This window comes from Pecten maximus, chromosome 12, assembly GCF_902652985.1.
Source record: "Pecten maximus chromosome 12, xPecMax1.1, whole genome shotgun sequence".
Classification (NCBI taxonomy): domain Eukaryota; kingdom Metazoa; phylum Mollusca; class Bivalvia; order Pectinida; family Pectinidae; genus Pecten; species Pecten maximus.
The window spans coordinates 30,108,819-30,250,643 of NC_047026.1; the positions used below are offsets into that span (position 1 = coordinate 30,108,819).

The 141,825-nt window shown below is 35.7% G+C and overlaps 1 protein-coding gene and 2 long non-coding RNA genes across 3 annotated transcripts; 1 reads left to right on the plus strand and 2 right to left on the minus strand.

Annotated features, from left to right (window-relative positions):
* Positions 1-24,610: 24,610 nt before the first annotated feature.
* Positions 24,611-113,989, plus strand: LOC117339890 (alpha-1A adrenergic receptor-like). The gene is made up of 2 exons (XM_033901602.1): positions 24,611-25,620; positions 113,342-113,989. The coding sequence occupies exons 1-2, from the start codon at positions 24,687-24,689 to the stop codon at positions 113,848-113,850; spliced, it is 1,443 nt and encodes a 480-aa protein (XP_033757493.1). The 5' UTR covers positions 24,611-24,686; the 3' UTR covers positions 113,851-113,989.
* A 10,335-nt stretch (positions 113,990-124,324) lies between these two features.
* LOC117339603 lies at positions 124,325-127,712 on the minus strand. The gene is made up of 2 exons (XR_004535272.1): positions 127,627-127,712; positions 124,325-124,756 (listed from the first exon to the last, which is right to left on the minus strand). It is a non-coding gene; the product is annotated as an uncharacterized LOC117339603 (long non-coding RNA).
* A 1,927-nt stretch (positions 127,713-129,639) lies between these two features.
* LOC117339604 lies at positions 129,640-131,262 on the minus strand. The gene is made up of 4 exons (XR_004535273.1): positions 131,213-131,262; positions 130,854-130,940; positions 130,337-130,514; positions 129,640-129,796 (listed from the first exon to the last, which is right to left on the minus strand). It is a non-coding gene; the product is annotated as an uncharacterized LOC117339604 (long non-coding RNA).
* Positions 131,263-141,825: the final 10,563 nt, after the last annotated feature.

Sequence of the window (141,825 nt, forward strand, 5' to 3'; positions counted from 1 at the left end):
AATATAACCTTTTCATTTATTGACTGTATTTGTTATCTCTACAGAGACAATTGATTGCGTGACGTCATTTATTCACTGCTGTGACACAATTACATGATCATGACCTTACCATGGTGTTATCACACACGTATCTGGCGATGATATAACAGAGGTTAAGATAAGATGATATATCAGATGTTGTGGAAACACGGATGTTTATCGGATATTATTATTGGGTTTCAATGAAGCATCCTCTGCATGACCGACATTTGTGGCAACGTGACTAGAGATGATCAAAAGTGACCGTTCTAAAAATACCTCAGTTGTTCCTGTTTTCGTTCAACATTATTTCCTATACCTGTAAATAAACATGTGTAGTCCTTAACAGGAAATTAAAGGAAGGGAGCTCTTGCGATATGACATTACAGTTTTATTGACAATAGGCAGGCTACTTAAGATGTCGATCGATAGGGACACCCGGGAATTCATTGTATTGTAACGAGCTCATACCATAGGAAATTAAGGAAACTGTCACCAGTATAGTAAAACGAGCAAATATTTTAAACACCATTACCAAGAACCATTAGCTCCATATATAGGAATGATCTCGTTATTCAAAAGAGACTATACAGTTTTATTAAATCGCATCATCACAATATCCTTCGCAGTGCTGAAGTTTTATACTCGTAATCAACAAATAATGCTGCGATGTTGATATGAGTCAATGATTTCGCGGGATACTTGATTTGACCTGTTTACATTTTTGTTTGAATATAGATATGTTTCAACTATTTTTAATGCAAATTATGCACTGATCGCCGATTTTTTTAAGAATTGCTTTGCTTTCCTTTGATCAATTTTGTTTTTGATACACGATTTCTACCCTTCATTGTTACCGAATACTTCTCGCTTTTGTGTACACAATACTTTCCTTTTTAAGTTGACAATAACTAACATATCAACCTGTGAATACCAACACTTCAACGACAGCTTCGTCGACAACACCTACCTTGCACATCTAGGTCAAATTCAGTTACATCCTGAAAATAATAACAGTTACAACAGTTATACTATTTCTCTCAATAGCTTACTCTAATCCTCTGTACATATGAGATTAGGACGAGCTGTATATTGTATCTGCAGCTCCCTCCATTTAGGTAAAACCCAGGTAATGTCGTGTTCCTAAAATGAGAACAAAAGCAGTGACAACAAAACAATAAGTGATTATTACGAGTGTATGTGACAGTGATATAAAGCATCAAATATCCCTCTTGTGAGGGAAATAAAACTTCAAATATCACTAGGGCGCGTGTCTCCATGGTGCTATATCATGATTTTATTTTTGAGTATCATTGAACAATTTATGGGCCTGTGTGCAGGGTAATATGAACATTTATTTACCCGAAGGAATCATATTTCCCAATGGTTTAATACATAATCTAATGGAAATCATACTTGTAATTTCCTCTCCTGTACGATTGTAGAGGAGCGTAAACTACGAGTATTATCAATTAAACGTGATTGATTGAAATACAAATCACACTATATACGTAAGATATGAATTATTTTTTAATGGAATTATCAAACTTGTTCATTTTGGTTAGAATAAAATTTTCATTACGCTGACGGAGCCATCTACCATCTAATGAAAAATGACAGTGGATGAAGTAACATCAGCTACATACAATGTACTGTGGGTTTTAATTTAGTCAACATCGTATCATTTCTGTATGTAAACATCCAATGGCTCCATTAATGGAAGTTCTGGATAAAACACTGGAAAATCAACCGTACCGCTCTTTATATCTTAATTGGTAAAATAGTATGGACAATTAGCAGGGAACATTCCTGGTGTATTGTTTGTTACGTTGTCATATAAACACATGTTAAAATGTATTTCGGGCAGAAGGTGAAGGTGTAATGACACGATATATCACTATTTCTATCTAACATCAACATGGAATACTACCAACAAGTTTTCAAAGCGTAAAATGTGACGGGGAATGAAGGTAGAAGCATTGATATGAAACCATTTACATTTATTTGGACGAATAACACTGACAAGCTGGTAATGTTATATAGCGAACGTTAATGCATGAGTCACAATGACTCGATTAAACACTGTTAGATCCACTGATGTAGCGACATAAGTCTGAACATCGCTAGGGGAACTTCATCTTCCATCAATTGAGAAGATATTATCTGTGAAATTAGACATGACGTTGCGCCATGGTCAGACATCAGTTAGCATGTTTCTGTACCATGTGTGTATCAGCCGGAGTCATTGTGACAGATGCTATCTATATGTATATGTTTTGATTATATTTATCAAGGACAAATTGTAATGACAAGTGTATATGTTGTTACCAGTGAACGTTCTATGTCGTAGATGTCATTCAATTGGTCGTAACTTCTATAGAATTGAATAATTTCAACTCAATTATCATGAATGAACTTTTTGATAGTAACGCTTTCGTTCGACATTTATCTCAATCCGTCAATTTAATTATGACTTTTAAATTGAAGAATCTCAATTTGCTACGTAATTCTGGAATGTGAACAAAAAATGTTAAATGTAACAAGTTTGCTACGCCGTGGAAAACTTTTGGAGAACGGAGCACCAAACCCTTGTAGACTAAGGCTATGTTTAATATTATTAGTTATGATGTACATCTATTTACAAACGTTTAAACTTTCATTTTTCTTGTAGGACTAGAGTGTTTTCTAATATCCTTGCATCAGAGGGTTGGCACATATTTGGCTTACACATCACTGACGAGTCTCAAATAAAGCTCTGAGCACATTTTATTGATTTATATGTTGTTTGTAAACCTTAGAAATAAGGATTTTCCCCCGTGTATACAGTGTGCATGGCTGTGAAATGCCAATATTTGACTAATATCTTAAATTATTGAATCATAAAAAACAAAATTACGGTACTTTCTGAAACAATACACTTTCATAAGTAAAGTAAATGATGACAGCATCAGTGTATCCTAGCCTAATGTAGTTCAGTTTGAAAGGTTAATTTAATTGGAGAACCAAGGAAATATCAAGGATGCATGCTAAATATTTATTACGAAAAAGGAAATATATCATTTTATGTTCACAATGACAGTCATAAAATTTCTTCAGTGTCATCATCAATTACACTCTTTCTTAAAACCATATACTGTATACCAGTAGCCGATATCTATCATGTAAGTTGTGCTACCGAATACAATGGGGCCGCGGTGGCCGAGTGGTTAATGTGTCCCGACACTTTAACACTAGCCATCCACCTGTTGCGAGTTCGAAACCTACGTGGGGCAGTTGCCAGGTACTGACCGTAGGCCGGTGGTTTTTCTCCGGGTACTCCGGCTTTCCTCCACCTCCAAAACCTGGTGCGTCCTTAAATGACCCTGGCTGTTAATAGGACGTTAAACAAAAACAAACAATACCGAATGCAAGTCTTTAACTATGGGTTAACTACGTCATGGAAGCAGCTCAGATTGAAGAAGCAGTTATGCTATCTTTGTGAAGGAAATGGAAAATAAATTCCCGATATAGGATAACGCTTATCATGTAGCTTCGTGACAAGCTGTCCTTTAAGGTTACGTTGTATGTACGGTTGATGCGGGGGAGTTGGTGCCATTCCTGTCTTCCTTTATTCCGTGATATTCAGTAAGATTTATACAAAACGATCGACAATCAATAAATGAAAATGTAAAATAAAGCATGCACTGTTGATCCAGTTGTAACAGATGTAGCATCAGCTACCATTGTACACTGTTATTCCACTCTCGGACTATTTGTAAATGTCGGACTGTTGGATAAACATATTGATATACCGCTCGTAAAAAATGAACGTCCGGTCATTTGGCTGGTGGAGATTTTAACTTTGACCCAAACAACTGTTTTTTTTCGCGTGCTTTGTGTCACGGGATATTTTGTTTACTTCGTCAGGAATCACTCGGACGTCAAAGCAGTCTTGTCCTGCTCGTGACTTACACATACCTGTACAGATAACTACTTGCCCAACAAACATTTTCTCGATGATTTTGATATTGATGACGTTATGGCCATCAAAGTTAACAAAAACTGTCCGTGAAGTGAGAAAGTGCAAGGTTTCTTTCAAAACGGACTCGCAGACAAGCGACTGATTGAAACAATATCTGGCTCACAGAATGCATTTCCGCCACTATTTAGAGTTCCTTTTTATTCACATTTACCTTAAAGCATAATGACACTTTTGACTCACAGAACTCAAACAGTGACTAGTTGGCTTTTTTGGCACACACGTGCTTACGCGCAACTAGTTCGCGACTATTTAGCTGATTGGTTACTTGGTAAAATCACTGTCACACCAGAGCAGCGTTCTTACGGCGATTCCACGGCGTCCAATAAAATGCAGAACGCCGAGGTGTGCGCAGTACGATCGCAAGAATCGCCGCAGCAACGCAGTGGAATCGCCAGTAGACGCTGTGGGATCGCCAATAGACGCTGTGGGATCGCATAGAACGCCGAGCGACGACGCGCGCTTTGAACACGCTCAAAACAAACGCCGTCGCTCAGCGTTCTACATGTAATAAGAGCGCAGTGGGGTCTCCGTAAGGTCACCATAGCCGCACAGTAAGATATCCTACAACGCAATAGGAGCTCCAAGGGCACGTCGTTATACAAATGTGTGTGGTCGTGGCGAGATTGTACGGCGTTCTAATAAGAGCTTTCTTTTGTTGTTGGGAAGGACTATGGGACGCAGAATTTGAAAGAATTGAAAAATATCAAGGTTTTCTTGCGATCTCACGGCGCTCAGAAAAATTAAACAACTCCGTGCCAACGCAGTAGAAACACGGCTTATGTTGACAGGGGCTTTAAAAGAACAGAAAAAAAGAGTCTAACAACCATGGGTTTGTAATAAAAGTCTTTCTGATTAAATATATTTTGAAAATAGCATATCCATAGAAATATAACGGTTGAATATTAATTAGTGGCTTTGTATTTACATATCTTACTATTATTTTGCCTAATTTAGATATGTCAAGAAAAGGCTGGGATCAATGCAGATCATATACATTCTTTCTTTTTGAATTCATAGTAATTCTGTTGAAACAAGTTATATCACTCGTTTTGTTGGTATTTATTTACTCTCGTTAGTTAATTTATAAACGTTTCTTGGGTTAACTCGAGTGAAATAAATAACGGCATGAAGTATACGGGTCACGTGAAAATGAATGACTGTCATTTTTCATTTTTATGCTCCATTTTGACCTGCTATATGTCCCTAGATTTGACATCTTCACTATCGGGTTCGTCTAATTGAATATTACAATGTATATCGATATACATGTACATTATGTATATTCAGAAACTGGCTGTTTAACAGTCATACATAGTGTATAATTATTCGATTTGTATTACTTTAAATGGCACTATTCATTCCCTTCGAAAATAAGTTCAAAGCAGCTATATGTTGAACAATATTTGCATCTCAAGACATAATTTGGCAACCAAGCAAAATAATCCATTATATTCATTCATGTTTTACAACAAAGGATATGCTGTGCTGCAGTACCTATGTGGTGATTGTGAAAAATGAAAACAGGCCGAGAAAATAGATTGGGAAATGAAATAGCCCCATATTCCAGTAAATGTCACTTAATTTTAAATATCTACATGTAATTAAAATAGAAATTGTGTATATTTTTAACCATATCACTATCAGATTGAACTAAAACGTAGTATACAGGCTACGGTAACATCTATTACCGGTAATGTGTACCACCTGTAATATCAGCGGATTGTACAACACAAACCTCTGTTACCGGTAATGTCTACCACCTGTAATATCAGCGGATTGTACAACACAAACCTCTGTTACCGGTAATGTCTACCACCTGTAATATCAGTAGATTGTACAACCCAAACCTCTGTTACCGGTAATGTCTACCACCTGTAATATCAGCAGATTGTACAACCCAAACCTCTGTTACCGGTAATGTGTACCACCTGTAATATCAGTAGATTGTACAACCCAAACCTCTGTTACCGGTAATGTGTACCACCTGTAATATCAGCAGATTGTACAATACTAACCTCTGTTACCGATAATGTGTACCACCTGTAATATCAGTAGATTGTACAACCCAAACCTCTGTTACCGGTAATGTGTACCACCTGTAATATCAGTAGATTGTACAACCCAAACCTCTGTTACCGGTAATGTGTACCACCTGTAATATCAGTAGATTGTACAACACAAACCTCTGTTACCGGTAATGTGTACCACCTATAATATCAGTAGATTGTACAACACAAACCTCTGTTACCGGTAATGTATACCACCTGTAATATCAGTAGATTGTACAACCCAAACCTCTGTTACCGGTAATGTGTACCACCTGTAATATCAGTAGATTGTACAACACAAACCTCTGTTACCGGTAATGTGTACCACCTATAATATCAGTAGATTGTACAACACAAACCTCTGTTACCGGTAATGTGTACCACCTGTAATATCAGTAGATTGTACAACCCAAACCTCTGTTACCGGTAATGTGTACCACCTGTAATATCAGTAGATTGTACAACCCAAACCTCTGTTACCGGTAATGTCTACCACCTGTAATATCAGTAGATTGTACAACACAAACCTCTGTTACCGGTAATGTGTACCACCTATAGTATCAGCGGATTGTACAACACAAACCTCTGTTACCGGTAATGTGTACCACCTGTAATATCAGTAGATTGTACAACCCAAACCTCTGTTACCGGTAATGTGTACCACCTGTAATATCAGTAGATTGTACAACCCAAACCTCTGTTACCGGTAATGTGTACCACCTGTAATATCAGTAGATTGTACAACCCAAACCTCTGTTACCGGTAATGTGTACCACCTGTAATATCAGTAGATTGTACAACCCAAACCTCTGTTACCGGTAATGTCTACCACCTATAATATCAGTAGATTGTACGACACAAACCTCTGTTACCGGTAATGTGTACCACCTGTAATATCAGTAGATTGTACAACACAAACCTCTGTTACCGGTAATGTGTACCACCTGTAATATCAGTAGATTGTACAACATAAACCTCTGATACCGGTAATGTGTACCACCTATAATATCAGTAGATTGTACAACACAAACCTCTGTTACCGGTAATGTGTACCACCTGTAATATCAGTAGATTGTACAACACAAACCTCTGTTACCAGTAATGTCTACCACCTGTAATATCAGTAGATTGTACAACCCAAACCTCTGTTACCAGTAATGTGTACCACCTGTAATATCAGTAGATTGTACAACACAAACCTCTGTTACCAGTAATGTCTACCACCTGTAATATCAGTAGATTGTACAACCCAAACCTCTGTTACCAGTAATGTGTACCACCTGTAATATCAGCGGATTGTACAACACACAGAAGATGTATGCATCTTAAATTTTACTAGATCGTCCTTCTATTTAAGATTTTTATTCTTATTCATTTTATAAATCATGTCTATCTTAAAAAATGTTTGTCGTCGAATATATTAACGAAACCTGAGAGTTAAACAGCTGGGTCTAGTGCGGCATATTTGACTGGTTTTGAGGTTTCCATTCCTTTTAAGGAAGTATTAAACTAAGTAGATCATCAACGACCTTGCCTTAAATGTGTACGATGTATAAAGTGTATTCGTTATATATAGAAAACTTAAAAGTATTAAGGAAATCACATTTAATACGTCAGAACGATACGGAAGTCGGTTTCTGTTTGATGGAGTAGAGAAGTTCACGTCGCAACTACTTGATAACCGATTCGAAAATTACGAGATAACCCAGTCGTAATTACAAGATAACCGAGTCGTAATTACAAGATAACCGATTCGTAATTACAAGATAACCGAGTCGTAATTACAAGATAACCGAGTCGTAATTACAAGATAACCAAGTCGTAATTACATGATTACCGAGTCGTAATTACAAGATAACCGAGTCGTAATTACAAGATAACCGAGTCGTAATTACAAGATAACCGATTCGTAATTACAAGATAACCGAGTCGTAATTACAAGATAACATGTTTAAATGATATTTCTTTTTATTGAAATTTTGACATTTGGATTCAAATAGCGAATCCGCTGCAGCAGTCGATTGGGGATTCAGTTACATATTAGTTATTTTTCTTATAAAATATGACTGGGGATTCGAATAACGTTCGGATCTGCTGCTCGCTGCTGGCAGCGGATTGGGGATTCAGTTTTTTATGTTTAAATTATATTTCTTTTTATTGACACTTTGGCATTTGGATTCAAATAGCGAATCCGCTGCAGCAGTGGATTGAGGATTCAGTTACATACATGTTCAATTGATATTTTCCCTTTTAATATATGATTGGAGATTCGAATAACAGCAGATTAGTATAACAATATTATTCAATTGGTAGCATAAATATAATAACCAAGAGTATTTGACTGATAGAATTTTAAATTCCTTATACATGTTTGCATTCAAATCAAACCTTGAGCTACTCGATCTCGTTAGAGGTTACAACGGTAGGGACCCTTCTGGTCTTTATATTTGTACCAAAGAATGCTGGCGAAGAAACAAAGAACTTCGTCTACTTGTAAAGAGACGATCAACCTTCCACACGAAAGAAACTCTTGGCAGCAGATTCGAACTAGAATCCCATTATTGTTGATTGAAGTATTAAGTAATTATATCAATGAAATACTTGCAAATTACCATTTTTGTAATTTGTGATAAAATACGTCAATTAAACATCAAGAACTGAAACCACAATACGCTATTGGCAGCAAATTCGTTATTCGAATCACGAAATTAAAATGTAAAATCGAATTTCCAATCATACGTTATCAGAAAAATACCAATGAAACATAAGTAATTGAATCCCCAATCCGTCCCTGGAAGTTATCCGAATCCCAAAATCAAAATTTCAATAAAAAAAAAAGAAAAAAGAAAATCCATTAAACATATGTAACTGAATCCCCAATCCGCGGCTGGGGCGGATTCGTTATTTGAATACAAATGTCAAAATGTCAATAAAATAAATATCATTTAAACATCAAGACAATTGAATCCCCAATCCGCTGCTGGCGAGCGGATGGGTTATTCGAATCCCAAATCTGCTGCTTGCAGGACTGTGGATTCGTTATTCGAATCCCTAATCATATATTATAAGAAAAATTACTTATATGTAACTGAATCCCCAATCCACTGCTGCAGCGGATTCGTTATTAGAATCCAAACTTCAAAATGTCATTAAATAGAAATATCATTTAAACTGGCAGCATTCGAATCCCCAATAACGAATAAGGAATCCGCTGCAAACTTCAGCCCGCTGGAATTTACGTAGAATTAATTTAAGGTCGAACAACAAACGATAAATGATTCTAACAAAACATCGCTCGAAAAGTTAACAAAAATTTCGATGTTACACCCATCACGTATTAAGGTTTACTGTTACTCGCTACTCTCCAGACAACGAAAAGCTAAAAAAAATAGATGGTTCTTCTTGACCGAGAACCACTTCAAGGGATTTGGACCATCACGAGTATCGTTTTAAGAAAAAAACATTTTACCTATTTCACTCTAAACTATCAATGGATCTCTACGCGAATACCTCTGTCAATTATATGATTCCCATCAAATTTCAGAAAACAACATGATCACTGTGCAAACGATTAAAGACAGGTTATATTTTCGTTTTTTTAAGAGATCCGTCCTATAAATGTAGGTACAAGATCAATACAGGTAATACTATCTATGTAAGTGATAGTCGGAGTAGCGGCAAAACAACCAAAATGCATACTAACGTGCAATGAACGTATGGAACTTTATATCATGCAAGAAATTAAAAAAAAATCCCAAGAAGATTCTGACGGTGACGTAGAAAGCCCATCGTGTCGGTGTCAATCTGCACCTTTGAGAAGCTCTGTGTTTTCCCTTTAGCAGTGTTACACATAAAATTCACAATACTGCCCTTGAACATCAAATCAAATATAACGTTTCAATACCATATGATGTAGTACTTGCTGCATAAAACAATATACAGAGACAGCAAAAACGCAATCATGATTTAGCGCGAAAACGGATATAATAAGATTTCTGCTAAAATACGTACGTTAGCAGTAACTGACAGATCATGTTCGCTCTTTGTGATAGTACGGTTCGCGTTATACATGACATGGCGGCTGGCTCTCCTCAGCGACCTAACGATTACTGTATGTAATGACTTTGTGTCTCTGAAGTGGTCAATACTGTAAGGTAAGGCAGACAATCAACCCTTCAGTCAGACTTCAAACCCATAAACTATCTATAACGAATACGTTTGTATCTGAAATAGTGCCAAGTTTCCTTTAATCTACTTTAAAGTTCACAATATTTAGCTTGTCATTTATGACTTTTCTTAACGCCTGTTGCATGTCAATTTCTGCATGCATTGCACGAGATTTTAATCGGAAATATGCCAAACTGGCATATTATTCAGTTTTAAGAGTGACATATTGAAGGAATTCCCTATATACGTTTTGCATTTAAAGATATTTTTTTATCTATCCATACATGACACGCTGAAGCCTTTTGACGCCGTGTAATATTGGTGTGTACATATGTTTTCTGCTTGTCTGTTTAAAGTGCAGATACCTGTACCAACACAAAGCTGCCATACAATTAAATGATTATACCCATAGGAGTTTGATTGATGGATACACTACAGACACGCTATGGAATCAATCATTTTATCACTGTCTGTTTGTCTTTTCAGGACACACCAGTGAGTTTCGCGGTCAAAATAATTTAATAACACTGGTTTTAATACTACATTAAAAAAAACATTGGCTTTGATGTCCTTTTATGCTACCTTGTCAGTATTGTTAAATATCTAAATGATATCGGTAGCATACATTGTACTTACATGTTTAATTAACACAGCATAGCCAACAGGAACAACCTACAAGCAAGCTTTATACTGCATGAGTTGAAAGTCTCAATTGTTAATTTTCCCACTTCTAGAACATCCATGCTTCCCCTGTCTTTGATGTCTCCATATCCCTGTTGGTTATGTATTCAATGAACTGTTCCCCATGATTACAATTTTCGCAACAGGTATCGACTGCTGAAGGAAAGATTAACAACGTAGGGTTTCAGGAAATGTTCATTGGTGAGCAAGACGGAAGGTTCAGTTGTCACCACCTCAATTATCATTTTGAGAATGTGCCCTACTCCTGATTTGACCTAGAGGTTCATTTCTCACCATCAAAATTATTATTAATAAAATGTGCCCTATCCGTTAATGTACCTAGATTTGTATAGTGTCGTCGACGAAACAGGAGGCGGTTACACATCCAGACACCTGGTCCTATTTTCCATTTATCTTTTCCTTTTTTGTTGTTGTTATTCGTTTTCCATGAAAATCAGTATTTTCGTTCAAAGTTCAAACCTAGTTTTATCGATTTTGAGTTAAAATTATTCATGCATTGTTAATTAAGTATTCGCTGTTTTAATTTTTTTACACTTACAAAGAGACACTGACAACTTCCTTCAAGAGTCCATTGGGTGCCATTATCTGGATTTCCACTTGATTTTCGTGTCATGTTTTGACGAATACAGATTTCATATTTTTCAGATTTTTATTGATCGCTCATAAAAATGGCGCGACACAACTTATCTCATACACTCTTTAGCATTTGTTCAAGTCTTTCAACAAAACTTACATTTGCGAGCACACAAATATTACATAGAGAAACAAAACCTTTCATTTTTGTCAGATTAGGTTATGTACAATGATAATTTGAAATATATCAATTTCTAATAATAATAATTATTACAAACAAATAAATGGCTATACTTATGTTCCAACACCGTTGGAACATAAACGACAAATTCGATCATTACAAGGTATACCAATCAATCGTCACGTTTCTATGGGCAAATTCAAATTTTATGTACGGATTTTTACAATATTGTTTTGTCTCTTACATTCACTTTAATGAAATAATCTTAAATTTGGAATTTAGACATGAATTACATATGCCCTCCAGATGACACGTCCACATCATTAAACCATTTCTAGATAAATTGATCCGGAAGTCTCTGCTTTAGAATAAACTTTAGAATATCTTTAGTTAATATACAAGTTTCCGGTAAATTCCATACAAAGCTCAAACTAGTATCAAATAATTTAGTTTTCACATAGCTTGTCCATTAAAAACTCATGTTTCCATTTTCATGTAAGTGGTACACCAATCTATAAATATTGCTAGACAACTTATTAGAAGAAATTAAATTATACCAGACTATAGTAATTCTACATTTAATTGCAATACTTAAAGGATATCTACCTAGTTCACCATAGACAATAACATTTGGGGTACTACATCTATAATTTAGAATTTAGAATACGTTTACAAAATTGCAAATTAATTTTCTCAATAACAGTTTTATTTTTTAAATCCCATATTTAAGATAAATATAGAGGTATAGGTTGTACAAGATAATAAAAAGTCTTTAATTGTAAACCAACTGGTAATGTAATGTTCCTGATCGTTTTATAAACAGCAAACATAGCTCTTCTATTGACAAAAGTGCCATTATTGTAAAATACAACACCAAGATATGTAAAAGATTCCAATATTTCCAGCTCCTCATTACAAAGTGAAAACACATCTGGAATATTTTTCGCTTTAAAATATAACAATTTTAATTGTTTGAGTGGTAACTGTGACTTTTCAGTCATTACAATATATTTAATTTTTTATGAAGATTGCAGTCCCTCAGCTGATTCGGACATGATAACCGTATAATAGGCAAATAAACTTATAAATAACTTTATGTAAATCCCAATTTCATCATTCAATCGTTGACTCGTTTGAAAACATTTTGAACCATTCTCTTGACGAAAATCCTCCAAATCATTAACATGGAATGCATATTAAAATTGGCATACATTTCTGGCCTGTTTAACCCCGACATTTCAATTTAACAGACCTGATAATTCGTTACCCTCCTTAACACAGGCTTTAGTATCCGCATATAAATCTATTATTACTTTCAAAATTTCCCCGCTCATGTTACTTTATTGAAAGTTTCCCCCATAGTCCTTTTCGTCATACGAAGTCGAACGCTTTTTAAAAATCTTTCTTATTCTTTTATTAATTACTTATTGTTTGAACACACATTCTGATTCCTTAATCAATTTCTTCCTGTTCGAACACATGTTCTTTTTATTGTATTTATTACTTATTATGGGAACATATGTTCTTATTCTTTCATTAATTACTTATTGTAGGGACACATGCTCTATTCTATTACCAATTTACTAATAAAAGGAAGAATATCAATATTAATCGATCTAGCTATTGTTCATTGTTCGTCCTTGCTCTGTCGATTATGCATCAGGATCATGGCTACGTTCAGCCAAATGTACATTTTGTTGTTTTCCTACATAATATGTTTTATTTCTCTTCACGATCAAAGGTGCAATGCACCCTACGGAACCTACTTCTCGTTCAGTGTTAGTTTTACAAATGTTCTTGGTGACTTGAGTGTCTAACGGAAGATTAGCATCTTTGTTTCAATCCTTTACCTACGACGCCACAAATGTTGCGCAATTCTGATAAGCATTCCCAACTGTTGTTTGTGTATATTCGGTTAAGGACATGTTCCAGATTAAGCGGCCAGTTACATCTCTCTGTCTTACTAACCCTCGGAGATCAGAGCAATTAGATCAACGGTAGTAGTGATCTAATTAGATTTCACTGCTGACGCAAAGATCACCAAGATAACTCAGCTAGATTCTAAAAGAAACAGGAAAGTCCGTCTAAAGGTGTACTTGTTTTCGTGCATTAACGAATCAATGACACATGGTATAAAGTTGCATTTCCTTTCAATTAATCTAATTTCTCCTGGAACATACGTAAATTGTACAAAAATTACCTTTAGGTTTTTCATTGATTATTTGCAACTATTTTGATATCTATAGTGAACATTGATTACCAACCGAATGATTGATGCAGATCAATAATATGACATAAGACATATTTAGATATAACGTAATATGCTGAATGCATATAATTAAATGAAAACATACAATACATGATAAGATAAGTCAAATGATATAAAGGCAGTAGTACCACAGTAAAAAAAGCAGTGTCTTGGTACGTTTCAGAGTAAAACGTACACTAATTGTTTTATTGGCGGAAATCATAGAATTTACATTATACAACGATTTGAAAAGCGATGATATGTAGTTGAATAAAGATCTTACAATATTATAAAACTGTATTTTATCTAGCCGCTTTTTTTTTTACATTTGGGCATCACTGAAGCATTTATGTAATACACGATACATTTGTAACTACAACTGATTTATGGTGTGGATGTCTTGATCTTCGTATACTGGTGTAAACATTGTAGTGGGACAGATACTCATTTATCGCTACATGTACCTGAGTGACAGCTGTATAAAACTGATTTGGAATTGATGTGAAAGTCAAGTACAATGTGAACACGTGGTCATGTGGTAGTCAATAGTTTAGATATTTATATGATGTTTCTATTTTTAGAAACACATAGTCCTGGTTGTGTCTATGACATAATACTAAGATAAACATAATGCAATCACACCCTATTTAGAGATTCGTTTTATATCTGATAGTAAATTTTAGGACCTTTGATTCGGTAAATATGGTGATATACCAACCTGTTAGAATCTATAATATTTACCGAGGGCGACATCTACCTGGTCGGTATAACACTAAATTGACCACACCGAAGATTCTTAATTAATTACTAGACCATTTATGTATATACACACACACATATATATATATATATATAATTATATAAATGGTTATGCAGTAATACCACAACTGACAGTAAATTATTGAATTTTCGAGGCAATATGCCCCTTTATCTAGACACAAGTAAACTACAAACGATCATCGTTATGCCTGTATCAATGATCCCCTCGGTAGATAATACGTTCGCTCGGGGCATATTGTTACTAATTGGAAAACATCCTAGGTAACTACACATTAGATATTTATTTATAGGAATTCCAACTGTCTGGAGACTCGGTAGAAATGTTATATATACCCTGACTGATACACTATTTAAAGTAATGAGACGCATAGTATGCTCATAATCTCAATAATGAAGGCAATCATGCATCATTGTCCTTAATTTTTCGTTACATCAGAAGTCGGAGCCTGTCCGTAGGACTTCCTATCCGCTGATAATGTAACCGATATACCTTTAAACCGATGCGACATCCGCATAGAACCCAATCCGGTATATAAAGATCAACTGGAAGTAATCAAAACCTGTTTACATGTTTACATGGGGAAAATTCTAAATAGGCTAATCTTGCAGAGATTGGTCTGAGTCAAAAATAACATACATGTGAGGTTATCAACACTTCGCAGGAAGTAAATAGGATTGTTCTGTTAGATCTTCATAATAGGCCTTATATAGATTTTTTATTTAGATTTTGAGAATTTAAATGAAATTTTCAGCAAAACCACGTGTAAAAAGTTCTTAATTCCCGTCCAAAAGTGAAGCCTGATTTTGCATGTATTCAAGGTTATCTCATAATCTTTAAATATGCCCAATTTACAATTAAAATGAATACATAATAATCACTTAAACGGTCCGATTCTATTCTGATCCTGTAGGCCTGAATCGTCCGTGTGGACAGTAAACTGGGAATCAAGCATTCGTGTCAGGTCCCTGTGTGTCAGGCGTTGGAAATAACGCGTCCATTGGAATCAATGTAGACAGGGAAATTCAATCGAGCTATCAGTAAACAAATCAGCTGTAAAGCTCGTATCAAGGTCATATTTCATAGCATATTTCATAAAGATGAGAACGCAGTCCGGTCATTATTCTTTCGCGCCGTTGCTTGAGCGTTGTTATGATATATTTTAGATTCAGCGACGAAATTAATATTCAATAAATTATGTTCTAGTAACTGAAGACTTGTTCATGTTGAATTTGATTTAAGAGCAACTCAATCCATCATTCACATGGAATCGACCTAAGCAACATTCAATCCTTAAATAAAGGTTCCCTTATATATCATCTATGTGATACTTGTACGCATACAAAAGGTCAAGGTTAATAACACCAGCACTGTTCTTCCGCTCCATGAATTGCCATAAACGTATACAAGTTGAAAACATAATGCATTCCTTTCGTATCCAGGGTATTTGAGAAGATTGTGTCGCGGCGTCTCAAGGCTCATCTACATGCAAACAATTTCCATGACAACCTACAATCAGCCTATCGCATGGAGATCCCGTCTTAGACGACTCTCCTATGTGAACACGGTGAGTGTTGAATGGTACTGGTCATGCTTGGTCTGTCTGCTGCATTCCACTTCATTGACCATGGAATACTTTCTAAACGTCAGAAGTATTCTTATTGGGCATCTGGAGATGCACTACCCTGGAAGCGATCCTCCTATTGAAAACAACGACAACCGTGTGTTGCCAAAGGATATGTTTATATAGACCAAAAGATTTTTGCATTCCGCATTTTTAGTTCACACGGACTTCTGTCTTCATACTAATCAAAGCAGTGAATCTAGTATTCGTAAGAAAGGGGCCGCGGTGGCCGAGTGGTTAAGGTGTACCGACAATTTATCACTAGCCCTCCGCCTCTGGGTTACGAGTTCGTAACCTCCATGTACCTTGGGGCAGTTGTAACCCATGTGGGGCAGTTGCCTAGCTGGTACTGACCGTAGGTCGGTAGTTTTTTCTCCGGATACTCCGGCTTTCCTCCATCTCCAAAACCAGGCACGTCCTTAAATGACCCTGGCTGTTAACAGGACGTTAAACAAAATAAACCAATAAACCAAGTATTCGTGAGAGCCGACAGTACCATAGTTACGCCGATGACATAAATCTAGATACATGTAGTTATCAGACCATCTAGAAGCGTGTCTAAGATGTGTTTCAGCACAATAAGGCTTTTCAGCTAGAGATTGGTGATACAGAGGCACAGTTCAAACGGTTTAAAAACTTACGTGAACAATTTGATACCTCACTGTGTATGGCGAGATATGTTAACACTATAGCAGGTTATGTTATCACCAACTCAGTTTATTATTATAAATACATTTAGTAAATTTGTGCATACTTCTATATGTAGTGTCATGGCGTATTTCTTTAATACGCCATGACACTACTTAGCAGTCGGCAGATGGACAAGAATACCACAACATGCCTATTTACCCTTACTCGAAAAAGAGATCACACCAAAAAGTGATTAATTCTTTACATTGGTTACCTGTACGATTGAGGTCACTATAAAACAGTTTGATGTACAAATATAGGACACACACAACTTGTCAACCTGTACCAGCCGCCATGATCACTGCGATCGGAGACAGTCTTCATGTCATGTGTTCCAAGCCCTCTTACTGTGACTTATGATACATGCTTCACATATACTTCACATGGTGATCCGGTCGTTGCTAGGAATGGGATAGATCGATCTCGCATGGTGTAGGGAAAGAGAGCTAACACGCGCTATGACGCCACTCACAATAACGTTACGTCATAATTTTATGTAGTGTAACCTCGTTGCAAATTTATAACGCCATTGATTTAAACACATTCATGGACATTTGTGATGTTGCGATTAAGAAAAGGCTTTAAACACTTTACAATATTTGGTACTTTTTAAGTATACGGGGAAAACAATCAAACATCTCCCGGTATAAGAGTTTGGTAAGCCAGCACTCGGCAAGCCTAAGATTATATTAATCTTGTGTGGACTGAAACATAAAGCTCCTTCAAATCTAAATCCAATGAACACTGGGAAGGTTTCATCATTAACTTCTGCCCAATTGCTTCTCATCTGTTTATGTGGAAGATTAGATTTAAAAATGTCTCGGAGAGGCTCCAACGCCTTACTGAGTACTCGATGACAAGTAAAAGTAGCAAAGTAAGTAAGATAACCGTTATTTCGGAAACGAAGCAGCAACACTTTGTGGCGATTGCTTACCACATGCTACCAGGAAGTCGAAGGCTCTTGTCAAATTCAAGAAGGAGATTAAAATTAATTCGTTTACGTCTGTATTTTAAACTATCAAGCAGATATTATGTGTACACCGTCACGTATGAACATTCGTAGATCAACGACTTGCTAAGTTCGAAATGTAGATTTATATGTATATTGTATTAATATATTGTTATATGTGTTTCTGCAAATTGTTTACACTACACAGATTAATGCTTAATGAATGTATATGCTATTGAGAGGAATCATAATCATGATCGTGTACATTGAATTAGAAAAGTTCGTGTGCTTGTGCTTTCCCTGAATATTTATTCGCCTCCTTGTAACGGCTAAGGCCATATGTGGACGGTTTGTAGACGATTTTTGAATGACGGTATGTTGATAATATGTGGATGGTATGTGGGTGGTATGTAGATGGTTTGTGGATGGTATGTGGGCGGTTTGTGGATGGTATGTGGACGGTGTGTGGACTGTTTGGGGGATGGTTTGTGAATGGTTTGTGGATGATATGTGGACGGTAAATAACGATTTGGTAATGGTATGTGGGCGGTGTGTGGACGATGTGAAATGGTCCAATTTGTGTTCTGTATGTCGACGGTTTGTGGATTGTGAGTGTGGCAGTGTGTGGACGGTATTTTAAAAGTTTTGTGGACAGTGTTTTGACGATTTTCATTTATGAAGGGTCACTGACCGAGTCCTTATAGTGCGATTTGATTTATAATAATAACTTAAATTAAGCTGTTATATAAGGAAAGCAAATCAAATCAAAATTTTACGCACAAAATATTTCAATAAGGCAAGTACTTGACAAGTTTAATTATTTGAGTTAACTGATGATTAGCTGATATGTACATTTTGTATTAGACTGTAGAATCCTTATCTCATGACCAACCAAAACAGACCGTGTGGTTATCTATAAATATCACATTTTAGCTATATGAGGACTTCGTAAGTCACACTTAAGGAGGATATATGAAATGGTAGAAATACACACAAAGATGGTCAGAGACAGCTGTGGAATATCATTATCAAGAAGCCATAAACGGTGTCATAATAGTGGTTTCTGAGGCGTCTAAATGTCAGATTTGTTTTGTAGGAAGCCTGAAGTTGGTTCCGAGTTCCGAGTTTCGTTTAAGATAAACGGAACTCGGAACCGAGTTCTGTTTAAGAAAAACGGAACTAGGAACCAGTTCCGAGTTCCGTTTAAGGACTGCAATGTATTAGCTTTACGAGTTTTGGTCCCAGTTCTGAGTTCCGTTTAAGAAAAACTGAAATATTAAGTATTAGCTTTATTGGTTTTGGTCCCAGTTCCGAGTTCCGTTTAAGAAAAACTGAAATACTATGTTTTAGCTTTATTGGTTTTGGTCCCAGTTCCGAGTTCCGTTTAAGAAAAGCGGAACTAGGAACCAGTTCCGAGTTCCATTTAAGAAAATGGAACTTCAATGTAATAGCTTTACGGGTTTTGGTGTCAGTTCCCAGTTCCGTTTAAGAAAAACATGAATACTATGTATTAGCTTGATTGGTTTTGGTCCCAGTTCCGAGTTCCATTTTAGATAAACGGAACTAGGAACCAGTTCCGAGTTCCGTTTAAGAAAAATGGAACTTGAATGTAATAGCTTTACGGGTTTTGGTGCCAGATCCCAGTTCCGTTTAAGAAAAACAATATTAATAAATGTCATTGATGGGCTGTATTTATAGTAATGTAATACAGAAGCTAAAATAGGATTATTGTGTAATAGAAAAAATAATTATTGATTGATGATATATTCTATGTATTTTGTTAAATTATTTATGTACAAAATGATAGGGACATTGTGTTCTATTCGTTTTAGAATCTAATCAAAAGTACAAATCACAAAAATGCCCATGGAGTGTAAAATCATATGTTCGAATACACACTGCAATTTTAACGTCACCCATTCATACCAGTTTGAATCGTCGCTATTATTTTAAGCTTACATATAGAATAATTGCCAAAATAATATAAGACTCATTCATATGTGTATATCTACATGTAGGATAGGGATATTCCACCCGAGGGGTCACAAAATGTGGTGAAACCCGATGCTTGCCGAGGGTTTTACCACATTTTGTGATCCCGAGGGTGGAATATCCCTATCCTACATGTACATAAACACATATGAAAGAGTCTTTTTCTCTCATACCATTACCGGATTTCTGGCGAAAGTGTCCCTCAGCCATCCATTTTCTTCATTTTTTAAATTTCTTTATTTGACGTTTTTACTAAAAATACTTGTAATATTCTAAAAGATCATACTCTATTTTGGCAAACTATGTTTGCACACAAATTTCATTCATTTTGTGGTTAAGTGATGAACGAATGAACAATTCGCCGATAAAAATTACCGTAACTTGACCGACTTTTACGTGGCCGTGGTCAAATTGTCAACATCCGAGAAAAAGAAGTTCTATCAACAATACTGAAAGCCAACGCTGAAATGAGTTTTCCAACGTTACATATAATTTGATTTGCACCTCGACATATTTAATCATTTCACAGAACACACTGTACTTTTAAATGTCAAGTCAAGTTTTTTTTTATAAAATACTTCGTCACTGCATGACGTCACGAGTGTCATTGGAATTCCATTCATAGTTCAAGGATATTGAGAGTGATGTCGATCTCGATTGCCATGACGCGGCGATGTTTCGTGGCTGGTAATTTTGAATTCACTGTGATTTTGGCAACTTCGCGTGTGAACCAGCGAACAGTGACTCTATAGAGTATTCGATCTTTTCTGTGACATAGGATTATATGTGTTTAACCGGTTGTCTTGATGGAATGACGAAGGTAGGTCAGTCGATAACGATGATCATATTGAAAGGCTAGGATGACAGTTAGTTTTCCTGGTTACTCTGCACAAATATACTTAGACTCTGAGTTACAATTAAAATAAATATTTTTATATGAACATCGAGGGGTGTCATTTTTACCGAATATTCGTTAATTTAAGAGGCAATTCCCAACTTCCAAATACACAGGTTACTGAGTAGGCCTAACAGTTACTGACAGTACAGTAGAGTAAACAAATTCCAGGCCCCCCTGCTGACGCAAACGGAACCATTTCATAGGTTGTGATGTTTGACATTTTCTTTTTTATATTTTTTTATGTATGGCTTTTATTTTACTTCCTGTCATTGCCAGGTGATTGTGTGTACATGTTTTTAATGACAAATGACAAATCTGTCGGGTTGGCAAGTCTGTACTTAGTCCTAATTTTCTGACGATGTTACTACGTAGATACAGGGCAGCTTGAAAGGCGATATTAACATCAGAGCCCTTCGGATTAGTCTGTACTGTACTGTAACTGTTACAACAGGCCTGTAAGCCTAGTCTACAGTAACGGAGTTATATGTTCGCTCAGATGAAATGTCTAATCGTTTAACCGTGTAGCCCTATTGCTTGACTGCTGATATGATATATATTTATCTAAGAATGTATGTATCTTTATAGTAAAGTCCAACGTTTCAAAACCAACACCGGCGATATTGTCGGATGTAAACACAAGCAGACGACGTTGTGACAGTTGTCCCCCTTGAACACAGATTACATGGGCAAACTCTATCCCACATGGCGAGATATGAGAGAAAATGATTTTGACTGAACCATAGCACATTTGTTTCTTCACTTCACATGAATCTCAACTGAAGCCGGAGCCAAGTATGGTGTACCCAAAAGCAGATTGAACAATCAGTTACTTAGTTATAAAATTAGGCAAAACACGAAACGACATCAAACACGCGAAACATGTAAATATTATAAGACTCTTTCATATGTGTATATGTAGGATAGGGATATTCCACCCGAGGGGTCACAAAATGTGGTGAAACCCGAGGCTTGCCGAGGGTTTTACCACATTTTGTGATCCCGAGGGTGGAATATCCCTATCCTACATACACACATAATGATAGAGTCTTTTTCTCTCATATCTCGCCATGTTGAATAGAGTTTGCCCATGTAAGATAGCTATGTAAGATAAATCTATCTTACATAGCATTTCACGCGCGCGGAGTAATCTGCGTTCAAGGGGGACAACTCTTACAACGTCGTGTGCTTGTGTTTACATCTGACAGTCCTTAGATTTATTATATCGTCGGTGTCGGTTTTGAAACGTTGGAATTAACTAAAAAGAATTAAAAATACACACATTCTGAGATAAATATATATCATATCAGCAATAAACCAATAGGGCTACACGGTCAAACGATTAGACAATTCATCTGAGCGAAAATATAACTCCGTTACTGTAGACTAGGCCTACAGGCCTGTTGTAACCGGCCTACCCTACAGGTTTGTCATTTGCCATTAAAAGCATGCAAACACACACAATCACCTTGTAATGATAGGAAGTTGAATATAAGCCACAAATAAAAAAAAAAGCTCATAAAAAAGAAAATGTCAATAATCACAACCGAAGAAATGGTTCCGTTTGCGTCAGCACAGGGGCCTGGAATTTCTTCACTCTAGGCGTACTCAGTAAGCTGTGTATTTAGAAATTGGGAATTTACTTTAAATGAACGAACATTCGGTAAAAATGACACCCCTCGATGTTCATATCAAGAAATATTTATTTTAATTGTAACACAGAGTCTATATTTGTGTAGAGTAACCAGGAAAACTAACTGTCATCCTAGCCTTTCAATATGATCATCGTTATCGACGGACCTACCTTCGTCATTCTATCAAGGAATCCGGTTAAACACATATAATCATATGTCACAGAAAAGATCGAATACTCGTATCGAGTCACTGTTCGCTGGTTCACACATGAAGTTGCCAAATTCACCGTGAATTTAAAATTACCACCCACGAAACATCGCCGTGTCATGGCGATCGAGATCGACATCACTCTCAAAAGCCTTGAACTATGAATGGAATTCCAATGACACTCGTGACGTCATGCAGTGACGTAGTATTTTATAAAAAAAATGTAACTTGGCAATAAAAAGTACAGTTTATTCCGTGAAACGATCAAATATGTCGAGGTGCAAATCAAATCATATGTAAAACTGGATAACTCATTTCAGCGTTGGCTTCTTCAAAGTATCGTTGATAGAACTTCTTTTTCTCGGATGTTGACAATTTGATCACGGCCACGTCAAAAGTCGGTCAAGTTACGGCAATTTTTATCGGCGAATTGTTCATTCGTTCATCACTTAACCACAAAAGGAATGAAATTTGTGTGCAAACTAGTTTGCCAAAATTGTGTATGATCTTTCAGGATATCATAAGCATTTTTAGTATAAACGTCAAATTAAAATTTTTTAAAAAATTGAAGAAAATGGATGGCTGAGGGACACTTTCGCCAGAAATTCGGTAATGGTATGAGAGAAATATATATATTGGTACACTCGCGTTTAGTTTAAAAAAGGGTCTGTGTTTATTCAAATCTTATGGTAAAGAGATCTTTAAACCGGTTCCAATAAATCTTTCTGGTTTTAATTCTGAATATTTAAGGGCAAACGATTCCACTTCAAATTGAAATCAGTTTTATATTTTCCGAACTAGTGATTCAAGATAACATCTTGAAATAAGCGGCATATTCCGAGCTAGTGGTTCCAATTAAGATCTGGAAATAAGATTTGTATTCCGAACTTGTGATTCTAAAAATGTAAGCGTTTATATAGTCCGAATTAATGATTCTGATTCGAATCCTGAAATAAGCGGTATTTTCCGAACTAGTGATTCTAATCAGGCCTGGATATAAGCGGTATTTTCCGAATTAGTGAATCTAATTCATATCTTGGATTAAGCGTTCATATTCCGAGCTATTGATTCTAATTAAGATCTGGAAATAAACGCAATATTTCGAACTTGTGGTTCTGATTCAGATCTAGAAATAAGCGTATATATAGTCCGAATTAATGATTTTAATTCAAACCCTGAAATAAGCATTCATAATCCGAAATAGTGATTCCATTTCAAATCTTAACATCAGCGTTTATATTTTCAAGCTTGTGATTCAAATCATAATCTTGAAATAAGCGGCATATTCAAAGCTAGTGATTCCAATTCAAATCTTGACATAAACGTTTATATTTTCAAGCTTGTGATTCAAATAAAGATTTGAAAAAAAAAAACATATTCCGAACTAGTGACTCGAGTTCAGATCTGGAAGGCAGTGTTACGGCGAACTTCGAGGACAACATGTCTATAAACAAAGCGTGTTGCTTGTACTTACAAACATCAACAACCAAAATGAATAAAACTTTATACAGAAAAACAAATGACATTTCAAAGTGATTAAATTGTAATTATAATTGAGGGGTGGGACCTTTTTTTCTCTGGGAGGTAATTTCCTGTACGAAATCTGACACCTGTTATAATGTTTTACACAAAATACCAAAGTCCGGTAATAAAAACAACCCGATGTCGTTTGAAGCTGGGTACGTATACGTATATGTAGCTAATTCATTTAATTAGCGTCAAAGTAAAAACGAGTGAAAGGTATCAATGATCAGGTGTGGCGGGCACGCGGAAACGAGGTGTGGAAAGTAGGCGTATCACAGCGTTATATTGACCAAGCCACTACTGCCTAGGTGGATCGATTTGATCGAGTATCAGAGCAACGCTGTGGCTAGTCGGGAGCTGTCTCCGCTGTATCACTCTAGCCCAGAGGTACCACACTGGCGAGAGATGTTCAACTATACAAAAGTTTCATAAACATGGTAAATTTTCTTAATGATTCCCTCGTCAATTTAACAGATATTGGAAATAAGACTTATCAAGTGGATATCACAAAAGCTGTTGTTGTGGGCGCCATTTTAAGCTTTGTTATCTGTGTTATTATCGGGGGCAATGTATTAGTCCTCATAGCGGTTTACGCTAATTCTCACTTACGGAGTACAACAAATTACTTTATTGTAAACCTAGCCTGTGCAGATTTATTGCTGGGTATTACAGTTTTGCCATTTTCAGCCACTCATGAAATAATTGGTTATTGGCCATTCGGCCACGTTTTCTGTGAAATATGGGCAGCCATCGATGTGCTTTGGTGTACCGGCTCTATAATTACATTGACTGCTATAAGTGTTGACAGGTATATTGGAGTGACTAGACCTTTGCAACATTCGACAATAATGTCAGAGAAAAAGGCATGTTACGTCATCATTTTTGCATGGATAGTTTCTGCCGCCATTTCTGTGGTACCATTTATCGGCTGGAAGGAACCACAATCCCCAGACCCCACACAGTGTACTGTGAATTCGGAATTGGGTTATGTTCTTGTATCAGTGTCGATTTCATTTTACATCCCCATGTCTGTTATTATATTTGTCTACATTAGAATTTACAAGGAAGCGGTCAAACATTCGGCCTGTTTACAAACAGGAATTAAGCTCTCTAAACTGGAATCAGAGGGAGTGACTCTACGTGTACATACGGGGAGAGCTAACAGCCAAAATGGTATCCCATGTACGTACCAGAGTAGCAGCTCCTCGGAACATTCGGACACCTCTTCGCGTAGAGTGGTTGCGAAATTTACCATTGCTGGAAAACTTGCTAAGTTCAAAAGAGAGAAAAAGGCAGCACAGACGCTTGGCATAGTGGTTGGCGTCTTTCTACTGTGCTGGTTTCCGTTCTTCTTCTGTTTACCCCTCAGTAAGTATAACAATATGCTACATCTAATTATAAAATCATTAATGCTGTACCCGAATATTCGGTCAGTCATAGCCTATATTATCTTATATTTCCCCTTGAATATTGCTGTGTCTATATTTTGAATTCACATGACTATCATCCTTGATATATTTTATTTTCTATTTACAAGGAAGTATTACATTATTTATTATTTAGACTATTTGCATTGTATGTTACTGGTGTTTGCTTGTAACCAAACCGCCCGATGATGACGATAAGTATAAACGTGCATACTTTCGCTCATACGGACGCAATCATGTAAAATTCAAAAGCGTAAATCATTGCCATCAAGCATATATAAATACCAAAACGTAGTCAAATATATAATAATGATCTGATGTGTCACATTATCAGATAACGTATATGTAGTAGCTTCATTATTACACCAATCACAGTATAAATTGTCACGTGGAATAACATCTGGCACTGTCCTGTATAACAATAGCCATTCACTACGGTAACTTGTTTGTGTATACATATTCATCATACCGTCACGCTAGATGAGCCCGTCAAATGATGATTCTGGTTATCGCTTTCTATGGTTCTGTACGTGCACCATTCATTTGAAGTTGATTGATTTAAATTCGGTTTTATGCCTGAATTTGCATTTGCAACAACACAACCGCTTACGGTACTCATCCTCTCTATATTCCTTTTTACGAAACAAAACGTGAATATTACGGGCACGCTTAAATTATGGTTTTATACAAATATTGCTCTTACGCGAAAATAGTGATCCATTGAAACTGAAGGATAGTACATTTGTTTGGATATGGGATTTTTTTACCTAAATCTATGGCGATGGACAAGTCTCCAATGCGCATGTTAACGTCTTCTGATAACGCGACGTCATTTACTACGTTCTTACCAATATAACAGCAAAGCAATTACAATGAAATCATGACGCAGAATCTTCCCGCGAACAAATATCCAAACAAGCACACAAATCTACATGTAAGTATGACACATATTGATTTAAATGTACCGCAAGAGCCTAACGTGTTAATGACTAAAGGAATAGTAAAATGACTAATCACATATCACATCATGATTTCGTAATGTATAACTAAATATGAGTTAATCGGCTAGGCTTATATTAATACATTAGCCCAACATAATCTAATAATACTCAAACAACATTCTGTTAATCAATTAAACAAGACTGATTAATCCCAGATAAGAGATGTAAGCTCTAAAGTTCCTGTTCTTCGGATTACGTTTTGAATCGCTATAATCAATTTTGCCGAAGTGCCCTTCTTTAGATGAAAACATCCGTAATAGTTTTCATCGTGGAACGATATCGACGTGAACGCACTGGAGAGAGCGGTTCTCTATGGAGCCAACAATCCGATTACAATATGCCATTAAAGTAATGTAATTAAATTTCGGCAAAAAATAGCGATAAGGAAATTAGAGTGTTATCAAAGGCTTGAATTAAAATTGTTTAAGTAAGAGTTTCGGCATGAAAGTGAAAAGCAGCCTTACTGTAATAATAAAATGCATGCACAGATTCCAGGATAGTCAGTTATGATATTACTCCGCAAACTTTACGCTTTATGCAAATGCAACATTGAGTTTCATTGTAGTTCCATTGACAATGGTTTTAAAATGCCGTTTCCTAATAAATTTCCTAAATATGGTATAAGATAACTATGGTGTTGATATCCGCCGCCATTGTGTCACTGAAACGTTCCGTGCTAATTGGGTATACATTAACTAATGTGTATAATATTGCATTATTTCTTATATATCGAAAAGTGATCAGGATATGAAATTAGCAAAACTCTTCGATGATGATTGATATCCAAAACAACAAGCAAATTAATGAAAAGTTGTCAGTTTTCCTGTGAATTTTAAAGCCACCATTATCATAAATCACCATTAGCGACATTTTCGTTAATAGAGAACCAATGTTTCCAATCGGGTATAGAGTGGCACCCGACACGGTTCTCGTTTTAGCTGTAATCTTGCTGCACTGTTTATATCCAAGCTACATATGTATGTTGGTATGATCTTTTCAGGAAAATGCTTTATTTGATATCAGCAATTGCACTGGATAAAAACAAATCAGCGTCTTTTGAATCTTTTAAATTAATCTACTCAGGTACATTTCAAATTGGCAACATATGGTTGTCATATAGGAGTTAAATCAACCCCAGGTACACTTTTACCTGGTAATCTCTGACTGGCATATGGAAGTTAAACCAACCCAAGGTACAGTTTTACCTGGCAACCGCTGACTGTCATAATGGAGTTAAACCAACCCCAGGTACACTTCCACTCTGGTTGTCATATGAAAGTTTAAACCAAGTCCAGATACATTCCACCTGTCAACCTCTAGTTGTCATATAGAAGTTAAACGAACCCCAGGTACATTTCCACTTGTCAACCTCTAGTTGTCATATAGAAGTTATGGAGTTAGAGGCCCAAGTTCTATAATGTACTTGGTTTGAACTATTGGCCGGGGTAGTGAACCAGCTTGTTAAAAATGCGAATTATTGGCTATATCTATAGGTACTGATGCAATGCAAATGAAGTTATTGTGATTCATAGCTAATATTGTGGAATCTTGACGCACAGACCCTTGTGGTCCTCATACTGATTACGTTAAAAGCAAGAATCCTAGGTTTCTATTTTCCACACAGGTTCAGTACATTCTTGTTACACCGCCATCCCTCTTTTCCGCACTACTGTAACACTGTCATTGAGAGTCACAATCCGATGACCTTCCACTCAAAACAAATTATGACGCCTTGGAAATGCTCTGTCATTGGAAACACTTTTCTGATTCAGGGCATTGAGTGAAGGGTTACGAGAGTACGAATCCTTGCAGTGTTTCCTAGAGAAAAGTCATAATTTAAGAACGGTGTATCAATTAATTTATAAGTATTATGTTACTTCGGTTGCAACTTAGCAATGTATTATGGCATTTGTATTTCGTATTAGTGACCGTTTTTATCACATACATGTATGGATATCGCGGTATGCTTCTCTCGTTAACTGTCTTTGAAAGCGTAGCCACCTCTCCAGGAAGGTATTTTTGTAATAAAATACAAAAAATACAAAAAATACTTGACATGATATATCTTCTACAAGCGATTTTCTTTCTTGCAGTTCGTAGGTTTTAACACCATAATGGCCAGTGAAAACATTTTTATAGTGTTGTAATTTTATTTTATTTGTCCTTAAAATCGAATAATATCATTTTATCCAATAAAAGAAGTAAATGAGTTCCGTCTAGTCATCAGTTTGCTGTTAATGGCTCGAAGAAGGATGTTCTCAATATCAACTTATACCGCTATTTAAACATTTCAATAAATATAGCTGCTACGCATTAAATTCTACTGAGGTGCCGGCATCATTGTGACGGGAGGTCAAATTCTGCTGTAAACTTGTTTTTTCATGGGTACCGTCATTACAATTTATAACATATATCGAGACTGTTATGTATTTTTTTGTTATTGTGGCCACGGCTTAAACATAATATAATGATGTTAAAGATATAGCATGATAGTTTTGATAAAATGGCATATTTACCAGTTTGTTTGAACTACCTGGCATTTTTAAACGTTTTACGTACACGTGTTGTTTGTGTGAGATCTATAAATATATATTCTTATATTATGTAGATACAATATATCAGGGACGTATAATAAGATATTTCCCTGCATATATTGACAGTTAGGGAAATTACACAGACATATATCGTCAAACTGTTTGCGGTTTCTTTATTTTGTCTACATGTCCAGACGAGTTTTGAATGTTGGGAGGGGGGGGGGGGGGGGGGGGGGGGGGGTGGGGTGGGGGGGTGTACATTAACGGAGAGATCCTATTCAGGTCTACAACGAAATAGGACAAGTAGGGAGCGTCGCGTCACGGAACAGTGTATATAAAGAGCTTCCGTTGTCATCGTTTGATTTGGTGGGATTCTCGTGATATATCGAGGGATGATAACGGTTACAGACCGTGTATTAATGCGTGATCTAAATGTTAATATGTATTGTGCTGTTTTATTTAGTAACCGACTTGTTAGGTTTCAATGTATTACACATTATAGTTTTCTGACAAAAGAATTCTGACTCAATCACTAATGTTAATGCGACCCGTAACCATGCTTTCTCTTGTGGGTAAACAACAAGCCGACTCATTTCTGGCGGTCGTCGGGTAAGCAATGGTTTCAGTTTACCACTGACTGTTTTCGTATTTCGTTCATTTTATCATATTGTTTTTCTTCAACAACATTCACAGAACAATGGTCTCCGAAACCACATACGATCTAGTGATATGCCATTTTCCATCCATCATCTCCCCTCTTCAGTGCGGTCAGAACAGAGAGACAACTCACGTGCTACCAGATGGATTGGATGATATTACTTGTTATGTAAATAACAGAAATAAATGAGTACTTTTAGTATTTGCAGTGTTTTCCTTCATCCTCTCTGAAATCTCATCTTGTTGTTTCCAGATTTTCTGGTCGTGTCTTTAATGATACTGGCGCCAAAGATGTTATGAAGTGTTTCTTCTTCTTGCAACTGATGTTATTTGTCTCTGCCGCGTGTTACAACTGGTGTTATTTGTCTCTGCCACCTGTTACAACTGATATTATTTGTCTCTGCCACCTATTACAACTGATGTTATTTGTCTCTGCCACCTATTACAACTGATGTTATTTGTCTCTGCCACCTATTACAACTGATGTTATTTGTCTCTGCCACCTGTCACAACTGATGTCATTTGTCTCCGCCACCTATTACAACTGATGTTATTTGTCTCTACCACCTGTTACAACTGATGTTATTTGTCTCTGCCACCTATTACAACTGATGTTATTTGTCTCTGCCACCTATTACTACTGATGTTATTTGTCTCTGCCACCTATTACAACTGATGTTATTTGTCTCTGTCACCTATTACAACTGATGTTATTTGTCTCTGCCACCTATTACAACTGATATTTGGTAGTTAATACTAGGATATCAAATAGAATATTAAGGTGATAAAGGAAAATGCAATTCTAAAAATAATACTAACTGAACTTTCGCTATGAGTTTAGGGACGATAATAAGGTGGAGTGGTGTATCCATCGACACTCATATCAACGAATCATTTGTTATATATACAAATTAATCGAATGCAAAACTGTAAAGTGTCATTAACGTTAGGGCTAATGACTGATTTTAGAATAAAGTATCAGACACGAAAGAAATGGGTTGACCTGCCTGTGCTCTTCCACCAAGGCTAAGAATAGTAATAAGTATAAGCTGAAATATTTTTGTTTGTTATTGATTTAAAATACACTAAGTTTATTGTTTATTGAGCTAGTCATTGTTTTCATCAACAACAGGAATATTTGTCACGCTATGTAAACATTGAGTGTGTTTTATTCTAAAAGCAGATTCCGTTTTCATAATGATTTATTTTTACAATTCAACATATATATACAAGAAACAATGAGATTATGACTGAATATATATCATTGTCTAAATGGTATAAAACGATAGTCTTCTGTCACAAATGCGTATGTGTAAAACAGAAATTTAAAATTATTTAATTTCATCAGCGTTTTATGAAATGCAGCAACATAATTTTCATGATCCCATTCTTAGGTTATTTTGTATCAAGCAGAAATATTATTGATCTTCTCTATACTGGTCTCCTCTATCATCTTCATTGTTCCTAACCCCTCACCAGTCTGTACATTTACTGTCTCCCCGCGGCAAGTCGCCTGACCTGTTTACGTCTTCGAACTCAGACATGAACTTGTATCTAGTCAGCCAATTGACATAAAAACGTCATTCAATAGATAAACTGAATCATTTGAATCTGTATAAGCTTTCCCGTGATTCTTTACAAATTTTGTAACCGGAAAATGCAATCCGTGAATCGAGTGCTATTGCGGAGAATGGGCTACAATGACTACTGGCGGATTTCCATTCAATCGTAAACATGTCTGTGTATATTGTAAGACTTTACATAATGGGGGCTGTTTTGATATGCATTCACTACATGTAATAGATAGAGTTTATGCTGAAGAATGAATAAACCAATACTATATCGCTTCTTCTTATTTAGGGCTATTCAGCAACCATAAATACAATGTACCAAAGTGACATTCTGGAAGAGATATATGTCAAATGTCAAATTCAAACATATGTTAGAACTTTGATTATATCTTATGCGTGTCTTTATACAGAACGGTGTCACCTTTGTCCGGATATCAGTATTTCCTCTCGATTTCCTTCATAAGCTAGATATTTTCATCCTCTAGGTATCAATCATGATTTCGTTGAGTGTTAAGATAAATGGTTTCGAGGTACATTGATATGCGTGGTAAGTCCGTTTGTCCTGTTGTTAGTTTTGATGCCGTAATTTACCTTGGTTGTATATAAATTTGAATGGCGGTCGAATTATTCAGAAGACGCTTAACCTTCCGTAACAGCTGTTTGGTATCCTCTTCGCACTTTGTCAATGACTACGTCACAGTTTATATTTAATGCATATTTTCGTTTCGAAGATGGTCATGTATACTTCCACATCCGTTTACACATGTACATTGTTTCTTTTAGCGCAATGCGGTGCATATGCAGGGAATATATATGAAATATGTAGATAAAGGAAGAAAATCAGATTATTTTCTTGTTTGATTTCTATTTGACTTTAGAATCAACACAATCAATTTTGATAAATCGATGAATAAGCAAACTATGAAAAGGAAATAATATGCAAAGCAAATAAATGAGATTTTACAAAAGAGCTAAATACAATGATTATATCTTATCGCACCTTTTAAGTAAACCTTAAATAGTTATCTTATCCCTTTACAACTTAAATCAGACGTTGTGATGATATAAATATAATTACAGTACCTTAAAACAGACAAAATATTCCAAAAGCTTTATTTTTTTCTGAGACGACCTTCCATTCTTTTATTTGCAACAAAAAAATGCCACTGTGGTAATATTATCTATTAAATATATATTATCCTTTAGGTATGCCATGACATATTGGTCTCACTTCAGGCGTCCGATAAGATTTTACTATCTGTTTACACATGCGTTCTGGTACTAAATCTTAGAATATCGATAATAGTAGCAAAGTTAACGTAAAAGTCGTTCTCGCAGCAACTTATCGCGTTAGCTAATGGACTTTGATGTCGGATTTTGCTCTTTAGTAATCTTCAAAGCACAGGTATATCTACCTGTCCGTGTATCGGTTTTTTTATCACGAATTCTTTTATATGTAGAAGCAATCAAACTTCTATCGGAGAAAAAAATATTAGGAATCTATACTTGAAAGACGTATTAGATTTAACGTTAATCGTTCCTGATGAATAAACTCTTCTCATCAAAATGTTGACGCGGGTTGTGTACATGTAGGCGTAAAATAAATAATAATCAATAACCTATGTTTCGTCCTTCGAGCGAACATTTTATTCGAAGGTTTCTATATACACAGTTGTCTAATTACACTCACACTTTGTTATCCTGACCTCTGCTAGCTTAACGATACTGCCTAACTCGAAGTAATTATTCAATATAAAATATACTAAGTTATATAAGTGAGGTGTTTTAAGTACTCAAATTCGAGATAACAAGGTACGACGGAACATCAATGTCTACCCACCCTTTAATTCATTGAACGAATTTCTTGAACGTCATTTATGAATTACGTCACCAACGTGATATCATGACGTACTCAATATTAAAGACACGGACGTAATACGGGGTAGAATTGGACAGTTATGTAGCATAAATAGATAATTAGCAGCATTTTTCAAGCGACTCTTCATTCCTCCAAGATATCCGTCTATGAGTTGTGAATACAGACGAATGTGATAATTGAGGATAAAGTAAATGTGTCATGATAACAACAATGACGACCTGATGGGTTTTCGAAGGTGAATATTGGGGTTAATTGCGAGAAACTGATTTTGAAATTAATTATCATTACTACTTACTCAAAATTTGAATGATATAGGATAACGACGTATGGTCGGTTACATTTCCATAACGACTTCAAAGAAGTATGTACATAGCTGTAACTAAAGCAAACGTACCTGTCATATAAATAAATACTTTTGAAATTGTATCATTTGTAACTAGTGGAAAGATACCACCGAAATGGTATATGGACGTATTTTGATGATAGTTAATACAACCAATACAAGTTATTGAAATGATGCATGACGTTGTTTCCGTATTTATTTCTAAAGGAAAGGTGCCGAAAAAATGAATGACTTAGGACGAATAGAAATGACGGAATTAGGATAAGTCGTCGAATGATGGAAAGAGGATAGGTGTCGTAGAAATGATGAAATGATTACAGGTGTCGTAGAAATGATGAAATGATTACAGGTGTCATAGAAATGATTGAATGAGAACAGATGTCGTACGAATGATTGAATGAGGACAGATGTCGTAGAATTGATAGCATGAGGACAGATTCCGTAGAAATTATGAAATAAGGACAGATGTCGTACGAATGATGGAATGAGGACAGGTGCCGGAGAAATGATAGAATGATGATAGATGCCTGAGAAATTATGGAATGAGGATAGGTGTCGTAGACATGATTGAATGAGTACAGGTGTCGTAGAAATGATGGGACGTAGATAGGTGCCTAAGAAATGATTGGATGAGGACAGGTGTCGGAGAAATGATTGAATGAGGTTAGGTGTCGTAGACATGATTGAATGAGGTTAGGTGTCGTTGAAATGATGGAACGAGAACAAGTATCGAAGAAATGATTGGATGAGGACAGGTGTCGTTGAAATTATGGAATGAGGAAGATATCGTTGAAATGATTGGATTTGGACAGGTGCCGGAGAAATGATGGAATGAGGACAGGTGCCGGAGAAATGCAATACAATGTATTCAACGATTTTACAATTTTGTGGAAAGTTGTATTCATCGACAAGTCTAAAAATGACTTGTTTAGCATCAAGATATCTAAAATTCATCATACTGCAATTAAATTATGAACGTTCCCAGAAACGTTTTATGTCATTTTGTCCTTCCTATCCTTTTTGCATATGCGCATACTGTTGCCTCTGGTTCTATGATAAAGATAGAATCTTGTCGACCGTTTTCCACAGGATACCATTATTTCGATAGCGACTTTCTTATCAGTCTCCTATCTTGCTACCGGATTGGACGTTGCCGCCGGTAGTTCGTCAAATTGTTCGTAATATAAGACTGAATCTCGGTCATATACACACTCTGATAAACCATTGGTTTGCGGAGTACATGTCATATCGTCATAGATGTCATAAAATAGTGAACGTTACTTTGAACGTTCGTTAAATATTTGACGAGTATAAAGCAAAAGACACTTGCCCTACTCGATTACTTAATCATTTTTTCACCTCGGATTTTTTCTCCGCCCAAATATATGTTAGTAATATGTTGTAATATCTGTCAGTTGTGAGTTTGAATTATTGGTTGGTTTGTATTCCGTCATTCTCTGTTGTTTTCGTTGCTACCGACTGTTATGTAATATTTATTGATATAGTTTTTTTTTCAAAACTTTCAGTAAGTAAATGGGAAACTTCAATGGTAAGGTGAAATACTCGTTACTATACCTATGTATAGCATCTGACGTTTTCCCAAATGACATGAAACAGATATTTTAACTGCGTGTAAAAGGGATATGTACAAGATGGTTAGCCACTTAAAGCCTTTTTGATAATGAATTAAACAATGTGATGAATATTGCGATGAATGAGATGTTAACCAGACTGGAACAATTGATATATACTCGATATACTGAAGCATAATATGTTTATCTGTAAATATCTGACATTAAAATCGACAATAGATACCATCAAATATAGTTCAATTGATATATATTAACGTTTTAGAGCATCTTTAGCCGTCATCAAATGGTGGGCTATTCAAATCGCCATGTGTCCGTGGTCCTTGGTCCGTCCGCTCCTCCGTAAATAGTTCTTGTTATCGCTATTTCTCATAAAGAACGTATGAGAAATTTCTCAAATTACATATGAAGGTTTCCCAACGTCCCTAGTTATGCATATTGCATTTTGGGACCAATCTGACAACAACATGGCCGACAGGCAGCCATCTTGGATTTTGACAATTGAAGTTTGTTATCGCTATTTCTCTGACAGTACTGAAAGGATCTTTCTAAAATTGTATATGTATGTTTTCATTTGTCTGTTAGTATGCATATTGCATTATGGGACCAATATAAAAACAACATGGCTAACAGGCTGCCATCTTGGGTTTTGAAAATTGAAGATTGTTATCGCTATTTCTCAGAAGGTGCTAAACGGATCTTTCTCAAATTTCCTATATATGTTTCCCTTGGTCCCTAGTTGTGTATATTGTATTTTGGAATTGATAAAAAAACAACATTGCCGACATGCAGCCATCTTGGATTTTGACAATTGAAGTGTGTTTTCGCTATTTCTCAAAAAAAAAAAAAAAAGATTTCTGAAATCTAATACATATGTGTATGTTCCCGTTAATCCCTTGTTGCACATATTATATTTTTGGGACGATCGAAAAACAACATGGCCGACAGGTAGCTTTCTTGGATTTCGACAATCGAAGTTTGGTATCGCTATCGCTCAGAAAGTACTGAAATAATCTTCAATTTCATATATAGGTTTTCCTTGGCACCTAGTTGTGCATATTGCATTTTGGAATTGATCAGAAAACAACATGGCCGACCCATCTTGGATTTGGCAATTGCAGGTTGCTCATGCTATATTGTACTGTATATATATCAAGTTATTAAATGTTTTGAAGGAAGAATGAAAGAAGGGAAAAGAAGAGAACAGATCAGTCTTTCATATGACTGATATGGACCATTCAATGGTGGGCGCCTAGATCCCTCTGTGATCTCTTGTTTTAAAAGATATGCAAATAATAAGTTATGGTTTAGATATCCCCGCCTTACCGACAGCGCCAACATTTGGTTTCAACAACTGGAACAGCCTGTAGTTGCGTGTAGATTGGTAAATAAAATAGTACACAGAAGTAATGAAAATAAATACACGAGCATTTTTGTTCCTATAAATTATTAATAACATCATGATATTATCATTGTCTGGAGTTTTATTGAACAACGTTATGATATTTGACAAATTTTGTAATTTACGTCTTGTCACCTGGAACAGGTTTTGACTATGGTTGAATTCACTGTACACTGTCGACCCGCTATTTGCATACGATCGCGTCGAATTTGGAATTGAATGTATAGCAAATAAACACAGTGTGAACTTAATCATCTACTGTATGGAGACATGACAACAGTTGGTAGCTGCTACAACAGCTCGATGTTTAGACATATATTAGGGACACATCCGATTGATCAAGGATAATGAGGTAGGCCGTTACGTTAAGTCAACGAAACACATGGGCACGTCACTATCCGTCTGCGTTGGATGTTTTGGTCTTCCTATCAGGCGTATACAAAACACATGATGGTGAATGTCCCTGTCATACCAACGAAGATATTTGTGTATATGTGTGTGCCTATCAACATGTACGTGTCTCGTCCCGAAATTTTGACCAGTCAAACACTGAATGGCTTTGTTGCGCGCAAATAAAATATATTGATACACAGGAAATGATGTCGCGATTTTGATGTCAGTTCTCGTAGACTGCAGATATGTCTTGTTGGTTAATATCGTGGCTTTGCGGCATGTCCGTGTTTCGTGTTTGACTTGTGACAACGCAGAACTAATGCCGACTTTATAGTGCTACTTCAATGATGAATACTGCCAAAGGGAGTAAACCAGTCGTTCCACTCCCAAAAATTCTCAGTGTTAACCATTACTTGGCCCTTATGACATATTCAGTGTTAACCATTACTTGGCCCTTATGACATATTCAGTGTTGATGGATCGTTAAGAATATATAAATACAACTTGCTTTTACTTTTTGTCGGCTTTGAATTATATAACGCCCTATCAACAGTTATGACAATACAAGGGCGGCCTCTTTTGTGTGCAAACTGCATGCCGGTAGTGAATCTATGTTGTGGGAATTCTTGTGATAGCGCAGAACAGATGTGGACTTTAATTTGATACCTCATTAAAGAATATTGCCGCAGACACTCACAGAGGAGGAAAGCTATTTCAGTTTTAGTCGTCTTTTACGATAAAGCAATGAGGACATCGGGTATAATTCTTACACTTTATCTACAGGGCAGCCGACGAAACATTTATAATGGTGCCGTTTTATACTCGTTATTCAATAAAAGTGTTTTCGTCCTGTCATACTAGGATTTTCTCATACCAATGTGTGAATCGTATTGTTAATTTAGCAATTAGGTCTAAGGATTTTAGTAGGACGTCTAAAGTGTCATATAAATGTATGATTTATTTGGACTATATACTGTTGGTCGGTAGATGTATTCAACGCCTGTACCGAGGAAATGAAATGCGGTTGCCAAGCTGTGGACATATAATTAAGATATACACTTGAAAACACTCAATACACCTCCGGTATGTTTATTTACAATCTTTACTGATCAATAACATCCATTCTGAAGTGTGCCTGCACTTATCAATAACATACGTATTTTCGCTGACCCGTTTATGTAATTAACCGTTAAATATTTTCAGCAGGCCTGTTGGAGAACCTGATAAAGAATTATAAAATTAATCACACGAGCTTTTTTTCAGAAAAAGTCCCATTATAAGCATGTGATAACCAGACTACGGGTCAACGAACGAGATACATACAAGGTTTCATATATCAATATAGAGTATTATACACCAGCTATACACTTCATAAACAAAGACAATCGACAACACAAGTGGGCTGCATTCAGTTTCTAATGAAACTCTCTCACAAGAGTAGAAACTATCATTGTTAGAGAATCTGGTAAATCTCGGCCAGGGACAGAATACAAAGCCTTCCTCACAGGGGAGAACGCTCAATCGAAGGTCAAACGTGATGCAGTGTAAAGGAAGAGATTCGGAAGATGATATTTTAAAGCAAAAGGAGAAATTTCCGTTCACGCAAGGGGGACAGATGTACACTTCCTACGCTCTACGGGTGGGGACAGTTTTTACCAGTATTATTTTATAACATACTGATTCAAAAACACATTATAAAACTGAAACAATGCTAACAGTATTGCTATTGAAAGCGATAGTGAGGCTTCCTAACAAAATGTTAGATTGAGTTTCGTTTGCTAAAAGGTAGCATAAATGCATATACTTCTATATATCTATAAAATCTAGAGACCACTGGATTATGGTAGGGAATCTAAGGTTCACTTCTACTGTATCTACGTTTTTACTTCTGGATTCATTCTTTCTTCTCCGAGTCAGAAACGACAAATGAGAAATCTTAGGTACAAAGAGTACCAGATTATGCTATCTAACTATTTGTTTATAGGTATATTTATTCTCGGCCATGCAGCGAACTACAATGCAATCAAATGCTGTGTAGTAAACATTTGTGTTAAAATGCAGATACTACAATGATATCTGAATATATGTTTCATATCCGTATTCAAATAGCGATCAGCGTCCATACAAAAACGTATCTCTAACTAACTGCATTTCACAGGTGTATGCTGAGGTGTGTATATTTGTAACACCAAGAAAGTGTCGCACATCCTGTATCGAATCACCAATACCACGTCAGTCATTAGGACCGGAAGTGTTCACGTCATTAACAGCTATTCAGTAGGGGATATATTGTTATACACTCCGTATTAAGTATATATTCCGATAATGTCAATTATTTTCTGATGTCCATTATGGTGATCATGTTTCAACACATGTATAGTCTTTTAAAGCCTTGTTAGGATAGCATGTTTTTAAGGAAAGATGCTTATTGTAGAATTGTGTGTAAGTAATTATGTTGCCATATTTTCTTGTCTTTTCTGAAGACTTTAATTTTCAGTACTCGATGATTAATTTGTTCTGATCTGAATGTCAAATGTTAAGATATACTATTTTTGTCAATTATTCAGTTGGCCAAACTTTTGAAAGCTGAGTTTGTCGTTGTAGATTATATGTCCATTATTACACCATTAAACTAGTTATGATATAATGTATCTGTTTGTAACAGCTAAGGTCATTTAATGACGGCCTTTCCTGTTTCCGAGATACATGCATGTAGTGTGTGTTTTTTCCTTTATGCTTGCGCGAAATGTGATGTCGACTTCATATTGCTAAATGTGTGAATATCAGTACTTTACATGTTCACAAAATCTGAAATTACAGTGGATGGGTGGGGATGTAGGAGGGAAAAAGGAAGCCAACACATTTTCTTAAATTTAATTCTGGCATATGTCACTAGGTGGGGTGGTCGATTACAGACTACGATTTCCTTTCTCCATTAACTTGAGTCGACGGGTACGTGACATTGTCCCTGATAAATTGACCTCTTTCGTCCATCAAAAGTGAAAAACCGAGAGAAAAAAACAACGTATATGTAAATGTGTAACTTTTCATCACTTTTTTTCGGATTTGACCAATCAGAACACTGCTGACAAACGACAATGGGGGGAATTAAGAATTGGTTATAAGCCTCCGTCATGTTATATGACGTAATAATGCAAGAAAGAATAAATAACGTCACCGTTTGGCGTACGTTGTGAGCCGTTGACAGGGAAGCGCAATGAATTTTGGGAGAGCTTGAGCTGCCGCGGTATGTTTTGCTGTAAAATGTAATTACCAGAATATCCAACAGTATCTTCGGTATTACCAAATATATTTCACTCGTGTATCTACTCACTCGTGAAAGACATTGTTAGATATCCTCTATATATTTTCTGTGACGTTCAGTATATTCATCTGATGCTATTACATATGAACGTTTCAGAGCATTTCCCTCCTGAAATAAAACAATCGGTCTCTGCTGTCAAAAGGCCCCTTTCTCGTATTGTAAGAATACAAAAGAATTTTAAAACAAACATTTATAGTTTATTTTTAAATTTACAGTTTATATATTAAATATCAGAGTAACTTTTCCATATCATAGTACTTTCTCCTTCAAATTGATACCCAATTGCCTCACGGTAGAGCTATATAAAGAGTTTTTTTCTTTCTAAGCGACCACTCTTCATTTATAATTCTATCTATAATTTGATATGTGGACATTAACTGAGTAGATTCGATGTCCAATCACCTTCCTTTTCCATTCATTCTTTATCATTTCTTCTTCTTTTCTTCCCCTTTGACGTAGCTATGTTTTCTACCTTTAAAGTCGATAGTAAAACGCAGTCCAATGATGTTCACAGCTTCACATGTTATCTGATACAGTAGTAATCCATGTTTGGGTTCACACATATGTTGGCATTTATTCCATCTCTATACAGACGATATGTTAATTTGAAGGTCGGCCACCTTGCCGGAATAGGAAAGGTGTGTATGATATATATTGACATTGTAAGTTATTATCATTTGTTGTGACTTCATCAATAACTTAGCTCTCTATTTACCTCTTGCTCTCTATACAGTATATAAAATTCATATTCCTCAGAAGTAAAAAAAAAAAAAAGCACATCCTCAAATAATGAATTTGAAATAGCACCATGCAACTGTTTCTTCCTTCGAAGACATGATAGTGGTACTCTAAGATGTTCTGAGTACTCAGAAAGATAGATAGAGAAATAGTCTTTGATCTATTGCAACACAACGGTCACTTTCTTTGTAGATTAATCCTGGTATTAACATGACATCATGTAAATGTGTTTTAGTTCGCTGTTATAGCTCTGTACATGCATTTTATAAACACATCTGTTAACAATGCTGTATGCACATATATTGTTCCTTTTGTATTTCAATTACAGTAGACACTTATGTTTAGTAACAGGTAAAAGCTAAACATTCCGATCAGATTCCTGGCTCAAACATCGAATAAACGAGGGTATATCATAGAGATATTTTATATATATTATTTAAAAATATAATTAAAGCTAGAATCAGAAGAGATCTAAGGTACAGCGTCAACTGCTTTACCGAGGTATTGTATATCATTTAGACCCTGATAAAGGAACAAACCCTTACATACAAAGTCAATTGGGACACATCTGTAGCCGGGGGAAGCAGGGATATTACTATCGAGAAGTGGAAAATTCACACAGAGAAGTAACTATCTTTAGCTGTGGGTTGCGTAAGTTCATTATATTGTTGCAATGATAGCGGTGTAAAATGTGTGGTGTAATATCTCAATATTTATGTACGGTGACTTTACCTTACGACATAATATTTACATCTACCCTTCTTAGGCTTAATAAACTCTGAGTGCGTATACGCATTGAAAAAAGGCTCAGCGGATTAATAAGCGCGGGAATCGGTAAAATGATTATGACATCGCCTATTTGTGACGTTAACGGAACATGAACTAGACGGCGCCATTTTGAAAGGACAGATCAACGCAATGTTAATGCTTTCTCCTGTAATCCGATGACCTTTGCACAAAAAGCTAACGTGACGTGAGTATTTTTACAAAAAATAAACCCAATATTGTGAAAATGGGTGCATATCTAACTTCCCCACGAGGTAAGCTAACAACAAATGACTGAAACACAGTTCCTAGAGAACATTTGAACACGTGACTAATAAATCTGTGTTAATACACGCTGTGTTAGACAACCATAGTTAATCTGAGAAAGAAATTTTGGATTGTGAATATATCAATTAGTTAAAAACGTTAAAGGTATAAAACAAAGTTGTTCAGTTGTTTCTTTTGATTTTGTGAATAATACTGGGGTCTTTATATCATCGTAGCAACCATGGCTGACGTAGCTACCAACGTTGAAACACCCCTTGCATTTTATTTTCATTGTACTGTATTTAAACGATTTGTTTAATGTAAGGATAAATATTGTACCTCATTTAGAGCAGTTGGCAACGGACATACCATATGGAGCGTTAACGCACTAACCACAGGGAATGTTCGTTGCCAACTGCGGGCATACTACCGTATACGCAATCAAAAATAGGTAAAATCCTTAAATGCTAACATAATGTAGAATCCTACAAAGCTGTACTCTCGGTGGTGACATAACGTCCTATCTACCAGGCTTTGGGAGGCAGTTTCAAGGCGGTTTATGACAATATTATTGACATGAAGACCCTTAACCTTTCAGCAGAGACTGACATTCGTTTTTATAATTCGATAACGTCGCCTTGTTTAGGGTATCAATTTGTTGGTGGTTAAACAATTATTCATTTACATGAACACAAAAACAATATCAACATAATAAGGTTTAAGTGCACATATGTAGTTCCTAACATGACACAATCGTAAACTTTCACAACTGAAGTACACATTTCCTAGTGCTTAAGAAAAACGATTTTATATACACCAAACTAAAACAAAGCTGTAAAACTGTTTCAGCATATGCCTGATGCCAACCCCATGCATCTAAAATATAACAACATACATACGCTATAACTAATAGCAGCACGCGTTAACATTGAGCGAAAGGGATTATACGGTCTAATCTAGATCCAGACACTTATACCATTCCATTATTATACTTACAAAAGCTCTATTTGTTTTGACCAGGTACACTTTTCCTCTCTCCTCCTGTGCTGTAGAATACCACGAAGCCTAACAAAATGTCTGGTTTAATTACTCTGGGCTCGTATAAGGGGTGTGCACAGACGCATTATTATAGTGAAAAACAGTTAAATTTCTCATTCCCCGCATTTGTGTGGATGGGTTTTATAGGGACATGAATAACAATACGATTTAGATGTTAAGACATTTCATTCTGACTGCGGATTTCAGCGAGTAATGTGTACATTTAATTTTTCAAAGAACACAAAACCGAATGCGAGATTCATCTGTCAAATTGCAAGGACAGAATCATTCTGAAATGAGGACATTTAACTGAGTAGATTCGATGACCTTTTTCTTTTTCAATTATTACTTTATCTTTCCTTCTTGTTTTTTCTCTTCTGACGTAGCTATGCTATCTACCTTTAAAATCCATGAAACGTAATACAATAATGTTCACAGCATCACATGTTATCTGAAACAGTAGTAATCCATGTTTGGGTTCACAAATATTTGGGTTTTTATTTACGATGGCCGATATCGGACGGGCAAAACACTAGTAGTACGTTTTTGTCAACGAAAAATGTACGTACAAATTATGTGTCAAAAATATCTACTGCTAGTAGCAGATAAATTTGTACAAAAAAAAGCATACGTACAAATCCCGTGTCAAAAACCGGTTACTAGTAACACATTTTTGACACAAAATATGTACGTACATGTTTTGTGTACATCTACTACTTCTAAATATCAATTAACATTCTTTCCTATCTTGATTAATGGCCTTGTGGTAGTATGTTGACTGCATCCGATAGAAATATGAGTAAACAATTAACTTTTGTCACATTCGCACGAGGCAAACCCGGCATATGTCTGTTTCGAGTGATACCATTCTTCCATTACGCTGGCAGGATATTCTGGCTTTACTTAACGTCACACTTTAAAGCCAAATGTTTCAAAGGAAATGTTTACATTTCGAGATCTTAACAGTTTTCAGACTTAATATATATCTAACAAATTATCGCAAATCAAAACTGAGGGAAAATGTGTATTTATTAAAATAAATGGGATATTCCCAAAAATAATAACTGGGTCCGACAGACCAAGTTTCCATGCGAAATAGTCCTATAATGCAACGGGCGTGTTATCAGTCTATACAAAATGGTGGAACGCCGAATGTTTGAGCCTGCCAAAACACAGACCGATTCTGCCAAAAAGAAACGTAAAAGGGACTGGAATCTGCAAAACCCGAGTATTTCCTAGGAATAGGAAATGATTCAATGGAACTTAGCGGGAGAATAAAAGGGATTGCTGGTTAGCTTTTGCAGAGACGTATATCACACGTCTCTGGCTTTTGAACATTGTCAACTTCACCGATGTTTGTTTATTTTGTTCAGTCATTACGCGAATATTCTGTTAATATGTTTAAATTAAAGCATTAACAGGCAAAATTCTTCACGTATGCTCGATATGTAAACAACGGTCATGTGTGTACAGTAGTTTATGTGCAGTGCACGTTGTCATAGCCTCGTTCTCGGTTCCACGACAAATCTTGCGATAAAAAGAAATGCGGCGAGTTAATTTTATACACAGATCCTCCGGTCAAGCGTCCAGGCCAGTGGTTATTTTAATAGGAGAGCGTGAATGAGAATCTTGGACTGCCATTAATACATGTGTGCAACTAGGGTTTTAGGTTATTTGGGAGTATGTGGCTTTGAAATCGAGCAGATAATTTGGTTCTGGCTTTTATTACCTTATCAGGCGAAAAACGACGTATGGTTATCAATCAAGAATAACAGGAATGCTAATTGATATTTGGAAGTAGTAGATAAATTTGTACAGAAAATATGTACGTACAAATTTTGTGTCAAAAATGTGTTACTAGTAACAGGTTTTTGACACAGGATTTGTCGGCCACCCTGCCGGAATAAGGAAGGTATGTATGATATACATATTGACAAATTTTGAAGTATTATATTTGTTGATTCAATCTAATAGTAACAGGTCTGTTTGTTCTCAGTCCGTATCGTAGTTATATTCCTCAGAACTGTTAAACTAATAGACATTTCTGCAATGATTCTGCCACAATCACTTGAAGAAGAATTGGTGTTACACCGCTTATACACCAACTGTTATCATTTGCTTTCAATTACAATAATACATTTCTTTGTATTCAGCAAATAGTAAAACAAATAGCAGACAATTCCGCCAAGTGATTGAGCTCAATATCGAATAAATGACGTTTTTACACTAAACGAAAATTGTGCAATGCTGTATACAGCTCCACTAACATGATTTCTGTAAAAAAAAGTGTCCCTCCCTTTTAGACATTCAAATATTTTCTGACAAAAGTACTTGATAAATTTCATATTGCATTGATAGTCTCATGTGATGTTATATTTTATAAAAACATGTGTGTTTAGTATGAATTTGTATAATAGAAAGTGTAATTACAGGTTTTTAACAATATTATCAGTTAAAAATTTACCTTCTTGAAATTTTTTTTTATTTGTAAAGTAGATAAAATGTAATAATCGTTGGAGTACTATCAAATTTTGCTTTTAAAAAACATGTTTGCATATTAATCTTAATACACAACCAAAAAAAAATCATCAAAAATTAATGGATAACAAAAGATTTTTGCATACAAAGAAAGGTCATGAAGTAAATTGTATTAAAAAACAAAGGGTTAAAAAGGAGCACCCTGTCTGACACAAGCAGTAAAGTCTGATTGCATTGTTATTTTTGTTGGATTTTTAGCATTTTCCTCTATTTTTCAGTACCTTCGGTACTTTGATATGTTGTCCAAAATTGAGGGTGTATGCATTTAACATAATAAAATCTTGGCATATCCAGTAATTCACCAAATAAATTTGTTTCATTAAATGTTTATGAATATTCATAGATTATTTCTAACCGGAAATTTTGATAGTACTCAATCAATAACTTTGTGGTATTAGACTTTAAATGAAAAGTTAAAAACAATGATTTTCACAAAGAAGACATCAAATTAGGCTGAAATTTAATTTTAGTGTCACGGAGCGTGATGATTCATATACAAAATTAAACCTTAAACAAATGGGGTGAATTTGTTTCACAAATAGGAAATAAAAATGTGTTCTATAATAATTTGTGGTCAAAACATTAACTTCTTATACAGTATGATGGGGAAATAATGAAATCACCAAAAAAAGAATATATACGTTGAGGATTGGAAATTAATTCCTCCCACATAATCGGGATATTATGCTTATGACAAAAATATGTTTCCGGGAAAAAAATCGCTGTGGGCCGATTTAGCCCTCCTATGCACCACCTCCTTTAATATATTTACAGTTAGAATCAGAAGAGATCTTAGGGAAAACTTCATCTGCGTTATTTAAGTATTATTTATCATTGAAATCGTAATAAAAGTACAAACCCTTACATAAACGAAGGAAGCCGGGATATTACTATCGAAAATGGAAAATGCACACAGATCAGTATCTGTCTTTAGCTATGGACAGTGTAAGTACACTATATTGCTGAAATGATAGCGTTGTTAACTATTTGGTGTAATCTCTCATTATTTATGTACGGTACGGCAGCTGCAACTACCTTACAACATAATGTTATAATCCTACAAAGCTTTTCTCTCAGTGATGACATAACATCCTACCTACCAGACGTTCGAAGGCAGTTTCATTACAGCTAATGACACATGATTGGTATGAAGACCCCTTAACCTTTCAGCAGAGACCGACATTCGTTTCTGTAATTCGATAACGTCATGTTGTTTAGGATATCAATTTGCTTGTGTAATTTTTAACAATTATTCGTATACAGCAACACATACATAACAAACAAAATAAGGTTAAGCTAGAACTGTTGTCCAGATGGCCAACTCATACACCCACCCCTCCACCGCCGCTCTGGTTAAGGTTTTCCAAGAAAATACCTGTTTTTAGTGAACTGGTTACCACGGCAACCTAAAGTTGTGGGGTAAAACCTGCATGCATATGTACACATTATGAGTCCCTAACATTTCTGTGTATTTCAAATAAAATCGGTTGATAGCTATGTAGGAGTTGTCGCAGTTGCCTTGACAAAGTTTTTAACAAGAATATGGGTATTGAAACCTGGTAATGGAATACCATGCATGCACATTTACACATGGTCCCTATTACTCCTGTGTAGTTTAACTTGAAGCAGTTCACAGGTTTATGAGGAGTTGACTGGACAAAATTTCCACTCACCAAAAACACAATGTATATAGACCTGGTTAACATGTTATAGATTACGCACATCTACAATGTATAAGGGTTATTGCCATAAAGTTTCGTTTAAATTTCCTTAGTAGTTTAGGAAGAGTAGCCGGTACGTCGTTGTATCTACAGACTCACTCAGGAAACTAAGTATATTGACCTGGTTACCATGGTAACCACACAATTACAACATGATATAGATTACGCACGTCTACAATGTATATGGGTTATTGCCATAAAGTTTCGTTGACATTACCTCAGTAGTTTAGGAGGAGTAGCCGGTACATCGTTGTGTCTACAGACGGACGGACGGAAAACCTGATTCCAGTATACCCCCCTAATTTCGTTGCGTGTGGAATAATTACACACAAAAAGCTCTTAACACGACTCAATCCTAGACTCTAACCTCTAAAGTACACATTCCTTACTGCTTTATTAAAAGGACTTTATTTAAACCAAAGCTAAAACTGTAAAACTGTTTCCACGTATTTCTGTTGCCATCTACATGAATCTAAAATGTACAGCAGACAAAAGTGGTAGCAGCACGCGTTAACTTTGAAGGAATGCGAACGTTGTTAAACGTTCTCACTTAGATCCAAACTCTACAAAGCTCTAAGAGCTTTCTATTTATTTTGACCAAGTACATAATTTGGTGCTAGCCTTGTGCTGCAGAATTCAATATATCCAGCTAATGACGGGTGAAACATGTATTAACGAACCTCTGGTTTAATTACCCCGGGCCCGTATACATGAGTGCGCAAAGACTCATTATTCTAGTGATAAACAATCAAATTTCTCATTTCCCACAAAGGTTTGGATGGACTTTTAAGACATGAATCCCAATACGGTTTAAATTTTAGCGGGTAATCTGTACGTTTAATTTATCAAAAACACAAAATCGAATGCGAGATTAATTAAAAAAAAACAAACAACAACAACAAAACAATTATCAAATTGAAAGGACAGAATCATTAAACATACTAGATTCGGTGATCTATCTTCCTTTTCCATTCTTACTTGATCTTTTCTTCTTGTTTTCTTCTCTTTTGACGTAGCTATGTTGTCTACCTTTAAAGTCTTCGACACGTAATACAATAATGTTTACATAATTGCATGTGATATAATACAGTAGTAATCCATGTATTGGTTCACTAATATTCTAGCATTTCATTTAATCTTCTTATAGTCGATATGTTAATTTAAACGTCGGCCAACGTTCTGGAATAATATTGGTATGATATGTATTTATATTATTGTTGTGACGTCATCAATACACTAGTTATCTGTTTCTGTTTGGCCGCAGTTCAGCATACTAAGCAATAATCTTCAAAAGGCTGTATAATACTCAATTGCTACCTTCCCCGTTAAAACAAATGTCAAATAATATATTTCAAACAGCAACATGCAGCTACTTCGTCCTTCAAAGCACGATAGTGATACTCAGAGGTGTTTTGAGTACTCAGAAAGAAAGACAGAAAAAATAAAATTAGCCTTTGATGAACTGCAACACTATGGTCAGTTAATTTGTTTTATAACCCTTGTTTAAACACCACATCATGTAAATATACTTCAGTTCGCTGTTACAGCAGTGTGAATACTATTAAGAAGACATTTGTTAACTTTGCTGTATACAAACATAATGTTCCATTTGCATTTCAATTCAGTACAAACTTCTTTTTAATAGAAGGTAACAAAAAACAGCTGAACATTCCGATAAGATTACTAGCTCAAACATCGACTAAACGAGGGAATATCATAGAGGGATTTAATGAATTTTTAATATAATTACAGCTAGAATCAGAAGATATGTTCGGAAAAAAAGTCATCTGCTTTATCTAAGTATTGTATATCATTGAGATCGTCATACAAAATAAACCCTTACATACACAGTCAATTGCGAAACATCCGTTACCGAGAGAAGCAGGGATATTACTATTGAGAAATGGAAAATAAACACAGAGTAGTAACAGTCTTTAGCTGTGGATTGCGTAGGTACATTATATTGTTGAAATAATAGCGGTGTAAAATGTGCGGTGTAATCTCTCACTATTTAGGTACGGTACGGCAGCTGCGATGGCATTTTAACATAATGTTAACATAATGTTAGAGTCCTAAAAATCCGTATCCTAATTGGAGACATAACATCCTATCTACCAGACGGTGGGAGGCAGTTTAATTTCAGCTGATGACAATATGATTGGCATGAAGATCCACTAACCTTTCAGCAGAGACCGGCATTCATTCTTATAATTCGATAACGTTTTCTTGTTTAGGATATCAATGTGGTTGTGTTCAAACAATTATTCGTATACAGCAACACACAAACAGTATAAACATGATAACGTTTCATTGTACACAGGTAGTTCCAAACACGACACAATCGCAGACTGCTTGAGTAAAACGGGTTTATCCAAACCAATGCTAAAAAGGCTGTTAAACTATTTCCGCAAATGCCTTTTGCAATCCAGATGCATCTAAAATATACATCAGACAAAAGGGTTAATTAGCTTTAGCAGCACGCGTTAACATTGAGCGAATACGAAAGTGATTTACCAGCCTTACTTAGATCCAGACACTGACATAAGTCCATTATTTTGCTTACAAAGGTTCAATTTGTTTAGTGACCAAGTACACTTTCTTTTCTAGCCTTGTGCTGTAGAATCCCATATAGCCTAACAATCTGTCTGGTTTAAATGCCCTGGGCCCGTATACATGTGTGTGCACAGACCCATTATTGAAAAACAAATTTCAAATTCCTTTCAATGATTTGGATAGAGTTTATAGGGACATGAATCCCAATACGATTTAATTGTTTAAACATTATACTCTGACTGGGGATTTCTGCGGGTAATGTGTACATTTGATTTAACAAAGAACACAAAATCGATTACCAGATTGATTCCAATACGAAAACATGCCCAATTGAAAGGACAGGGTCATTCTGATATGTGAAAATTAAACAGACTAGACTGAATGACCTATTTTCTTCTCATTTGACTTTGTTGTCTACCTTTGAAGTCTTTGAACCGTAATACAATAATATTTATAGAATCATATGTGATCTAACACAGTATTAATTCATGTATGGATTGACTAATAGGTTAGCATTTTATTTCATATTTGTAGAGTCAATATGTTTATTTAAATGTCGGCCAACTTGCTGGAATAAGATGTTTATGATTTATATTTGTATTTTAGGTTATCATTTATGTAACTTCATCTATCAAGTAGTTAACTTTTCCCTTTGGCCTCAGGTCCGTATAATAAGTCATAATCTTCAGAAGGTTGTATGAAACTAAAAATGTATCTTTTCCGTTCAAATAACAAAGTCAAATAATGTATAAAAACAGCAACATGCGGCTTTTTCATCCTTAAAACAAAACAAAAACAACAAAACATTTCGACCAGACTATTAGCTCAAACATCACCAAAACGAGGGTATACCTAACAGATATTTCCACAAAATGTAAATATAATTAGTTAGAATCAGAGGAGATGTTCGGAAAATCGTCATCTGCTTGTATCATTGAGATCGTGATTAAGGAACAAACCCTTACATACAAAGTCAATTGCGACACATCCGTAAACGATGGAAGCAGGGATATTACTATCGAGAAATGGAAAATTCACATAGAGTAGTATCTATCTTCAGTTGTGGGTTGCGTAAGTACATTATATTGTTGTTATGATACGGGTGTAAACGTTGTGGTGTAATCTAACACTTTTGATGAATTAACCTTAAAACATAAATTTAACACAATGTTATAATCCTAAAAAGCTTTGCTCTCAGTGGTGACATAACATCATATATACCAGACGTTGGGAGGCAATTTCATTACAGTTAATGACAATATGATTGGCATGAAGATCCCTTAACTTTTCAGCAGAGACTGACATTCGTTATTGTAATTTGATAACGTCACCTTGTTTAGGGTATCAATTTGCTTGTGTTCATACAATTATTCGTATACAGCAACACGTTCACAACATAAACATGGTAAGGTTTAATTACACAAAAAAACTCCTAACACGATACATTCGTAAACTTTCACCTCTAAAGTACAAAATTCTTACTGCTTGGGTAACACGGGTTTATTCAAACCAATGCTAAAAAAAGCTGTAAAACTATTTCGGCAAATGCCTGACGATCTAGATGCATCTAAAATATACATCAGACAAAAGGGTTAATTAGCTTTAGCAGCACGCGTTAACATTGAGCGAATACGAAAGTGATTTACCAGCCTTACTTAGATCCAGACACTAAAATAAGTCCATTATTTTGCTTACAAAGGTTCAATTTGTTTAGACCAAATACACTTTCTTTTCTAGCCTTGTGCTGTAGAATCCCATATAGCCTAACAATCTGTCTTATTTAATTATCCTGGGCCCGTATACATGTGTGTGCACCGACTCATTATTCTGGTGAAAAACAAATTTCACATTCCCTTCAATGATTTGGATGGAGTTTATAGGGACATGAATCCCAATACGATTTAATTGTTTAAACATTATACTCTGACTGGGGAGTTCAGTGGGTAATGTGTACATTTGATTTATCAAAGAACACAAACGCGATTACCAGATTGATTACAATTGTCCTATTGTTAGGAAAGAATGATTACGTTATGTAGACATCAAACAAAGAAGTCTCGATGATCTGACTTCCTTTCCCAATATTTCTGTACATTTTCTTCTTGTTTCTTCTCTTTACTTTATCTTCTCTTCTTGTATTCTTCTCTTTTGACGTAGCGATGTTGTCTACCTTTAAAGTCTTTGAAACGCGACCAAATAATGCTGCAGAATCTTCCTTTCCCAATATTTCTGTACATTTTCTTCTTGTTTCTTCTCTTTACTTTATCTTCTCTTCTTGTATTCTTCTCTTTTGACGTAGCGATGTTGTCTACCTTTAAAGTCTTTGAAACGCGACCAAATAATGCTGACAGAATCACATGTAATCTGATACAGTCGTAATCCATGTATGGGTACACAACTATGTTGTAATTTATTTTTCATCTTTGTACAGTCGATATGTAAATTTGAGCGTCGGCAACCTTGCTAGAGTAAGGAAGGTATGCATGATATATATTGACATTGTAAGTTATTATTATTTTATGTGACTTCATCAATAAACTAGGTTTATGTTTGGTCTCAGTTCAGTAAAATAAGTCATATTCATAAGAAGACTGTATAAAACTTAATTAGCATATTCTCTGCCAAATAATAAATATAAAGCAAGTGATACTTAAAAGTGTTCTGAATGCTGAGAAGAAAACATAGAAAAATTAAGAAAAATCTTTGATAAATTGAAACACTATTGCCAGGTCTTTTGCTGATTAATCCTTGTCTTAACACGGCATCGTGTAAATATATTTCAGTTCGCTGTTACAGTTGTCAATGACTTTGGAGAAGAAATTTGTTAACACTGCCGTATATAAACATATTGTCCGTTTGTATTTCAATTACATACGATTCTGTTCAATAGAAAAAGACAAATGCAACACAACTTTTCGACCAAACTGTTAGCTCAAACATCTACCAAACGAGGGTACATCATACAGTGTTCATGAACATTTTAATATGATTACTGCTAGAATCAGAAGAGATACTCGGGATAGCGTCTTCTGCTTCATTGAAATCGTGATAAAGGACCACACCCTTACATACAATGTCGATTGCAACACAACCGTACGCGATGGAAGCAGGGATATTACTATCGAGAAATGGAAAATTCACACAGAGGTGTAATCTCTCACTATCTATTCCATTATTATACTTACACAAGTTCTAATTGCTTTGAGTATGTTCACTTTTTGGTGCTAGCCTTGTTCTGAGTACTAATACGAAAGGAAACAAAAAAATAAGAATAGCTTTTGATAAACTGCAACACTATGGTCAGACAATTTGTTGAATAACATTTACTTTAACACGACATGGTGTAAATCTAATTCATTTACAGTACTGCAGCTGAAATTACGTTACAACATAATGTGAGAACCCTATAAAGCTACGCTCTCCGTGGTGACATAACATCCTATCTACCAGACTTTGGAAGGAAATTTTATTACAGCTTAAGGCATATGATTGGCATGAAGATCACTTTACCTTTCATCAGAGATAGACATTCGTTTTTATAATTTGATAACGTCGCCTTGTTAAGGGTATCAATTGTCCTGAGTTATAAATTATTCGTTTTAAGCAACACACAAACAATAAAATGAAAGGATGAAAAACATTTCTTACTGCTTGCGTATTAGGTTTATTCAAACTAAAAAGGCTATGCAACCCTTCTCCCGTTCCCACTATTGCTTTACATTTTCTTCTTGTTTTCTTCTCTTTTGACGTAGCTATGTTGTCTACCGTTAAATTATTTAGTATCATAAACGGTGTTTGAGTGAGTACCGTTAAAACAAGGGTATCCATACGCCGTTTCCTGATCCAAATCAGTAGCGTGTGTGCTCAACTCTGCCCTTACTCTCCTCAAAATTGGCCCTTTGAGGGATATTATTCCACACCTGAACAAGGATCTACGGTAGTTGAGTGACATTACATCGGACGTTGCCGCGCTTCCTAACCCTCCTATCTAGCTCGTCCCACAAATACACCATTGGGGGCATATCTGGACTGTATGGTAGCCAATCTGAAACTGTCATGATGTTTCGAGCCAGAAAGTCACGACAAACCCTAACAATGAGGCCCTCGCATTGCTGTAACGTTGGGTTACGTTGATGGATAATGTAGTTTTAAGGCCTGATCCCAATGTCTTACTGCTGTAAGATTACCATCGATAACCACGAGAGGCGTTTTTACGTATTTTAACTGAAAAACATTTTCACATGCACGGAGTTAGCTCAGTGTAAAATTTAATTTAATTTTGGCCATGTGTCTAATAGAAATATTAACTGAATTTGCGTTTCTTTTTCTCCGCTTGTATAGTTATCTTTTCCCTTTGGCCTCAATTCAGTATAATGAGTCATAATCTTCAGAAGACTGTATAAAACTAAATAAGTACATTTTCTATGAAAACAACATATGCCGAATAATGTATTTAAAACGCAACTACTTCGTCCCTCAAAACACGATAGTGATGATCAAAGATGAACTGAGTACTAAGAAGGATAGATAGAAAAATAAAAACAGAATAGCCTTTATCAATTGCAACACTATTGTCTGGTCATTCATTTGTTGAATAATATATTCAAAGACTCGAATAAGACATTTGTTAGCATTGCCGTATACACACAATGTTTCATTTTCATTTCAATTACACTAGACTCTTCTTTATGATAGAAGCCAGCAAAAGCGTTCCGACTTGACTACTAGCTCAAACACCGAGTTTTCATGAAATTTCTAGTATAATTACATCTAGAAATCAGGAGAGATGTTCCGGAAAAAGTCTTATGGTTCACTGGAACAAATTCTAGCATACAAAGTCAATTGCGACACATCCGTAAGTGAGGGAGGCAGAGATAGTACTATCGAGCAATTGAAAATTCACACAACGTAGTGTCAGTCTGTAGCTGTGGGTTGTGTAAAAACATTATATTTCTGTTACGGTGTGTGGTGTTATCTTATTGTTTAGGTTGTACGGCAGCTGCAATCACCTTACAACACAATGTTAGAACCCTACACAGCTGTGGTCACAGTTGTAACATAACATCATATCTACCAGACGTTGGGAGGAAGTTTCATTGTTTAAATTCAATAACGTCGGCTTGTTTAATATATCAGTTTGCTTGCTTTGTTCTCACCGATTATTCATATATACAGCAACACATAAACAACAATATTCACATCTCTGCCTTCTTCAGATTAGTAAACTCTTACTGCGTATGAGCATATACGCAGTGAAAAAAGGTTCAGCGGATTGATAAGCACGGGAATCGGTAACATAATTATGACGTCGTCTATTTGTGACGTTACCGGAACGTCAACTAGGCGGCGCCATTTTGAAAGGATTGATGAAGGCAAGTTAAGCGTTAACAGGGTCGCAACACACTTTAAATTATTTTCCACTTACTGTATCTTAACGATTTGTTTGATGTAAATATAGGTATTGCACCTCCTCAATTTGACTGCGTATACGGTATTATGCCCGCAGTTGGCAACGAACATATCCTATGGAGCGCTAGCTCGCTAAACAGCTAACCATAGGATTTGTCCGTTGCAAACTGCGGGCATACTACCGTATACGCAGTTAAAATGAGGTACAGTCCTTAATACACATGATAAGCTTTAATTATACACAAGTACCTCCGCGACGCAATCGTCAACTTTCACCACGAAAGCACAGATTTCCTACTGCTTAAGTTAAGCGTTTTATTCATAGCAAAGCAAAAGAAATAACTGTTTCAGTATATGCCTGATGCCCTTTACATGCATCTGAAATATACAAAAAAAAACAGAAGTGATAATTAGTTGTAACAGGACGCGTTAATACTGAACGAAAGCGAAAGCAACATAACGGTCTCACTTCCATTATTACACTTACAAAAGTTTTATTTGTTTTGACCAAGTACTAAGTTAGTAGTAGCCTTGTGCTGCAGAATCCAATCCAATTCCATTTAACCTGAACATGTATGTTGTAACATCAGTTGTTTAAATGCCCTAGGCTCGTATGCATGGGAGTGCACAGACCACTTATTCTGGTTAAAAAAAGAAAACAATCAGATTTCACATTCTCCTCAAAGGTTTGGACTTTATATATACATGAATCCCAATACTGTTTCAATGTTTTGACATTTCACTCTGTTTCAGTATTTTACTGATTAATATGTATATTTAATTTAGTAAAGAACACAATACCAAATACGAGATTGGTTTCAATGTGAGCAATGTGACTCGGTTAACTAAACTATTCAACTGAAACTCATAAGAACTACAGAGCTGTTGGTTATTCGTCCCTCTGCCATTGCCAGAGACAAATCATTATTTACAGTACATAGTAGGGAGTTTATACTTTAAATAAACTCGGATAGTTTAGATAATTTAGATGTGCGTCATGCTGTTTAGAGCACTTTGGCTTCGACTGATTAAAGCAAAAGTCAGCTTTATAGAAACAGTCCGTCGATAGATGGTTACCTGGGTGAATCAGACAAACTAGCATCTTAACGATGTGGCAAGCGAATTTCTTCATGTTATTATGTAACAATTGAAAGTATAAATGACTTGTGTAAATTTGTGACAATATTGCCGTTTCTCCATGAAATCAAATCTATCCAACATGCTGCCTACCTCGCCTTGGTTCAAATGGTTACGTAGAGCCACATCAATAGTTCATAGATGGTTATAAACCAAAGAAGTGTGACTTGTTATTTTCTTCTGTCGTTCACCCTGTCGGAGATCTCAATATTGGACAGAGGTCGTCAGGTCGGAGAACCTGAGGCCTGTACTAGAAGTTTATGTCACAGTCACGTTTGGCCCCGTGGGAGGCGATATATATTAATATATATGGCGTATTGAAGAAGGTCGATAGATGTACGTTTGGTAAAGTATCTCAGATTATATTAGAATCGATAAAAAAAATCTTATATTTCATCTGATATTACAAAGGTTTTAGCAGAGTGTATGTCGACGTAAAGGTCAAAAGTTGGTCAAGTTGTAATTAAAGATACTCCTTATGCTGCTATTCCGTATCCGTAAAGTTGATTTTGTGGGCGCAAACAAATGCATTTCTCCCTTTACCTTATATATATATTGTTTCCCCTACTATGACAGTAGGCATGATATGTTGTTTGTAAGGTAATCATATAAATCATAAAAACAGAGATTATCTCTATTTGAACAGTGTGTATTATTATCGAATGAATTGAATTGTGAGATACATCAGTTGAGTAATGATTACATGAAGAAATAAAAGTTTGAGAAACACACACACACACATATATCTTGGGTGGCGCGGGCCTGAAATGACCCAAATCATTACAGTCCTGTGGCGTATTTTGTGCTCCACCTTTTTGGCTATATAAGATCAAGATATTGTTTATGTTGTATATAATATGAAGATACTGTTTATGTTGTAAATATGTTTAGGCAGCATGGCCGACATTGTTGTTACCATGCCTGCCATGTTATTCGTCATTTAATAAAATGACATTTACTGGAAACAGTTCTTCTCTGTTGTTCTTGATATATACTTGTGACTCATTATAGGTAGCAAAAAACATAGCTAAGTCGTGACTTTGTTATCGTGATGAAGATTTCGACATAAATACAATTTATGCAAATAAATAAATTTATGTTGTACATCGTAATATTATGTATGTGTGTAATTTAAGTAGCCAAATTAATGGAGTGATTACTTATATAACACGGCTGAAGTAAATCGAGTTCTCCCACAAACAAAATAAACCCGTAACCGATGACGGTAATACGATCATGACACGATGGAGGGGAACCAAGTACACCCACACATGATCCGACATCCAATCAGACAGTCGGATTCATGCCACGTGATCATTTCTGATATTTACTTTCAAAAGACTGGTGCTCGGAATTTCGTTGTCCCACCATCCCACCCTTCTTTTTAAAAGCTGTACTTCATCTCAGGCGTAGTTTGTCCTCCACTTTTTTGGCTATATAATAGGCGTATTTTATGCTTAGGTTGTAAATAATATCAAAATACTGTATGTTGTTGGCGTATTTTGTGCTCCACCTTTTTGGCTATATAAGATCAAGATATTGTTTATGTTGTATATAATATGAAGATACTGTTTATGTTGTAAATATGTTTAGGCAGCATGGCCGACATTGTTGTTACCATGCCTGCCATGTTATTCGTCATTTAATAAAATGACATTTACTGGAAACAGTTCTTCTCTGTTGTTCTTGATATATACTTGTGACTCATTATAGGTAGCAAAAAACATAGCTAAGTCGTGACTTTGTTATCGTGATGAAGATTTCGACATAAATATATTTATGTATACAACGGTTCTACGTCTATTCCGATAATCTGTCTGTAACACTGTACATGCCCTCGATCGTTGATGTCGACTACTACGGGCCAATGTCCGGTATAAGACACCATGGACAGAGAGTAGGGACATTTGATTGTTGAATCGTTTGTGATGCCAAAGAATGGTGAAGGAAGGGTCACTGGAATCGTGTTAATTACAAAAATCTATAGCAAAGGCTTGGGTGAACAATAAAGGCAGAAAACTGTTGTAGGATACTCTCGCGGCTGATACGGATGCATTAATTACATACACAAGGATGCAGAAAATAGGATTGGTGGAGTGTGTTACACAGGTCCTATCAAGCCATATGGACCGGATACCGGGTAATCAAGCTGTAATACACTTCACATATACACATACACACATATATACATGTGTACTTTATAATCTTGTTTGTTTCCGAGTATTACTGCCGCTTTGGAGATGTCCTTCCTTCATTACAGTTGGACGATTTTACATTTGTTGGTCCTTGGTGTTACATTCTCCCTATGGTATTGGGCTATTTCCAATACAATACAGACAGCGGGTTCAGGAGAAATTCCATATTTAATTTCCTCGATGGTGTAAAATCAAAATAGTAATGAAACAACAATTTAAAATCGACGCAGAAGATTAAACGTATTTACCGTAATGTATAACCATCCAAATGTATTATTAGATCAATAGTTCATATCTGTACTGTTAGGAAACATAACGCCCGTAGAGTCCTCAAGGTTACAATTCTTTGTCTGAAGTATATCAAAAGCTCAAAGTACTCACATCTCATTCCTCTGACTCGCCTGATTGATGTCACGTGCTACAGCATTGGACTGTAACAAGAGAGCAGAACGTCACACACTATGAATATAACATGGACACAAATAATGAAGAACACTTCAAAACAAGATAAATATCTGGGCAATTGGCACAAACAACTTTGTCTTCAAAGGATTTCATTGAAAAGATTGTTATAGATCATCACTGAATTATAACAGAATTGATGGCACCCGACTTTCTATATATATCAATAATTCTCTCTTAATTCACATTGGTGTAGTTGTTAGAAGAATAATATTCGTGACGGCGTCAGTAAATGACGCCATTTTGTTTGATCTTTGTATAAAACACAGCTAGTGTATTTTGACGTCAGGAAAATTCGATCTACCGGATTAAAAAACCTGATTTATCAATATAACTTGTAACAATTTGTGTGGTTTTGTTGTATTAAAGGTAAATATATCGTCACGGTGGTCAAAATGTTAAAATTCAGTTAATGACCTCCACGAACGATATCGTTTTGCCAGGAACGATCGCTAGTACTCGTGACATCACAATAATGCGACACCGCGACATTTAACACTTAACATGTTAAAAAAAATGAAAAAGAAATATCAGCATTAAACATCCTTCTTTGGAAATTCCCGCAGGATTGCAGACAATTCAATAACGCGCGTTATTCAATTTGTCTAACAGTTTTGATATAAAAAAAAAATGAAAAGGAAATATAAGCATTAAACTTTATTTTTTGGAAAGTTATTGTACCATAATTCCGACAGGATTGCAGACAAATTGATAACGCGCGTTATTATTTGTGAGAATTATTGGATAGTTACTTTCCAAAGAAGGTATTTTAATGCTTAAATATATCCTCTCACGTAAGGAATTTGTTGAGTTTATATCACGGCAGCAGACACTTTGAACGATGATTCCCTAATGACGTTGTTTGCTTTAAAAGGTCTATTGTTGGTCGTGTTTTGATTGGCCAGACGTCTGGTCTTTAACATTTTGGCTTGGCCTCCTGGACCGTAATAACCCTTGTCCGAAAGCAAATCATGATTGTGTGTCTACTGGTAACAGCGTACATCAATAATGATGCTGTAGACATTCACCTTGATATGAACAACACAGGGAATGAAACAGACAGTAATATGGGGACACGAATGATGTTCTCTCGATTTATCAGCCTATACAAAATCGATAGGAGTCATGATACATTAGTATTTGCATACATGTTCATTAATGAAAAGTTAGAACAAAGAATCGTTTGCTTCTAACCACTATATATATTTTTAAAAAACGACTTTTATAGAAGAATTGGTTCAGTTTGATATTCTCGGTACAAGGGTCACAGAGGACGACCTTCTCGCTGACTTGTTTTGTAACTTTTGTAATGCCAACACTCCGTGTCATTTCCGACATGGTATCTGCATCACGCCCTTGGTGACATAATGAGTGCGAATGACGCTATTTAAACCCAGTTCGTCTTTTTATCTTCCTGTGAGAAATCCTTCCGCTATCTAAAAGTAGTGCCAGTTCCGTTTCATTCCACAGCACATGCCTGCCTGACGTTATATATCACTCCGCAAAGCTATAAAGCCAATTTATCACGACCGGTCCTCAATTTGTCACTGCTTCCGCCTTCTTCTTTCGATTGGCCACACATGAAAGGAAGAAGTATCTTAAGACTCATGCGATATGCCAGACATTACCATATTTCTCAGACAGTGTGTATGCCTATTACATTACTGTCAATGTGACCTTATTCAATGATGTGGTCACAAGTCATTTGGACCGATCAGTCGACGTTAAATTTGAATGATCTACAGATAAATCAGGTACAGACAACGGACACGTCAGACTACGATAGTCGTAATTCTGTAAAATAATGAAACAATGGGTCTCTGTTATCCATTATACCATCTGATATGCATGTAAACAGTTGTATGTAAATGGCTTCCTCGCTGAAATGACCATTCCCGAAAACGTATTGATGTCTTTTTAGGCGATTTATTACGATTTTACGACGTCAAATGGTTTGATGTTCAGTTTCCAATTTGCGACAGTTTTGATTGGATTTCGTTTTTCATGGTGAATAATTGTTAATGTTCTTTCCATCAAAGTGATCTCATTGCCTATATTAAGTATATTCGTCCTTTGTCGATATGCTAAAGTCCAACTAGACACCACTACTCCTGTCAACAAACTTAAATATTTCACTTATTCATAATTATTGAGGGACTGTTTGCCTAGTGTGTACGTACGTGTACATTGAAATACATGGAGGATATTGAATGGTTTCATACCAGTGAAATATATGTTAATTATAACGGGTAACCATTCAATTTTCTTTTTATTGCATTTCATATACTTACAAACAAAATTGAAAACATCGAAAAATTAATAGTGTTAAAAAGTGCAGAAACAAGTAGTGACGTCATCTCTTTGTGACGTTACTCCACGTCATTTTCACGGCGCTATGTTGAAAGGACTGATCAGCGCAATTTAGACTAAGCGTTTTCTGTCGTTATCAGAGAATCCATACATAAATAGCAACGTCAAGTGAGCATTTTGTCAAAAACAAGTCTGAATATTTCAGAAATACAGCAAAATAACAACTATATCCATCTCCGCTTCGACTGGAAAAATCAGTCTGAAATTTGAATAATTAAATTGTTTCTTAATTTGAAGCTATTGTGGTATTTCAAAGTACATATGTACCGAATAGAAAACTAGACAAGGTTGATCTTAGCAGGTCTGCCACAACACATGATTGAGGGCAAAAATCACATTTAAACATGGCGTTATCTACAGTTTAGACGTATATTCTGATTACCAAAGACGCATTTAAAGGAGCATCTTACGTAACTGATCCAGCCACATAATTAGGGTCAATGTTATACTAAAATATGGTTCTGTGGCGTAAGGATAGTCATAACATCTCTGACCATAGCACGGAACTGGGGTCAAAGTCTCACACAAAGATGATCCCAGGTTTCTCTGTAATTTTATGTTCGATAATTTGACGCTATTCGTAAGAATTTTTAACTTTGGATGCAGGGTAGAGGCATACCTCGGGCCATCAAGTCTATCAGCAAAGCTTACTACACCGCAATCTCTAAGTTGCTGGCATGATTATAGCTTCTATGATTCAACAGTAGACTTAGGAACACACCAGAAACTCCAGTATTATAATAGAAGAGAGAGAGTTCGAGAGTTCGGGGTGACAAGTTGCACATTGCTTGTGGATGCCCTCATTCGTTACAACACAATGTGTTTTACCAGCCAAACAGTATACTTATAATCCTACACAAACACTTAAGCGTCTGGTTATATCGGTTTGTCAAAATTTGGACTGTTTGAACGCTCACGTAATTGTCTCGCATATTGAAAGATTGAATGTGAGTAAGAGAAAGAACATCCCCTAAAGATTGCTATGTTGCATAAGTAACTTGTCATTGTCATAACTTATAAACCCATTTCTCGTCTGAGCGTACAAAAGACGAACGCGTGCTTCTATCGAAAATTGTAACCGTGAAAATACGTCAAACTTGATATTGTGTGATTTATAAAGATAATATTCGATATTTAGAAATTCATGTTATTTTCCTTGCTGTTGCCAATCATGTTTACTTTAAATCTAAAGGGCTTAATGCTCAAATGAACCGCTCTTAGATGTATCGAGTACTCTAATCATGCAAAAGATAGTGACATAAAGGTGATTCAATTTCTATAATTTCATGATCGAGTCTGATACTTTACACTGGAGTGCAACACGCGCCAGCAATATTCGCTTCATTGAAACAAATCTTATATATAATGTCATATCATTCACCAAAAATGGATGATAAAGAACGACAGAAAGGATAGTATAACGTCATACAAAATCTATAACGGTACAGTCTCAAAACCATAGCAAATTGCTGTTTGAGAAAATTGAGTAAGATCTTTGCCTAGCAGGAAACAAAACTGATGGAAATGCCCTACAGCTATGATAGAAAGGACGCCTACGCGAAAGCTACAATTTAAAAATATATGAAAAGTTGTGATTCTAGAATTCAGGAAATTATTTCTTTGCCCGTAATCTTGTCAGCCTAATATGATATTCATTTGATAACGGATGTAGTTTAACAGCTACATTTCTTGCTGAATGATTAGGATTGTAAATTAATGTTTTAGTTAAATTTTGAGGTAGAGTATAGTAAATGGAACAGTAAAAGGACGATATTGGTCAGTTATCCGAGAAGTTATGTTTTTAAGTCATATCAGGATATCTTGTTTATAGCTATATATTTCAATTTCTACTCAAGTTGGACTCAATGAAACTACCAAACTTAATCTGTTTCATTTGCTCATGAATTTGGTCAGATTAACACTGAACAGTGCGTATGAATACATGGTTAAAATCCTTCCGCGGAACTATTTCACTTTTTCTACAGTGTTGTTATCAACATAGAACAATTATTAAAAATATCAAATTTACAATGTATTCTAGAATTTTATGAAAGACCAGATATGCTAGATACTTCTATTTTGACAAAATAATGCTGTTTTTAATCCTAAAATTGTGGACTATTTTACTCGACCGACTAGACATGCACAATCCGGAACTCCTCGGGTTTTTGCCCCATTTGGACTTGCACAAGCTTCGAGACATCAATATCTAGGCCGACTTTTTTATTAAAAAAAAAAAAAAAAAATGGAAATATAAGGATTGAATCTTAATTTGGTCGATTCCATGGGGTCATGAATTGAGTTGCTCTTGAGACAAATTAAATATGAACTGCTTCGCAGTTCATTAAATTTGTCTCAAGAGCAACTCAATTCATGACCCCATGAAATCGACCAAATCAAGATTCAATCCTTAAAGGAATTGGTTACTCGCTCCCGTTACGGTATTATCCTGTGAGGAGACATATATGTATACTACTTACAGTGTATATAAATATATGTGTGTTGTCATACCCAACAGATAAAGACCTACCAACATAAAATCGAAATAAAAAGTATGTTTGGCGTACATATTGATACATTCCCGATAGTGTTTGTATTGTCACTTTTCTTTGTCTCTACAATTCATGTGCCACAATTTACCATCACATACAGCCTTTATTATTGTATTATGAATTTTATTTTTAATGAAGTCATCATGTCCAACTATCTGGAAACGCGATACACTAGGTGGTATAATACACATCGTTTTTGTTTTAGATTGTCGTATTCAAAGTGTTTGTCCATGTGTCGATAATCAAATAGAATAATGCATGTTTGCAGTCTATCTCTAGAAGTGCTTTCATCCATATGTCATGGGTTCCTGGTGTTTACTGTTCCGTCAACACCTCCCATGTTCTATTTTATATAAAACGTACACATACTTGACGTAGGGTTATTGATTGGTGAAATATCATCATTGATTATTTTCCATATCAACGCGTCCCCTCAATTCGTCTTTATTAATATCAGCAGCCGTTTTCCAACTAAATTTTATGATAAATATCAAGAGATAGTATTCGTACTGATCCATGGCATATACCTGTTCAAGCTTTTACCCTGATCGTGGTAGACGCTTTTTGGAAAGCATTTACACAGCAGGAACAAATCCTCGCTATCAATTGTATATCAGTCAATATGTTTTTCCAGAAAATGCAGTTGTTGATCATAACAATTATGCAGCAATGACCTTTCCGTGATGTTACGGACTATGAACTAATCATCTGTGTAACCCTTACATGTGTATAATAAAATGTATTTGTGTAACCCAACTCATATCTGTGCAACCCGTCTGATGTCTTTGTAACCCTTATAATACCATTGTAACCATTATTATATCTTTATTATCCTGATCACATCTTTGAATCCCTAATCATATATATGTAACCATTCTGATGTCTTTGTAACCCTTATAATACCATTGTAACCATTATTATATCTTTATTACCCTGATCACATCTTTGAATCCCTAATCATATATTTGTAACCATTCTGATGTCTTTGTATTATATCTTTACCGTCCAAAATATTCAGGTAAGGATATTCCATTTTTTTTAATCTAAATTTCGCGATGCTGACAAAAGGAATCCCATCTGCTTATTCTAATTTCTTGATATTGTACGTGATTACAATCTTACTTTTCGATTGGTTTTATTATGTGATTCATACGACTTAATAACTTCGTATCTGATTTTTAGATATCTTGGTATGACTGTTACTGAAACAATTGTTGACGCGAAATTAGCGTCCTATTAGAATTTTGTTCTTTTTCCATCAAGATCTGCCAGCGTATAAGTAACTTTTTTCATCATTATCGTACAGCCTGTGATGGCTGACCTGTACTTCCCATTACTCATAAAACTTACAAGCCGGTTTCTAAATTATGCGGGGGTCGTGGTTGCCGAGTAGCTAAGATATCCCGACACGTTATCACTAGCCCTCCACCTCCTGGTAGAAAACCACTCTGGGCAGTTGCCTGGTACTGACTGTAGGCCGGTGTTTTTTTCTTCGGCTTCCTCCACCTCACACACCTGGCACGTCCTTAAATGACCCTGTCTGTTAGTAGGCCAAATATAATTTTCCGTTTGCTCATTTTAAGTTAATATAATTTTCCGTTTGCTCATTTTAAGTTAACACTTTAAATCTCATCACTTTGATAGGTATTTATCTGGCGGAATAGACAGAAACGGTCAGGCGACGCGTAGGGGTAAGTATTCAACTGCCCAAACAGGTTATCGATGCCAGTGGAGACCTAGGGAGATGTCAGTGCTGTTTGTTGATTTTGTTCACCATACCTTAGGTAAACCAACCCTTTCCTTAACTCGCGTGTTATCAGGTAATACAGCGACATTCATTACATCATAACGACACGTGTATGATATTTTTGTTTTAAAATTGATTGCTTTAGAATATAATTGGTTCGAAAAGCAAAACATTTCAGTATTCTGCGTAACCACGACAGTGATAACATATGTATGTGGTTAAGAGTAAAATCAAGATTATCACATCTGAACACAATGACATCCCCTTACGTAGAGTGGTCAGAACCATGGCCTAGGGACACCAGATACGATGTTTTGTATCACAATTATGCTAATTGAGGTCAATCAAACTTGTTATTGTCTTGGATTACTTCTGTATGTTATCGGGAAACGCTTATGAAATTACAAGGACTGACTTTTGGTGACAGGACTATTGACATCTCGTCCAGTTGTCAATACCGGTCCATCCCCTCTCTTGAACAGGCAAGATATGTTAGTGACAATTACGTTTTGCATGAAGTTTGTACTTCATCTGTTCAATGTTCATGGAATGAGAAATGACATCCGCTGTTGTCACAGACTACATGTCAACATAAGCCGACGTGTGTTGGAATGCCCTGTAAAAATTGGGATTTCCTTACAGCCCTCGGGAGCTTGCACGACAAATACGAATCGACTGTGTATCGTTTTCTTACACACTGCCTTTGGCATAAGATTGAGTGTTTAAAAATGAAATAGGAAATCTATATGAGCTCTGTAATCTGACGAAGACAAATCAAACTCTTTACAATTGGTTATTTCTGCTCGCTGTCTGACGTACGAATCTGAAGGAGGTTTGCAGTAAGGACTTGCAAGCGGGTTATCTGTTTAATTTTGCATGGCAGCTGTCATACTACCGTACACAGGTATGGTATTAAGGGTATAAAGACGACACTGGCTCTTACATTCGAGTATCATCCCTTCATATGACCATACCTGTCGAAGGTCGTAATAACCGAAACAAGCAAATAAAGCACATCTTAAACGTTATCCGCCGATGACAGTCTAGCCCCATTGTGTCACATAAACAAACAACAATCAAACAAAGCCCATCTTCAACGTCATTCACCAATGACAGTCTAGCCCTATTGTGTCACATAAACAAACAGAGAATACATGTAAAACAATTGATTTCAATTCAAAAATGATAAAACCAGAGTAAAATATTAACAAATATATATTGATACGGATATCCTTCAGTGGAGATATAATAAGACCAGAGATGATTATGATGATGATGATTACTATGATGATGATGAGGTTATGATGATGATTAGTATGATACAATTATGATTATGAGGACAGGCAAACCATACCAATTGGAAGTGATGTGTGTTTGTGTGTGTGTGGTTCTTATATTTATGTATTAAAAATGTCTTAAAAAATAAAACAAATATAAAAAAAGACCAGAGTTTTCAGAAAAGAATGTTTTATTTTATCGACGAAACCTTCCATGTATTCCAAAACCAGGTCATGTCACTGCTGTGAAGGTCATAATCAGGTCAGGTCACTACCGTGTAGGTCAATATCAGGTCATGTCACTGCCGTGAAGGTCAAAACCATGTCATGTCACTGCTCTGTAGGTCAAGATCAGGTCATGTCACTGCCGTGTTTGTTAAAACCAAATCATGTCAACGCCGTGTTTGTTAAAACCAGATAATGTCACTGCGGTGTATATCGAAATCAGGTCATGTCACTGCCGTGTTTGTTAAAACCAAATCATGTCACCGCCGTGTTTGTTTAAACCAAATCATGTCACCACCGTGTTTATTAAAACCAGATCATGTCACTGTCGTGTTTGTTAAAACCAAATCATGTCACTGCCGTGTATGTCAAAACCAGATCATATCACTGCCATTTGGATCAAAACCAGGTCATGTCACTTCCGTTTAGGTAAAACTGTGTTATAACACTGCCATATGGTTCAAAACAAGGTCATGTCACTTTGTGGTGGTAAAATCCAGGTCATGTAACTAGCATTTGGCTCAAGAACAGGTCACGTCCTCGAAAATGAGATTCAGGGAAGTGATAACCACTAATCTGTTTCTTTTGAAACACTATCCTTTTAAGTCAGCTGTCGTCAACTATCACAAACAATGGTAAAATTGGAAGTAGGTAGGGAAACATGGTTGTTACTATACAGAAAGGGAAAATTAGGCAAAATCAAGGTGAAATCATCACGCTATTTATACAATTTAGTTGTAATCTGTCCCTCCTGACCAAGTTGTATTCTTTTGTTATTCTAAGACAAATAAATCTTTGTTGAGGTAAATCTATCTCTATGCTTCCTCTGTGTGATAGTATCATCTTCATGTAGCAATGATACATATCAACAGCACGTCATATGGTGATCTCAGAGAAAGTTATGGAATACATTCACTGAATACCAAAGGTCACTGCCAGTACACTTGATGCTTACTTTTATAGTCGAATACTTTTTCTCCAGAGACTGTTCTTCCTGACGTCAACAATCATGGCTTAGGTAACGTTTTCATTGGTGGCGTATAGAGCTAGCGTCTGGGATTTATTTAAACTGGTTTTTTTAGCATGTATTCCAGAAGTTTTAAAGTACTGTGGGGTATGTTGTAAGTTATCCAGATGATATATATGTATATAAGAGTGATCCTCAGTGACGTTCAGAAATGCCTTCAATACAGCCGATGTGTAATGTTTTCTTTTTGTTATTGTAACAAATATGTTGTTTAAGCTTCATTTTAGATTGTTTAGAGAAAGATCGGTTTTGAATTACATTTTCAGGATACGTTTTATATATTTTGAAAAAATGATATATAGTGTACATCTTCTGTTTAGATATAAAGGCAGGTGGTAAAGCAGACATGTTTTGAATGGTTTATTGTGTTATTCTTAACGCAGGTATGGACCAATTGTGTCAGATATAGCAATCAAAGAGATGGTCCGTGTCTCTCCTGTATGGCGTACATTTTAACTGCCACGTGTCTGTCTGATATTCTACAGACTGACTATACTGTTCCGTATACTGTTCCATGCCTAGCAGGCAGTTATATAGAGTAACACGACATATGATGCAGTCGCGGTAAGCATACCCATTGGAATTTCAGAGTATAAAAGTGTCACTCTGATGGTTTTAAACCCAGCAATTTGTCGGATTATTTTAACATTTGTTTGGCAGGCAAAACTATTCAGAAGATTACGTGTATGTTAATGAGATCTCTGAGCGTGCACATTATTTAGAATGCAAGTCATACCTACAACGGTATGTACCAATCACAGTCACGCTGACGCCAGGAAGTAACAATTACAGTACCGGATTTGAAAGCAGTCTGTGCAGATTGCCAGAACAGATGCAATATCAATGACTGTATCCTTTACTCAGAACAAACATTGATTCGATACAAACCTTGACTCAATACAAACCTTGGCTCAATCCAAGCCTTTATTTAATTCAAACCTTTACTCAATACATACCTTAACTTAATACAAACATCTACTCAAAACGATTTTTTTACTCAATACAAACCTTTCCTCAATACAAATCCATCCTCAATCCAAAACTTTTACTCAATACAAACTTTGGCTCAATACAAATATTCACTTATAACAAACATTAATTTAATAAAAACATTCACGCAATACAAACCTTCACGCAATACAACCCGTCACTCAAACACGTAATGCATTGGATTGTTTAATGTTTGTGATGGCATTTGATTGGTGTTACATTAATTGTGAAATATCATGCCGTGTTGCATTGTGGTATACTAATACGGGTAGCATTGTGGTATACTAGTACGTGTAGCATTGTGGTATACTAGTATGTGTTATATTGTGATATATTTACATTTGCTCCACATTTCCCCATTGACACAATGCTAAGAGGCAGTTGCCACCATACGCCTATAACACCCAGTGCCTTAGGCTATAACACTCAGTGGGTCATGTGACATTAAAAAAGGCGGGATTTTTTTGTGTTGGTTTATTTTTTTTTTCAAAGTTGACGAAAATGGTAAGACAATGTAAACATAAGTATTGAACAGTGCTTTTATTGTTGTAATTGTCGATATGGCAGCAAGATGTATGGTGGGCAAATGTAGCATGGAAACCCTAACGGGTTCCCATGCCATTTGCCCACCATACATCTTTCTGCCATATCGACAATAACAACATTAAAACCGCTGTTCATTGCTTAAATACTAATACGGGTAGCATTGTGGTATACTAGTACGTGTAGCATTGTGGTATACTAGTCCGTGTAACATTGTGGTATACTAGTCCGTGTAACATTGTGGTATACTAGTCCGTGTAACATTGTGGTATACTAGTCCGTGTAACATTGTGGTATACTAGTCCGTGTAACATTGTGGTATACTAGTACGTGTAACATTGTGGTATACCAGTCCGTGTAACATTGTGGTATACTAGTCCGTGTAACATTGTGGTATACTAGTACGTGTAATATTGGGGTATACTAGTACGTGTAACATTGTGTTATACTAGTACGTGTAATATTGTGGTATACTAGTCCGTGTAACATTGTGGTATACTAGTACGTGTAATATTGGGGTATACTAGTACGTGTAACATTGTGTTATACTAGTACGTGTAACATTGTGGTATACTAGTCCGTGTAACATTGTGGTATACTAGTCCGTGTAACATTGTGGTATACTAGTACGTGTAACATTGTGGTATACCAGTCCGTGTAACATTGTGGTATACTAGTACGTGTAACATTGTGGTATACTAGTCCGTGTAACATTGTGGTATACTAGTCCGTGTAACATTGTGGTATACTTGTCCGTGTAACATTGTGGTATACCAGTCCGTGTTGCATTGTGGTATACCAGTCCGTGTAACATTGTGGTATACTAGAACGTGTAACATTGTGGTATACTAGAACGTGTAACATTGTGGTATACTAGAACGTGTAACATTGTGGTATACTAGAACGTGTAACATTGTGGTATACTAGTACGTGTAACATTGTGGTATCCTAGTACTGTACGTGTAACATTGTGGTATACCAGTCCGTGTTGCATTGTGGTATACCAGTCCGTGTAACATTGTGGTATACTAGTCCGTGTAACATTGTGGTATACTAGTACGTGTAACATTGTTGTATACTAGTCCGTGTTGCATTGTAGTATACTAGTACGTGTAACATTGTGGTTACTAGTCCGTGTACTTGTGTAACAGCTGTAATGTGGTATACTAGTGTACTGTGTAACAGTAGTGTAATTGTGGATACTAGTACGTGTAACATTGTGGTATACTGTACGTACGTAGCTAACATGTGTAACATGTACGGTGTGTACTGTGTACCAGTCGTGTAACATTGTGGTATACTATCCGTGTAACATTGTGGTATACTAGTCGTGTAACATTGTGGTATACTAGTCCGTGTAACATTTGGTAGTACTAGTACGTGTAACATTGTGGTACATATGACTCGTACGTGTAACATTGTGGTAACTAGTACGTGTAACATTGTGTTACTAGTCCGTGTAGCATTGTGGTACTATCCGTGTAACATTGGTGTGTAACTATCGTGTACATTGTGGTATACTATCCGTGTAACATTGGGTACTGTCCGTGTAACTTGGTACTACCGTGTAACATTGGTGTGTACTAATCCGTGTAACATTGGTGTGTACTGATCCGCGTGACATTGGTGTACTTATCCGTGTGACATTGGTGTGTACTGATCCGTGTGACATTGGTGTGTACTGATCTGCGTGACATTGGTGTACTTATTCATGTAACATTGGTGTTTACTAATCTGTGTAGCATTGGTGTGTACTGATCCGTGTAACATTGGTGTGTACTGATCCGTGTGACATTGGTGTGTACTGATCCGTGTAACATTGGTGTGTACTTATCCGTGTAACATTGGTGTACTTATCCGTGTGACATTGGTGTGTACTGATCCGTGTGACATTGGTGTGTACTGATCCGTGTGACATTTGTGTACTTATCCGTGTGACATTGGTGTGTACTGATCCGTGTGACATTGGTGTGTACTGATCCGTGTAACATTGGTGTGTACTGATCCGTGTAACATTGGTGTGTACTAATCCGTGTAACATTGGTGTGTACTAATCCGTGTAACATTGGTGTGTACTAATCCGTGTAACATTGGTGTGTACTAATCCGTGTGACATTGGTGTGTACTGATCCGCGTGACATTGGTGTACTTATCCGTGTGACATTGGTGTGTACTGATCCGTGTGACATTGGTGTACTTATCCATGTAACATTGGTGTTTACTAATCCGTGTAGCATTGGTGTGTACTGATCCGTGTAACATTGGTGTGTACTGATCCGTGTAACATTGGTGTGTACTGATCCGTGTAACATTGGTGTGTACTAATCCGTGTAACATTGGTGTACTAATCCGTGTAACATTCGTGTACTGATCCGTGTGACATTGGTGTGTACTGATCCGTGTAACATTGGTGTGTACTGATCCGTGTAACATTGGTGTGTACTGATCCGTGTGACATTGGTGTGTACTGATCCGTGTAACATTGGTGTGTACTAATCCGTGTAAGATTGGTGTACTTATCTGTGTGACATTGGTGTGTAGTGATCCGTGTAACATTGGTGTGTAGTGATCCGTGTAACATTGGTGTGTACTGATCCGTGTAACATTGGTGTGCACTAATCTATGTAACATTTTGGTAGTTCTCGTAAAAAAGTGTGTTGTGTTATATTTAATTGGTCGTAACGGAGTTGTGCTCTTTATAATTGTCATTACTTTGACGATGTGAGATTTCTGGTGCGTTCTCGTTATGCATGTGTTATTTGAAGTTGCATTTATTTTTGACGGATTGTTTTGAACGCCAACCTGTGTTTAGAAGGCAAGTGGGAAATTCATCAACGCTACCAGTACACGTTTCTGTCATTGGTTATTTGCTGGTGATGTGTGAGAATTGTTGTTTCACACCATAATCCTTACTTTTGTGTTCTTTATGTCGTAAGGATATGCCCAATACGATCATAAAATGACTGTTATACACAATTAAACCCAGTACGCTCGCAGGCTTCAGTTACGTATGTATTTGCGATATAATGACTACAAAAAAACAAAAACATGCATCATGCACGTGATGTGGCTTTTCCCTTTTAATCGTATGTATGTTTTTACATGAAGGTTTATTGTAACAGGCTTTCTGGCGGTTCTCTAACAAGGAAAAGGGAGTTTGTATATTTAATTGTGCGATCTCCAAATTCATTTTATTCAATGTTGTCAAATGTTTACACTGCGACCGTATGGTATCCCACCTCTGTTTGTATAAGATCTTTACTATATCGCAAGTTTAATCAGATAGTAGCCGTCTATATACAATATTTGTATTATATTAAGATAAAGATGGCCTGGAACAAGAACTTACTGAAAACGGACAGAATACGACCAATTAACAATTTACCTGGACCTGAAATCTTGTCGAAGCTACATGAAAAACATACTTAATATGTTTCCAAAATAAACAAGGGTGGATAGTATTGCAACAACAATACAAAGTCCCCTGCCTGCCCTATTTATGCACCTATTTATTTCCCATTTTGTAAACTATATGTTATAAATCGGAGTAGTACTTTGGGAGGAGTTGTCCGGATAAGCCTCAACATATGAGAAGCCGGCGGCCATTTTGAATTTTTTTTTTTTTTAAATGTGGGATGCACAACTTCATGTTATACTGATCATGTATACCAAGTTTCGTTAAAATCGGAGGAGTACTTTAGGAGTTGTCCGCACAAGCCTCAAGCAATGAGAAGCCGGAGGCCATTTTGAAAAAAATGATATTTCGAAAAACAAAATGTGGGATGCACAACTACATGTTATAGTGATCATGTATACCAAGTTTCGTTAAAATCGGAGTAGTACTTTAGGAGGAGTTGTCCAGACCAGCCTCAAGCAATGAGAAGCCGGCGGCCATTTTGAAAAATGTTTTTTTTTTTTTAAAACAAATGTGGGATGCGCAACTACATGTTATACTGATCATGTATACCAAGTTTAATTAAAATCGGAGTAGTACTTTAAAAGGAGTTGTCCGGACAATTGTTGCGTGACAGACAGACAGACGGACAGACAGATACACATAATTTACTCCTGATAGGCAAATTAATGAACGATCGGGGTAGGTGTTAACAATCGGAATGTATACCCTACTTCTGGTGAGTTGTATTAACAGTTACCTCCCTTATCGAGGCAGCACAATATAAAACAACTCATACAATTCGTATGAAACGGTGTTTGTGTGTATCCATATGCTCAATGAGAAACCTTCTGCGTGAGTTCAATCTATGTATCTGATTGAACCTGGAAAAACATCCTTGTATAAAAATAAAATTATCTTATGAAGACAAACCTTACCTCTGAGATCGAATCAATTATATATTGCTACCTACATGATATACCTGATGTTATGCATGACTTGGATTTTGGTTTATTTTGCATTGTTGAAAGGCCTTTCAACAGCTATGGTCATTTAAGAGGGCTTCAGTGTATGTGTGTGTTTTGGAAGGTTGCGGTATATTCCAGCCAGTCTTCTTGTGATACTTCGCGGAACTGATGTCCACTTCTAGCGATACCTCGATGACTCATATACTACCGAAGACAAATTATTGATATAACCTTTCCAAAAGTTTAGCTTGTAAAAAAGGCAGACATATCACTTTTCTCTGCGGATTGCCGTAATCTCATTTTCGACAGGCAGTTCGTTATTTCTATGGTAATATGAATGTTTTTCATTTGTATTCTTGTATCAATGGTCTGTTGGTATTTGTTTCTGGACACTTGTTAAAGTTACAATCCTGTTAATACGAGCACAAACTAATTCTATAGTGAAAGCTTGCTGAGAAATCTAACACTTTACCTGTCGAAATAATTAACTGTCTTCAGCTGACCATGTTTCCATGGGTGTAGGGATACCCACAGCTGTCTCTGATTCTGAACAGAATCGTATCTTCTCATACACCACACTGTCAAATATCTTGATATTTGTTTTGTGAAACAATAAATAACCCGTGCTTCATACTCGTTTCACTATTTCGGAAAACCTTCTTGATAGGAGGTACAATTGCGGGTGTCACGGGTGTCACGTGATGTGCAGGATTTACTTGATAGGAGGTACCATTGCGGTTGTCACGTGAGGTGCAGGATTTACTTGATGGGAGGTGACATGCGAGATTTACTTCCGGATCAATCTAGTTCGTCTTTGGTTGACATCCAAACGTCCAGTTCCATTGCTTCCCTTCGTATTGACCCCTTTTACTTTTGTTTCTGATACAAGGACTGGGAATTATGTTTCTTTGCAGTTACTTTAATATTGTGCGTAGGTGAGTGGATATATTTACACATCCAGATGATGTTTTGACCAGTTCGTAAGAAGTAATACTTGGAACGCCTATGATACAGCGAGCGTGCCTCTCTATCATTCAATCTATTTACAATTAACCTCATGACTGACAGGTCATTTGCTGCCTCCGGCCACTTAGCCATGGTTCCGACTAACGGTGATCTATAAGTTAATAACTTGTTGAACTGGTTGTGCAGGAATTACACACTGATCCAAAGACCTGACGCTGTAACGTATTGCTTTTCTAGAGGTTATTTAACTAGTATACCTCGAGATATCAATCAAATACTACAGAGATATGGCCGATGTATATATTTAGACTAAGATACCTGGCCGATGTATATATTTAGACTAAGATATATGGCCGATGTATATATTTAGACTAAGAGATATGGCAGATGTATATATTTAGACTAAGAGATATGGCCGATGTATATATTTAGACTAAGAGATATGGCCGATGTATATATTTAGACTAAGATACCTGGCCGATGTTTATATTTAGACTAAGAGACCTGGCCGATGTATATATTTAGACTAAGAGATATTGCCGATGTATATATTAAGACTAAGATATATTGCCGATGTATATATTTAGACTAAGAGACCTGGCCGATGTATATATTTAGACTAAGAGATCTGGCCGATGTATATATTTAGACTAAGAGACCTGGCCGATGTATATATTTAGACTAAGAGACCTGGCCGATGTATATATTTAGACTAAGAGACCTGGCCGATGTTTATATTTAGACTAAGAGACCTGGCCGATGTATATATTTAGACTAAGAGATATTGCCGATGTATATATTAAGACTAAGAGATATTGCCGATGTATATATTTAGACTAAGAGACCTGGCCGATGTATATATTTAGACTAAGAGACCTGGCCGATGTATATATTTAGACTAAGAGACCTGGCCGATGTATATATTTAGACTAAGAGACCTGGCCGATGTATATATTTAGACTAAGAGACCTGGCCGATGTATATATTTAGACTAAGAGATCTGGCCGATGTATATATTTAGACTAAGAGATCTGGCCGATGTATATATTTAGACTAAGAGATCTGGCCGATGTATATATTCTAACTCGTGAGAGCCATCTTCGCTAACAACAGGTTCATTTCGTATTCACTATTGTTTTCATATTTACTTTCACTGCCACCTAGAGAAACTCTGACGCTCTTCCCTGAACAAATAAACGTTTATGATTGTTCCAGCATTGGCTGCAAGTTAATTCCCTTGATACCCATTTACATTTAGAATATGAAACAAAAAATCTATCAAATGATCAAACACAGAGAAATGTTCATTCAACTCACGTCCTCCTTTGTTTTTGTACATACAAGTGTTATCGACAAGATGACTCTGTACTGGGCACCACAGGAACTTGGCACGAATTCATTTTCAACCGACAGTTCATATTTTGGAACATGTATCATATGTATGGTATATATAGACTATGGTTTGAAATTTGTGCGAAATCCCTGTGTGTACACTGACTGCCAACCGGAATACAACACGCAATTTCATTGGATACCCAGACGAGGTAATTAATTTGAACGGTTAGAGAACAAGGCTTAATCCACCGAGCGTGACGATTCTTCGAATGGGTTTAAGATGTTCTCCTTGATTGCGAGCTCAGGATTCTTAATATTTGATAAAGGATTTAAACGTCAAAGGTATAAATTCCTATCTCATTTCCTAATACAATCAATGGAAATATTTCTTAGATAATCAATTTTATTGTTCTTTTATTTTTTTTTATAAATTGATATCAGAGATCAGCTTAAACATAAGGTGTCGAGAATATGCATTATGCTCAGGCTGTCATCCATATAAAATATGTGTTCATTGTATCACTATTTCACCAAACTCTTCTTAGTATTTCAGGCAACTTTGTATTGATTCACCTCAAATAAAACTCGTCAACCGGAATACAAAATTAATCGTATTACCAATATATGTCTAATACATCTTTACCCTTTTACAACATAAACAGATTTAAACAGGAATAAAACACAGTCCGATCCTTTCAGATCTGCTTACATTATTCAAAGTACATGTTCCTCTGTGAAATCACAATGCAGCTCTTCTAGCCAATCAAACGCAATGTTACAAACGCCCATTTTCTGCTATGGAATGATAACGCATGTCGACAGAAATGCGTGCTTGAACGAAAATAGAATTATTCGTCGAAGACAGGCTACGACAGCGGATCTTTACTCTTGAATGTAACTCAGATACAGGCTCAGTCGTCAACATCATTAGCATTATCAATTTAACATTTAAATTCTGGTAATTCCCGTAAATACATGAAGGTGGACACGCCGCAAGAATGGTTCAAATAAAATTTGTGTAGATAAGGATTTTTTTTTTAAACTTAATGATAGTTATACTTAGGGCACGAGTCCTTTTCAAATATCTATATTTGGTAGTTTGATGTACATAGTTATGTAAAGTTATCAAAGATGAGTCTGTGTACCTGCTTCGATTATTTTAACTCTCTTTTGTCAGAACATATCTCCGCGTTTCGACGAAACTTAAGGCATTCAAGGATTTCAATCTGCTTTTGTCGATGACAAGTTGGAATAAATTGAATTCCTACTGAGACAAATTACATACTGAGTTTGTCTGCAGAACAGCTCCGTTCTTCACATCAGCACTTAGTAGCTTTATTGGCTCTAATATGAGTGCAAATTGAAATATCAACATTGCACATGTAACAGCAAAAACCGTTAATCTTTTCCTTTTGCCTTCGTTAGCACACCGATAGGATGTTCAATCTGTTTTGATATAAGCGTAACATAGCAAATGTTACATAAAATACCAATACCGCTGTCAGCTTAATTTTATTTTGCACTTTTTACCTCCCGTCAACAGCTATGGTCATTTAAGGCGGCTTTCCCTGTGGATGTTTGCCTCCTGCAGTACCGAGGAACTAGGCCTATTGGCTACCTGACTGAATCGTACACTCTAGTTTTTTAGTCTTGGTCATACAAACTCTTGGTTATATTTCCTGATCTTTTCGTTTATATTGAAATTTGACAGATTATTTATGTCTTACAGTTTTCGAGAAAAATGTTGTTTTTTTTATAAAACGTTCGTAAAGGTATTGAAATTTGTTAACGATTAATTTTAGTGTTCTCTAGAAATACTAGAATGTGTTATAGACTATTTTATATTTATTAATGTGTGTTGTAGATACTAAATGAAGATGATTATGCCTTTTAAAATGGACTTGTTAGTGTGCTAAGTGGGTCTCTAAGGAGTGTTTGAGTAGCTTGAAAGTGTTTCAAAGGAATACAAGAAACACAGCTTATTTACAAAAGGTATGAGTAATACATTGCCAAGAATCCTTTACGGATTGGTTTCCCCTGGCGATTACAAAAGCCTTTGTCAATACCACGATATCTCCAACAGGGTAACCCTGACCTATGGATAACACCATATACACAGCACTAGTGATTCATTTCTCTGCAAAATTCCGAAACGCCTCGTAATTAAAGAAATTTTGTCTGTATCGTTTTCTTAAGAGTCCGGACATTTTGTCTGTAACACCATTACAGGTGGGTAATTGAGAACACCACTTCATTATTGTCGAAGCATATTTGGACGCTTTTTAGAATTAATTGTCCTAGAGAGCTAGCATCATATTCGAGACTTACTTTATTGTCGGCCATCATGGCGTGGCATTACATCTTTTTATGGTTTCAATTAGAGACTCTCATGCAATTGCTAATGAAATCGTTCAGTGTAATCTAATTTGTGGTTAGGGTGTCTTAATTAATTCTATGTTTTTTGTTAATATTTACAGCTATGATCAAACACAAATAAATACTTCGATAACTATTATCATAAATAATTTGAATATGCATCCATACAATATCATCTCAGATACGTAACATGATATACCACAGCGGATTCCCATTCCGAAATTCCAAGCATTCCACGGCTAGCATTAAGGTACAAAGATAACTTTCGAAAACATAAACTAAGGAAATGACCTCTTAACACGAATGTTTACTGTTACCAATTTGTGTTAATTAACTGAAACAACAAACAGATAGTGATTGTTTCTCTGACAAATGGACAGGTGAAGTTTTTGATTAAATAACAGTGAAAGCACACAAACAACGATAGTATTTGTACAAAACCTAATGTAGCATAGAAAGGCATTGATATAGTGTGCCCATTATACTAACTACCATGTGTGTAAACAATAACGATATCGGACATGAGGTCCAGAGTGATACCTACAGCGGATACTCCAGCTGGACAAATAAGTAACACGTGTGATTGGCAGTCATACACCGTGATTGCTACCAAACATAAAGCGTTTTCTCTATAACGCCTTTATCGACTAAGGTATTTTTAGAAACATAAACAATGTAGATATGAAGGATTAAAACAAATTATCCTTAAAACTATTCTGAGCAAAGTTCATGCTGATTCAGCCGTTTGATATCAAAATACATTTTGAATAAATAAAACCTGTAACAACATGACCTTGAAAAAATTGATTATTTAGCTCAAAATAAAATATAAAAATATAAAATTCCCTTTTCTCATTCCACTTATTAATACTTGTTCCTGTGGATGTCGTCCATGAAACAGAAGAACACCTAGTCGTATTCTGCTGAAACTGGTTCAATGGTATCTGCAATTATTTACTATTTATTTTCATGTAAACAGAATGAGTTAGTTTTAATGTAGGTATTCTCTATTATTCTAGTAAAAGTAAATGTACTTAATGCTGTTATCGTTAGTACTATGTGGAATAGTGCGTATCTCCTCGACGTGGGAAATGAGGCTGGCGATTCTGAAGCACAACTTGACATATTTATCGGTGGTTGTGATATGCTCAAATAATAGATACGTACAAGATGTAGTACAATGTGAAAACCTTTAACAATAGAACTATCAAACGAGGAAGTAAGAACAGTTTCAATCAACAACTGATCAGGTAAATACTGTTGAGGCCGTCACTATCAGCAAATTGTTAAAACAATATTAGCATTCTTCATTGTATCTTCTCAATAACAGGCCTAGAACCGTGCTACATCACATATCTCTAGTCTTTACAATCTAATATTGACATCTAGTCGACCGAGATTTATTTTGTCTATAAATCTTTATACATTACCACAAAGACAATTGTTTTTGTTTAAATCGTCTAACTACAATGTACATTATATAACACCAAGTCGATTGTACTCTCTATTGTCTATGAAGTCATATACCCTGTCGAGAATGTCCAACTAAACAGCCAGTACAACAACAATGCAATATAATAATATTTTATTTGAGTGTCACACATGATATCATATCACCAATGTACAATGAGTTACAATAAAACATTTTAAATATGAACATGATGCCCAGCCGTATTTGGCTTATGAGATACGTTAAAACTATATATGCTCTTTAAAATTTAAAATTCCAAACAATTATCTGTATGTAACAGAGCCTTAATATACATTTAACTATCCACATGCTTTGTTCTGGCCATTTATCGTAAGAGTGCACGTCTATGCTTCATCATAAAATGTATAGATTTCGAAAAAAGGTATCGAAGGTTATTATTTTGCAAAATATATAAAATATTGTCTCTGGCACATAAATAATAAAACTCGTTATATAGTGTACTAAATTGTTGAAATAACTCAACACATACAGCGCTGCAAGTAGGACATTCACATAGGAAGTGTGTTTCATTTTCAACAGTGTTAATAAAAAAAAAATGGACGTAATCGTTGGTCCTCAGATAAGTTTATGTCACAACAAGTCGATAGAACTCCCTATTGTTTATAAGGTCATCTACAACATCGAACTATAAATACTTAATCAATCGTTCTATTGTGTAAAACATTTCTATGCCATCTTACTTTGACACCTAGCTGACCGAACTTTTATATTGTTTAACTTATGGAAATAGATTGAATTGAATATTGTTATACGATATCGAACTATAACACCTAGCCGATCGTACTGTCTATTTGTCTGTTTAACCTCCAAACATAATCATAAAAAAACATGTATTTTTTTTTTATTCATCTTTTACCTCTAAAACCTACAGCCAATCTAATGTATTTAGCTTTTACTGTCTTCTCTTTCAATATGATAACCACGGGCATTGTTTAACCGTCAGGCAAAATCTCTGGCAGCGCAGGTTTACCTACCACCGAGGTTGCTGCAATTCTCTTAGTGTAACTGTAACAGCCAAATTTGTTCGCGGTTGAATTTCCCAGTGATGTTTTTATATATCTTTTTTGAAACATAACTTTCCCAGGTGGGGGTTTTCAGGGTCATTATTTTAGCTGAAGTATCGTGTTTTGCTGTAATCGCCAGGACGTTAGGCAAAATACTGTTTTAAGGATATCAGATTCAGTTTTTCCGAGACAATTATGCCTTTGAATCTTTACTCGTGAAGATAAAATCCATCCATCTCTACAGATAAATGATAAAATATCTAGCTAAAGCTAATAATTAAAATGTAATGACAGCAAGCTCGAAAATAATCCAGTAATTACCAGGTCGCCCTCCATTTTGTACCATAACGTCATTGTACTAAAACTTTATACTTTTCCTGTTGATATAATCATGATTAGATTATTCAGGTATCTACATTCTAGACAATAAGAACATTTCGAAATGTTTTAAGAACTGTTTCACAAATGTCATAATATAATTAATGTCATCGTTGACAATTCATTCTACTTACTGTTGGCTTAGAAGTGTTGATGACCTTTTTGACTGTTTCTATGTTTGAGTTATATTTATCTAGATAATACCTGTGTCCATTCCTTACACACATCAGATATATGTGGCTTCAGGCTTTCACCTTCGTTACATCTTAGGAAATGAAAGTTGCGCGGACATTGACCCTTTTAAAAATCCTTGCTTAGCGAGAAAACCATCTCGTTAAAGAATATACCCAACAGTGACCGAGTTCTCCTCTTCAATAGACTCCTTGTGATCCTTACAGCTTAATGACATCAGCGGATGTCTCCGATGAGATATGGACGACGACCATTTTGATTACGAAAAAACTATTAGATTCACTGTCTATTATGGGACTTCACCACACCAACTCCCTGGAGCCGTGACAGCAAAATTGATGAATGTGACGTTGACTATGAGTGTAACGTCGCAACAATACATTTCTATGGCACACGTAGGATTTATGTAGGATACATTGTCTGTATATTCATCTTATGTCGTGTTACAGTCCCACCTCTTGTTATATTTTGTAGTTTATGACATGTTATCTGATTTCTCTAACTACCGTTCTAGTTTTCCTCACTTTTCATCCCTGATGCTTCCTATCAATTATTCGATAAGTTCACACTTTAAGGCGCCCTTCAACTGCGTGTATTTCAACCATCTATTTTGAACCAAAACTCAACTAGGCGATAAGCAAATATTTTGCAGGAATTTACCTTTACGCCGTTTGCATATATAACAAATATTGTTATTTCATTTACAGCTATAGAAATGCGTCAAACGTGAAAAGTAATATCATTTGATACAGTGTAAAATAAATGTATTGACATAATATCAAGATTTGATATATATATCACGTGGTAATAAATATCAATTACTTGTGCACATACTTATCTAAAAATCAACGAGCTATAACTATTTATGTGATAGTGTTGTATCAGGGTTGTTCAGAAACCCTATTACTACAAATGCACTTACTTTACCGTTCACTTTACAACAATTGCAAAGGAACGTTCAGGAATCATTATTGTCTTCCTATTGTCTTTCTGTGGGAGAAAACAGGAGAACCCGGGTAAAACCTACGCGGTTCGCATTGCCTCACACGTTCGATCGGGAAATTGAACCTCGGCCTCCTAGGGTTAAAGGCGAGTTGCGTTAGCACTGCTCCACCTGACCACCCTAATACTCCAATGAGTAGCCAGGCCATGCCACTCACAGGCACGTTTTATTTACATATCTGCCACTACGATCTGATCAACTTTCTTCCATGTACCGCAATACTATATACTCAAGTATTCCACAGCTATAGTTTCGGTACGAGACGGCGGAGTTTATGGACAATCTAGGTCTGCTTGACGGACACATCAGATTGGGGTGATGGAGTTATGGTATTTATATTGCCGCTGGTGCCGCTGTAAAATCAACCCGGTTCAAGCTATATATCTTTAATGCTTTTATTCAGTATCTTTTATATTTTACTGAAAATGTGTGTGATGAATTCGCCTTCTAAGCTAGTGTCGGTATCATTAAATGAACTAAAATGTATACATCGGAATTCTATTGTTAAATCAAAGCCTGATAGTAAGCTACATTTTACTTTATATAAACATCGTGTACAGCGTTCTTTGGTCTGATTGACTGTATAAACCGTTTAAAAAACCGGAGCCAATCACACACATACTCTATAAATGAATTATGATTTAATTTAGATATATCCTCCTTAATGTAGATTGGATCCAGATCATCTGTTAAATTATTGCAAGAGAGGATTAATCTATACAAATTGTATGTTAACATTTTAATTTTTGGCTGTCTGAAATGATCAGCAACAATTAACGCTTTTAAAATTCGATTACATTCGATCAATTCCACACATTCAAACGTTTTAGCATATTTAGTTTTATTCAATCAATACAAATAATTCTCCATAGCCATAAAAAATCCACCAGTAGTTCATCATCCTATTAAGTAAAAGGCTGATATAAGTGAGTTTGACTATTCACCGGAATTCTTTGTTCTATAATTCTACATCACCTTAATTTCCAATTTATATAAAATGCCTGCCATCCATTTACTGTCAAAACATTTTGAAGAAAATTTTTTTCTGTGAACCGTCAAATGGCCGCAGCAGGATACATGCTGCAATTAGACACGCAAACAATATAAACCAGATAAATGAAAGTTGCACATAAAACACCATTTTAAAAAAATGTCAGTTAGGAAAAGGGAAACATTTCTTATTGTTCCCAGGGCAAATTGGACAATCTGCCCCTTGCAAAGTCTGCAGAATTTTTTTAAGACCCGTCCCAAACACTATAGCCATTCTATATGTCACTTCGTATTATAGACAAAATCATTGAACAAAATACATGTAACTTACTTAGGGATGATACAAGGAGAACAAAAATAACTCTATAAAATTACTTGTTAACTGACGTATTTAACTGGTGGATGTAAATGTCAAATTGCACCCACTGTTTGTTATAGTGGCCACAGGAGAGGCTTCCCAAATTACCGACATGTTTTGTGGAATCAACATTTTAAATACTCTTCTCATTTTGTTTGTTAAATTGATAACGACAATTCGTTACTTGTGTCTAATTTGGTTTCTTTAACGTCCTCTAAATAGACGGCATGGAAGAAAATTTCAGAATCACCAGGGGGTCAACTTTTGGTCTCCTCCGTTTGATCAACATGTTTAGTGGAACTGATGCCGACTCCACACTGAAGCATACTGCGGAGGACACCCTGCAACATGTTTATGCTAAAGCAATTTTAACATATAAATGAGTTATATGGAATTTGACGAAGGTCTTTGTAAGTTTGTCTGATGTCTGATCCCTTCGCAATGTTTACAATTGAAATGGGATCATGACTTCAACCATAAATGCGCTATGTATCTCATGGTCTAAGGTTATATCGGTATTGCCATATTGGCTATGGTGTCAACATTATCAGGTAATAAAAACGATACATATTTCATTTCCTTTATAAGGTCACTAACAAACTGTGTAACGAGTATATCCCGCTGAAGACTTATACCCCTGTAATTGATAAGAACAAAATAATCTTTGGAACCGTCTTCATTCCGGGAGTCAACATAAAAATGCCAAAACATTTTCGCAAACCTCACTTCATCAAACATTTCAAACGTAGTTTCCTGGGTGTTCTCGCTTACATAAACATTCAATGTTCTGGCCGCTTTCTCATTGCATCTTGAAGTATTGTACGAATGTACTTTCATGCGTTTCTCGGCTGATTCAGGTTGGCCCTTCTGTATCCAACTCAAATTGTATTGAACGGTGCAAATATCTTGAATGTCTTTTATTTAATTCTTAGGTTGATATCACAGTGACCTACCTATATACTTGATTCTGGTGTAGAAATTCATCCTTGATTTTTTATCCAAAAAGAAAGCGTAAGGAAAACACACAGGAGAGCAGATCATGTCATCATACCTTACTGCTGTATACAACAATAAGATTATTTAAGGAGACACACCTTGGGGAAATTGGCAATATCGTCACACCGAACCTTATGACACGTAGGGGAACAGTCAGACGCACGTGCATGCTACAGCACATGCTTGTATAAAACATGCTTACTCGTTATCTCCTGTCCCTATTCCCACAACATCACGGGCTTATTATTTTATGTATACCTTGGGTTTTTCTACTTTTCTATCTCTGCTTTTCATGCGCATGCTTATCAAGTTAGCTTTATTTTCAATTTAATCTTCAGCCTTACGTTAGCGTTCAATTGATTATTTGCCCTTTTCAACCTGAAATTCACGTATAAGGCATATACATCTTTATTCGAATGACGCAATCTATAAATGGATGGCATCATATGACTATAAACTAGTCGGGAATCACGGTTTCCCGTGGCCTTGGTAGACTCCTATTTTCATGCATAAAGCAATATGTTATGCGGCAGTTAATATTGCAGGATCGTTGCGGCAATCTGAATATATATTTGCTTAGTTCAAGCTAAATTATCTTACCAGTATCTGAATCTATGGGACTGCATATCCATAACATGAAGCTGCGGTTTATGCAAGTGACCTGTTACAAGTGTCAGCATGTGTCGCAAGCAAGCAACGTATTTTTCTTTAGAAAGTTTGTCGATATATATCTGTTATATTCGGGGAGGGGAGACGATAAGTGCTGGCAGTGAGCATCTACAAATGTATAGCCATCTTCATATAGGAGAATGTTCAATGTCCGATCGGGGAATCGAACCAAAATTAATAATTACATATCCTTATTCCGGAAACCAACTCAAAAACATTATATAGCTAGGAATTATGACTGCCGTTCTCAATGAATGAGGGTAATAGGCGACTAAATATGCAATATGTTATCTTCTTATCTTTCTACTTTCCCCTTTAATACACCTATTCCCAAATAACTTGTGAAACGTATACCCCAATATAGTTGGGATGAATGTAAACTAACCCATTGTAGCTTTGGACATATCATCGACTATGGTACGAGACGAAATGATTTCCAAAAAGACAGAACCACATACAAGGTAGACCGTTTTTGTAATTGACTCAGTTTAGGTGACCGTAACTTCCATACACTGCCTTGCGTTTGGTATATAAAACAGTAACATTTGCCTTTAAATTGCTACTAATCTTATCACGTATGTTGTTTGAAAACATTTCACTATTCTCTGGCACTGTTTTGAAGGTAAGCATACAGAATGTACTTTACGTGACGTAATTTCGTTAATCAGCATGGATTGATCGAGGTGTTCAACCTGCTCGTGAAATCTATCAGACAGGCAAAACGATCGAAATCTAGAACAATGATATGCGAATTTATATCGCTGGTAAAAGTGAACATCTGTGTCTGGACAAGTAAAACCTCTTATACATGTACAGGCAAAGCGACCTAAAGCTAAAACAGAGATGTGCGGAATGATATCGATGGGATATGTGAACTTCTGGACAAGCAAATCCTCTTATACAGGCATGGCGACCAATAGTTTAAATAGAGATATGCGGAATGATATCGATGGGATATGTGAACTTCTGGACAGGTAAAACCTCTCAGACAGGCAAATCGACAAAAATTAAAACCAAAGATATGCGAACTGATATCGATAATATGGATGAACTTATTTACCAGTTCCATACACATATCTTCCTTAGACGTTGGTATTGCACCTGCCGCAACCAGGCAGGTTGCTTCCATTCATGAAAATCGCATATGACTTCAGTTCTGAATTTCCTGATGTCTCTTTCGTTGTTTCTAAACTTTTAACAATTCAATCAATTGAAAATTTCATGTTTATATGCTGAACAATCAATAAAGTGTTGAAAGCAACATTTAAACTTCAAAATGTGTAAAATCATACATATAAGACTCTATATAACGATTATAAAAAAGATTGTACCGATCTATTTCAGGTATGGCCTTCCCATAAAATGGGCTTCGTTAATCATACAGAATATTAAAGAAAGAGTACAACATTCCTACTACGAAAGCACACTGAAGATATCAATTGGAAGTCACCATATATCAATTAAAATGAGAAAAATCACATAGTTGTACTATATGTTCTTGTTACTATAAAAGAACAGACATGTACATAGTGTAAATTTGAGAACGAATTGCAAAGCGTATTTATTGTGTGTGTAATTTTCTCGGCGTAAATAGGTCTCATTTGCCATTTAAATTTGTGAAGTACAGGATCCCTGTTGATCGACTATATGAGCGTTAAGTGTTACGTCTGGTATCTCTTAAGAAATAAAATTGCCGAGAAACAGGAAAGTACAGGATTCGTGTTTATCGGTTTATAGTACGTTTAGAGTAACTTCTTGTACCTGAAAATTTAAATAGCCGATTAACAGGTCTCTTGCATTTAACAATTGTCAATGGCAATGGAATATCTTCTTTCTCAACGACTTTCTTCTTCCTAATGTCTCACTCGACACTGCCTCATCTTTGACGTTTCCGTTAGCGTTCGCCCTTGTGAGAAAGGCCTTTGTTTATATCCCCTTGCCGAAATATACCAGAGACTATAAAATGGTAGTTACTGCCCCCTGCTAAACGCTTAGCCATAAAGGGATTTGGACGACCGGTTCGCCTATTGTCAATATAATGTGACCGTGTACAGTAACCTGCTGACAAAACTAAACCAACTAAACAGTACAAAATTACAGAATCGTTACGATTCAACTATTACTAACAGAACATAAATGTTAAAAGTGTAACGGCCTACTGAGGATACTTAATAGATTGGAATGTCAAAGCTGTATACAAATATACTACAATAAACGCGGAGTATAGACATCCTCGAAATAAGGGTGCTGCGAAGCTATGTGAGTTTTTAAAAATTGGACCAGATTGTATTTGACTGATTCGGGTGTGACTTTTCGGTGATAAGACAGGGACAGATTTAAGGAATTTGCATTACACTTGTACAGGCTGATACAATCACGCAACGTCGGCTACATTGGCAGGTATTCAGTTGATTATTAATGTCAGCGTAATGTTAAGTATCTATTTTCGGTTTATACGATGATGAAGTGTATCGGGACATCTATCTACTGTTTTCCCGTTATAGAGGTCTACGAGGAAACCGATACGATTGCCACAATATGTTAAGAATCACAAATGTGTTCTTCTTCGGGGGTTGTCAGGCTTGTCTCCTCAATCTTTTTCACCAGGCGTGGCTGTGTTGTGATGAAGCGTTAGCAATTCATATACTCATTGTACATCAAGGCTAAATAAAAGCCTTTTGATCGCAATGCGATAACCATGCGAGATTCTCTAAAAATACTTCATCGGCATCCATATGTATATGTTTTAAAGTGTATTCGAATATAAATCTGCTAGAAAAAGACGTGGGAGATATCTAGATGGACAGGAGCATTGAAGGAGCATTGCTAGGATGTAAAATGAAAAAAAAAGTATGTAGAAATTCACAACACCCCTAAAATATCTCACGTCCCTTGATTATCATACACCCTTTAGATATCTTACACCCCTTGGTTATCTTACATACTTTGATTATCTTACATTGCTTCATTATCTTACACCCCTTGATTATCTTACACCCCTTGATTATCTTACACCCCGTGATTATTTTACACTCCATGATTATCTTACAACCCATGATTATCTTACACCCCTTGGTTATCTTACACTTCGTGATTATCTTACACCCCTTGACTAGCTTACACCCCATGATTACCTTACATCCATCGATTATCTTAATCCCTTGATTATCTTACACCCGTCATTATCTTACACCCCGTGATCATCTTACACCACGTGATTATCTTACACCCCATGATTCCCTTACACCCCATGATTACCTTACACCCCATGATTATCTTACACCACGTGATTACCTTACACCCCATGATTATCTTACACCCCATGATTACCTTACACCCCATGATTATCTTACACCACGTGATTATCTTACACCCCATGATTATCTTACACCCCGTTATTATTTTACACCCCATGATTACCTTACATCCATCGATTATCTTAAACCCCGTGATTATCTTACACCCCGTTATTATTTTACACCCCATGATTACCTTACATCCATCTATTATCTTAAACCCCTTGATTATCTTACAATCCGTGATTATCTTACACCCCATACTTATCTTACACTCCTTGATTATATTACACCTTGTGATTATCTTATACCCCGTCATTATCTTACACCCCTTAGATATCTTACACCCCATGATTATCTTACACCCCTTGATTATCTAACACCCTGTGATTATCTTACATACATCGATTATCTTAAACCCCTTGATTATCTTACAATCCGTGCTTATCTTACAACCCGTGATTATCTTACCCCCTTGATTATCTGTCACCCCTTGATTATCTTACACTCTATGATAATCTTACAAAACTTGATTATCTTACACGACACGATTAGCTAACATCAATCGATTATCTTACACCCCTTGGTTATCGTGAACCCCTTGATTATCTTACAACCCTTTCTAACCTTACACCCCATGATTATCTTATAATCCTTGATTATCTTACATCCATTGATTATCATGCACCCCTTGACTATCTTACACCCCTTGGTTATCGTGAACCCCTTGATTATCTTACAACCCTTTCTAACCTTACACCCCTGATTATCTTACACCCCTTGACTATCTTACACCCCTTGACTATCTTACACCCCTTGACTATCTTACACCCCTTGATTATCTTACACCCCTGATTATCTTACACCCCTTGACTATCTTACACCCCTTGACTATCTTACACCCCTTGACTATCTTACACCCCTGATTATCTTACAACCCTTGACTATCTTACACCCCTGATTATCTTACACCCCTTGTCTATCTTACACCCCTTGACTATCTTACACCCCTGATTATCTTACACCCCTGATTATCTTACACCCTGACTATCTTACACCCCTTGATTATCTTACACCCCTTGATTATCTTACACCCCTTGATTATCTTACACCCCTGATTATCTTACACCCCTTGACTATCTTACACCCCTTGACTATCTTACACCCCTTGACTATCTTACACCCCTTGATTATCTTACACCCCTGACTATCTTACACCCCTTGACTATCTTACACCCCTGACTATCTTACACCCCTTGACTATCTTACACCCCTTGACTATCTTACACCCCTTGACTATCTTACACCCCTTGACTATCTTACACCCTTTGACTATCTTACACCCCTTGACTATCTTACACCCCTTAACTATCTTACACCCCTTGATTATCTTACATCCCTTAATTATCTTACACCCTTGATTATCTTACACCCCTGATTATCTTACACCCTTTGACTATCTTACACCCCTTGTCTATCTTACACCCCTTGACTATCTTACCCCCCTGATTATCTTACACCCCTTGATTATCTTACACCCCTTGACTATCTTACACCCCTTGACTATCTTACACCCCTTGATTATCTTACACCCCTTGATTATCTTACACCCCTGATTATCTTACACCCCTGATTATCTTACACCCCTGACTATCTTACACCCCTGATTATCTTACACCCCTTGACTATCTTACACCCCTTGACTATCTTACACCCCTTGATTATCTTACACCCCTTGACTATCTTACACCCCTTGACTATCTTACACCCCTTGACTATCTTACACCCCTTGACTATCTTACACCCCTTGACTATCTTACACCCCTGACTATCTTACACCCCTGACTATCTTACACCCCTGATTATCTTACACCCCTTGATTATCTTACACCCCTTGACTATCTTACACCCCTTGACTATCTTACACCCCTTGACTATCTTACACCCCTTGACTATCTTACACCCTTGATTATTTTGAGTACTTTTCAGATATCTCCATGCAATATCATTATAATATTTACCGAAACGTTGTTGATGTACAGAAAGAAAAAGAAACATGTATTTAAATGGACAAATAGCGATTGCTGTTGGGCATATTGCAGTCCTAAGGAAGCATACTGTCAAACCGACGGAAACATGAGGAAACCAACGGCTGAACGGATCTAGATACGCATGCCTTAACCAGCAGTGGTTTAAAATCTTACCATGGTGTGTGTCTTTATTTTTAATTCTATATAATGATGATGCATATCAGTAATTAAACATTGATCACACTTTATTTTTATGTTGAATTGACATCCTCACAACAGCTGAGGTGATATTAGGACGGACTCTATAAGAAAGAGCAGTCAGTAAAGAAAGGGTAAAGACTCGATCGATAAGAACTCAAGTGGTAGTATACGTATGTTTGATAACCTTAGTTTATTTTCATGCTTTTCAATTGTAAACTGTAAATACAAATAGGAGTTTAATGTAATGTAATTAACAAGTTTAACGAATTCTAGAAAGACTAACAGTTATAGGGTGACTCTTTTTTATTGATTATGCGCCACGCCATATATGGTACACTCGTTCATAACTCTAAATAGATTTTAAATGCTCTTCTCGTCGGGGTGTCTTCTTTATAAGCCTCCATAAATCTTATTTATGTTGTTGTTTAATGTTGCACCAGCAGCTTAGAGACATATTTAAGGCTGCCTATTCGGTGTGGGTGTGGGTGTATTGGGAGTCAGTGGTATGTTAGTGTCTGTCTCATTGTGATAAAACGGAACTGATACCGACTTTATAGTGTTATCTCACTGAGGTATACTGCAGAAAACAACTAGTAAGGCACATATCCCTGTATCCGGTCACCTTATACAGACAAGGGGCGCAACAATCCGTCTCAGGTACATGGTTGTCTTGCCAGGGAATCGAATTATTTCACACAGAAAGGCCACAAAGGATACATTAGGAAGACATATTTCATAGAAAGCGGAGAACAGATAAGTTTTTAAAAGTCGCGTCTTAAAAATCTTGATACTGGGCAACTTATGTACAATCAACAGCAATATGTATCACTGTATTCAGATGTCTGAAAGATCATTCATTGAATTAAATGGCAGTAATCAATATTTGCCAAATTATTAATCAATTTTTGTGTAAAAATACAGTGCTTGGTTAATAACGATACCTCATTGTTAACAAAATATTTTGCAGTGTGGTCATATGGTCTTTGAACTTGCGGTTTATAGTAATTAAGAATTCAGAATTGGACAAAACCTGTTTGCAGTCAACTGATCCGGAATGATAACAGAGATTAAATCAAGCAAAACCAAAATTAGAACGCAGTATCTTAACTGATTGTATAAATTAATTAATTTGATTTACAATCCAATTATACACTCGTATTTAATAAGCAAAGCAAACCAAACATAACACTGGTTTATTACGATAAAGGCTCACAAAGTCGTATATTCTCAAAAAAGTACGCGCAATTGGATTAAACCTGTTTAAAGCCTACTTATTCGGAGTTAGAACTAAAATTAAATTAAAAAAACCTAAAAAAAAACATTATCTAAACAGATTACACAAATCGAATTATACCAACGTGGCAACGTGTACCAACGTACAAACAAGGCATACACCGTGAAAAAAGAGCATTAATTCAATTAAATGCCAGTTATAGATATGTGTTTAATTATTACAGATAGAGACGTCGTTATCGTATTTAACTTTTGTACAAAGGCGAACATATGGCATAAAGGGGATCATTTACATAAAAACGCTGATATTAAGGATAAAAACGCAATACTAATATTAAATCACCATACGTAAAATGTATGTAGTGTCAAACAAATATAAAGCAAATGCTATTAAGAGGCAAATGAATTGCGTGCAGAACAGACATTATAATATGCTGGACTGAAATAGTAGGAGAGGAGGAGGGGGTAAATGACATTTCTTCAAAAAAAAAAAAAAAAACCCATATTGCTTGCAAAAAGTTGCAGTGTTGTCACATGACCATTGAACTAACAGGTCTACACTAATCAGGAGCTCGAAACAGGATTAAACCCCTATACAACCTACCGATCTGGAATAAGAACTTAAATCGAATTTAAAAAAAAACCTTGAAAATGAACGCGTCAAACAGATTACATAACTCCAATTATAAACTCGTGTGTAGCATGTGAAACATAACAACAAGGCATATATAGTATTAATGGACTTTTATTTAAAAGAGCGCATGAAATGCATAAAATCAGCATATGCTTAATTAATACTGAAATATGCTTTGTTATTGTATTCCTTAAATTTTAAGATATATCAGGCAAAGGATTTGGGATCCTCTGTATAAAAACGCCACAAACTTAATCAGAAATTATCACGATATCTTTGTCCTAACTAGTGCCTCAATCAGAATATGTAATCAATATTCCATTTCCATATGGAGACAGAATGGAATAAGCCTTCCTGTTATAACGTGAGTTATCATAAACGACGAACTTAGCTCGTATATGGGATTTTAACTTTTCTCTTCTTCCTAGCTGCCTTATTCTTCCTTATGTCTCCTTTTACGCTGCCTTATTTTCGCGTTCGATGCTGTTGGACAGGTTTTGGTTTCTGGCCGAAACGTATCACAGTCTGTAAAAATGATAGTCTGGAACGTCTAGTTTGTCCGTTGTCAGTGTAATATGACACGTATATGGTGTCCTGCTGACGGTCTTCGACAGTATGCTTCAGTGAGGTAGCACTTTACAGTCGGCATCAGATCCTCACTATCCTTAGGAGACAAACGTAAACATATTGCAGCTTCCCTAAATACACACATACATGTACACTTCACGCATGAAGTTCGTGTACAGGATGTTAAACAATACAAAACCAAAGGAAACTAATATACAAAAGAATGATGTATAACGTTTTCAGAATTAAAGAACTATAAATAATTTACTCATTTATCCTTCTATATGGAAAGCATTGGTGTTTTGTTTGAAATGTCATTTCAATTGTCTGTAACTGGTTCATTACCTTTGAGCCTCTTCGGTATTTCCCACTCATACCAACACCGCGTCGAGTCAAAGCATGGTGACCTTCTTCACACGCGTTGTATAGATATATTATTAAGAACAGGAAATAGCGAGATCTGAATATAAAATGGAACGTCTTTGTGTGGTCACCTTGACATATGCCCAGTGGGCACATATTTTATGTAACTATCATGATAAAGGATTCAGACATATGAACACTCTGTATTTAGGAATGAACTGATATAGCTAAAAGGCGCCTTGCTTTATTGGATTTTTTAATAGCAATTAAATCAAGCGATTTTTGCAAATAACAATTACTTAAAAAAATACAAATCAGATGAAATACAAATTAGCTGTTAGATATATGACGTTCATCTGTTACGTACAATGTAGCCGTTGGAATTTTTTCTCATGCTTTTTTGTTAAATAATCTATATTTACTTATTGATAATTGCCTTTATAATTGAGTTTTTTTCTATTTGTCGACCTTCCTTGTGTGCGAGCTGCATGCGTGAAGTGAGTGGCCGTGACAAAATCGTGTCACCTTCTGATAGTTCGGAACTGATACCGACTTTATACTGCTATCTCAGCGAAGCACACTTAAGTCCACCAGCAGGATATCACATCCGGTCACATACTACTTTAAAAAGGCGAACAAGTCGTCCCACTCCCAAGGGCTGGAATGATAACGATGAGTAACATTTTTAGCGACTCTGATATGCTTATAAAAATGCACTATATGTACGTGCAACATTCTGTGCTCAGATATCATTCATATGTACAAAAACATAGTATGTACATGTATTTCACTATGGCATGTTTTTGACGACAGTTGGTCGTATAAACTGACGTTATTAAATGTAATTTTATTGGAAACGGTACCGATATCGATGTAGACTGGTCTAATAGAATTATAACCTTGATGAAGGTCTTGCAGTTCCTGTATATAAGAACATTTTCAGTGAGCGGTTTTCCTTCCACATGGAAATCAAAACTAAATATATTACTTTCAATGCATGTTAGTTTTATCACTTTTGCAACAATAAAAACCTTAAAGAGTATGTACTACAGTCATAGTGATGCTCGTTAGTCCGTAGCACAAATACTGGATGTCGTCCCAGCGCTACGTAATGAGTAATTTCTACACTTTATGTTTTAACACAGTAATACGGTTGTGTCATTCATGTCGCTTTAAAAAAGCTATATTCCCACTTAATCACACTCTACAGTCTCATGTAACGTTATATAGAACCATTCTATTGTACTCCTAATTGGGATTCACAGCTGCAGTTTGCCAATTAGAAGAAACATCAGATACCTTATCTGAACATAAATGACATGTTTGTAGTGCTTATACTCCGTAAGGTTAGTACAATGAAAAGTTTAATTGGAGGAACTAGACGGGAAGAAATACCAATGTTGATATCACAAGCCCGTTGTCTATGCCTTTTCGCTCTTGTATTTTTCAATAAGACAAGAAGAGAGTAGTACGGTATTCATTTTAAATGAATTTTAACTTAAACACAAAATTGAAAAAAAATAAACGAGTACAAGGAGGTAGGGATGAACGTCTTTGACAATTCATTTGAGTATATCCTTCCTCTCATTTTGTAGTCTCTTTAAACCCTTTCACTTTTCCGTTGTATTCCAAATCAATTCGATTAAGTTGTATGTCATTATCACATTGTCATCATGAGTAATTGTCCATTTCCATTAGTTCCGTAAAATGTCAATATTACAAAAACGGAGAACACTAGCATGCTGATGAAATTGCTATTCTCTCAAAATCGATGAATTTTTTTTGAAATATGCCCTAAAGTAGATTCATATGGATTATCCTTTAAAAATACGATTGCTTGAAAGGCTAATAGATGTATCCCGCTTCTTTGTAACAACACCATGTGAAGCCTACGGAAGAGCATTAGGGCCATGAAGCAAAAAAAATAATCATTTTTTATGTTAATAACTCGTTTTTTCATGTTAATAACTCGAAATTTCGAGATAATAACTCGAAATTTCGACTTACTAACTCGAAATTTCGAGATAATAACTCGAAATTTCGAGTTATTTTCTCGAAATTTCGAGTTATTATCTTCAAATTTCGAGTTAGTAAGTCGAAATTTCGAGTTATTAACATGAAAAAATGAATTAAATTTGTTTGCTTCATTGCCCTAATGCCCTTCCATAGAAGCCAGATCAATCGATGTTACCTCAAACATAACAATGAGAACAGGTGCGGCGACACTAGAACCACTAGGTACATCAAAAAGTATCAAATATGTCTAAATTCAAATTGCGCAAGTAAATAGAATGCATACAAATCCGTGTCAAAAATGAAATGAAAGATTTTGTCATGTTTTGAAGTGATTTTAACTATCAGGTGCAAGAAAGCCTTGCGCCAAAAGTTTTGAACATATGCAAATAAAGCTACATGTTTTATGTTGGTTTAAATGATATGCATAAATGGTATTTTAAAATTAGTTTCATTTTTCACAAATTTCTTCTAAAATAAGGGAAAATGGTGTTGATGACAAACGTGATCCTGAATCTGACATCAACTGTGCACCGTTGATGCTCAAGTCGAACGTTTGCGTGGGTTTTGTCACAACCAGGGCACCATAACGGTCTTCACTCACAGGATAACGTCATTAAGGCTTCACATGTTTGACACCATCACTATCAAACTGAACCTTTTTTCTGAGTAATTCTGCCATAATTCCATTTAGACGCATTTGACCCCATTCATTCTAATCACCAAATCGTTACCAGCTAGAGTAAAACAATTAATTACCAAGCCATTCTCATCCAATGACTGGTAAAAAGAGTTCAATAAATACAGAAAGTAACACAGGCAGTCGTTATAGATATCTATATGAATAAGAAATATTGCTTTGTATCAATTGTTGTGTGTGTTGTATCTATATGTTCATGTTATAATTGTAAATAATGAATATGATAGAAAATTAATCTGAGCAGTAAGTCCAATGAAATCAATTAAGATAATGCCTACATGTAAAAAAAATATTTCTAATTCTAAAGGCCATAATACAATTGCAAAAACCGAACAAACAATGGGTTAAGGTGGAGCCAGTTAATAGAATACAATGATAATAAGATCAGAACCTCCGGGTAAGTAACTTCTTAATCAACGATGTCTGCTATTCTCAAAATAAGCAAAGGGGTGATAACAAATTTAATTTTTGAACAAAAAGTTATTGTAAGTTGTTAAAGCGAATGTATAACACTGTTAATTGGCATATTCTAAAATTAACAGATTTATTTTTTAATACCAACTTGTACATTACTTCTGCCCACGCATAACACATTTTGTCATATTACTTTTTTTTTTTAATTATGTAAGCTTTAAACTTACATCTGAGGGTAATACTTGTCTAACGAATTACATTTAATCCTCCCGAGTTTGACTAACGTGAACAGTATTGAATAATATCAATTAATTCATGGCTTAATTCGTGATAATATTGTCAAACACTAGAAAAAATCATGTGATAGCATGCTTTCTTTAGTAATGTATTGCATGTAAATGTATCATGCAATGATGATACTTTTGCTCATATTACTAGCCATGTGATTCGTTCGCCTAAATATCAACATCAGAAATTGGCAGACGTACGAGTTATTTGCGTACATAGAAAATAACAATCCATCTCACAGTGCTTACTTGTTCGTTTTCTTTAAAGCACAATATATCAAATAAATATTTCTTAAGATACTGTTACAATACATTCTTGTAACATATTCCAATCACCAACAACATTGCAACCATTTAATTGATCCAATATGTTACTTATCGGTTGCTACTTAAATAACCTAAATTAAGACATAGATGAAAAATACAGCTGTCTCTAAATGATTATACAACAATTACGGTGAAAGCATCAGTCCCCAGTTTACATCGCAGGCAATTGTTAGAATAGCACTCTCCATCAAAACACCGTTACCTTATCACAAAACTTATTCAGAGAAAGTCCTTTTGGTTGTTTTCGTTGTGTTGATACACTGATTGCTTGATATGCAGATCATGCAGAAACTGCTGAGTTTGGTATCAAAGGATATGATCAGATAGCGATGGCAATTAGTTCTTCGGCACTAAGTAGTGTTGGCAGTGAGATACAGGCATTGTGAAAGGTATCATGAGACGTCAATTTCACAGATCATATTGATGCCTGTGAAATACTTTTTGTAGCATGTCTCTCCACCACAATTCATAAATAACTACAGTATCAATATAACACAATCATCAGGAATCTAAATGTTATATGTACCAAATGTTACCAGTATCACATGTACTTATTACACGGTTAAACAGAATAGCTACATTAACAGGTGCCACTTTGTCATATATTGTCTTCGTGGAGTGGAGAGGGAAGAGCGATGTTTTGTCTGGGGTCACTTGTCGAGCATTTGTACATGTCAACGACACATGAGCATTGCTAAATTGTGATTGCACGTCTAGTAATAGGTGATTACTTTTTGCAGTTAGTTGTTGTTTATCAAAGTTCTTTATAAAAAGGAATACAGATTCAATATTTTCAACAGTTCAGATTTTCGCATTCTTTTTAAATATCTGTCGTAAAATAAAATATATAAAAATTAAAAAAAAAATGTATTGTCAGCGTTAGAATGATGCAATGAACCATGTTTTTTAGATTTAATAAAAATGCATTATTTAAGTAATTAATATGTCAAATCTGTATATGTTGTTTTGAAAGAGCCACACTCATGACAACGATATGGCAAGGGCTGAGTAAACGCAAACAATAAAAATATCACTGTTATACGCATATGTATCAGAAATGTGATATGATACTTACAATGTAAAATCATATATTTTTGTTCATTTAAATAATATTCGTAGCTTGGCGTCAGCACACATAAACGTTTATTAAAACTCATATGTGAATGTCAAAGTAAACATATCATTGCTTGTTATCTAATAAAAGATACATAATAGTCGAAAATAGTTACTTTTCGGAATAGTTTTGGTGAAATACCATCGATGACATCAAACTTATCCAACATATCTATTTTCCTTCATTGATCAGCTGCCAAGGTTTTCATATGGAGTGTACACACATTTAACGGTTAATCTGTTAAATAAGTCACGCCATAAAGGTACTTCTCTCAGCTGACATTTAGCCACATATATGATTTTCTTTTCTTCAAGAATGTCCCTCTCCGCCAATAAATGCCTGATTCCATTTAAACGCCTTCCGCAAGAATAGCATTATCCTCTGTTGGTCTCTTTATTCCCTATGCCCAGTCGACAAGTGGAAATATGTTTTTATACCGTTATGTCGGAATTTTTGTTTCAAATGCCCTTAATTATTAGAGATTTTTATATAGCCGTGTCAAAAACAGAAATGTCAAAAATGAATTTCTGTCCGCTAGGTTTCCTTTTACTACATATATCTTCTATTGACCTATGATGTTCCATTACTGATATGCGTCTGTACCGTAATTTGTTGTTTTCAATCATACTTCAACGAAACGGAAATCGGGGATTGGTCAGGCTATATTGGAGGATCTATTTACGTCATTAAACTCTTGTATTAGCTAAGGTCATATGTCGATGACGTCCACAGACGCTGTGACTATTTAAGGACCAATTTGAGTTGTCATCACCCTGAAATACTCCGTGGTTGCCACGGTAGTATGGAACATAACTTGGTTTACATACACGCATGAGGTTAAAATGGTGTTAAACGCTGCTTCGATCGCATCATTCGTTATATATAACACATAATCAAATTTGGGATATTTCAATCTTTCAATCAGTTAATAAGAAAACGAGCCAAATTGGAAAGACTTGGAAATTAAATACAAAAATAGGGGAAAACACCTTTTTCTCATTTCCTTTGACTGGTCTTACTACACTTCCTTTGTCAAATATTGCATTCAGTTCTGATTATATCAAAGCTTTAGACAATTAAAACTGTAAGCAAATGGCTGACTAATACCCCTTCCTCCCTGTTATTTGTAAAATACAGTTTTATAGTACGGACACAATTTTGATTTTTTACAAATTGACAATGAATTTTACATGCATATGTAAACGCCAAACTCTTCAAATGAAATGAGAAAAGTAAAGCAACCTTTCATTTGTGTAATTCATGATGTAAGTTATAACAACACATGTATCTTTTGTTATTATATGTGTAAGTTAGTCCGCGGGAAAGCCAATGAGATGAGGAAATTTTCACTGTAGTGTTTATGAAGAATGTCAGTCAGAACACCTCTCGTAGGAAAGCTAACAAAGAAATTGTCCAGTAGTTGGATCAATTACACCTGGCTGAACTCCCTAGTAGCGAAGAAACGCCAGTTCACAATATTTGTAGTAGTTGCCCAAAGAAGTCATGGCATGCTAGATCTTCATATAGTACCCCCCTAACTTCTTTGCAAGGGCTAAAGAGGCCACAATTTTACCTAGCATGGTTGTCACAGCAAGAAAATCTATACAGTGATGCTAACTGCCCATGTACACTTCTGTACACCACATATGGTGAAATTCATACAAAAGCTAACTTTCGACCAATCAGGGAACACCATTTCCTTAGCTGCATAGTTGCCACGACAGCAAAACTTATATGGTGCTATTTGGCATACATGTATCCTAATACCCCTACACTTTGTATATACCAAATTTGATCAAAATCAGAAAATATCTAAATTTTGATCAAACATAGACCTGGATTGAGTTGCCATGGTTATAAGTTTGGAAACATCGAATGTATCCAATTACATATCTTGTTTACTTACACTATTTGAGCAAAGATGGATACAATTGGCCAAATGACTGAGGAGTTATAGGTCTTTATTGGAAAGCCTGTTTATTGTGACCGGTTACAATAGCACCCATACTTTTTAAAGAGAGAAAAAGCTGCATGCACATTATTTCTTTAAAGTTTCATTGAAAATAGCCAGCACAGACTTGTTTGTTTGTAACGTATGGTAGTTATATTATTTAGATTATATATTGTAAAATCAACATGCAATCTAAAAGCCGGTGTACCTAACATTTGGGAAAAGGATATCTTTACAGGGAACGATACATGTACAATCATTTTACGCTGTTTGGTTGTTTCTTTTCCCCTTTCTCTAACGCCGGGAAAATATGCTTTGAAATGAGAGGTCCTGAATGTTTGCGGTGTGGGGAGGTCGGCATCAACTGTGTCATTTCTCGTCTCCGTTACTATGGTAACAATCGTTATCCTTCGTTATCTGTTCTAGCGTGAAAACGTGCACTCATGTGTATATAGATGACCGGGGACATTTGAAGTGACTTTCGAGGTAGCCAATTTCAATGTTGTTGGAAATCAGATTGTTTCTACTTGATAACTTTTAACCTTATGCTTTATAAATGTCATTTGCATCTTTGGTAAACAACTCTAAAGATTTCTGTAATATTGGAGCGTTACCAGCGCATTGTATTTTTTTTTTTCAATATTGTCAGCTTTTTTTCTGGAATGTAACTTCGAGATATTGATACTAGGCTTTATAATCAATACAGAAATCTTTTGCAGTTTTTCAAGAAAATAGTTCGTAGTTTTACTGAAATCTTAAGATAAAACCGCGAAGAAAACAAAACAAAACAAAAACAAAAACTTAAACAACAATATAGCCTGCACTGGATGTTGATAATACTTCTTATACATATATATTGTGAGTAGTCCTTAAACCAATATATTTTACGTTATGCGTGTCATGATATCCTACTCATTACGTCAGTAAATAAAAGGAAATTCAATTTCAATTCAACTTGAAATGTGTAAATATTACGAGTGTAATGCGTCTTTTGGACATTTAGGAGGATTCAGTATAGTGCATATTCTCTAGGAACAGTGCAAATAGCAGTTTCCACTCGCGAAAAAGGAAATCACAAATGATATGTACAGTTATATGGTGCTTGAAAACGTTATATAGCCACACAACAGAGTGAGCTTGCAGGAAACGTTTTTGTGTGAATCGGATTACAAATTCATCCCCAGTTGTGGAACAATATGTATAAAGAGATATACATATAGATATCATCAAACATGTACACCGTTTGACTCGCATTGAATGTATCCCGTAGCGTACATTGTAATAATCCTGGGTATGTGTGTTTTTATCATTCAGGATAATAAATGTATACGTCAATATGTGGCCTTGGGTAGCACTGCTCGCTTCGTCGAAGAATGCAGCCTTTCAATATGCATGCTATTGATTCTGTCCCGACACACTCCCGTGTTGAAGAAGGGCACATGTTCCAGAATATTATATACGACTCGGATGCAATTTATTTGTCACCAGTATTGTATGGTGTGGCGATGTAAGGTCTGTGATACCAATCCAATTCACCTCTAAAATGGAGAGTCACGATGGAGTTTTAATCAAAATTGGATTAAAAATTCAATGAACACTTGGAATTGGCTCCTTCATAGACGCGCTCTTGTGTTTGAGAAGTCACAATAATGTTAATTTGGACGTACTTTACAAATATTACTGGATAGGGATCACTTTTAATTAGCAGATGTTAATTAACTCATTGTACTTCAGCGACAATTCAGGAAAGATGCATGTGTCAGGTTTTGATGAATTAAATCATATAGTTTAAAGTAAGAACATATTCCTGTAGTTTTCTCATTCGTGTATGTCCTTTTTATAATTGACATTTGAATATTTTGCCTCGAACAATATATTCCTACATGTACTATCATGTAAAATGGAATATCTTTTTACAAATACGTCACTTCAGATTTAGTTGTAAGGTACGAGGGTGTCAACAAAATCTGTATCTTCAAATCTTAGAGAATGGAGACACGAGCTAGTAAAGACATAACGACGATATGATATCTATGATCTTCACTAGTAGAATATTTGTTATCTCAGCACACCACTCATTAAAACCATGACACGAAAACTAAATCGTAAATCAAACTCAAAATTGATCAAATGAGGCCTACATTTTGTATGGAAAACCTTTGGAAGTTACAGGGCGAAAACAACCATACGTCCCTGAACTTTCGTCCTTTATTTCATCAACGGCACCCGTCATACAAATCATATCTTGCCCTTCCTGACACCAAGTCTTTTTGTCATTTCTATTTAAGATTCTGATTTCCGTTTTTCATCAATTCAAAAAAATCAAGTACGTATGTGTGTGTCAGTTTGATAGGGTTACGTTGTATATTTTTGAAAATCATTTTACACCAGGAAAATGTCTTAAGGGATCAACAAAGTGATCCACACAGCATTGTGACACGCCTGAATGAGCAAAATATCAGTGTCTGCCTATAGTGAATATAACACTACAGTAAATGGCATTGTCCTTTTTGACTGACTCCTCAAAGATTCTATGGACCAACTTTGTTGAAATCTAGAGGGGGAAGCTGGGATGAGCGAAGCTTCTTTTGACATATAGAAGCGAGGTTGTGCTCGTCATTTACTGTTGTAATATGCCCACGATGACCCAAAACTAATTATCCTCGTCACTTCATGGTCAGTGTTAATTAGACTGTCAATACGGCCGTATCGGTATTACCAATATATGACTTCTTGTGAGTTCACGCTATTAGTTAGCGATCGGTTAGTGGGTCGAGATTCACTATTTAATCTAGACGCACGGACCGTCTAATCAGGATGCGAGCTAAGCTTGATCTTCATCCGTATAGACAATAGCACCAAATTGTGCAGTGTAACGTGTCTTCGCGCTTCCGTTTTATTCTCTTGAATTGAGTGACTTCGGAAACATATAAATATATTCTGAAACACACATGCCGGGTTATTGGTTAGAGGTTTAACACAGTGTGTAAAAATAACGGATACTATCTATTGTGCTATCATTTTCACAAAATAATCATTGCAGTGATTATATCTTAAATTCACTAACTGATATGGCAACTTTTTTTACACCTCATCTGGTTTAATTCAACTGTGTTCAAGTGTGTAAAAAAACAACGTTATAATAATCATATCTGATGAAATATTTGATCATTTGTTAACGCTGAAGTGATCTTCCCTAGTTGATTTTTCAGCAACAGACGAATCAGATAAATATAAAGAACAGTTCATTTGGCATCCTGCATAATTATGCCGTGTAAAATATTGCTTATCGAACTGAATGCGGTTATCGAACTTAATGCGGTTAGCGAACTGAATGCGGTTATCGAACTTAATGCGGTTATCGAACTGAAGGCGTGACGTTTCAATTATTTGAGTCGGTCACCTTCATGTAACAGCTGACCAGTGAAACAAATGGACACTGCATGTGGGGTGATGTGTACAAGTTTAATTAGATCGACAGTCGGCTACACTCTATCTTGTGTACAATGGTACTATAGGATTCCGATTCCGTTACGTTTTGTTAAGTGCCTGATCATAGATGTGAGGGAGTCAATAGGAATTTTTTGGCCCGATTTGGAAAACAAATAATATAAAAGTTGATACTGATTCCCACTATTTGATCAAGCAGAAATATAAAGTCCTGTGCTATTAGTTTGTTTGAATATGTTTTTGTTTCGAAATTCGAAATGTGGTGCAGGAAATTAATGATTCATATTGTATGTTCTTGCATGGAACATACGAGGTAAAGCATTAAGACTGTTAAACTGATAAAAAAGCGGTAATGTTTAAACGTCCATTTTGACCCGCGTTTGAATGTGACCTCAAATATTTGAAAATGTAGAATTAAATAAAAATCAGGAGTGGCGAAGAAGTGGACTATAACAAAGATGGCACTGGCCCGAAGGGTGACACAAAACCCAAACCCACTGGCCCATAGGGTGTGATATAACCCACATCCACTGGCCCAAGGATGTCATTAAACGCCTACCGAGGTAATCCATAGACTTGAAGGATGACATAAATCCGTAATCCATAAGCCCGAAGGGTGATATTAAACACCTATCCACTGGCCGAAGGATGACATAAAACTCTTATCCATAGACCAGAAGGGTGACAAAAAGTCCTAATCCATAGGCCCAAAGGCTTACGTAAAACCAAATTCACTGGCCCGAAGGGTGACATAAAACCCGAATCCACAAGCCGGAAGAGTGAGATAGAACCCCTGTATTAACTGGCACAAAGGGTGACATAAAATCAAAATCCACTGGCTGGAAGGGTGAGATATAACCCACATCCTCTGACCGGACGTGTGAGATATAACCCACATCCATTGGCCGGACGGGTGAGATATAACCCACATCAACTGACCCGAAGGGTGAGATATAACCCACATCAACTGACCCGAAGGGTGAGATATAACCCACATCCACTGACCCGAAGGGTGAGATATAACCCACATCCTCTGACCGGACGGGTGAGATATAACCCACATCCTCTGACCGGACGGGTGAGATATAACCCACATCCATTGGCCGGACGGGTGAGATATAACCCACATCCACTGACCCGAAGGGGGAGATATAACCCACATCCTCTGACCGGACGGGTGAGATATAACCCACATCCACTGACCCGAAGGGGGAGATATAACCCACATCCACTGGCCGGACGGGTGAGATATAACCCACATCCTCTGACCGGACGGGTGAGATATAACCCACATCCACTGACCCGAAGGGTGAGATATAACCCACATCCTCTGACCGGACGGGTGAGATATAACCCACATCCACTAACCGGAAGGGTGAGATATAACCCACATCCTCTGACCGGAGGGGTGAGATATAACCCACATCCACTGACCCGAAGGGTGACATAAAACAACTTATCATAGGCCAAAAGGGTGACATACAACCTTAATCCAGTGGCTCGTCCGAAAGCGCACAGGTCAAAAACATCGATTATACAAGTGTTTAAGGCCCCTTTGATCCGTTAGCAATATGTATGGCTCTGTAAAGGGGTTTTTCGGGTTATTTTGAAATATTAAAAAACTGCCTTTTGGTTCATGTGGTATAGTCTAGTCGCTTCGGTGCTTGAAACTAACCGTTTTGGAAGAATGTTAAGTGATGTAGCACTATACATTCGTCATCAGTTCCGGGCCAGTGTAAGAAGACACATTTAAATATGAACATACTGCAGCCTCCCAAAATACACACGCATGCACCTCTCACATGCATCAAACAGGGTAAGCCATTCTTAAATGACCTCAGCTGTTGATAGGCGATACACAATACTTAACTATAGGTTTCATACTCTCCATCCCTTTACCATATCTTTGAATATGATTCGTTTGTGAAACGAATTCATAAACATGAAATATTTCAAAGGCATTTAATGTGGTTTAAAATTAAAGGTCGGCCTCTCCTGTGTGCAAGATACATGCGTGTGGTATGTTCGTTTTCACCTCCTTACCGACTTTATAGTGTTCGCTCACTGAAGTATACTGCAGATGACATCAAGTGGAAAAACTAAACCGGTCTTATTGCAGTAGAACTACAGTTTTCGAGACTCTGGTATGTCTCGACCAGGGAACATACGCTAAGACATTCTCAGAGGGGTCAACACTCAACTAAAGGCCAAAAGTCAGGTTATGTAAAGGGAGAGAGTAGGGACAAGACAGTTGTTTAGAGTGAATAGGAAAGGTGAAATCTACGAAGCTCGAACACATTATGAAGTAAATTACATTTTCATATTTACTATTCAGATTGTTTCTAACGGTCCTCGTTTTAGAAATGTTACCTCTCCGTTGTATTGTGTGTGCAAGTACATAAATTCCGTTCTTGCATTACCATACTTATGGAGCTTCGATTATTGTTGAAAATACTTTTTGTGCGGTATACATCTTCAACTGTATTTACTCGGATTATTGTTCTACACAATTAGCTATCTTGTTTCTTTTCTTTCCATTTTATTGTCTAAATTCTCTAATAGGAGACATTTAAAATGCCATATTTCAATGCAACAATCGCTTCAAAAATTCAATTGAACCAAAAATGTTCCGGTAAATCAAACATCTTTCTACAGAGACCCATGCTATCCTTTTGTATCATTATGTAATAAACACGTGACAAACAACAGCAGAAATTCTTCGAAACATTTATTTCACAATTTCGGAAGCTCAAATATCACAAAACATATATTTTTAGATGGCCTTCAGTTAAGTTTCGGTTGAACTTAGTCTATGCATTTGGACGAACGATAATTGGAAACGTCGATTTTAAAATTTGCAAATTATACGTTGATAGTTCTAAATAAAAGTATGAAAGAATTGTCAAATGATTGGATGTTTTCCCTTTATCTGCAAAGTATGTCCACAATAAAAGGAATGTTTTCCTCCGTTTGATTGGTTGTAAGTCATTTTGATGTTTACTTTTCTTTAATGTATTTTCACTTCCTTTAAATATATTAGCATATCCTTAATGTATTTACATTTCCGGAAGATGTTAACTTAACTTTAAAGGGACAATTTAGTCAAGTTTGTTTACTTTTATATCATGTCACTATTTGTTTCATGAAATTGTACCTTTGTACTCTTTATGAACAAACCTTTTTTATTAACACAAACATCCTCCAGAACATGCAGACATTGGAAGGCTGCCAAGGTTGGGGCCCTGGAGTCAAAATATAAACAATGTCCCCATACAGGGGGTCTCTCAATCGCCACACAACTGACACATGTTACACCTCTCATACTCTCACACTTAAATTACCACATGACAATAACACAAACTATTTACACTCATTCTCTCACCCATTCTAACAATAAATGATAACTAGCAAACAGTTTTCTGAAGAAGAAAAATATTGATAATAAAAAAATATATATCCAGGCACATAGATATACAAATTGGTGCTACATATTTTTATCAACATCTTTATACTTTCAGTTAGGAAACAACAAAATGGGACCAAGGCACGTAAAGAATAAAATAAACAAATTTAAATATATTGGCTATGACTAAGTAAATCCATGGCCAGATCCACAAGTATAACTATACATGTGGTATATATATCTTTTAACTCATCTTACACATAAATTGATTCAAGCTTTTTATGCGAGTTGATCTTATTATATATTCCATATTGTAAGGGAGGTCTGAATCGTTTAAAAAACAGAACAAAATGCAAATGAGCAAGCCACTTTGACATATGAGCATCCGCAAACCCGTCTAATGACTATAAACAAAAATTGCATCTGAAGCAGCAACGCTTATTTTAAAGGGTTAACAGGTCTCATACCAAGCAGTAGCCCGATTTTCCTCTGGCCCTGACACCATGTCTGGTGTAGGGCCAGAGCGCACTACTATATGAAAACGTGGAATTATCCAACACCGTTTGGTGCCGCTAAGAATTTGGTGCAAATACATGTACAATACAATCGGATGTGACATAACACATACCTTACATATATGGATAAATGAGATATTCTCTGAGGACCCTACGATCAATTTGAATTTAATTCAACTCTTTTGGATTCGGTGATTGTCCATCAATTATTAAACTGCACCAATGCTATTTACTATTATAAATATTCAGTTAAACAGCCATAGACTTAGTCGACTTGGGCTTTGTTCTCACGAAATAGGCTTATCGATATAAGGATATGTTCGATAGCTGATACAGCTAACAAAATATCTCAGCTTTAGTTTTTAATGTATTGATTATATAGAGGTTACACAACGAGTGGTTGTTGGATATGGAATTTATTTCACACGAGTAAGTTATTTTTTAAAAGTTATAAAAGACACGAGCTTTAGCGAGTGTTTTTTGCAACTTTTAAAAAATAACTTACTCGTGTGAAATAAATTCCATATCCAACAATTTCGAGTCGTGTGACCTGTTTCTACCACAATAATATAGGCTTGAATCAAAGGGAAACGTGGCCAAGTATAAATAAAGTGTACCGGTGACGTCCGGGACCCGGTGATGTGACGTCATTAGATTATTAATGACGTCAATAACAATTGCAGCTTGGGTCAAAGTTCACCGTGTTAGCCAATCAAAATGCGTACAGAGTTTATACCACGTGTGGTATAAACAGATTGTTAATCAACAGCTGTAATGATTAACTGATGGTCTGAGAGTTGAATAACACAGAGTATTGTGGTAGAAATAGAGGTTACACAACGAGTGGTTGTTGGATATGGAATTTATTTCACACGAGTAAGTTATTTTTTAAAAGTTATAAAAGACACGAGCTTTAGCGAGTGTTTTTTGCAACTTTTAAAAAATAACTTACGAGTGGCCAAGTATAATTTCGCGTATGCAAATAAAGTGTACCGGTGACGTCCGGGACCCGGTGATGTGACGTCATTAGATTATTGATGACGTCAATAACAATTGCAGCTTGGGTCAAAGTTCACCGTGTTAGCCAATCAAAATGCGTACAGAGTTTATACCACGTGTGGTATAAACAGATTGTTAATCAACAGCTGTAATGATTAACTGATGGTCTGAGAGTTGAATAACACAGGGTATTCTGGTAGAAATGTTGTTCTCCTATCACAAGATATGATTGAACCAAGAAAACATTGGGGTGTAGTACGTGTCTGTGATGATTATCACACTTTGGTGTCTGTGTCATTAATCTGATTTTCACAACGGGAACAAGTAATTAAAAAACTTAAAAATTACAATGTGAAGTAGGTGTCGGCTATGAAACAGAAAACCCGTTCCCTCGGGAGACACCAGGTCCTATGCAATTTGGACTTAATCATACACATAATTATTTTATTTGGTCCTATTCTCCCACTTTATTGATTAATTTAAGATTATATTTTATTTATCGTTGAATACAGGTGGAAATATCGTAATATATAAATAATTCCTCCCAAAAAAATGGAATGCCGCTAATATTGATCGCATTATAACATTTGACAGGAAGTCAAGACAGCAGTAACAATTATCAAATGACTTTTACTCGAGGTCGTTACAATCACATAATTGATATTAACTCCTGTTTTAATTGCGAGGTGCAGCGATGTGAGCAGCATTAATTCGCAATAAAGTCGACTAAAATATTTCAAAGGCAGTCTATCGATTTTAAAAGCTGCATATCTTTATATTTCAAATTAAATCGTTATTAGCCATAAGTGGCATTGAAAATGATGTTTTTGCCTTTGAATGATAGTACTTCAGACGAGTTCAGAATCTCCTTGTTGGTTTTTAAATGACTTTCCCCAAATTGCTACTCACACCCAATATCGGCTAAATAGAAGATCGAATCTCCTGGTGATTCATACATTTTAGCCCAGTGAACAACACATTCTCATCAGCAATTCACTGTTATTTTCGACCTGATGAGATAATATCTTTATCAGTATTTGAATACATTAACTGTGAGTTAGCGTTATATTCACGGGGGTATGTTATAGTCAATCCATGCCATGTAATGTGTTATTGGCCGTCACGTCACTTAGATGTGATCTGACACTACTGACATCTCTAAAATATTATGGCATTATTTAGATAGGGTAACAGAACGATTCTATATGACTTAACATATCATAAAAACAGTAGGCGTAAAGGGAATTATTCAATTTAAAGGATCAGTCATTCAATCACAAAGTGCTGTTGCGTATCTTTAAATAGGATTATACCCCAGCCTCAGAAATTTCTGATATGCATTATCCGAGAGATATTCTGAAATGTGCTTTAAAAGGTTCAATTTCACGAGGCTGATATTTCGATGATGACCTAGAGAACTGATTCGTAGTTTCAATTTTACTATGTTTGATTTTTAGAGTTTTTAGAGTGGCTTTAGTATATTAAAGACAATTGTCATTAAAACATATGGCCTACGCCGTCTTTTCAGGACTTTAGAACATAAACGTATTAAAGGTTATCATAACATCAATATCCCAGTGTTGTTAGACAGTTACTCTGGAATAAACAGAGCTTGACATATTGATGGGTAAGGGTTTTTTCTCTGTATGTTAATAACTGTACATTACTACGATAAAATGATTCAATGAAATATACTAATCATAACAATAAAAATGCGGCCAACATCATTTATAATCCTAGATAATACGATGATTAGTTTGCTGTTAAACAAAGCATTCATGCTGGAATACGCACAATATAATTACGTTTAAATATGTCCACATTGCACGCAACTTGATAGAGAATGTCTACATGGAAATGTCGACTAAGCACGTGTATTGTTTCAAGCATTCATTTTTGTGATGTTTGGTTAAGACCGTCTAATGGGATATAACCACGTAAGTACGTCACTACGTCGCGTTGATATACAATATTGTGTGATGAGTTGTAATGAGTTATGTATAAAAAGGGTTTCAGATCTACTTTGATCAGGTAATGAAGCATTCAAAGGAATCTGATTTCAGAGCATGCATTACATAAACCATCAAAATCAATTAGGTTCTTTTGAGTCACGCTCTTTATCAAGCATCTTTAGAAAGGTACTTGTAACTGTCAAACTAATGACTTCCCTGGATTCACACATCTGTTTCGTGTCATTGAAGTCATGATCATTTAAACCATAGCTTTGCTGATAAACGAAAACATTGTCATAGGATATGTTGATAGTTAAGTTCTTAATATCAACATCCTGTAACGAAAGTTCCGATACCATATAAGATAAATAGACAGTGGGTGGTCGGATGGCACAGTGGTAACACACTTGCCTTTCGGGTTTCGATTCCTCGATTGGACGTGGAAAGGTATAAGGCCAGCTACCCGGTTTTCCCCGGGTACCTCCCACAGTATGACTCCTCGCGGGCTTTCGTTAAACAATGTTGTTTATATGTCCCCGTCAAGTAAATTTCAACGTTTGTTTTTTTTTTGTTTATGTATGTCCCATTTCAAGGGCATTTCACTTTCGTAAACCAATGTTTAATTGTATGTGTCCCGTGAAGGACATATAAGCTAGTTATTAAACAAAGGACATTTTAAAACTAATGTTATAATGTTTGTGCTTATATATCCCGGGTAAGGACATTTGGAATTAGTACAGTATGTACAATATTGGTTTATATTTCCCATTTAGTACTGAAACACCCGAAATTTCGTTGAATTATGTTGGTTTATATATATGTATCCCGATTAAGGACAATTGAACATACTTTAAGCAATGTATGTTTATATGCATATATTCCAATTAAGGAAATTTGAACTTGCGCTGTACAGTTAAGGTTGGTGTATATAGCCCCGTTCAAAACTTGGCAAACGTGAAAAAAATACTAAATATTACCCACACGATGAAAATACAAATATTTTCCTTCCAGCAAATTTTCCTAAATTTGTTTCAGAATTCACGAAAGGGATAGTTATTCTATTATTATGGTTTTGTAGAGATATTGATGATCAATCAATCTTATATAATGGATTTGGGTTCTGAACTTTCGTTATGTCTTTAGCCCCCCTCCCTCCCGCCCCCAAAGTGATCTCAAGTTGTAATTGTTGCTTGAATATATCCCATCTATTTTTATCGGTTAACAAATGGAATAAAATTATACATCGGTAATTTTAGTGAAATCGTACCGGTACATGTCAAACCAGACAGGTAAACTAATAACGAAGATATCCAACTGTTTCCGACGCCGCAAGCGTACGTATTTTGACTCTGTAATTAAGCATGTTTTCAAATTTTAACGCAATGATGAATCGGCACATCCTTACCAATTCATGCAAACAGCGCAATCATATTTCATCTCAAAACGTTTTAGTACAAAAAGTAAAAGATAAGACTATCGCTTAGATTTATTTGACAAAACTTAATGTTTTAAACTACTGGCATACCTCTGAGATAGCAGTAAGTGTATGGGAAAAAAACGAAAGAAACGTAGAAACTGAGAATATTTATCTGTACATGTTTTTTTTCTACATTGACTTGCTATGTTGTTAAATGTTGGAACATCACGTTGTACCAGTTATAATTCGTTTATTATATCGTCATTTGACCATGTATTAGTTACTTGCACATATATTTGATATATATGGATTTCGATTGATTTATAAGGAAATCTACAATTCTTGTTCGTTTACATTTTACCTACATTATCACTGAATATACTTGATTTTCTGTAAATGAATCCTAGTTTTACTTTTTATTTTGCAGGTGCCTTATGTGGAGATTACTGTCACATCCCAGATTTGTTCTTCAAGATTATATTTTGGCTTGGTTATTGTAATTCTATGATAAACCCTATTATCTACGCTTGTTCAAGTCGCGAGTTCCAAAGGGCCTTTCGGCGAATCCTAAGATGTCGAGTTCATAGAAACCCAAGATTGTTTTACAAATCTAAATGTAGAAGTACATCGATTTCTGACCTGAACTCTTCCAACCAGCTGTCTGTGAAAAAATCACCCAATATTCTATATAGGTCAGAGTTTGGACGACGTTCCTCGAGGCCAATATTTAATCAGAACACAATGGGTAATAACGGACGTCGCAATGGTTCTCATTGTTACTCAAAAGATTTGTACTCGGCAGAACCTGAAAATGGCAAATTATCACCCAGCATGAAACATCTGAAAATATGTGAAAGCTGTGATAGCGAAAACCTTTCTTTAAGTGACGATCAAATGGAGGCTTTGAAAGAAGAATGCCTGCAGCACTTGCGGTGACAATTCATTTACCAACAAAGCACCACATTCGGTAAATAATTATTCGTGAGATGAACAAGACAGCTAGCGGTCATAGGCCAAACTCTGAATTCGTTGGCTTGTTCTGTCACTTCAGCTGATTAAACGGTTATGAATCGTTGATGGTTGTTGCTGTGCTATCTCCACGTGCGATTAATGTTTCTTCATGCTTTTATCAACATTTTATAGCCAAATACCATACCATTTATTTAAAAAGATTGGTTTCTTAAACATTCAAAATTGGACAGCAACATATTTATTCTACTTTGCATACATTTCTGTGGAGGGATAATGAAAACGTAATGTGAAATGTTAATGTTTTATAATATAAATTTATCTTTTACAGTTAATTGAATGGTAAATATGTACAATTGTTTATCACTACGTATGACAATCAGTTAATATTCGTTTTCAAAAAAAGACAGATTGAATCAAATTAATTTTTGTTTCGAGTCATGCACTTTTTATAATTCTTTCTAAAGACAACAATAGCAATAGCAATTTAATATACAGTGAGCATGTGAGAACGTAAAAATAAAGGTAAATTAAATATATTTCAAGAAATATGCTTATGTTTACCACTTCAAAAACATTGTCCTTTAACTGTTTCCTTCGGCCGGCGCTGACGCAGAAGTGGTGTAGGTTTAAAGGTCTGTTTAGATCAAGTTACTGAAAAATATCACTTCTTAGCTTCCGTCGTGGCTCGAGACTACAGGTAACCAAGCAGAGAGGACTTTGAACATATAGCCAGTTGAAATAATCACTTATTTCTGCCTGTGATTGAGACGTTAAGATATATAGAATAGTCATACTCATTTAGATCAACGAAATCAATGTGTATGTATTATAAAATACCCTTCGGGATTCAGACTCGTTACTACACTTATATTTGTACTCATTGACATAACCATTTCGCCCTCGCGAAAGATGTAAAAAGTTTTCGTATCATTTTCAAACAATTGCATTTATATACAATACATCTCTATTCTCTACATGAATATTGACTCGCCTGCCAATCAGAAGATAACACGAATGGTCACTTTGGTGGGATAATAACTTGATATCTCAAAAACAATCATTGTTAAAATACTGTTAAATTTTTTTCCAATTTTTGCTGTCAATTAGAAAGTTGTAATACAGTGGTTACATTTGCATGTGTTTTTTGTGCTATGCAGTGTATATGCTATCGGCGCTGTGGCATGATTTGGCTATATTAACAAAAGACATTCTGAACAAATTGAAAATCAGCATGGCATGATTTCAGCAAAATTAGGCTAAAAGACATTACATAATACATTTATTTCAATTTCTACTCAAGTTAGACTAAATGAAACTACCAAATTTTATCAGTTTCATTTGTCTATATATTTGACTAGATTCACATTATTCTACCCGTATAGGCATACCCACACAGTATACGTGTATAAATTAGGCCAAAGTGGGGGGAAATCTCATAGATTTAATTGACAAGAATAGTTCTGAGTCTGAAATAACATACATGTGAGATTATCAGGGCTTTGGAGGAAGTGAATGGGACTGTTCTTCTAGATCTACATTATAGGTATCATGGCTCCAGAATGATGCCTGATTTTGTATATATTAAAAAATAGCTCATAACACTTCAAATTTGCCCAATTCCAATCAAAATGATTACGTAATCATCACGGTCCCATTCTATCCTGGCCCTGTAAGTCGTCCGACTTGACAGTGGACTGGGGATCATTCGTGTAAAGTCTCTGTGTGTCGCGTTGTCCACAGGAAAAAAAATGTCAGATATAAAAATAGCCTCTCCCCACTATAGCTTGGCCCACGACTACATATCAATATGTAGATAATAAACTACACTCAAAGGAAATATCGGCAAATGGTATCCATACTACAGTGACAATCGACGAGACGAGGCTGTCTTAGGATTGGCCATACATATATAACGCATTCCTACTTATTGAAGCGTGAGACAAGCTTCAGTGCATGCATCGTTTGCAATGAACAATTTACCGTCAAACACTTTCTATTGGTTGCATTGATCTACAACTTGCAAGAGAGAGTTTTTACAACAGCATGGCAAGTCTGAAGATTCTGTTCGCGTCTGTTAGTATAAACAAACCATACTAACCATAGCCACTTTTTTTATTTTAAACTGATCGTGAGTGTACAAATATATATCTGCATTTTTACATATTTCTTTTTTTTTTATGTCATTTTGCTGGTATTTTTAATTCCATTTTTTGGCCCTTATGACCTTTATATGGTTTATGGGCCGTTAAGCACTTTAACTGACTAACTAGCTACATTTAACTAACTAGTCTCGGAAGTTTTCTAGATTTTACCATGGGTTACAAACACGAACGAAATGAGAGAAAAAAAACTCAGTGTATTGAAAATGTCAACAGACGATCATAATGACAGCTGAGCAGCCAAATGCACTTCATTTGGCTAAACATCGCTATAATTGCTTCGTTGGTGGTCAAGCAGATACTGGCAAATCATCCCTTGTGAGCAAGATCTTCGACGAACTGACTTTGCTTTGTAAAATAAAAGGTGTCTGTAACTTTCACGAGAGGTCTCGCATGTACTCACTTCCGAAGCAGATGTAAAGCCTCAGCTATGCATTAATAGTATTGGATACAGGATGGGCGATATGATTCGTGCGAGATAGCTGGTTTGATTAAACACAATACCAAATTCAAACATGTATATGGGAACATTTTATCAACTTATAGTGGACGAGGTTTCCATGATGAGCAAACATAAATTAATAAATAAAAAATAAATGAAAATGCTTAAATTATATTTGGTGGTATCCAGTAGATATTCAATGGAGATTTAAATCAGTTGCCTCCAGTTAAAAACTCGATGTATAATGATGATTGTCAATTTTGTTTTCAAAGTTGTGTTTTCTCAAAAGTATTCCATAAAATGATTTAACAAATATACAGAGGTAGACAGATTAAGACCTTGTAGGTGTTATCAATGAAGTTGCACTTGGTAACATTTCTGAAAGGAATCAGTCGACACCTACTACGAGAAAATGTAAGTAAAATTGATGTAAAACTGTTCGCAACAAACATTTTGGTTGACAGTCATAACAGAAATTGCCTAATGGATTGGCCTGGAAAAATGTTTCTGTACCAATGTACTTAAAAGGTTCAGCAGAAATAACTCTCAAGGATCCCCCCCCCCCCCCCCCCCCCCCCTCCCCCCCAACTCTGTGGTTGCAAGATAATTGCCCTGTTATTCTTCTTCGAAATGTGTGCGATACACTAGTAAATGGTTTGATAGGCGAAGTACTGGAGTACCTGTTGCTAGATTCCCTAGAAGGATAAGACAACAAAAACAGACATTTTCTGGTAAGTTAACAATTAAAGTCTCACTGCATTAAATGATTAGATTCCTCAAAATGATAAAAAGATTCATGTTGCGCTATGATTAAACATGACCAGGTCTATTTCTGTAATGGGAATTTTTGAAGAGTTTTTTCTAAAAAGGTTTATTGATTTATAAAAGCTTGAAAACATTTCATATCTCCTTTTGTGAAATAAAAAAAACTGTAAAGAACACAAATACCATAACCTGTACCACAAATTGACATTATATTCCCAAAGATTTTGTAAGATTAAACATCAATAATTATAAATCAATATCATATATATGTACATTATATAATTGTCATACTGTGACAAAAAACGTTATCACAGCCACATTCCCATACTGATAGTTACATTATCGCATGCAGTACAAAAATGTGATTTAGGACAAATTCAAGAAAAAGTTTTTCTGTAGGTGCATTTATGGAATAATATTGTAGTCATGTGATGAAAATAAGTATTGAGTTATATTGTAATGCAGTGCAAAAATTATAAAATCATATTATTTATTTATTATATAAATGAAATTTGATGGTTTTAAAATGCTGAAAATAGTTGAGTTACTCTGATTCATTTTGTTATGATTAAGATGAAAACTGCTTGATATATTACCTGCATTAGTTTTTACACATAAGATAATTTATGTGTACATATGAATATGTGTATGTATTTTATTTCAGTATATTCACCTGACCTTAAGCGCACCATTGCGGAGACGACACAAGTTCCATTGAAATCAACATTTGGCTTGACAATACCCAAAGCCCAAGGGATGACTCTACCCAGGTGTTTATATCATTATAATTCATTTGTATTTGATATCATTTCATGAACTACATGTGTGTACTGACTAGGGTCGATCACTATCAGTACTTTTCAAATCGCCTTTTGTCTGTGGTCTGTCCTTCCTTGCGTTTATAACCAGTTTTTCTTTTCGATCTATATCTCGGAAAGTACAGAATGGATCGTTCTCAAATTTCATATGAAGTTCTATTTTGGGACTGATTGAAAAACAACATGGCCGACTGGTGGCCATTTTAGAATTTTACGATTGAAGTTTGTTACCGCTATTTCTGGGAAGGTTTTCAAGAGATAGTGGCTCCCAATGATCCTTAGTTGTACATGTTCCATTTTTAGACTGATGAAAAATGAAAATGACAGACATACAGCCATCTTGAATTTTGACAATTGGAGTTAGTTACCAATATATAGATTTCATGTGTAATTTCACTATGTTATCAAATGTTTCAAAAGAAGAGGGAAAACCAAAGAAAAGATCCACCATTGGTGGGTAACAAGATCCATCTGGGATATCTTGTTAACATTTCTTATCCATGTTATGTAATTACTGATATTTCTATACATATGCATTCTTCAAGAACAATGATTTATATATATATATATATATATATATAGATACATCATAAGTTCAGCAACATTCTTGAACAATCTTGTACAGCACTTACTTAAATTTTCAAATTTAGTACTAATAGTACTAATATCCATATACATTGTATATTTTGTCATGAATAGTTTATGATTATATGGTACTTGAGATAGTATACAATAGTATAACTACTTATACAATTCAATTAAAATGTATGGATTGTTTTGAAAAACCATTTCTAACAGTACTATAGGTTAAAACTTTCATTTTTCCATTATATTTCAGGCTCGAAATTGATTGTCGGCAAATATTTCTGCCTGGTCAGCTTGGGGTAGGCATAGGGAGAGTGACCACAAAAGATGGCCTCAGCGTGATTTTTTTCCCCATCCCAGTCATGGATTATTGATGAATTCATTGCAAGTAAATATATTGAAGAAGAAGCAGACCTTCAATGTTGTCGCAGAGAAAGATAAATGTGTAAATGTTATCAAAAAATAAAAACCACAGTAACCATACTCTTTGGTAAAACAACCGTATGGTTAAAAGTCTCAATGTTGTAAAGTGATAAACTAGGTAAATAACTCATGACAGAATTTTCATTGTTAAGATACAGTCATATTAAGTACATATATAAGGACAATATATTCACAAGTGTAACAAGATATATATATATCAGATATTATTTTCATATCCACTCAGCAGTTGTTTACTTACGGGTATAGGATATTTACATGTATTGATCACACTTGATATATCTAACTTGGACACATGCTAATCAAGCCGCTATCAAGCCCTGTAATCATCCAGGTATATACATATACATGCGCGATCGAATCATTCTCACATTCTAAAAACGAATTAGCTTAATCTTGCGATGGGTCTCATCAATATCAGTCTCCTTAGTTCTTTTTCGCAATGAACACTGGTTTTCAAATATAAATAGCTGTACAATTGCTGCTGGGTTGGACCTTGCAGCATTTGCTTTTTTTTATATTACAGATTGTCCAACGATAATACTATGAGTTGATTTGGAGTACTGAACAGCATTGGGGGTTGGGTTTGCACCATTTTAGTTGATTGAACCCGTTTTATATGATGTCAGAGTTGATTAGTGCAGGAGTAATAAAAACATTTCTGTCTTTGATGTTGTGTAAGAGTTTAGCACACAACTCAACAAAACTCAAGACTCATTCTTTTTTTTTATGTCATTCTTCCATTCTATGAACAAGCTCAATACTTCTTGTATCTGTTTCAAACTAGTATCATCAGTTGAAATAATGGGTCTTGTGTCACGGACAATTGTTATCATTCTAGATGTGTTTTAATCAACTGGATTGCTCCGTTGAGTACAGCACCATTAGCCCCTAACACACTTTGGTATAGCTGGAAAAGATGATGTCTCCATTCAGCACTTCAGCTAAATCATTCCTCATCTTGGATTGCTGTGAAGGGAAGATGAGTTCATATTTAAAATGCCTATGAATCTGTAATGCACTTTGCTGATCCCAGTGGTAGCAATCGACCCACATTTGCCACTGGATGGTATCACCTCTTGATATAAGTTAGATTTCTGGTGGAACTCCTGCTTAGACCGCTTTTTACAATATTATTACGGACCTTCTTTATGCAGTGAGTGTAGTCCATCATGAATGTAAGCCTTTCACTAAAGTCACACGGCTTTGAAACATTCATAGTTGTGCTGAAGGGACTTCCTTAATTGATGTGTATGAATGTACGATTGCAGGATGCCCAATCCATACATGTAAAAGCTATTTAAAGCCATTTATTTGAAGAGTGACAACTGATTCCCAAAAACAGAGTGTGTTAGTCTGTGGCATGTATTTGTTTGAGTAGGAAATGGGCAAAGGGGAATCTGAATCCTGTCAGACCTAGAAACTCGAACTGCAATACATGGTTACTTAAATATTTTTTGTTTTTACCTGTAGTTAGCGTTTTACTTCCTCACCAATGTCAAAGAAACCAACTAACTCAACAGCATCATCATTTTGAAGAATTTGTTAATCCTCTTGGATTGTCATTTCATCAATGATGACTCCACCAACTCATCCTTCTTTGGAAATTTCTTGTCTCATGGCCTCATCCACATCCACTTGAATATGTCCTTTTGAAAACCTATTTTCGTTGTACTGAATTATTATATACACTGTAGCACAGGTAGCGAAGGTGATGGAAGTATCATGAGCTGGCTGGAGCGTAGTGGTAAATACCGATGTGGTGTACGATTGTAAAGTTGTAAACAAATTGAAATTATTAGCTTTCTCCACCTCCTTCCTCTACGATCATTAGAAGCTCCATTATCTCATCAATAGCATTTGGGATAAGCTTTTTGAAGCCATCCTTCCATACTTTACCACTTTTTACTGCATCAGTTGTGGCTAAGATATTCTTGTCATCACTGTTACTATGACCACATGTCATCTTTGAACATGTTCTACAGGCTTCAGATAATGACATGAATGGCAAAACTCTTGAGCATAGTAGTGATATTATTTTTGTTTTTGTCACAGTGTTATTGACATTCCCTTCTTCGATCCATTTTTCTACAATGTGATATCTACTACATACAACAGATTGTTATAGCTTGATACATCTTTACTCGTTCAACTATTTTGCATACAACATGTACGCTTTCTTCGTTACATTTGAAGTAGTCTTCTTTCCGCAAAACCTCCAAGTTAACACATTTATTAGCTATCTCCAATTTCCAGTGCCCATGTATCATAAAGGTTACTTTTTTCAAGACGTCTTGAAGGGTATTTTTAGAAGACATTAATTCATCATTTGTCATTCGATTGGTAACAGTTTATGTACTCGGAAGCATTTCTTTCATTAAGTTAATTTCTATTGGTAACACTCCATTCACATTCAACATTTCATTGATAGATTTGAGATGAAGCCCATGATACACATTTACTTTCTTCCCGTTCACAAATTGTCTCTTGCTTTAACATTAGAATATGTGGATAGAACATATTTAGAAAATATGTATTTTTCTAAATTTTCTTTTCCCCTATCAACAGCTTCAGTAAGTTCAAATTTGAACTGTTCATATAGTTTGTCGATTTCAATTCCAGCTTCATTTAAAGCTTGGGTTCGTGTTAGTAACCTGACAAATATTAAATGATACAATTAGTGTGAAACTTTGCAAATCAGTAATTTTCTATTGTACAATTAGTGTGAAATTTTTATTAAACACTATATTACTATTTAGTTGCTGCTTTCTTGGTATTTAGTAATTAACCTCTAAATTCAGAATGGTCAGTATATAAGCTAAAGTTCATATTTTGTCTAGTTTTTTTTTACAAGAACTTAACGTTTATATGGAGCTCTTTTAAATCTACATGGAGTATAGTTTCTATACTAATGGATACTTAAACTTATCAACTTTGACTGTACGTGTTACTACTACCTTCAGGTTGGGTAGTGTGTCATGGAGCTCTTTTAAATCTACATAGAGTATAGTTTCTATACTAATGGATACTTAAACTTATCAACTGTGACTGTACGTGTTACTACTACCTTCAGGTTGGGTAGTGTGTCATGGAGCTCTTTTAAATCTACATAGAGTATAGTTTCTATACTAATGGATACTTAAACTTATCAACTGTGACTGTAGGTGTTACTACCTTCAGGTTGGGTAGTGGATCATGTGTCAAAATTAGGGAACTGTGACCTACTTTGATGACATATAAATCTAAAACAATATTTGCTATGCAGTAGTATCTTCTTTCAACAACTGACACTTAAACTTTATGATTGCAGCAAGCATTAGTATTTCACCTAGAGCACGTGATGTGCATGTTCAGAAATCGCTTACACTGACCTTCATTATGATATTGACAAATATGTGAATGCAAACTTTCGATAATGGCTACATAACTACCAATTTTGTAGGAGCTAACTTGTTAAATTAAATTGCTTCAAGTTATTTTTTTTTCATTTATTGTCATTTATTGCATTCTATTCCACAAATTCCCCAGCAAGCAAAACAAAAATCAGGCATATTTACGTCTGGTGACGTGGAGAAAAAACATCAGCATACACGGTGATCAACTTAACCAATACTACTTGTCGGTTTTGTTAGACTCAAAAGAACTGTATGAAGTATTTATTAGATGTGTTTCAACTACCCAAATGCAGTATATAACATCATATTTATCTGTCAGCAGTGGGAAGATATGGTGAGCGTTGTAGTTATAACACACCTTCTTTACAGTAAACTAAAAAAACACTCATTCTTCTGGTAATGTTAAATCAGCTCCGATTTTTGCAGGCACTTTCAGTTGACAAGATGGTGGCACTCAGAAAACAGATTCAAGTGAAATAACAAAAATGCAAACATCACCAAAACTTGATAATGGCTTTGTGATTGAAAGTCAAATCAGAAAAAAATATGTCCTAAAGTCTCCTAAAGGAATGATACTGAAGGACAAAAATGTTCTTACAGTTATGACAAAAAACCAGCTGGTCAGTCTCCCCAAAGCGTACAATGCTGTACTTCTCTCAAATGACTCAAAAGCAAAACAAATACAGAAACTGAATTATAGAATTCTGACAGAAGATCATATGCCATTCAGTGATTTGTTTACAATTCAATACGAAAGAGACATGGAATTTGAGCCTGGATCAAGCCATACTAGTTCCAGTACAGAACCTGAACCGCAACCTGCACTGGAAGAGGAACCTGCAACGCCATTGAATTGGAACCGGAACCAGAACCGGAACATGAACCTAGCGAGGTGGAAGATCAATGTAAATATTGCATGATTTTAAGAGCTGATGATTGGATATGTTGTGAGGGATGTGACCACTGGTTCCATAGAAAATGGGCGGGACTTTTTCATGTCCTCAAATGGAAAAAATACAGGGGGAAAAATGTAATTTCTGCAAAGACTGTCTGGGACTGTTTTTGTTGTAATTTGTAAGAGACTTGTATATTGTATGATTTTGTTTAAATTGCTTGCTTATTTTATGATCCATATAATAATAATGACAGACATATTCAAAGATGCTGTTGCTCCAGCAGTTGATGGTGATGAGCGATAAAAATAGTTTTGATTAAGATGATGATCATGATAAATGAAAGGTAATATTGAAATTTCATAGAAATTACAGTCTACATTAGCCATCTAGAAAAAATCAACACAGTTATTTATTGAAAAAAGTTCTATGCTTGGATTCGTTTTGTTTTGTTTTTAAATGAATTAGTCATGATTTTAAAATTGATGTTTAACTGTTATTAGCCTGATCAAATATTGACCAAATTGGTCCATGTAGATAAAGACGAAAATTTATCTATTAAAACTGTAACTTTGTAAACAGCAACCTTGAGGATCTTTAAACTTTTGTGCTAAGGACTAGACTAAGAGGTTTGCTAGGGTAATCAGAGGGCATACCATTTCTCGGTTCAGGAATACATGTACCAATCCACATAGATAATTAAGTGTTACCAAGGTTTTATCGATAATAATTTATTAATCGATTTTTTTCTTATGTTATCGATACTACGATATTTAAGACTCTGACTGACAGTCGGCTTTGTAAGGGAGGTCCAGTATCGCCTTACTCTTATACAGAAGCTACACAATTATCATCATATTATGACTGTTAATTTACACCCACCCGCAGTATGTTATAACAATACACAGGTATGAATGTACACAACATACTTAATACCGAATTGCAGCAGTAAACTTTTTATTTCATGTTTTATTTTGAATAATTAAAACGAATTTTAATATTTAAAGTCTTCATTCGATTCTTCTTAATTCCCTGTCTCGAGGTCAGCGTCATCATTAGACATAAACCCAGGATGTACGTCGTCGCTTTGGAAGTCAGCGTCATCCTTAGACATTACGTCTGGGTGTACGTCGTCGTTTTGGAAGTCAGCGTCATCCTTAGACATTACGCCTGGGTGTATGTCGCCGGTTTCGAAGTCCGTGAAATCCTCAGACATATCCTCCAGAAATTCGTCCAAGTCGTGTTCCGAAAAGTCTGCCAACTCTTTTTCAGTGGCTACGACGGGGACCTTTTCTCCGTTGGCGGACACAGCTACTACACCGGCGGCAAACAATACAAGGAGGATATAGGTATTCATGGTAACAGCACGTGTCTGCAATAAACATCAATAGAAAAACATATTATACTTAATAGGTCTCGCTTTTATTTGCACAATGGTATCATTATCAGTGTGTATACTGAGAATTACAGTAGAATCACTTCATAATCACACATATAGAGTGTTAGCCTGATTATAATATATTCAGGGGCCTCTAAACAAATCAAGTCAAAACAGTGATATTTTAGAAACCTTTAAATTCCTACTATGGTGCAGTTTGACAAAAGTAACTTGTATCATGGCAAACCGTATGACTTGCTGTTGATATGTAATTTGTTAAGGTGTTTGTAGATTTCAACACAACATGCAAAAAAATGCATATTTCCGGGCGACATAATAAACTCCTTTGTATCGCATATATTCCACAAAATAGCCATGTCAAATTGTTCATAATAGTCTAAAGAACAAAATAGGAGCATTGGTTTGACCGGATTTGACTTTATTATATTATAAACATTGTTTTTATTATGACATTGAAATGCAATTTGCGGTTGTGAATGATATCACACAAATATGGCATACAAGGAGGTATTTTAAACATCAAAATGCTCTTATAAGAACTCTAGTCATGTCAGGAAGACTGTTTTTAGAAAAAAAAAGGTTCAACCATTGAGTTTGGGGTAAAATATGAATATTCCTGAAAAAAGCCCCAAACTCACCAAATAAACAATTTGATTAAAAAGGTCCCCTTTTCTTTAATTAGATGACTTAAAAGTATGATATCAGAGCATTTCTATTGATTGAAATGCCTCCCTTTATGCAATTTGTGTAATATTATTTACAGCCGCCATTTGCATTTCAAGATCAAAACAGAATAAGTGAGTATACGTACATAAAATCTTAATCGGTCAAACAAACGCTCCTATCCTGTGCTATAGACACTTGTGAGCATAACAGCTTAGCTACTTATCAAGTTAAGTCATTTTTGTAACTTATAATTTTTCCATCTGCATCTTACAATAATGTAACTCTATAGAAAAAAATATTAGCATATGCAGAAAAATTGTTGACTATTTTAAGAAAGTACATGTTCAAACAAACATTTTGGTGTATTACATGACTTTTTTGTGCGGCTTTTTAGATATGTATTCGTGTTTGAAATTCAACATTATTTTGCTATAAAGATGACCCTTAACAATAGTGATATTACACTTATAGTGTGTTATCCCGAGGATAACAGGTAAACCTGTGAAATCCCATCCCGCGAACAACATGTCAACGACAGTGTCATCTCCTAAAGTGTGTTATTCCTAGCATAATAAATTACCAACAATGTAATCGCTCGTATAGTGGGTTATCCGAGGTTTTAGTTTTGTTTTGCTTAACGTCCTATTAACAGCCAGGGTCATTTAAGGACGTGCCACGTTTTTGAGGCGGAGGAAAGCCGGAGTACCCGGAGAAACACCACCGACCTACAGTCAGTACCTGGCAACTGCCCCACGTAGGTTTCGAACTCGCAACCCAGAGGTGGAGGGCTAGTGATAAAGTGTCGGGACACCTTAACCACTCGGCCACCGCGGCCCCTTCTTATCCCGAGGATAATAGATGAACTACGTAGTAATCATACTAACATTTTCTATCCCGAACAACAATGTAATCAGTAAAACATTTCTTCAAAAGCTTAAGCGGGTGTTTTTGTAGCTTAAAAATAGCTAACGAGAAAAAAACGAAATATCATATACAACGACTACGAGTGTGTGTCAAGGGTTTCGATCGAAATAGAAAAGATATTCTGATGATGAATGGCCTCAGTTTGTGTTAACGTGTGTTCTTTTAAGATATTAAGTTGGATGTAAAAATTTGACCTGAAATGAAATGTCGCTAATTCATATGCAATACTGACAACTTCGGAAATATAACAATTGATTGCAAATAAAAAAAATGATAAGTTAATTATTTCCAAAGGACAAAAAATTATGAAAATCTATATGTATAATTTTACGACAAAAATTACGTGCGAACTTCTAGTTCATTATCGTTTCCAGGATCTTGTGAAATGGACTTAGGAGTTAGCCAATCAAAATGCATTGGACCACTTGATTACAAAATAACCCCGGTCAAAGGTCACTGTGTCAACCAATCAAAACACATTGAGAGTCTATTCCACATGTGATATAAACTTCATGTTATTCAACAGTTGTAATTATTATTGTATATTTAACGTTACATGTTTTTGCTGTTTTCCCCAATGCTTCATAAGAAGATAACATAGAAAGATATTAAATAGACTTGTCTTAAAAACCCGCAGTGTACTCTATATTGTCCCTCAGTAATTCTAGACATTAAATGTATTTTATCTAGACACTCATAACGAAGAAAGTGTACACAATAAAACAAAATGGGACACACTGTTTTTTACATCCTGCATTGACAGAGCTTCAAACTCGAAATCCACGGATTTGAATTTCCGAGCCAGAAAAATATATAAAAACTGAAACCACCTCGCCAAATGAACCACCTTAAAACGTTGTACATGTAGTTGTAACAGCCCGTTTCCCTGACATGATTGTAGAGGCATACCGTCTACAAGAATACTGATCAACAATTAATTCACGAATATCATATATTAGACACATACAGTTAAAAAAAACATATCTTAGTGAATATGATGCATTGCTGTAAAAAAAATATGAACAACTGAGAATTATCCGAACAAAATAGTCAACAGCCTTCAATGCGATTAATGGAAAGCTCCACTCTGATTGGTTCAAACTAAAGTAATCACAGTGATGATAAGTGGTTATCAAGTTGATAATTTATGATATTTCAGTGGTAAATACTTTTGTATGTAATGCATATAATGTTTAACTTAACAACCGAGGTAAAATATACTTACTTAAGGAACCGAGAAAAATAATACTTACCTCAAGAGCTGAGGAATTGAATTCGGGTCTTCAGTGTATGATCAGGTATCAATGATGTTGTGCGACAAAAACACTTAATTTATAGAGGACAAGACATGTGTTTAAATTTCATTGGCCAACACCTAGCCAAGTAATGGCACTGCCACGTATATCATATCGCATCTGTTAATCATTTGCTTAGTCATTCATTTCATGAATTTCTTTATTGATATTTTATAATCATTAAAACCAAATGTTTCAAAGTTAAACAGATGTTACAGAAGGGGTCGCGATACTAATTGCTTAGGAGTTCGACAGAAAATATTGCCGAGAGACGTCGTCAAATTCTAGCATTTAAGGATTTTAGACCCTGTTTAAAAGTGAAATATTGATCCTGCATAAAAATATGAAACTGGGGGAAAATATTGGACTATCATATACCAAAATGACAAGCAAGGATTCATCTTTATGCTAGATATACTTAAAATGAAATAAAAATGCTTTACATATAAGATACAACATGTAATATAAACCCTGACTTTGTGCAAGTCCTCTGGTATTAAGAGGTATTCAATTTGAATACAAATCACCCAGAGAGTAGGAGACAGATATGTACTACAACATACCACACCAATAATTGCAAACATTCAAATTAATAATATATAAAAAGCAAGATAAACTTTGGTGTTTATGTTGAAAAGGAAGCCATTTTCCTCTTCAGTTGGAACTACTTTTCCCATTAGTATGGAAGCCAATACCTGACAGATTATTGTAAGAGTTATTTCCCTTGTGGCCAAACAAAATACATTACATAACAGTGGAATATTACTTCCAAGCCAGTTTCATGATTTTCTAATAATCTTAATACAAAATGATATAAAGATTATAAATTCATTTGCATAATAATTGTTTGCACATGTTAAATAGACATATCTTTTGAAAAATTAATTTTGTATGCTACTGGCCACATTATTGAGCCTGCCTTCTAAATCCAGGTAGGTTGCAAGTTGTAATTAAAATTAAAAGAAATAATCTTTCATTTGTAATGAAGTAAATGCATTACATTCTGTAATTCATCCAAAGAAATCCAGCCATTAATTCTACTACTAATTTCAATTTTAACTTCTTCATTTTCTTCTTCAAGTGGTTTCATCACACAGCACAATTCGTCACTGTCTACAGTTTCTAATGTATTAGTACTGTCTGCATTCAAACTGACTAGATTCAACATGGAGCCACGTAAGACTCAGGAAAAAACACAGAACGTCTTTTTCCACCACCAATCTATGATGCTTGCTGCTGCTACCCACAAATATGTCCGATTTCACCTACAAGTCATTAAAACAAACACCAAATTGTAATGATTCCTTCTGTTTAGACTTATGGAATATCTATACAATAGCTGATAAGGTTGATGTAATGGGTATGCAAAATATTCATTAAATGGTTAACCTTAATGTTCAACAATTATTTTATACATTTGATGTCACTGCAAAATTTACCTTAACAGGGATATACCTTTATTTCTTTATGTTACATGTTGTAATAAAATGGTAAAAATACTCCAAAATATGTCTATAATTACCTCGAAGACAAGCAAAACCGAAACCATTGCAATGATCAGGTATACCAGAAATTCACTTCTCAATATATGCTGTTCATTCATGAGGTCTGAAAATGAAAAAAAAAAAAAAAAAAATGCTTTAATTTATTTCCAATAAAATGCATTGTGAAGATGACAACAAAATGACAATACATACAGTATATTTCATTGCGATCCTTTCAAGAAATACTTATTGACTTGAATTTGTAATAAACACTTGTATACGAACAAATCTAAAACAGTTGTATACCTGGAACATTTCAAAAAGGTATGCAGTTTTTCTTACCACTTCATGGAATACCAGTGGAAGGTGAGGACTTGTGGACAGAGAGCAAGGAAATTACAGTTTCAATCTTTTCCCACTTAATTTGTAATAAACACAGATGTACAGACAATATCAGACATAAACAGATGCATACCTGAAATTTTAATTAGATGAAAGTTACTTAGATGATAGCATGAAATACTTGTCGAAGGTAAACACTTGTGGATGGAGAGCATATGGTGACTATGTCTGGAAGGTGAGCACTTGTGGGTGGCGAGCACTTGTGGATGTTAACTACTGTGGTTGGAATAGGTACCTCATAACTAGATAAAACAAAAGACACATTTAAGATAATATAATAAATAAAGGATATTCAATGGTTTCCCATTTAATATGAAATAAATTTCATGAGTATGACAGATTTTCTTATATTTTCACGAGTGCGTATCACTAGTGTAAAATATTTATAAAATCTGCCATACTCGTGAAATATATTCTATATAAAATGGGAAATCATTGAATTTTCTATTTATTCTTTTGCAGTTTAACTTCAAATGCATTTGAAGACATCCCAATGCACATAGAATGTGTCTTCTGTAATTGCATTGAATTAAAAAAATTGTATATCATCATCAGTGATGATATAAGATTTCTTCAATGCATTACATAGTCAAAAACGTGTGAGATTTTCTGTCAGTGATGATATAAGTTTTTATCAGTATGATAATTTTCTATATTTCACATACAAAAAGGCAATAAAACCTTATCTTTGGGAAAGTTCTACACTAAGATTCACACGTCATTTGCAATAATCACAGGTACATGTACTAGATAGCAAAAATTAGACATAAACATGTGTATACCTGGAAATTGATGAGGTGAAAGTCATTAAGGTGACTGCATGGAATAATTGTGGAAGGTGAGCACTTGTGGATAGCGAGCAATTGTCAAAGGCAAGTACTGGTTGATGGACAGCAATTCATTGTAGATGTTGACTGTGTTGTTGATGGACCAGGTACCTATTCACTATATCCTTCATAACTAGACAAAACAAAATACATTGATACATTGATTTGTAGTGTTGCTTTCAAAATGTAACTTAAAAATCAGGAACAATCCAGGAAAATGCCCAACTTTTATATCTTTAAGAAGATTTTTACATCCCAGATTTATATATAATACCTACAAGATTAACGGGTATGTTATACCATACATGCCCTATGTAATCTTGTTATTATTCTCTTAATGATATACCCGTAAATTAACAGTTTTATTTTATACAACTACATATAACAAAATACCACAAATTTGTCGGGTATTGGTTTGTTCATTTGAAGATGTGCATATTAACATTTATTTTCATACATTCCTTACACATACATGTACTCTGTGAATTCACATTTGCGTCTTGTACGTCTTGACCGTCGAACAGGTGTTGATGGAGTTATGTCTGCTGATACTGCTTGCCTATTAATTGGAAAAAAACTTCGACATATAATAATTGACATTGTAGGAAGGATTCCTTGTTCATTCATCATATTTGGACTTACTTTTTTCAAATACAATCAATTACTTCAATATCTATACATGTATGTACCTAAAATATATTGTAGATAAAAATTTAAAAAAAAAACTCACTCAGACTCTGTATTAAAACTGAGAACTGACCAAAGATAGAGTCCTGCATGAGTTTAGACAGAGTTCATCACTTAACATTGAACATTCAGTAATAAACATACCCTTTATCAATGTTTCTGTCATCTTCTTCGAAACATAAATGAGATGTGGATCTTTTCTCTCCCTTGTAGCTAGGGCAGTGTCCTCGTTTGCGCCCACGTGCACGCCCACCTCCACCACGGCCAAGTCCAACGTTCCCATGTCCTTGTCCATCTCGGACACTACTTGTGACACTTGGAGTGAACTGGAAAGTAAAAGGAGCAATTAAGTGTTTGCACATGGAATCCAATATTAATTAATTGCATTTAAAACATAGAATAAAACTTTATAATTAGTAAACCTAGTATGTGATGAGGACAGGGCTTATTTTCTACAAAAAATATGAGCTCTGTAACCTACCCAAACACCTGGCTCACGAATACCAGGATATTTTCCATGACGAGGAACTGCTAGTTCTGGTAACAGCACATTGTAGTAAAAAGCATTAACCTTGGGCAAGATACTCTTCCACCACTTTTCATCACGATAAATCCGTTCTACGTGCAATTGGTAGGGATTCAAACAGCGTACCACAAAGCCCAGCCAGGGGAAAACCGAGACATTTAATTGGCCTTGGCATTGATAAAAATAGTTGTGATTTTTTTTCAGAGTTAGTTTGCCATGAACAATTTGTAAGAAAAATGATTTATTTTGTTGAGCTGCTTGTGTCAGATTAATTTTCTTATTTTGCAATGTGTTTTTAATTTCAAGTAGTCCTTTTTCCCCTCCAATTTCTTCAACAATGCCATCTGGTGATGCTGCCAGGTACTTGTTTATTGGATCAATTAATAATCCTACTTTGGTGACGACAACATTTACTCCTTCTTCTCCCTTTTTAAGGATGTACTCCTGCTCTGTTGATCTTTCCTCTGCGATTCCTTTGATGGTGTACTCATTTCCCTTAAATTTAGTGTAAATCATCTCTTCCACCAATGGTTTAACTGAAATACGAGGATTTCTCTTAGCCACTTTTCCAAGGTTTGAAGCTGTAATACGTTTTTTCCTCTCCGTTTTCCAAACCTTGGACAAAGACTGGGGACGGGTCTGTTGTTCAATTGATGTGATGGTGTTCATGCTAATGTTGATATGATGTTTTATAAATTCATTGCAGGCAGAGGAAAGAGTTTCTTTATTTACATCTTTTGTCACGTCTAGTGCCTCTGGTCCATAGGACAACTTTGCCCTCTTAGACTGACTTTGTGAAAAGCCCTCCATTTTGCGTTTCCATCTACGACTTGCGTGGTCAGGTTTTTGCTGATATTTCCGTACAGACAACAAGCCTCTCTCACTTTTAACATAAAAGTTTTTGAAGAAATGTCCAGGGGATGTAGCAGTTGATCTTTCCCATACTCTTGGTGCCCATTGTGGGCCAGCATTCTGCCGTGCTGCAGCGCCATAACACCTAGCATGCCAGGAACCCCTATTACACAAGTTGATATTTTTTCCGCCGTCAAATTTCATCCGGATGTGCATCCACGCTTCAGCAATATTTGTTGTTGTGTTTTGAACTAGTCTGTCTGCTTTTGAGGCGACACGTTCCAATAAGATACTTATATACTTTAGCATTTCCTTATTTACCTCACTATGAAGTAACTGTGAACCTGTTAAAAGAAAGAAAATGCCTTGAAATACATGCATAAGCATAATTGTGAATTTTTTTTAATATTGTTCCTGTTTTTACATTCTTAGTGTTTTTATGAGCAGCCGATTGGAAAAGGTGTATGACATTCTAATTCTATCGTGACTTGCCTTTCAACTATATCTGCAGGGTTTACAAATACTGTTTCATATATACCAATTAATGTGGGCAGTTATATAATTACCAGGTACTGGCCGCAGGTCAGTGATTTTTATCTGAGTACTCTGGTGTTTACCAGTGATGAGGGTCTATAAAGCGCCTCAACCTCACTCTGCTGTGGTCTTACTTGAAACAATAACTAGTTACATCGCATATATATATTACCTTTTCTGGACTCTTCTTGAGCTTGAAGTGAGGATCCTTCTGTCCAATGAGATAACTGCTCACACATCACTTCCCCAACCTGGTCTGACATAGTGTCCATATCAGGGGAATGCACTGGTTCCTGCTGGACAACCTGTCCATCTTTAGCCTTGCAAAAATCGGAGCAGTTAATATGATCACCGAAAATATGATGAACAGAGTTCCTTATATCATGAGCTAGGAGTTTGGAAGCAGCTTTAGGATCTTTGTTGTTGTCTTTTGACCGTACACGTATTGCACAACGTACCGCGCTAGTGAGGCGAATTCTGGTGGATTTTGTTAGATGATGTTTTCCTTTGTAAGATGGGTTTTCTGCCACAAGTTTCTCTAAACTCCCTCTTAAGCATTTGCAAACGTGATTGACACATTCTATTTTCTTTACTGCTTTTCCCCAAAAAGGCACTTGCTGCTGTATATTTGCGAACATAGCTGAGTCACCATCAGCAATAACACTGATATAGCGCAAGCCGTGAACTTTTTCCGCTTCACAAAACCCTTCCACAATAATGTCACTTTCCATTGCTTGACTGCTTTCAGTCCAGTTCTTAAAACATTCATGGTCTGGCACTGTACACTTTGTGTTTTTTGCTCTAGTGCAAATGTAGCAATGCTTGTTACGAATGCCTATGTGCAGTAATTTGCCAGTCTTTTGACCCACGATAATGGCCACTCCACCCATGGCATTGTATGTATGCTTATGAGAGCGCTTGCTCCAACCTCCATCCACTACAACTGTGATTGCTGGTACTCCTTCATGGAAGCTATTTGACTCAATAGCTAGTCGCCTCTCTTCCTCCCCTGCTAATTTCATTTCTTCCTGCAGGGCTTCCTTCCACCAACTACTAATGTCTCTCTCTATTGCACTAAAAGTGCCTTTCTCTATGCCTGGAGCATTTATTGTTGCTAGTATCTCATTTAGATGAGACGGTCCATTTCCTGTAGCCATGCTACCCCATACAGCCCTAATGTTCACATCATAGTGACTTGAGTCACCAACTTTCACCCGTTCACTTGTACTAAGATCAAATTGGAGTCCACATCCTTCACACAGTGCTCTTAAAATACAAGCCATCCCATAATTTGTTACTTCTGTGACAAGTTTCATGGGACTTGCACCAATTTTTGCCATCTCAATTTTTGCCATCTCGCATGCCTTAACACAAGTACACATATGTAACGTCAAGTCAGAAATGTATTTCTGAAATAGACTCAAGTTTATGAGACGATAACCTGTTGTTCTTTGCAGATCTTTCTCCTTCTCAATTGTCATCTTCAATCCATTATTGCTTGTTATCTTGTAATTAGACAGGTGTGTGTTGTTATATTTCCTGTATCGCCGTAGAGTGATTTTCCATATCCGCTTGTTTCCACCTTGATACATGTATCTTGTCCTATTTCTTACAACATTGCATTTGTAAACAAACGCCGGTCTGCCCTTATTTTTAAGCCTGGCCTTACCAAAATTTCCCTCCAGGAAGACCAAAACGACTACTAGGTCGTTTTCTTATTGTCATGGTGTTTTGAATGTTATTTTACAGCGCAAAAATGAATATTATAAAAGCAAACTCCGTGTAGCTATTTCCCGTATAACACTCCATACCATGTGCTTTCAAAGACTTTCCTGTATACCGGATGTTTATGTATTTTGACAGATGTCAAATGCATCAATTAAACACAATTTTACATAATCTATACTTACCCGATTTCGCAAAAAACAACATGTAACAAATGTAATCAATGGTGAAGTGTGAATTGCATGAAAAACTTACCAAAGAACATGCACCGATCTCCACTGGACCCAGCATCAGCTTCTATACATCGATCCGAACAACACCAGACCGAACTTCCGGAAGTAGCTCCGCACAAAATAGTTCATCGGTCTTTCAATTTATATTTCTGTTTCTGGTTGTATTTTCCTACTATTGGTTCAATATACAATGCTTTCTTTATATGAGGGTTATTAATTCAAATGAAGGTGCATTACAAAATCTCATACAACAAAGCGTATTAATTTTGGAACGCAGCAAAAAAGACCGGCTACTTTCAAGACGTGAATTGACAACTTGAATGTTCCGGATAAAATGTATTTTACGACATAACGCTGTACGATACAGCCTTCGATCTATGACGTGGTATGAAAACAACATTACATATGTACAATCAAGCCTTTCTAGCTATAAGATGTGTTTATTCCTGTCTTAAAAATGCTAATTTCTTCAACGACTCGTGATTATTATTTGGAACCAATATGGCGGCGCCCATTAACTACACATGTTAAAATTGAAACTCCTTTGACAACAAACAAAACGACACAGTTTTCCGAATTTAAGCCTCCTTTGCGATTTTTGATGATAATGTTCATCATTTTATGGTATTAAAAATCTACACATTACTAATGGCAATTCCAGAGACTTGCAATAAAATTTGTCGATATTGCCTCTCCTACGTAGTGTTGAAATACCTTTTCAGTAATTAAATGTGTAGTTGTTTTCATTGTTTTCTATATATTCTAGTGAACATTCACGTGTACTTAAAATTTGAGCACATTTTTTTACAAATACCCTGCTATTAAACGACATATGACTTTAAATTTCAATCTATGGCCAATATGGCAAAATAACAGGGTCTAAATCCTTAAAGAAGTATCGAACACGTCAACACAAAAAGAATAATCCGGTTGCGTTTGCATGCATTCCCAAAGTCCCTTAATTATCATTTTACTCCGGAAACATTGAAACTAACACCAGTATATTCCAGTGATCGTAACGTATACAATTTCATATCATTAATTGTATCGAATAACTCTTTTAATAAGCCGAATATGAACAATTGACCTCGTCATAATAATGAAACATTCTGAATCTATCGATGTTCCTCTATATAAAATAGTTTTGGCGCCTAGCCCTACCCTTTTTCTTTGTGGGTTCCTCTCCAATACAATTCCTTTCTAATCGGCCAACTTATCTTATTCTATAAGTCGGAACTCTCACACAGGGGTGTGGGTATGGTAAAGACAGCTGACAAACGCTAAATGACGCTACTCACAATAACATAACGTCTTTTTTTTTTTTACATGAGTAACCAAGTCGGAAATGACATCATCAATTTTGACTCAAATGCCAAGGAGCATTGCAGATAGCGCGATGAAAAACTGAAAAACTTTCATTAAAACTCACATTGTCTTGCACTTTAACAAACATGGCTGATGGTGGTGAACTTAACGAGGGAATTAAAGATGAGGAAAATCCGATCCAGAGCTTTAGGTGGCGGTATGCGAGGGTGGCGGTAGATTCGGGTTGCGATAGGTCGAGAGTAAACTGTATGTGAGCAAATTAATCAAATATGAATCTGTTCCGCGAACAAGAATATATCAAACATAGGATAGAAACTGTATCAGTTACCCGGATAAGAGGTCTACAATAATTTCTTAAAAGGGCATAGTTCCAATAACGATAAGTAGACAACGTTTTATACTCGTTTATTATTGCTTTATGTGCTCTTGAGACACATTCAACATGAACTGCTATAGTAGCTGCCGGCAATCACGGTGCATGTTTGTCTTCTTCAGCCCTGCGTTCTTATATGGTGTTGAATTCAGTCACGTGACTAACCCTAGTTAAAGTGACTGAATCAGGCTTGCTGTTGGACGTAGCGTCCCCTGGCCTAGTAAAGTACGGATTTGGTCGGCGAGATACACTTCATCTTTCCTAAATGACGACACATTTACTTAGCGTATCGGTCAAGTTTGTTTGGTTGGTACATATCCACTTCAATTATATCAAAGTCTATGATTGTGTCAGCAATGTAAAACAGGACAACAAGTCGAAGGAAAGATTTAAACGTCGTCTGAAAAAATTGGAATGTCCTGTGGGTAAACTATATTTAAAGAGCCGAAAGACATCTTATTTCAGAAACGCCGATTTTTAGAAATCGATAAAAAAAAAAAAAAAGGAAAACTGTATATAAAGCAATCATAATCACATCTTTGCAATGCTCCTTTTACAGAATTGCTCTTACTTGTTAATAATTAATCTCTTTCTTACAGAAGTAAAGTTCGAAACTGTACCTGTCAAATTCTCATTAGACATGTCTCTACTTGCATGTAAATACATGATGTCCTATCTATCGAGCGTATACTCGATACTTTAATATTAACAGTGCCATGTAGACAACTGCATTCTAGTGTATGCCTAATGGCTCTGTTGTCACTACTCTATTTATTTCGAGATGTTGACGGCGATGCATTTTTATAAATAGTGCTACATATTTTAGATATAGCGATACAGAGGCCTATACTGTAAAATTTTTGTTAATATGCGGTTGTAAGAAAACACTATTTACCACGATTGATGTTTTTAAACAATGCTACCTACACAGCGATTATCTAGTGGAGTTACTTGGCTGCGAGTCCACGCACTGTTCTGCTTACGAGCGGTAACATATGCATTCTTCTAGGACCTAACGAATAGAAATGTTATTGTCGTGCACTGATTTAGTCATAAAAATCATGTTTGCAGGCAGTTTTAATTTTCGTAATCAAAGATAGGTATTATTTCTACGGTCAATTATTCTAGAATATACGCCAGAAAATATTTTCCAGGAGTGATTTTCAGTTATAGTTTGTTAACCTGGAGTCGTCGATGGAGCTGAATAGACTTACCATTTGGAACACCTGGTCGTATTCTTCTCGGGCCAAACACCCAAGCACGGGACAATAACCTATATATTTGCATAGAGACTCCTTAACAATTATAAGGGAAAAAACGACCATGTGTCCCGTAAGTGTGTCCGGCTTCATTGATGACACACGCCATCCTAGTCAAATCCGCATAAAGTTACATTTTCAAAAATGAGAACGGGGGAGGCGACAATGGAGCCAACAGTCATATTAATTTCACATCTGGAAATGGAAAATATCCAGATATGTTAGCCTCATTTAAACTAAAGCAATATTTCGGATCTCTATGCAAATTAGACATTAAAAACGGTTGATATATGGATTATTTCATAGAGCTTATGGCATTGCAAAAACATATCATTCCATCGCTGTTTTAACCTCGATTTTTGCTTGTTTAAATTATTTTTATTGGCTTTTGTTATTTTATACCTTGAAAATGTTTTTTTTTTAAAAAGATGGTGCTGGTTTCACGTGCACTTATCATCGACTATCATAAAGAGGGATGCAAATCGCGGAAACTCATCAGCTAGGTAAGTAAGCATGCAAATCCTAATGACGACAATTAAGCTTCAGTGAAATTCGGTCAACATATCTTGGGAAATATATATATATATATATATATAAATCTTTCGCACAACAATCAATCCATCATTTATATCCATTGTTTAAAAAACATAGATTTTCGAAAATTATAAGCATGTATTCTGCTTGAATATAGATCATTTAAACAAAGCAAAGTTTCCTTCTGAAGCAGGGTGGAATGGAACAATGATTTGGTCATATAGTTTTGAATACATACATAAATTATTGGTCGCTGTAAGTAAGACAAATACTTTTATAGCGAATTTATATTGTCTGCTCCAAGTTTTAGACAATTCCATAATTTCATAAAGGGATGTGTTCCGACATGATAACCTGTCTTCGTTGTCGATCTTACATGCCATGATAGTATATGCATCGTATTTAATCTCGATACATATATTGCGCGTATTCGTATATGTGGTCGTTGTTGAATTACTCTCTAAAAGTGAAGATTACCACTCCTGGCGTATAATCAACAAAATATCTCTTAGTATTAGATTTATTACAGATAACTTTTCGTCACAAGAACAATATTAATATATTAATAACACACCCAGTGTTTGAATTGTAAACAGGTATGTTTATTTGTGTAGGTAAGTAACTCTAATTAAGTTTATCAAACGTATTTACAATTTTTGATTATTAACATTCAAATAATCGAATATTCTTGGTCGTTGGATAATCTTGTTGAACATTTATTATATCAACACTCGAGCAATCAAAGTGCCCCGCAAGGATATCGACAAGGATGGAATATAAAATTGAAACAAAACAAAGGACTAATAGCACATTTTAACACGAACAAAACAGAGGACAGATAGCACACTTTACCTCGAACAATAATGCACACATAAACAAGACAGCGAAAACAAACTGTCTCTATTATAAAATACTCAGTGATTTGGACTCATTACTCTTATACCTATAATCAATGACCAAACCAATATCCCCTACAAACGTTAGCATCAACTCAGCAAAGTCAGGGTTACGATAAACTAGGTTAAAGAGAAGTATTTTTAAAACATGATGTTTTACAGACATTACATAGTGTAATGTCTCTTACTTGAGTTGATATAAATTTTGTAAAAATAGGTGTAATGTACAATGTTGCCTGTGGTCTGTCCTTCCTTGCGTTTATAACCAGTTTTTCTTTTCGATCTATATCTCGTAAAGTACAGAAGGGATCTTTCTCAAATTTCATATGAAGTTCTATTTTGGGACTGATTGAAAAACAACATGGCCGACTGGTGGCCATTTTAGAATTTTACGATTGAAGTTTGTTACCGCTATTTCTGAGAAGGTTTTCAAGAGATAGTGGCTCCCCATGGTCCTTAGTTGTACATGTTCCATTTTTGGACTGATGAAAAATGAAAATGACAGACATACAGCCATCTTGAATTTTGACAATTGGAGTTAGTTACCAATATATAGATTTCATGTGTAGTTTCACTATGTTATCAAATGTTTCAAAAGAAGAGGGAAAACCAAAGAAAAGATCCACCATTGGTGGGTACCAAGATCCCTCTGGGATATCTTGTTAACATTTCTTATCCATGTTATGTAATTATTGATATTTCTATACATATGCATTCTTCAAGAACAATGATTTATATATATATATATATAGATACATCATAAGTTCAGCAAAATTCTTGAACAATCTTGTACAGCACTTACTTAAATTCTCAAATTTAGTACTAATAGTACTAATATCCATATACATTGTATATTTTGTCATGAATAGTTTATGATTATATGGTACTTGAGATAGTATACAGGTATTTAGTAATTAACCTCTCAATTCAGAATGGTCAGTATATAAGCTTAAGTTCATATTTTGTCTAGTTTTTTTTACAAGAACTTAACGTTGATATGGAGCTATTTTAAATCTACATGGAGTATAGTTTCTATACTAATGTATACTTAAACTTATCAACTTTGACTGTACGTGTTACTACCTTCAGGTTGGGTAGTGTGTCATGGAGCTCTTTTAAATCTACATAGAGTATAGTTTCTATACTAATGGATACTTAAACTTATCAACTGTGACTGTAGGTGTTACTACCTTCAGGTTGGGTAGTGTGTCATGTGTCAAAATTAGGGAACTGTGACCTACTTTGATGACTTATATCAATCTAAAACAATATTTGCTATGCAGTAGTATCTTCTTTCAACAACTGACACTTAAACTTATGATTGCAGCAAGCATTAGTATTTCACCTAGAGCACGTGATGTGCATGTTCAGAAATCGCTTACACTGACCTTCATTATGATATTGACAAATATGTGAATGCAAACTTTTGATAATGGCTACATAACTACCAATTTTGTAGGAGCTAATTTGTTAAATTAAATTGCTTCAAGTTATTTTTTTTCATTTATTATCATTTATTGCATTATATTCCACAAATTCCACAGCAAGCAAAACAAAAATCAGGCATATTTACGTCTGGTGACGTGGAGAAAAAACATCAGCATACACGGTGATCAACTTAACCAATACTACTTGTCGGTTTTGTTAGACTCAAAAGAACTGTATGAAGTATTTATTAGATGTGTTTCAACTACCCAAATGCAGTATATAACATCATATTTATCTGTCAGCAGTGGGAAGATATGGTGAGCGTTGTAGTTATAACACACCTTCTTTACAGTAAACTAAAAAAAAACTCATTCTTCTGGTAATGTTAAATCAGATCCGATTTTTGCAAGCACTTTCAGTGGAAAAGATGATGGCACTCAGAAAACAGATTCAAGTGAAATAACAAAAATGCAAACATCACCAAAACTTGATAATGGCTTTGTGATGAAAGTCAAATCAGAAAAAAATATGTCCTAAAGTCTCCTAAAGGAATGATACTGAAGGACAAAAATGTTCTTACAGTTATGACAAAAAACCAGCTGGTCAGTCTCCCCAAAGCGTACAATGCTGTACTTCTCTCAAATGACTCAAAAGCAAAACAAATACAGAAACTGAATTATAGAATTCTGACAGAAGATCATATGCCATTCAGTGATTTGTTTACAATTCAATACGAAAGAGACATGGAATTTGAGCCTGGATCAAGCCATACTAGTTCCAGTACAGAACCTGAACCGCAACCTGCACTGGAAGAGGAACCTGCAACGCCATTGAATTGAAACCGGAACCAGAACCGGAACATGAACCTAGCGAGGTAGAAGATCAATGTAAATGTTGCATGATTGTAAGAGCTGATGACTGGATATGTTGTGAGGGGTGTGACCACTGGTTCCATAGAAAATGGGCGGGACTTTTTCGTGTCCTCCAATCGAAAAAATACAGGGGAAAAAATGTAATTTCTGCAAAGACTGTCTGGGACTGTTTTTGTTGTAATTTGTAAGAGACTTGTAT

Excerpts from the sequence above, each read along its gene's own strand:
- LOC117339890 (XM_033901602.1), top strand. The coding sequence starts at position 24,687 with ATGGTAAATTTTCTTAATGATTCCCTCGTCAATTTAACAGATATTGGA. Across the intron at positions 25,621-113,341 it reads CTTCTTCTGTTTACCCCTCA|GTGCCTTATGTGGAGATTAC; the intron begins GTAAGTATAACA and ends TTTATTTTGCAG.